Genomic DNA, 143490 nt, shown 5'->3' with positions numbered 1-143490 from the left:
TCTGAACATTGGAGCCAAAAGGCAGAGGATCAGATTATTGAGGGATCTGGCAAATTCCCTAGAACACTGGGGCCTGGCAGGAACACATCCCTCCCTGCATGAAAGGGGCTCTGTGTTTTAGTTTCAAACAGTGCATGGGTTAAAGATAGGCAAGCCTGGGAAGAAAACAGCTTAAACACAAGGAATACAGGCTATCTGTGGGGAGGGGAATGGAAGAAAGAATGTCTTTTACCCATGGTATGCGAGGACATAAAATCCTGCTGCTGGCTGCTATTTTCTAGGCAGGCAGATGGGACAGCAAGAGTTTTAGCAGCAGATCTGTGCCTGCCATCCTGTCTGTGGTGCTGCAGATGCTGCAGGGAACAGGGCCGTTGGGGCAAAGTAGTTTTGCAAATTTAGAGACAAAAGACAAAGATGTAAAAATGACAGTGGGTACTTTATAGAGGTGGAGGGACAGAGGTGGGACATACAGGTGCATCCTGCCCTCCTGCAGCTGGGCAGCTGGCCACAACCAGGGTGCAGTGGGGGCATCTTCTGTAGCCAGCTCTGCCAGCTGGAAATGTCACTGTTTCTACCTGGAGGTCACCTCTCCATGGGTGTTCACTCTCCCTCCTGTGGTGAGGGCATAATGTGAAGATTTTCTCACTACAGACAAGGTTTTCCTGGCTAATCCAAGCTATTTTGTTAAAAATGTTTATGATACAGGTCCCTAAATAATGCTGGCATTTTTGAAAAAGCCTAGTCCTTTCTCTTTCAAACTTCTGCACTGTAGTGCACTTGAAATGAAGGGAGATTTGGGCTGAAAAGAGCAAAAAAAAGAAGGGAAGATCACGTGTTTTTGTTTGTTTGTTTGTTTGTTTTTTTAATAATGAAAACGTGCTATCTAGTTCAGGGAGTAGCTGAAAAAATCAGTGGGAGAAGAGTCTTATCATAATTGGTCTCCTTGTAAAAGACACTTGCTTTGCTGAAAAAAACTCTGTTATAGTGATAAGAAATTTGTAATACAATTCCCAGGATCTGAGGGATGTGTTTATCAGAGGGAAAGGCTAACTTTGTGTATCACTGAAGTAAGTTCAACCCCACAAGGTATTTTTGAGTCTGAGAAAACACCTGATACCCAGTTTACGTGCAGACCAGAGAATAATGCATTTGCATCTCAAAAAAAGCGATGAACAAGTTCCTCAGATCCAGGCAAAGCCAGCACAGACCTGTCACTTTGATGGTCCCAACTCTGGGTTTCCCTGGAACACAGCTCATCCTAAAGCCAGCCATCTGTCAGTGTTGGGGAGGGACTTAGTGCAGAACTCAGCCAGAAACCATGTGGATTACTAAAAAAAAAAACCACTCCTGCCTCTCATGCTAAAGGGTTTGGAAGCCTTAGATCAAAGACTGATATTCCTCAGATGCCAAGATTACTGTGTACGGTGTATGGGCTCTGTGGAGACAGGAGGCCAGAGAAAATAATCTTTATAATAATTTTGAAGCAATTTAAAGCAATTTGCCTTATACATTAAGATTCAAATTTGCAGGCAGCAGCCATAATACTGTTACTGGCCATGAATGGAGCAGGGGAGTGCAGTCAGAGAGTCAGGACTGGAACAGTGGCTCTGACCCATCTCGACAAGGAATTTGGGAGCGGGTGCTTCTTCATCCCATCTTCCTCCCCTTGTGCTCCTTCCACAAACCATTAGCAGAGGGTTTTAGATATGACAGAGAGTATGAAGGGAATGGATGGCAGGTCCAGGAACATATCCCAGGATCTGATAAAATCCACAGGACATCCTACAGGCTAGAAAAGTTGTTTTCATACTGAGCCTGTTGAGGTCTGTAAGCAAAGAGGTGGGTGCTGGGCTGGGCTATTCACCCAAACATTCCAAGTTTTCTATCCTTGTAAAAGGAATGAGGGAAAACGGATTTTGTGTAAGTTGCTTAGTAGAAGACAACCTGGAGAAGGCACTGTTGGTCCTCTGTAGCAAAGGACACCAGTTTGGGGCTTTCTCTGTCCAGGAAAACGCACATGTTAGAGGTGATAAATAAAAAGTTATTTACTTACTTTTGAAACTCTGCTCATCATAAGCTTGAGAACTGTCATAATGATGGGGAAAAGGTGTGGTTAGTGCATTTTTGAGGCTTGCTGGAGAAACAAGGATGTGGATGCAGTGTGTAAAACCAAAAGGAGAATATTTATCCTATTCTTATTTCCTACTCATTTGATGTCTTCGAATGTTGTGCAGCCTTCAACAGTCTCATGGGGTAGAGGGAGGGGGGTCTTTAATTGGTGCTAGTCTGTACCTACATGGTGTCATCAATTAGGTGCTTGAGTGAAAGTGGCTTCTTTTCAAAGGTGTGGAATGGCAGGTGCTCTTGCAGTTCTGGGCTGGGATTCAGGGAGCTTTCATTCAGTGCTAAATATGGATTAGACATGAGAGGAGCGACAGCTTAAACAGGCAGCCCATCATAACAGAAGTAAAGACATTACAAAGCAGGACAATAGGACAAGAACTGACTGCTCTCAAATCAATCAGTTCAGCCCTTGGGCTGTGTGCTGTGCCTCTGCCCTGCACCTCTTCTTGCCAGGGTACTGCCCCCTCCCACTGGTGCCAAAAGTGGCCACGACAACACAAACGAGTTTGGAGCAATGATAAACTGTCACCTTTAAAAAAATTAAAAATACAGAAATCTAGTTCTGTTTTCCCTCTCGTGCCCCCATGCATCACTGTGCAGGCTCTGAACAGCTGAGCCCACTATTACAATGTTGTCAGGGCCCTGCTAGTTTTCTAGTTCATATCCTTGTTCATGCTGTTTGCTAAGTACTTGTTCACTGTGACAGCTTTCAGCAAAACAGAACACACTGAATGCTTCTTTCCAAACAGCTCTGTCCCGCTGGGCTCCAAGTGAAACAAGCCCTTCAGACTCCATCATGTGAACTTTTCATAAGGAACAATCTCCTTTAGACAATTCCTTTCAGAGATACTACCCGTGAAACTGGGACTTGGGGATGAGGTGACATCACAGCCTTCTTCCTCTGGCCAGGGTCATGGCCACCAAAGTTGTATTTGTTAGGAGGCCTCCACATGGCATGGTGCATGATTTCCTTAATTACCTAATGTTTCCCCATTTAAAAAAAAAAAATTAAAAAAAATCTACAACCACTCGAAAGTGTATTTTAGTGTGTTTTCTGTCGAGAGAAAAGCAAAGGCTTTTTGTGCAAACAGCCAAATCCTGGGTTGTGAAAATCAGAACTGATTCATGAGAACATAACTCACGTGCAGTTAAATCTTACAGGCAGATGTGGCAGAGCTGGTGGACCAAAACAGGCAGATCTTTGCTGTTTCCCTGGTTGGTGTGGGTACCTTGTGCCATCCCCCTGTGGCTCACCTTGCTCTGCTTGGTAGCAGTTGTGTAGGAAGAAGTAGGAGGTTTGAAGAACAAGGCAAGGTGTGTGTGTTCACTGGGTCAGCACAGAAACAGGGAAAAAAGGGACTGGAGAGTCTGGGAGCACGAAAATGTTTGTGTGCTCTTCAGCAGAAAGAAAACCCTCTGGATCTCCTCCCACCCCACTGCTGAGGAGAGAGCTTAGAAAAGCACCACCCCCTCTCCAGGAGGTGCAGGTTGAATTGATGACCCATGAGAAGTGACCCAACCCAAGTGACCAGCACCCCAAATATCTGCCATGCACGGGTAGGGCAGAAAAAGTGATGCGGTGAAAGCACCAGAGAAACAGTCACAGGGAAGGAACCGATGGGAAAGAAAAGTTTCAGGTGTATGATTTGATGCAGAAAATGGTCCTTGTGGTAGTGGTGTCTCCCATGGATATGGGAATGGAGCATTTATGTGGTTTTGTGTTTTTAACTATAGTTGGTTAGGTAAGAATACGAAAAAAAAATGTCTCATGAGTGAGTTCAAATTTTGTACTGATTTTTTTTTTTTTACTTTTTGCTGTATTAAAGAACCGTTCTTCTGCACTGAATTACAAAAAAAAAAAAAAAAAAAAAAAAAAAAAGAAGATGACCCCAAAATTAAGAAGGCACTGCTCTTAAATAACTTAAAACAAAATGCTAATTGGAAAACAGATGTAAAAAAAAAAATGTCCTTCAAGCCCAAGTGGTGTTTGGTCCTTCATGAAAACATGGTAATAGCATGTTAACTGCCTGTTGGTGAAATTTGTAGCTGCAAATATTTTGTTTATCCAACGTCAATGATGAAATATATCACAATTATAAGCTCCAGAATCTCTTTCCCTTAACACAGTTGTGTATGATACTGTTTTCTAACTCAGATGATATTTTTTCCATCTGTGCTTCTCTAAATGTTAGTCTCTGAGCCAGGTTTAGTTTATCTGGCTGAGTCATTCTGTGGGCCAGACAAAGGTAAAGGGCAAGTGATTTATATGAAAATTTTGTCTACAACATGTGTGCTCTTTAAGATACTTTCTGTACCACTTTGGATGAAATTAATTGAATGGGCTGGAAAAATATGCTTTATGTCCAGAAGTAGCAATTTGGTTTTTCCATCTGTCTTCCTATAAATCTTCATTCACTTTCAGTCAGATCAGGGATTTCTACCACTCATCTCTGTGTCTGGCCAATAATTCAGGACTAAGAACGTGCAGCACCAAAGCAGTAGTCTTTCTTTTAATTCTCACACACTTTTAATGAGAAATATTAATTCATAACTACTGGAAGTTATGCATTTTGCTTGCAGAGTTCTAGATAAAGTTAGCAAAAAATTGGGGCAGGCTTGGTGTGATTTCAGAATTGCTCATACTCCTGTGTGAATTTGTGCTCACGGGGAGTTGTCCCCTTGCTGCTGCTCTGGAAGCCATTCTTGTTTCTAGCTGCATCCTACTCAATAAGAAACCACTTCCACGTGCAATTCCACAGGTGTTTCTATGCCCAATTAAAGAAGGAAACTTTGAGGCCAAATTTTAAACACGCCGAGCAGACGAAAACTCTGCTACATTTCGGTTGGAGATGGAATTGCTCAGTATTTGTGATTCCCTCATTGGTATGGAAAAGGGAGACCATCTTCAAACTCAAGTGTTTATGTCCATTTCTGTTCACATCTCGGCACCACAGTGCTGTGTAATTCCCAGTGAGGGCACTGGGAGGTTTTCTTGCTGTAATTTTAGATGTTGAGGTCATTTTAGCAACAGTTAGTGACTAATAATTAATCCTACTAAAGAAAAAGAAAAAAAAGAAAAGAAAAAAAAAACAGTAGAAGGAAAAGACATCTGAAGGAATATTTAGGGTTATTTACAAATCAAATTGCTTTAATGTCTGTTTTAAAGGTAATCATATGAAATCATACCTGATGTTAATAATATTGCATTAGAGTGGTTTGCCTTAAAATGCTCATCACATCCCTGTCTCATTCAGTCACCTGGGATAGTCAGTGATAACCAACCCATTCCAGGGCCAGCCAGGTGTGGGAGTTGGTGACACAGCTTTGACTGTGTAACCTGTGGCTGTGTCTTACAGGATCTCACAAATAACAACCAACTTCTGCCTGTTCTTTGTCCTTTAAACTCATATAAGACCTTACATATGCACACAGAGGAAAGGAGAGCAAGAAGAGGAATGTCTCCACGTGGGAGAACTTGAACAGAGAGCTATCTGCAATCCTGTATTGCATTTGTTCGTGCTGTGTGGAGAGACATAACTTCTGTGCTTAACTATTTTTCTGCAAAAGTGTGTTTCAGGGGTTTCGAGTGGGGGGCCACAGTAAACACCAACAAACGTGGTGCTCATTCAGTGTGGGTTCCTCTCATTCACTCCCCTGCATTCCCCCAGCACTCTCAAAAATGACAAACCCACGTTTATCCGAGTGGGGGGATTGAGGGGGCGCTGGGATCGAGCTTTTTTTCCTAAGCAGCCCTTGCTTTTTCACGATTCATTAAACCCTTTCTCCCCCGCGTGTAATTGGACCCCTCTCATTTACATGCACGGGGGATGCAGAACTCTGACAGAGGTGCCGTGGTCAGGGGGAAGGAAAAAAAAAAAAAAAAAAAAAAGAGGAAAAAGAGGAGCTGGCCCTTGGGTCGGGGTGAAGGAGACACGGGCAAACTTGGCAGGAGCGAGCCGTGGGGTGGGGTTGCCGTGTCGCCTCTCGGGGGGAGCGAGCCGGTCCCGCTGAGCGGTGCCAGGAAGGGGGCGAGCGGGGAGGGCTTTGGGCTGCCTCGGCTGACCCCGGGGCTGGGCAGCGCTTCAAACCCCAGCCTGGCAGTGCCCTCGGCTCCCCAGAGCAGCGCTGCTCTGCGGCTGAGGCAGCAAACAGCTTGTCTGCCTGGGATCCTCTGCGCAGAGGCACTTGATTGATTAATTAATTAATTAATTATTCCCTGCCCTGGTGCAGCCCCCCCCCCCCAGAGCTTAAATCCCAGCTATGGAGCTGAACTGGCAGTTCTAGGGGGGTGCACTTTGCACTGCGGAAAATAACTCTTCATATCCAATAGATTTTTTTTCCTTGCAAGACAATGCCAGAAGTTTAGGAAGCCTGTTCCTCCCTTCCACGGTGGGGAAAAGTCTCCAGCCAGAAGGCGACATACTTCAGCTGGCTTTTTATATTGCTGAATTTCTGCTTAAAAAAACCCCTGCATCCTGTGCACAGCAGAAACTGCTCCTCTCTTCCTCTGCACGGGCTCTGTTCAGCTCATCTTTACGCAGCCCTTAAAGTTGCTGTGGCAATGCCACGCTAAAAAATGTTAAAAAAAAATCTAACATCACGTCTCCCACCAGCAACTCCTGATTTACCAGTAAGATGAAGATATAAGCTTGTTAAGATCTAGATACTGAATAGCAAAGTTTACATTTTAAGCTGTGGTTTTGACTTTAGAATGCATTGGCCAGACTGTTTGTGGGTGTCAGATAAAATATTAGGCGCTGGGATCTGCCCTGTAGGGAAAGGACCACTGCCTGTCTGGGAATACCTGCTCTCTCCTGCTCAGGCCACTCGGCCTGTGGCTGCACTTTCCAGCACTCCCTCAAGGGGAACAAGCAGGAATTGTACTTTTCCTGGTTAAAAGAACACAAGCAGCATTTGCTCACTGGTACTGTGGGCACAGTGTAAATATCTTTACATTTCAGGGGAATTTGTGGCAAGGGAATCTGCATGGCACAGAGCCTTAGTAATTTACTTCTAGAGACAGCAGTTGGCTTTACATGTCTTAGGAGATGATACTTTATGGTGGTAATAATTTGGTAATTTTTAAACCCTTAACAGAAAACAAGGAATGTGATATTACCCTTAGTGCAGCATTCAGGATTGTGTCTCTTGTTAAATGTTGACAGTCATTCAAGATTTTTTTTTTTTAACTTTTATTTTTTAAATAATTTTTGTAAACTAGTTGAGTACATTTGATGGAAGAAAATATTTAACCAGTATCAGGGCTAATATTTGTTTGCACGCTGTCGATGGGAAAAGTTTTTAAGGAATGACATAAAAAGCATATATAAATATATTAACGAGCGTTTCTTCTAAGCTCTTACTTTATATGCTCAAGGCCATCTTTTAGCTTAACTTCTATTTAGAAAGCTGAAAGAAACGAGGAAATCCCTGCAGAGAACAGCCAGCCACACTTCTGAATTTCAATGCGTCCTTCTAGACGAGCCCCTTTTATTTTAAATGGTAAAGTTGTTGCTTTAATCAGCAGACAATCCTTATATATGAGTTGTGCTGGCTTATAATTGTAAGAGCTAAATGATACACAAAACTGGATACACATCTTTGCAGGCCGATTAATGGGCAGGACTGAAAGCAAAAGTAAACACTAACCTTGCAAAATAAAAGAAGTTAAAAGATAAGTGTTAAGGACCTTTTCCCTTTTTTTTTTTTTCTGAGGGGGGAGAATAAAACAAGATTTAGTAGCTTTCCACTTAATTTAAATGAAAAGAATAGCTACCTTACATATTGCACTGATAATGCGGGGGAGAGCGAAAACAAAACCCTCTTTGTAGCACTGACACCTCCTTTAGTTGTTGTGAAGAAACTTTTCCCCTCGGTATCTGCTAACCAATTCTAATTAATGCTGCACATTCCTCCACTGAAATCATTTAATGCATAACAAGGGGGTGGAAGAAAAAAAAAAAAAGAGAGAGAGAGAGAGCAGAAATTCTCAATGCTGATGATTGCCCTGTTCGAATTATGGGAGTGAAAGCCCGGGCCCCCTAACCTACTGTCTATAAAGCAGAGCTTTGAAAGAGAGCTGCGACCTACAAAAGCTGTCAATCTGCCCTGCCCCGAGAGCCCGGGTTCACATGGATTCCAGTGACAGCCTCCTCCCCCACACACAATACATCAATCTGTCTCTCCCCCGAGCACCCACAGCCCATTGTGTGAGCTGCAGGTGCCTCCTGTGGCACCCACGGCCACCCCCGGCCCCTGGGACAGCCCCCACAAAGGGGCAGATGGGCTGGGTGGGTGGGTGTCCCGGGGCACTGAGGGGGTGCCCACGGCCACTCGGGGTTTAAACTCTTTTTGGGGGTGTCTCTGCTTCAGCCCAGTGCCTTCCATCCCCCTTGGCGAGGGTGGTCCGGCCGTGGAAGGGCTGCCAGGGGTCTTTGGTGCTCAGTTCTGGCCAGGGGTCTTTGGTGCTCAGTTCCTGGCATCTTGAGCAAGTGGGTGTTGCAGAGGGATGGCAGCCTTTCTAAGGTGTCAGTAAACACAGAGGCAGCAGCTGCTCCTGCCCAGGGATCCGGAAAGGAGCTTGAACTCTCTTCCCAACATCTTAACGGGCAAACAAGCCCCAGGGGTGTCTCTGTTCTGAATTACCTGTGTCTGTTTGGCACAAGGGCAGGGTTGGCACCCAGCTGGCCAGGTACTGAAGGACAGTCCTGCAGGGCTGTGCTGCTGGTCCTGAAAGGAGCTCACTGCCCATTTGATCCTGGGCATCAGCCAGTGAAGGTCTGGCCTGTAACAATGTCCCAGGTTTTTTGAAGACCTTGAATAAGCTTCATTACTTGATGTCTCAGTTGGCCCCTATGTAAAATGAAAGTTATTCTCTTCTTTCCTGATTTGTAGAAGCTGCAAATTTTCTATTTACAGTTACAGAGGAGATGGGGATGTGTCTTTGTGACTGTACAGGAGGACATTTCCACCTTAAAAGAAATGAGTGGCAATGGTAATGGAGATGATAAAGAATACCTGCTAATGCACAGTGATAAAAGTGACACTGGTTCATCTTCTGCCACTTTCTATATCTAAACTGTGAATGGGTCATGTCCTGTTTCCCCCTGCAGTACTGAGTCAGGTTTGAAGGATCCAGAGGGTAGCCATGGAGCACAACACGATAGGAAGCTGCCCAAGGAGGCTGGATATGGAGCAGAGGAAGCTCATCCAAGCACATGCTGTAACAAGTGGTGAGTAACTGGCTGTTACTGTTGTTTTTCTCCCAGCACTTAGAGCACAGGTTTTCTATTCTAATCTCTTTCAGTGGAATGACATAGTCTTCTCCTGAGTAAACCAAGAAGCCTTGTAGCTCCAGAAGTTCCTTAATAACCTTGTCTCTGCTGAAGTCAAAATTTGCATGAAATAAACTTGTTTCAATTTTCTTATATATATATATATATATATATATATATATATATATATATATAAAACAAACAGGCAAAGAAAAAGTGATAGCACAGACTTGACTTCCTAAAGCTCCTTTCAGGATGATGCTGTTCTAAGGTGTCCCAGGCAGTCTCCCTTTCTCCTGAGCAGTGACACAGCCCCATTATTGCAGAGCTGCACCTTCCCCTGCAGGTTTTGCTGGGTGCTGGGGCTGTCCCAGAGCTCAGTGGCACAGCTGCTGCAGCAGCCTGACTCCTGCAGCACTGAGCTGAGTGCAGGCTAATTGCTGAAGTATTTCCTTTGCATTTGGTGAGGTTCTGCTTCAGTGGCTGCAAATTAAAGTGACACTGAGATTCAAGTCAGCACAATGAAATGATGCACTCACTGCTTTCATCTTGGTCCTTATACAGATAACTCCTTAAAAATAAATAATAATAATAATAATAATAAAAAAAGAACTGCTGACTAATTTGGTACTAAGCATCAGACAGAGATCAAAAATGTCCCCATGCAGAGCCTGCTTGTAGGTGTGATGATAACATCTGTAGGTGAAGACAGGTAAAAATCCTCTAGTTCACCTGCAGCAGTTAAGTGTGTTCCACTTTGCTGCCTGAAGAGCTACATTTCAACTTCCATTTCATATGGGTGTTTTAAAAACACCAGCCAGAGCTGGGGCTGAGAGGAAGAGCAGTGCAGCACAGTCCAAGCCAGCCAGGTGAGCCTAACCAGCCTAAACTGTCTGTTTTGGTCTTATTTAAGGAAAATATCACAGATGTAGGATGCCAGCTCTATTGCAGAGAAGCAAGAAGCTGAGCCTATGAAATGGGTTCATGGCTGTTCACGTTTTCTCAGTTTAAACTGACAGAGCATCTTCAGGCAGATGTTGAGCCTCCTGCCAAAATACTTGACAATAGTAAATTCACACTGTTGTTGACTTGTCTCAGCAATTTCTTACAGTATGAGAGAAATGATCCTGTTTTCTGATACTTCTGGTTTACTTAATTCTCCTTCACGACTCTGTAAAGACCAGATGAGTGTATTATTCAGTGCATTGGAACACAGGAAAGCTTAGTTGGTTCAAGTGGAGCTTTATTTGCAACAGGTTCCCACTGAAGTCAATAGTTAAAATTCTCTAGCTTCAAGTATATGACCAAGTCTTAAACTGGAGACTTAACAGCAATTTTCATCTTCCCTTTTGGGAATGTTGCTGTCAAGTAGCAGCTTTGGTTTCCTTTTCAGGACCAAGTCAGCTCCAAAGTACCTCGAAGACTCAGTGTTTAATATAGTCCATTAAAGACAGGTACATCCAGCCTTTGCTGGGACAGGTCAACAGTGCAAAACAAAAATTATCTGGGTAGCATTGTATTTGCTTTTCTTGTTAATCTCAGTCTTAGCTTTTAAATTCTTGTGGCCACAAGTGACACGGCAATGATGTCCTGAAGCAGCAGTTCACCACAGATTTTTGAGAGACTCTCTTGCTTTGAGCAGGTAAAAAAAAAAAACACCCTGAAGTGCCTGAGCTCTTTGTAGTGATTATCTGCACAAGAAATCAGGGTCTGGCAATCCTGGCTAAACAGGGTTCTGAGTCAAGCTTTATTCTCCTGAACTTAAATACCTTAGGAGAAGTTTAAATCTATGCCTGGTAAGGAAAAGGTAGTCTAAATATGACATCTCACTTTAAAGGTGGCTGCAATCACTCAACAACAAATAAAAACCACAAGGCTAGGTCTTCAGAAAAACTCTGTGTTTCTTTCTCTTATAAATAACCTCTGGCACACACACAAGTTAGAAATGAAGGCAACAGCAGGGACACTCAGATGAGCTTACTGAGATCTGACGTATGATTTGCAGTGAGGAAACTGGAACTGAGCTAGGGAAGTGATTCATTACCCATGCATTCAGCCCCAGCACAGTGTTGCAGATAGTTATTCTGGGCCTTAATTGCTTCTGTTAACATCATATTCTAGAGCTCATTAGTGATAAACAATGTGTATTAATATCATTCAGACAAGAACTAAAGATTAAGGTGGAAATCCATTTGCTGTGATGGCCATTAGTCAATTCAGAGCTGTTGAATGATGCTTGAGAATCTAAAATGAATTGGGAGAGTCAATATTTCATCAGGCAGATCCTCTCATCCTCTCGTGAAAAGTTCTTTGTCTAAAAAAAGTTACTTAATGAAAAGTCATGTTTGAAAAGGACACATTACTAAGTACTGCCCTGTTGGTCTCCACAACAGTTTGAATCCTAAAGAGTGGATAAGGCCAGTCTTGGGTTTGATGAAAGCATATCTTTACAAGAATCATGATGCTTGTCTCGGTGGTAAATTTGTCCCGGTGTTGCCATCTTCAGTATTTTCAAATGTAGAGACTTTGCAGCTTCAGTTCCATTTTCTGGTCCAGGCAGGTCCCTTGTTTTTGGTAAGTGAATATCTGCTGTGATTTCTCCAGATGTGACTGACTGAGAGCACAGTTTGTTACTCCTTGTTCTTAAATCACACTTAGAGAGACCCCACAAATGGCTCAACACCACAGGTATGAACATGAGATGTGCCAGTGGCACAAACAGTCTCTTCACACTCAGAAGTGTTGTAGAGTAAGTTCACCTGCTCCCTTCCCACACATTTCTTCTCTTGTCTGATGGACAGAAAACGTCCATTTCTCTTCATAACTTTGCTTTGGGTGTCTTTTTCTTTATGATGTAGAAGACTCACATTGCTGGCAGCCTGTGTGATCTGAGGAGCCAACATGGTGTGGGTAATGGAAAGATAGAAGCAGCAGCTTTGGTCCTATAATGGGGCTCCTGTCCCAGGTTCAGCTGTAGAATTTTGTAGTAGGATCTGGAACATCTTGAGAGAGTTCAAATAAGAACTTGAAAAAGAAACTTAAAGCCTTAAACGTTAAATTTGAGAAGCTGCCTTTTTTTTTCAGGTTATTTTAAAAAAAACAGTAGAGAGGTAGTATGAGTATTGAGTTATTTATAAAACAGGTCTGGAAAGGAGTTTATAAACACACATAGACCAGCTAGAGGCAGAAATTTGCTACCTCCAGTGAAGGTGCAATTTCTTAATAATTAGAGGATTGTACATTGAAAGGTCTTGCTTGGGTGAGCTTATAGAGCATTGTTATTTGGAATTCATCTCCAAGATATATTTTGTACAACTCCTGGGAAAACTTTTGTGAACTGTGTATGTGGGAGGTCGGACTGGATGATCCTAATGCTGCCCCTCAGATCCCTCAGAACCCAAACTTCTGTGACAGTTGAGAAAGTGCTACAAAATGAGCTGGATGTACTTGTACAAAATTGCATGTGATCTCCCTTGACAAGTTTTACATATGAATTGCCTGTCCCTCACCAAACAACCCCAAATTTCTCCTACTTTTTTTTTTTTGCTGTTGTTGTTCGTTATCTGTGATGTGGTTCATCTAAAGAAATTAATTACACCTGAGAAAGTCAGCTAAAGGTTTCTCCTTTCAGAGATCACCTCTCCCTGATGCTGAGTGCCTGCAGCAGTGTTTAGGGTGATAATTGCTAATGTCAGCACAATGATCTCATGTTTAGCCTCGGTTTTCATTTATTCTCCAGTGCAATCATTATTTTCTCTTTTCAGCAGCATTAAGAGGGCATTTCAGTTTACAGGAGGCTGCACAGCTGAGTGAGTGGCTGCTTTTGCCAAGCCTCCAGGCTTTTCAGAGCACAAAACGCCTGAAGTTACCCTTCTCACTTGGCTCGGCGAGAGGCTCGGGGTGTCCAATGCCCAGGGCTAATCCTGCCTTTATTCCTCCCAGCTGCGAGCTGGAGGGGCTTTGTGGCTCCCGCGGGAACAGCTGAACAGTGCAGGCTCTGCCCTGCAGCAGGGGAGGCATTTTTGCCCAGAGTCTGGTTCCAGGGACACCCAGGGAGCAGCTCCCTCCTACCTGCAGAGAGGGAGAGCGGCCTCCCGAGGGTACCACAGGGAGCTGGGTGTGCTGGGAGCAGGTACTGCACTGAGCAGGATGCTCTGGGAGCAGGAACCACACTGAGCAGGATCCTTTGGGAGCAGGTACCACACTGAGGGATGTGCTTTGGGAGCAGGTACCACACTAAGCAGGATGTTTTAGGAGTAGGTACCACACTGAGCAGGATGCTTTAGGAGTAGGTACCACACTGAGCAGGATCCTTTGGGAGCAGGTACCACACTGAGCAGGATGCTCTGGGAGCAGGAACCACACTGAGCAGGATCCTTTGGGAGCAGGTACCACACTAAGCAGGATGTTTTAGGAGTAGGTACCACACTGAGCAGGATGCTTTAGGAGGAGGTACCACACTGAGCAGGATCCTTTGGGAGCAGGTACCACACTGAGGGATGTGCTTTGGGAGCAGGTACAAGGCCTGTTGGAAACAGGTATCACACTGAGCTGGATGCTCTGGGAGCAGGTGCTGTGGGAGCAGGCAGGAGCTACCTGCAATGTTTTAATTTACCCCCATTTCCAGATTTTTTCAGCTGTGTGAGGTCCTGGGCTATGTGATGCCATGATGGGAGACCTCCTGCACGGAGACATGAAGCTGTGACCTCGCTGTGGAGAAGCCACCAAGGAGCTGTGGGGCAGCACAGCCCCCCCAGCTGGCTCTTGGCCGGGCTGGATTCCTGGTGGGGTCTGGGTTAGCCCACGGAAGAGGTGAGACCAGCAGAGCCAGAGGCAGGTGCCTTCCCCATTTGCAGCTTTGCTGTAGTCTTTGGTTCTTCTGCCATCGTGTGGCTGCCGGAGGGATGCTGGGTCTGCTGTGAGGGCTGGGAGTTGGTTCCCTTGGCAGTGTCAGCTGGAAAACCTCATGCCCTCCTTTCCTTCAGCACGTCTGAGGTGACAGCACACCTCACACTGGGTGGAGCACAGCTGCGAGCCCAGGTTATACCCGAGACCTCCAACACACACAGAATTCACAACATTATCTCCCACAGTTTCAGAAATGTGACTCTTTAAGAGGTGTCTCCTTTTTTTTTCCCCCCCTCTGGAAAAGCTGTCCTGCTGACGAGGCTGTGCAGGGCATGGAGCAGCACATCTCAACAGCTGTTCAGTGATCCCCATCTGGCTCTGTGTCCCCTTGTGCCAAGAGGCTTTCCCCTTATTGCCACCCCTCTAGGACCACTCAGTGCATGTTCTGTACAGACACAGACCTGCCCTGAGTACACAACAGTCACTGGAGAACTGCCTGAAAAAGCTCATTCCCACACCTGACAGCTACAACTGCAACATATAAACAAGATGCATGTCCTCCACACATCCATTCCCTTCATCTCACCTCTAGGATATTTTTCTTGCCCAGCAGACTGAGTAGGTCCATTTTCCTGACAGTCTCCCTTTCCTGAAACAGGAAGGAAGATACAGTGCTCCAAGCCACACAAAGAACCATCAGTAAGTTTCTAAGCCCAAACATTTCAGTGTTTACACACACAAGCACTAAAAACTGCTTCACAACTTCTCCACTTCGGAATGTGAGGGACAGAGAGGTTGCAGACCGTGGCTTCACTTAAAAGCAGCCAAACATTTCTCTCCAAGGGCACTGCAGCTCCAGAGCCCCTCCCCAGCCTTACACAGACATCAGTCCCCATATGGTGGAGGTCTTGGCAGAGTTCTTACTGCCACTGTGCTGCAGACAAAAGGCTCAGATCACTCAGCAAGTGAAGATCTCGGAGCTCACTTAATTTAAAAGCTAAATATAGCATCAGAATGATGCTTGACAGTGTTCCTTTAATAAAAAAGTTATTTGCCTGAAGATTCATACATTTCAAATGAGAATTTGATACCTGATGATAGCTCTCTTTCAAGTACCTTGTTTTCCATTCCTGCAATTGTCATTGCGCCCACTACAAAATCCCAAATGCTGTATTGATTTGAATTAAACTGAGAACCTTTGAATATCTGTGCAGAAGTTCAGGTCCCTGAGGCAAAAAAAGCCCGTGATGTTGTCCACCCATCAGCATCCTCGTGGAGTCAACAGTGCACAGTAATTCAGCTGCTCAGAATAAGACATAATAATCCACTCCTGTGACTTGCTGAAGGACACGGAGCAGAGCCAAGGGTTCACTCTGAGTTTCCCAGCAGCCCACACACCACAAAGCACGTTGTAATTCAGCTGCTCAGAGCAAGACAGTGTCACAGCCTTGGCTAAAGGCAGGGAGAGCTCTTCCACTGCTCTGAGAAAACTGCCTTCAGTGGCTGAATTCTCTGCTTCTGGTGGGCTGAGCCCGCTTCCATTTGGGAGGGCAGAAGGTGCAACCACCAGGGCCATCATTCAAGATGACATTTGTATCCTGTGAGTCTCCAATTCCACCTCTCCTCTCTGCTGCATGGCCCTGTGTCCCCCAAACACCTGCTGTCTCCAGTGGGAAATGTAGACACACACAGTTGGAAGTTCCTCACCTCCCACCCAAGCTCTGCCGACACCAGTGACTGCTTTGCTTCTGAACACCTGCCTTTTTATGGTCAAGAGAAGCCCTTGCCCTGCAACAGCACATTTGATGCCCTGTGTTGATGCATTACATTTTATGCCATGATTTTTGAAAGCACCCCAAGGTCATCAGCTATAAAAAACAGCCAGTATGACAGTGGAGGTTTATCCAAGCAGTGCTCCAAGCCCTGAGACTGACAGCTCATCAATAGGGAAGAGACACCAGGCTTCAGATCAAACAACACATCCTTAAGGAGGATTTTAAAAATAGAAAAGCAAACCTGCTCTTGCCCAAATGCACAGCTGCTGAACATGCCCTGTCCCCAAAGCCAAACAGCAGATGGGTATCTGCAAAGTCAAATATGAAAGGGGAGTGTGTGCCTCTCCCCTGCTTTCTTAACAGTCACTCAGCAGAGTGGTTTGAGGCTTTCAAAAAAGAAAGTATCTTGGACCAAAAAAAAAACCCCAAAACCCCTTCCAGAGACTCTTAAGCTCCTTCTGGAAGCCTAGTGGGGACCTGTGTTCCAAACACAAACATCACTAAGCTTCAGCAGCACTGGTAAGTCACTCAGGCATCGAGTTGAGAGCACCAAAAAGCATGAAAGATGTTTCTCAGGGCACTGCCAGCAATTCCCTTCCTACCTGAGGATGCAGATGGAGGTGAAGAACCACAGCTCAGGGCCAAAAGCACAAGTCAGGCAGGTCTGAAAACCTCGACAAACCATTTCAATGTGTTCTTTGCTGCTGATCTTTTCTTCTTCCAAAGATTTTTCTTGTCTTCTCTCCTCCGTGGAGCTGCTGAGTAGCACAGGAAGCTGGAACAGAGAAGTGCAGATATCTGAGGACTTCGCAGTTCTATTTGCCTTTTTTTTCTTTTCTTTTTTTTTTCTTTTTTTTTTTTTTTTTTTTTTTTTTTGTGGGAACTCACCTGACTTCCAGAAGCTGTTCCTTTTGCCTTGAAGCACCAGTCTAGGAGCTCATCTGATGAACATGGGTGTGGTTTTTCAGAAGTGCCAGAGGGTTTATCTGCCCCAATGAGATTGTTCTTGGCTGGGAGGTGGCTCCTCATTCCCTTTTTAGCTTTGCCCAGCAGTTGACTCCCAGACTATTAGCCCCGTTCTCAGTTGATGGCTCAAGCAGGTTCAAGTCAAGGATGGGGTGGTTCATAACAAATTGTCTCCAATTAAGATTATTTTTTTCACTTCTAATAAAGCATGGTCACAGAGCATGCATGGAATGCTTTATTGCTCTGAATTAGACCATGCACTTTTTACATATTTTAAAAGCTGGAACACAAATTAGCAGAAATGGCTTTCATGTGGCACCTAAACTCACACCTTCTCTGTCTGAGACATGCTCCTCACAACATACTGGCTTTCCTCCCAGCTCCTAACACACATTCACTGGCACAAGAAAAGTCTTGCTAGGCCAGGAGGGTAAGTCTGAAGAAATCTGTGCCCCTGGCAGGACAGCCATAAAATTTAGGCTGGGGTTTGTGTTCAGCTAGCACTGCCTTCACTTTAGCAATCATTACATTTCCTTTACCCACAAATATAGGTAGCTTTCAGAACTAGATTTCACAGCCCCAGGGTCACTGCACTTCAGCAAACAGACTTACATTTAAAGTCAGAGGACTCCAGTTTTAAAAATCAAAGCACAATCACCACCAAAGTAAAGTTGTTACAGTACTAACACAACAATCTACTCTATCAGGAATGGCCCAGGGGCTCCAGGAGGCTTTGTGAGCCAGTCACCACTGCTGGCAGGTGGGAGACAGCCCAAGCCCCAAAAAGGCTCCCTTTCCTGGAAGAATTGGACACCTGTTTTCTGAAACCACTCAATGCAAACCCTCTCCTCATAATGAAGAAAAATTGCCAGAGATTTTGATTTAAGAGATGCTGATACCAGAGGCAGGCAGAGCAATGATGCCATTGCTCCCAGGGTAATGGCAATGCTGCTCCTGCCCAAACCTGGGGCAGGCACATCAGGAACTCTGCTGGATCCCAGAGCTGGGGAACCTGAGGAACACCTCCAGAGCCACAAACACTGCTCTCCAAGGAGCAGTTCACATACAGGTTAGCTCTGCAACCTGTCAGGGGTCTGAATTCAGGTTTTTTGACTGTTCCTGAACTCAGCTGCTTTCAAAAAGCTGCTGCAGGATGGATTTCACACTTGGCTAAAGGACCTGTTGAGGTAGGAATATGCCACAGTCCTTTGACCTTAACCTGCCCTATGGAGCATGTCTGCACAAACCATGGTACCCTGGTGATGCACAGACCCACAGTGGTGAGAGAGAGAAGTGAATGAGTATAAAACTTCGTGTTGTTTTTCAGTTGAAAAAGAAGTCTGGGAATTTGGAAGGTTCTTTTTTCCTTTTTTTTTTTTTTTTTTTCTCCTTTCCAGACTTGCCCAGTATGTCAGGGGAAAAAAAAATAGAAGAAGAAAAGAAAAAGAGAATCAGCCTTTTGCATGTGATTCATGTCTAAAGACACCCACGCAGCTCATCACACTGACCTCAAAAGCCAGAAATGCTGCAGCAAGACACTTCCAGAGAGAGAATCCATGGGCACTAAACCAGGGTGAACAAAGAGCCCGTGAATTATCAGCTCTTCAGAGCTAATCTGCCAGGCAAATATTAATACAATTACTGATCCTTGTGTCTCATTGTTTTCAAGTCACACTGAATTTTTTGAAGGATGGAAACCTGTCACTGCCTTCAGCAGATTTGAGCTGGGAGAAATAAAATAAAATAAAAAAAAAAACCAAAACTGAGAAAAACCTAATGAATCAAGGAAACATTTCTTTCTGTGTAAGCAACCAGCCACTGGGTATGGCCAGAACAGCAGAGATGATACTTAGTGTTGCTTTCATCAGAAAGGCTGTTCCAGAAACACTCCAGCTCTCAAATAATGGTATTGCCCATGACTGTTTGCTGTGCTGCCTCAATCTGTTCTATATCAAGCTGGTCTGGTTTTCCCAAGAAGGGAAGGTCTGAAGGGTCTGTCATTGCCCTGTGCTCATGCTCTGGGTGCCAGCACAGTAAAACTGTGCTCCTGAAGAGTTTCATAGCTCAGCCCAGCCCAGGCTGGAGGTTGCTGATGGCTCCCTAGAAGCGAGGAGGCTGTTTATCAAGGTATGACCTGGAGCAATAGGTCTGGCACTGGCTCCTCTCTGCAAGTGCCATTGAATCCAAGCAAAGAAAAAAAATCCACCCTTTCCTCATCTCAGTTAAAAGAGTAAAGATGAAACTTACTGCTTGGATACCTACAGATGAATCTGCAGGAGTAATTATGGCATAATCTACTGTGAGTTAGAGAGCAATCAGATCCCAGAGGTTTTCAAGCTCTTTTCCCACTCCTTGACATCCAGCCAGTTCCTGATCTCTCCATGAATTTTTGGACTCCTTGTAAAGCACAGCTCTCCATGGAGGCAGAATCACTGTGAAGTTTGCACAGAGACCCTCATTTGCTCAGTACCCATCCAAGGTTGTGAACTGCAGCCCTCAGTGTCCAACCCAGCCTGTTCTTGCTCAGGAACAGGAGCAAACTGCAGCTCCCTGTGAGCACCACAGCCAGTGGGGTGGAACACATCTGCTCAGAGATGAGGAACAAGATGAACCACACTGTCCAGCTTTGAAATCCACAGCAAGAACATCCAAACATCAGCCATAGTTTCAGCCCTTAGAAGATGGGGGAAGCCTCTGTAGCCTCAGGCTGCCAGAGTCACAAGATATTCACAACTAAAAAGAAAAGTCCCTGCTATGACAGCCTGAGCACTGAGCCTCCCAGCCCAGAAACTGCTGAAAAGTGCACTTTTTGGAGTTAGTTTGGAATGAGATGACCTGCACATCGGAACACCTTGCTCTTACAGTTCATTCATACCTTATCTGCATCCAGGAGTTTTACACATTTTTCACATTGTTAAACGTTGTTCTGGAAAATTCCCAACCTACTACTGATTGTGCTTCAAAAATGATGTATGCCTGAGGGCAAAAGATCTTGTGAAAATACAGAACAATGTCAACATGCAAATCTGACATTTTATTCCAGAAGATGAATGAAAAACAGTTAGTAATACTCTGACACACAGTTTAAGCATTTTGTAAGAATTTGCCTTTTACTTTCCAAACAGAAGCACTTCTTAGAGTCAAAAAAGCTTGTATGGAATAAAAAAATGTAAGAGAGCATAAAATTCTAAGTTTGAGAGGCCCTAATGAGTCACATGCCTGTCCAGCAGTTCTTATGTCACTGCTAATAGAAGCTGAAAGCAAATGGAAGGAAGGTAAAAGCAAGACCGTGAGATACTAATTCTCTCTAATGCCTTAAAACCATTTCAGCTCCTGGGACTCTGAGGCAGATGCAACTCCTCTGTCTTTAGCAGCCCTAGCAGGGATGTCTTTCATTAGCTGACCATTTTCCCCTTGAGCCCTTGCAAACCTTTGCCATCTGTGCCATCCCTGTGCAGGAAGATCTGCAGTTCAGCCACTGGCTGAGTGAAGAACCACGGCCTTTTGCTTGCCTCCAAACTGCTCCTATCAGCTTTATCTGCTGGCTCCAGATGCTTGTAGTGGAAAACAGGTCAAGAGTCAGTGCCCAAGCACTCTCTCTCTTCTGCTCATGTGTATGTACATGCTGTGGGCACAGAGATGAGATATTAGAGTAGATGCTGGATAGAGTGACAGAAGAGATGCTGGAATTCAGCACAATAATATAAAGTCTTTTGATAGACTGATAGGTTCCCTCCCAAGTTGTCACAAGGCAAGAAATTTCAAAGGCTTCATTTTCAACCTTTCTGCATGAATAAACAATTTAAAAATAGCAGAATTTCCTTTGATACAAAAAATCTGGCTTCTGCTAAGCAGTGCTGTTGAACAAGCAGATTCTGTGGCACTTCTCCTCTATTGTTTCTTTGCAGAGACAAGCTCTGTGCTGTCCCTGTTCCAGGTGACGCCTGTTACCAGGGAGAGGGTGTGACAGGCACTTCAGAAGTTTCCTTTTTCACCTGCTCAGGGAAGGAGAGCTCAGAAGCTGCAGCAGAGAAGTGATTTCTTGCCATTTTCTCTCTTTGTGCTTCGCTGCAGGTTTCCACCTCTGGTCTGCAGCACCCCAGGGAAAATACATACTACTTGTAAGCTGTCAAGGCAAGGTAACTCACTGAAGGAAGTCATAATCAGGAGGCTAAAATTAGCTGTAGAGCCGGGTGCATCTTCACTGGGAAACACTTAGATGTTGCATCCTGATGGAAATGGAAAGCAGGGAGGGCAGCCTGGATGCAGTGGTTAGCAGAGAAATGATAGAAGCAGCATTTCTCTTCTCCCTCCTCTGTCCTCAAACATTGCTTCTCTTTTCATTTCTGCACACTTTTGGTCTCTCTCCATTTTAAGCAGAGCAGTGCAGAGGCTTTCCTCTCTTAGATGCTTTGTGTTGTTTGTTTTTGTTTGGATTTTTTTTTTCTCCCCCCCCCTCCTTATTTGCCCCTTTTTCCTTTTCTCCAAAGAGCTTTCTTGCATGGAAAATGGCAGCCACCTGCTCCTATTGTGAGGCTGCCTGCAAATGGGAACAGCCACTTTACTGAACACAACTGCCTTTGGGCAGGAGCAGGCCCAGCTGGGACTAAGATCTACAAGTGGACAATTAGCAGCCAAGTAGTGGACTAAAGCTGGTTATTTTTATTGCTGCCCTGAGGAGGTAGGTCAGGCAAGGCAAAACATTAGTATAACCAGCAAACTGTAAGCATCTGAAGCTTCTGCAAGCCCTGAAGTGCCCGTGTCCCTCATTTCTGCCCAGCGCAGGGCAGCAGGGAGGGGTTTTTCTCATCATCATCACTGTGCAGCATGTAAGCTGTTGGAAGAGGAGCATGAAGCACCTTTTGGTTACTGGTTTTTGTGTTTCATGTTTAAAAGCCAGTTTTAACTTTTTGCTTTGCTCCCTACGTTAGGATTGGTCAGTGCTGGCTGCCAGCACCACTGACCACTGATGGTGGGCATGAGGTGAGACCCTCTGTGCTAAACCCACACCTCCAGAACCACCCCAGCCAAGTGACCCACCTGGCCAGTCCTGCTGCCAGAGGAACCCAAAAAGAGGTGTCCAGGTTTCCTTGCACTTCTTTGTGCATCACCACCATCCTCAGCAGAGCCCAGCTGCCCTGTGAGGCCAGAATGGAGATCAGAGGTGGAGATCAGGAAAAATTTCTCCCTGGAAAGGCTTGTCAAACATTGGAACAGGCTGCCCAGGGGAGTGGTGAAGTCACCATCCCTGGAAATGTTCAGAAAACCTGTGGATGTGGCACTTGAGGACGTGGTTTAGTGGTGAACACGGTGGCTGTTCTGCTTTGACAGTTGGGCTCGGTAATCTCAGAGGTCTCTTCCAACTTTAATAATTCTGTGATGGAGAAGTTGCCTTAAGCTGTGGTGGATATGCCAGCACAAAGCTGCAAAGCCTGCTGGGAAGGACCTCCCTCAACACAGACTTTTGGCTGCACTTTCGTTCCTTCCAGTTCTCAGGTGTGTTTTATTGCAGGAAATGTGACATTAGAGACAGAACTGAGCTTGTCTGAACCCTCCACGTACTGTTACGACTGCTTTTTGAGCCACAGTGACACCCCATGTAGTGCCAACCTGGCAGCTGAGTTCCCAGAATAGATGCACAGGACTTTTTTTAAATCTGGTGTGATGTCAGAAAACTTCCCTTTTTAGCTTTTGCCTCATCTATCAGCTATAACTTGCTCATGGTTGCTGAGCCAGAAATAGAGTTAATGTAGGCTAAGGTTCACAAAATCCTTTCAAGGAGTTAAAGATCATTAGGAGAGAGCTGGAATCTCCTACAGGGTATTTATTGCCTTAACCTTATGGCAGGATGAGAGGCATGAAAATGTGATGAAAATACACAATACCTTATTGTAATGCAGGAAAGCTCTTTAAACATATTTTATATCTATCATCATGAAAGACTTAAGGCACCAAGTAGATAAAAGGTTTTGTTTGACCTAAAAATGTCAAAGGTTGAGAAGCAGGGACAGACAGAGGGACTTGAACTCAACTACCAGAGCACGATTCATCTCTCCCTGCAGTGACTGAAGGGGTTACCTCCTAAAAATGATCTATAAATGCAGTTTTAGGTGAAAGCTTCACGTGGAGACATCTGAACTGTGCATCAGTGAAACAAGGAATTAGAGCCTGCCCACCTGTGGGTGCCTACAGCTCCACCAGTGAAGCTCCCCAGCAGCTGGGGGTCCCCAGCACAAGCTGAAAGCTGCTAGGGACCCAGCAGGGTGAACCCAGACTTCATCCCCCTCACTCCTAAAACTCTCTGGGACCTTCTGAGGTTGTGCCAATTGGCAAGGCACTGACCATTAGTCTTCCCAGGCAGACCAAAAGCCACCTCATCTCTAAACATCTCCCCAGTCAAAGCACTGAACATTTCTGCCACAGCCAGTGAATCAGAAACAGCACAGAGTCCAAAGAGCAACATTAATCTAGCCAGCAAGTAGGTGGAGATGGGCATTTAAGCCAGAAGCACTTGCTGTTCTTTCTTCCTAGTTATTTACCACAAAGTAAGAATGTGCAGTGACACAACTCACCTGCATCCACTTCTTAAGGCACTTCTGAGCACACCCAGGGGTCACCCATTGCTCTGGCAGCTGATAAAACCTTTCTTTGCAGTGTCAGATCCTGGGGAACAGAAAGACCAAAACTTTAGGGGACAAAAACTTCTCCCTTCCAAACCAACACCTTATCTTTTCTATTTTCCTTCACTTCCTTCTATTTCCCCCATTCAGAAACGGCAGCTGTGCTTAAAAACTCAGAAAGAAACCATTAAATGGTGAACTTTGGAAAGCAGGAAGACTGCTTCTTCACGTGTGACTGCACATGAAGACTTACAGATCCCAAATTAGGCAGGACAGAAGAAGTCTTCCTCCATTTCCTTTACTAAATGCCTCTCAGCTGTGCAAGGACTCTGCCACACACCCCAGCTCCCCTTCCACTCCAGTCTCAGCCACCCTTCATTCACCTCCTTACTTTTTCCACAATTCAGGCTGTGCAATCCCAGATCACCCATGACACCAGGTAACCCTGAGCCAAGCAGAGCATGAGAGAAACAGGAAAAAAAATGGAGCAAAGGAACAAACCTCGATGCACCTGCTGGGAAAACTCCTGCCCCCAGCACACACATCTCCTCAGCACAGTCACAGAGCTGTGCTGCAGCACGAGGAACAGCAAAGGTCACAGTCAGGTGGGCTTGGTATCTAACAGAGGATTTTTTTTTTTTTTCTTTTAAAGCAAGTTTGCCAATGGCTGAGATCAGTCATTTCCAGTTTATTTTTGAGTTGGAGTCTTCACCCTTTCATATCTCTGGTTAAGGACAGATTTACTGTTCTACCACTGTATCTTTAGCAGCAAGAACATGTCTTCCAGTATCTTTCACTATCATATTCCCACTCTTCCTTTTTTTTTTTAAATTTTCCTTTTTTTTTTTAAATTTTCCCATTTTTTCAAAGTGATTGATGTTGCCGAGGCATCTCTGACACCTTTTCCAGCCTCATTTTCCTGAGAGACTTTTGTGAGAGCACCAAGTCATGAACCAGCCACCTATTGCACAGTTACTTGTTTCTAGTTGTTATGAAGCAATTAGCCACCAACAAGATAATCTAACAGATAAATCAAACTACATTGCTCCAATCAGCACCTTTTTTTGGTGGACAACTGAGTCAGCTGTGACACCATCAGTTGTATGGTGCCCAGAAGGCCCCCCTTGCATAAAAACCAAAGGGTATCTACATAGTCTTTGGAAAATGACCCCATCTTTTATCCCAAATCATTAAAAAATGGGTTTATAATTATTTTGAAAATACGGTCATAACCACTCTTTTCCAAGCAGCAAGAACACAGCCCTTCTGCCTGGAATAATTTCTTCAGGAGAACTGCAGTGAGCCACAGAAGATCATGCAGAGTTTATAAAAATGCAACTCCAGGATTATTTATCCCGGTGGTAGAAGTGCAGGTCTCTGCCTGGTGACTTTCATGTTGTTTCAGATAGGGATTCTTGGAAGATTTCAATTTCAGATTAAAGATTTATGAACTTCATGTTAGTGACAGCATAGCAAGCCTGCAGGTGATATGTCCAAAGGCATATGGTATTTGAGGACAGAACTATTTTAATCCAGAAGGGTTTCTTTTGGGGTTTAGTTTATCTTAAAAAAAAATAGAGAAGATTGTCACCCTAGAAATTCTTAGATACATACCTAGATTGGCATCCAAGTTAAAAAAATCAAAGCTCAGTGTACAGTGTACACTTTAATTTTAGTTTTCCTAATTGCAGATTCAGAGCTTTTCACTTAAACCAGTACAGAGCCTTCAGTAAGGTCAAAGAAGGAACATTCCTGTGTCCTCTGCAACTCCTGCTCGTCACTGTCAGGATTCCATCTCCCAGAACACCAGTCCAGACATGGAAAACCATTCCAAGCCTTCCTGGTTTGTCTCAGCAGCTCTCCAGTGCTGAGCAAGTCGATCTTAAAACTTCTTGTCAAGACCACAATGGCTCAACATATTCAGAGGCCCTGAGCAGCTCCCTCGAGTCAATCTACCCAAAATTAGTTTCCAATTAATTTATAGATTATTCATCTTCTAGGAATGTGGGTTTTTTTCTTTTCTGCTGCCTTAAAGCTACACTTTTCAGGAGAGGGAGACGTGGGCTGTAAAACAAGGATATTTTTCACATGGAGATTCAGGGCTGAATTTCTCAGAAGCCACAAATTAACAGAAATATAATTCCAACCGAAAGACAAAATTGGTGAGGGCAGAAGATTAAAGGGAGAGCAGGGGGGTATGAGATTACATCATGCAGTCTTCTGGGGTAGTGCTAATGTTGATTTAAGGCTTCAGTTCCCCAGGCCTGCCACTAGATGGTAATAAAAACTAAAATAACACTGATTTGGCTTTAGCATCTCTGCCAACTGCAGCTGCAGGGCTTTCCCAGCACTGCCACAGCCCCTCCATCTATGCCTCGAGCCCAGAATAAAGCCACTTGCCCCTTGAAAGCCCAGCAGACCGACCTTACCCCCAAACCCCCACACTTTGCAGAGGCTGGGCTCTTTTCCAGCCCACTGCAGGGTGGTACCTGCCAGCAGGGCCAGCTGGTGTGGGCACAGGACAGAGCCAGCCCATGTTCCAGTCCCCTCCAGGGCCCTGGCTACAAGCCACACAGAGGCTTTAGGCAAGTCTTTGCTCCACATTCACGCAGGCATCCACTTTACCAGGAGCTGTCCGTGCCTCACACGCTGCTCCCAACAGAGATGGTCCTCCTGACGGGCAGTTCAGAGAGGAAAACAAGTTTTTTTTTCCTGGACATGTCACAGAAATGCCTGTTTGGGAGGCACTGCTATGCTTTGTGTTGTGATAGTACCTTATAAACCTCTTTGTGGCTCAGATAGCCCACTCCTCCACTGAATTGAGGATAAAGGGGGGATAAGCCACCTCTACTTTCTGATCCCAATTTCTCTCAGATGGCTCAATCTTCTGAGAAATATTCAGTAAATCAGTGAATAATTGTAGCCTTCAGCTTGCCTGGAGCAGACCTCGAAGCAGGTCTGATTTGCAGTCTAAGATCACCTGAAATAGTCTGGGACAGAGCCAGGGTTCCAGCAGAAAGGCTCACTGCTAAGCTTAGGGATGCCCATGGATGGCAAGGGTGTTCTAACAAAACAGTCTTCACCTAAACAGAGCTTTTAGAAGACCTCTGAGACAAGCCTGATGGGAGAGTTTTGCTGTTTCACAATAGGGTCATTCATCAGATTTCCTGTAGTGACACAAAGCCAGGGTACCACGGTCCCAAAGGGGACACTTACCTTTGCTCTTGAAGGTCACCCCAGAGCATCCTCCTCACCTACCCAGGCAGGGGCTCCACTCCTGCCACTTCCATAGGGATTACCACCTCCCTCCAGCAATGCATGAGTGGTCTGGAAGGAAGATCTTGAGCAGAACATTTGAAACACTGGAATAAACGGGCCTGCTCGAAGCACCCCAGTGCTCGGGAGGTGTCGGGAGCTCAATTATTCCAGAAGCACCCAACCATGTGCTGTCAGGAGCAATCCTGCCCTGGCAGGGAGGATGGACAAAACAGCCCGATGGATCCCTTCTTTCCATCCTGGCATCTCTAATTTCTCTGTTAATGACTTGTAATTTGTCCTACATGTCAGGACACATTTTGATTCGTCGCTTGATAAAGCGCCGGGGCCAGTGAGATCATTCAATGAACTGCACAGTCCAAAACCTCCCCGAGCACCAAATCCTTCCATCCCAAATCCACTGGGACTGTCTTTCTGCACCTCTGCAAGGGCCCAAGGGGGAAGGGAGCAGAGCAGAGAGAAACATTCATTCCCCTCATTTAAAAATGTAAAGCACATTCAGGACTGCGTGTAATAGTGTTGTAAATCTTATTTCCATAAAGTACCTCCAGGGCTAATTCACGAGACATTAATCATATTCCAGCTTCTCCCAGCTGTTAACTCATCTGCAGGGTTTTTAATAAAAGATTTTGTGTGTATTTTCAAGAGGCAAAATCGTACCAATGAGGGCTGGTCTACTCAGAGCTGAGATTTCCACGGTCTGGAACAAAAGCCACCTTAGAGGCTCCCAAGCCTCTGCCTGGAAGGTTTCCCTCCCCAGCTGAGCCCTCCTCAGCTCCAACCAGGGTGACCTCACTCTCCATTCAGTGACGCCCCATGGTGATGAAGTTTGGCTAAGGGACAGGCAATAATATATTTCCAGGTCACTTCCTTCAAGTGAAATCTGATTTATTCCCAGCCAGTTCATTGGCACTGTTCAGCGGCAGAACCCTTAATTATTCCTTTAAATCTCATTTCAGATTCCAAGCACTGCCTCCCTCTAGCCTCCTGGAATTATAATCTTGACCTGTGGATAAACACATTTTTTTCTTTAATCATAGAATGGTTTGGGTTGAAAGGGACCTTAAGTATCATCTTGATTCACCCCCCTGCCACGGACGGGGGGGTGGATCACCTTCCACTAGCCCAGGTTGCTCCAAGCTCCGTCCAACCTGGCCTTGGACACTTCCAGGGATCCAGGGGCAGCCACAGCTTCTCTGGGCAACCTGTGCCAGGGCCTCCCCACCCTCACAGGGGAGAATTTCTTCCCAATATTTAGTCTAAACTACTCTCCTTCAGTTTGAAGTTGTTCCCCTTTGTCCTGTCCCTACAGTTCTCCATGAAAGGGTCCTTCCCTGTCTTTCTTGTATGCCCTTCAGACACTGGAAGGTTGTTATGAGGTCTCTTCACAACCTTCTCTTCTCCAGGCTGAAAAGCCATGACTTCCCAGCCCCTCCTTCCAGGAAAGGCTCTGTGTCATGTTGGGGAGGTGACAAGCTCTCAGGAACATGGGCTCTGCTGTCTTGGGGACCAGGAAACACGATTTTCCCTGCCTGGGGAATGCCACAGCACATGCAGAGAGATGGGATACACCTCATTAAAATGCTGCACATACAGATCTCCCTTGGCAAGACAGCAAGGGACTCCAAGCCACAGCAGCAGGGTGACCAGGCACTGGTGTGCTGCATTCCAATGGCTGTTCAAAGTCCTCCTCCAGGAACATTTCCCCCTGCACCCCCAGCCCCTCCTGCATCTGCTCGCTCATCCCTGGGGCCTCACTGAGCCCCCCTCTCTGTTTGCTCCTTGCAAACCCCCTCCCAGTTGGCCAGGCTTGTGCCTCCCCATCATCCTCCAGGCTTTTCCTCCAGCTCAGCCTGGGATAGCAAGGGACAGACGGTGTTGCCAGCCAGGCAGCAGGTCTGCCCTCAGCCCCTGCTTCCTCGAGCTCCTCTTCCATATGCAAAGCCAGATTTGGGAGGATTTCATTGTCTAACTCCATCCCCTAAATCAGCTTGTTGGCTAATCCTGTTTTAAATGTACTCCACATCTCAGGGAACATCACTGGCTGCTGAAGCCCCTCTTGTTCCAATTAATTACACGGAATAACGTTAAAATCAGCCTCAAACTACAGGAACCTGGTTGTCACAGGGCAGATGATTTGCAAAAGCAGTTTCCTTTCCACTGTGAAGGCTATAAAAATTAAAAGCAGGAGCCACCTACATTCATCACAAGGGGAAAAAGCTGGACAGCTTCCCATTATCAGGACAAGTAGTTCACAGTAGCAGCACTCACTCAAGGTAGCATTCCTATCTGATAACTCAATTTTTCTTTGAGTTTCTTAACCACTTAAAAAAAAAAAAAAAGGCCAATTTAAAAATAAAAAAGCCACTTCACACTGAAGTGTCCAGGTGTTCAGATCTGCTGTTTTCCAAGGGGAGTGTTTAAACTTTTCCTGTCCTTTTCTCAGCTGAAGTTAATCAGCAAATTCACATCAATTCCTCAAAGTGCATCTTTAGAAAAAGAAATCACTGCTGTTATCTTACCATAAGAAGGTGTGTTGTCAGTGCCCTCCAGTGATCCCAGGCATGGAATGGGACCAGCAGCTATTCCCACCTTCAATCCCAGCTGCTTTGCCAGCTTGAAGGACCCCAGTGGCTGTTTAAGGCTCAGAGGGGGCCTCCAGCTGCTCACAAAACCCAAGCATCCCCCAGCATGGGGTGGAGTTCCAGGCAGCTGCACAACAAGCAAGGCAAAGGCAACCAACCCCTGGACAGCCCATCCAACCAGGAGACTCTGCTGGCACAGCTGGCAGAGCTGCTCCCAGTTTGGGGGCTGCTGCACACCAGAGATGGGTGACCAGCACTGGGGGGGAACGGGGACCTGGCTCTGAGCCTGCCCCGAGCACACAAACCAGGGGAGGTCTAACTACACTGGGAGGTCACTCCAGTGTTTGTGAGGACAAAGCAAAAAAAAATAAAAAATAATAAAATACCTGAGCAAATCCAAGTCAAAATGCTGATTGCTGCTGGGTTTAGGGTTGGAAAGTACAGTCTGTGCTCCAAACCTTTTGTCTGTTGACATCTATAAAACACACCTCCCCAAGCTCAGCACGGGCACAAATGTCTCCCCTTGGGACTGCACCCTTGTTTCCTGCTCTGTCTGCAGCTCTCTGCTCACAAGAGCATTTGCCCTGCCTTTCTGCTCTCTTCTCTTTACCTTTGCTTCTTCCTTTCGAGGAGCCTTCCTGCAGAGCTGACAGTCCAATACTGCAGCTCTTCCAGATATGTCACTCTCCAAAGAAAGGGGAACATTTTCCTGTGATTAGAATCCTCTCTCCTGCTAATCCACTGCCCACCCTGCTGCAGGCCTTTTACCTCCTGTTGCATCTCAGCCTGGTCTTTAACATCATGAAACAGGAACACCTCATTAAAGGCACCAAAATTCATAAGCATGCTATCAGCACCCTGACTGAATCATGGCTAAAAAGTGGCCTTACAAGTGATACAAACAGCAAAAAAAATATCTCCAAAAAACCAACAAAAACACACCCCCTGCAACAGCCCTGAGCCCTTTTCTCACCTTTCCTTTGCTTTCCTTCTTAAAGGATGATGTTTTTGTTCTAGTATTTCTGTAGGTTCCCCACTGCCCCACACAGCCAGAGAAAATAGACTCTCCACGTTGTTACCAGACAACCTTATTCACTGAATTTGCTTCCTGCATTTCACACTGGAAAGAAGCTTTCACATCACTGCTATTATCTATGTACTTCTTTTGAGTAATAAAAAAGACAACACCAAGTGCTATTAAACCTACGTGATACCAGCAGTTCCCTTCGTGTTTTCCAACTGCATGGTGTGTCTGTGCTTCCCTTCTCACAGCCCCCACTGAAGAACCAACCCTCCCCCCACAAAGTCCCAGCCCATCACACATTTGGCTGATAGCAATAATTATTTTGGAGTCCCACAGCTGCAAATGAGAAGAACCACCATGAGTTCTGTGAGCAGCTTAATTTGGTCATCTGGATAATCTATTTGTTTTCTCAGTGTTAGGTGGTTTAGATTGATTTTGCTATTATTTTCAGCTCCACAGGAAAGAAAATTGGTAAATAACTCCTTTTTTTTTTTTTTTAAACTGTAACAATCATTAACTATCAACAGACCATCAGACAATCAAACTGCCACCAGCAGAGATCACTCTGTTGGAGGCAAAAGACCACAAGCTTCATAGACATTGTCAGGTCAGGCTTGGGCAGAGCTGCTACTCCTTGAACACAACAAAACCAGACAGCCCTCCCACCTCTGGCCCCACACTACCATGGAAATCCAGTTTTCCTCTGAAAAAGGAGGCATTGTGGGTCCATAAGGCTGCAGCATGACCTTGCACCTGCAGGAGGGTGCAGGCACACACAGGACATAGCTCTGAGCTTGGCTTTACCCTGCAGAGCTCCGAACCAGCTGGGTCAAACCCTGTTCCCAGGCACACAGAAAGCCATCTGCCAACAGCCCTGCTGTCAGAGCAGTTTGTGCCACCCTGTGCCCCCTCAGCAACACGTCCTGAGCACTGGAGGGGAAAATTAAACCACCCCAAGCTCTGAGCTCCAGACCTGAGGTACAGCCAAAGCCAACTTCTCTATTGCACAAGTCCCTCCTTATTATGGCTTTTCCTATCCCATTTTACTTGCTCCTCCTCTTCCTCACCACCTACCTGTCAAAGTCTCAGGCAAATCTTTAGCAGCAGATCCACATCTCCAGACCTTTGTCTTCACACTGAATCCTCCTGCTTCCCCCAGCCCCTGGCCAGTAATACAGCACAGCACACCTCAGAGCTTACCTAAAAACATACCTCAAAAAACCACCCTCCAAACTCCTCCCCCAGCCCAACCCTCCTCCCAAAACTGCCTTCTCCTGACGGGCTTTGCCCCTTTCAGCTCTCACTCCGTGCAGCTGTGGCAGGCAGGGCTGGCTGACCTGGGCTGGTGATAGGCAGCTCTGCTGTATGTGAGGCATGAGGCACCCCATGAGCAATCAAATACCACCTCTTTTCCCCCTCCAAATTTAAGATTTCAGGAAGTCAGGGAGAAGTATGCATCCTGTTTAGCATGGAGCTCCTCTACAAAGCATTCAGGGCAAGAGGAAATGGCCTCAAGTTGTGCCAGGGGAGAGTTAGACTGGATATTAGGAAAAATTTCCTCACAGAAAGGGTTGCCAAGCATTGGAATGGGCTGTCCAGGAGAGTGGTGGGGTCACCTTCCCTGGAAGTGTTCAAAAGACACGTGGATGTGGCACTTGAGGAACATGGTGGTACTGGGTTGATGGTTGGACCCAATGATCTTAAAAGGCTTTTCCAACCTTAATGATTCTGTGCTCTGCAGGTAACACAAACCAAAAGTCCTTCTGCTGCCTGCTCCCAGGATTAAAATAATTTGTGGCCTGGGATGCAGTTTTCCTGGCTACAAAGATCCTCTCCTCGCAGTTTGTGAGATGTCAGAGCTGTGTTTGCCCTCTCCTATCCCTAAGGAGCAATCCATTCTCCATTTCCCTGCAGCCAACGTGCCCGTTTGGTGGCTCAGAAGAGCACAGATCCCTCTGCAAACTGCAGCACAGCTGAGCCAAGGGCAGCACTCTTCGTTTCCAAAATGCTTACACGGAGTCTTTAGCAAGGCCAAATACTTTAAACAAACACTTGAAGACATGTTCACATTCTGGGAATTCTTCAACATAAACAGATGGATTGGTAGATGCAGTAGATTAGTTTGGGTACAATATGACCCAATATGATACTGGATTAATTCGAGCAAGGGAACCACAGGCAATGCTCTGCTGAAGGAAAAGTAATGTGTTTTCTTGTCAAGAGCACCAAGATGTTCTGATACTAACCCTCCTGCTGCACACACTTCCCATACAAATATGCCCTGCTATCATCCATGGCCAGATGGCCACAGGTTTCTCTGAGTGAGCATTATAGACCAGATTTTGTTCCCACATACCCTGGGTGACAAGGATTCCAGGGGAAACTCCAGGGGAGGATTTCCAGTCAGGCTAGTTCAGGACTGACTCCACAACCAATTCTGTCCCAGGAGAGATTTGGGCATCTGGCAGGGAGGAGAAGCAGCATACATTGAGGCTTAATTTTATGCCCAGTCAGGCCTTCACACCTCCTTCTCACCCAGCTCCATATAATAGGCTACCCTTTCCCTAAATATTTGCTTGAAAGCAGTTCCTGACTTTATCCTTGGAGCTGGAAAGATAAACTCCGAGGTTCTGTATCAGGCAAAGCTGCTACACCAGCCCAGCTCTGTCTGAAGGCAGCCTCTCTCTCCCCAGGCAGATTTTGAGGAGCTGCCTGCTCTTGGTTGCCAGCCTGTCACCCTTTGTATGCCCTGACAGAGCAACAAAAGTGCTGCAAAAACTGCAGGGCTGAGGGGGGTGTAACCTTTGTGCAAAGGGGAATGATGACATGGTGGCATCCAGGTGAATTCCCCTTCCTGAGTGGTTCCTGGAGTGTTTTGAGGGTAGGGGTGGGACTTGTTTCACCCAAATGCCTGTGTGGTTTCCCCACCTAGAGCAAATCCTTGCTTTTCCCTTGGTACAGTGTCTTTTTTTGTAGCATTTATCTCTCCTGGGAGAATGACTGGTGTGTGTCACGATCAGACAGTCTGACACAGAAAAAATTACACATATTACACCAGAAAGGGAAACGAAAGAGGTTTTTTTCAGGCCTCTGTGTTCATTAATAGTCTTTAGCTGCCTGAATCAGCATCATCTGGGCCCCCCTCCCATGTCACCCTTCAGTCTGAGAGCTACACTTCAGCTGTGACACAGTTTTTAGCTTTGTCTTCAGCTACTCCTGACTGAACTGGTGCATGGGCAGTATCTTCCCTTGCCTGATGGTGACCACTGGCTCACCAGAGCTTGTTTGACGTGGTGAAGTTGCACCCTGGCTGGTGAGGGGACTGCTGGCACCCAGATTGGTTGTTCTTTCCTTGGCTTTCCTTTCCTGCTGCATTTCCCAGGTAGACAAGATGGAAAAGGGAGGATAAAAAGAGAAAAACTTACTCCCATGCTCAGACTGTCACTGGATAAACAGCAAAAGGCTGAAAACCAGGATGTGTTGGCAGTTTGCAGCAGGCAAATCTGGAAATTAGAGAAATAAGTCACCTGGCAGATGGGGAACACAAAGTACTCTTTCTACTGTCCCTTGCACAGCCCTTGTACTCACCTCAAAAAGATGGGGGGATAAGACCTCCCCAGCTCATGTGTTTGGCTGTGAGCATAAGATTAGCTCGTGGAAAACTGCATTTCCAAGGTGCAGCTCAGCCCTGGTGAAAGCCTCTGGCAAACTCCTACTGCTTCCGATAGCAGGCGTGGAGAAATACAGGAACACCAGGCTCTCTGCTGGTGTAACTTGATGGATTTGTCAAACACATTTCTGCAATTTTACCATGTTTTTATGTGGTGCAGAATCATGAGCTTTTTCTGCTTTTGATACAGCTTAAATGCCTTGAATTGCTTAGAAGGGAAAGCTGACCTTTCGTGTGCTGCTGCTGTTCCACATCACATCCAGGCAGGGATTTTGGAGGCAGGGATTTTGAAGGCAGCACATGCCAAGGCTGGGAAGAGAAGAGTTTGCCATGGTGGGTCTGTTCTATGAGTCTTGACTTGGGAGAGCGTGGGACAAGCTGTACTGGGGGTGTTGCTGACTTGGGGAGGGTGGGAGCTTGTCCCCGGGGCCAGCAGTGCTCCCTCAGGTTTGGTTTTCAGGATGGCCCAGGAAAAGCATTCCTATCCCTTGGAAGATGGCACGGGGCTGTACAAAGGGTAGCAGTGAGGAGAGGACTCCTGCTGGGGGGAGACCATGGCAAGGAGATACAGGGATAGGGGAGAAATGGGTCCTGCTCTGCCAGGCAGTGTTGCCCTGGGGTCTGGAGAGAGGATAAGTGTCCCAGAATATCTCAGGAAGGAAGAGTCAGATCTTACTGTTTGTCCCATGGGAGAGGGAAAGAAGGATAGCTGTGCTCTGCAAGATGCAAATGCTAAGCTGGATGCATGTTGGGTCAGGAGGAGATGCATCTGCAGTTCCACAGGTGGGATACTTGTCCCCTGGGTCCAGCATCTTCACAGCCCAGCTCTGTCCCTCACCATTCCCATCCCTACTGGCAAGGACGGTCCCACACAGACAACATCCTCAGCATAACTCAGGGTCAAATCCCTCTTGCAGAGGATTTCTTGCACTTTCTGCCTCTCCCTTGCATCATGCAAGGGCTCCCTGGTTACTGCAGTGTTTGAAGACTTGGTTGAAGAAGCTCACTTTCTTGCAGCCAAACTTCAGAAGAGTCTCTTTTGGAGCAGTTTAAACTTTTTTCCCCTTAAGTAAGGCTTTGGCTGTCAGCAGCTGCTGCACTGTCAGTGATGACAAGTGGAGAGTAGTGTAGAGCCAAATATGGAGGAGGAGCAGAAGGAGCAGTAATGGAGAACAGCAGAATTGCAGTGGCTTGTAAATTTTGGCATCAGCCAAACTGGAAACAGGGAGATGTGGGAAGCAGGGTCAGGGAAAGGTGAACAGCAGAGAAGCTACTGAACAAGTCAGCTAAGCCTTTGTCTGGTTGCTCAGCATGAGCACCACTGTTGTGAGGATATTTCAAGCTGTTATTAGTCCCTGGTCCTTGCAAGTCTGGCTGCAAGGGGTGGGAGCAGGGTTTCTCCAAGACATGAGTCAGATCCTCTGACTGCTGCCAAGTTCTGACCACCAGAAGTTGGTGGTGTGTGGTGCTGGGGTCCCCCATGCCTGTGACTGAGGTCAGAGCCTGACCATGCTCCTTTATAGTCCATGACTAAGCCTATCCATGTTGCACTGCATCTCTCTTCCTCACAGGTGGGACAAAGATGCAAAGGCTGAGCATGAAATTCTGGTCTCAGCCATGCCTACAGTCCACACGGGCAGAGCAGTGCTCTGCCTTCTTGTCAGGGAACAAAAGAGGATTCTTCTGAACACACGTGGGGTCCATATTCACCACACGAGCACACCCTGTAAACTACAGAGGGATGTTGCCCCTGTTCACATGGGCAGGAATTGTTAGCTGGGGACAGGCAGTGGCACTCAGGAAAATGGAATAGCTTTGTTCTGGATGCTCCTTTCTCCTCATACACACATCCTTCTGGTTGGGCCCAGCCAGAGTCCCTCTGTGGCTGTGCTAATGCTCAGTGGAGAGCACAAGAGGCAGGGGAGGTGTGGGTGCTCCCTGCATGGCAGGACAGGCACTGGAGCTGGAGGAACTCACTCTCGCTCACGTCCAAGGCTAATCCTGGCTCTTGGACTCGGTGCAAAGAGCCTCAGACATGAGGTGCATTAACAAGTGGGCTTTAATGGTCCTCAGCAGGCAACCATGGCCCTGCCAGCCTTCCCACAGCACAGTTGGGAAGATCAAAGCTGTCATGTGCGAGTGCCAACCTCCCCAATGGTGACACGACTAAGCAGGAGGGAGAAGGCTCTGCCCAGGTCTTCCCTGACAGCAGCAGGAGTTTGGACAAGCTGGTGTTGATCTGATGTCCTGTCCTAGGCTGGGAAAGATGAGGAGCAGGTAGGGAAGGAGCTGATCCCCATCCCAGTTTCACACAGTGCTGTGTGGGAGTATCTGCAGTGCCAGCTCCTGGCACTGCAGTTTTCAGCCCTTCCCTCTGCTCTGAGTGCACAAGGACAGTCTCTCCTCCTCCCCCAGACCCCATCCCCAATTTGGGAGGCACTGTGGCACACGCTGAGCTCAGGCCTTTCCTCTCCCCTCATTGGGAGCCCAAGAGGGGGATGGGGAGTTTCCCTGTGGTGATCCCACTTCTGATGCTGACTTTGTAACAGACACTTATCATGAATTAATTATGCATTATTAGCATCCATTATTCATTCCTATTATGTGTACATACATTTGTGGTGCTGAATAATAAGGGAATTATGCCAAACAATTAAGGGAAACAGCCTTGAGAGAAGGGGGTGCATCACAAACAGAGGGGGTTTAGTGAGGGCTGGCACCAAACTGGGTGGGGGAAGGAGGCAAACAGACCATGCAGGGGAAAGCCAGGGCAGAAGACAAGAAACTGGAAGAGATGTGTGAATTTACAGCTGGTTGAACAGACTATTTTTCATGTATGTGGCTGAAATCAGCAGAAATTTGGGTCAACCATTTTGTCAAAGCAAAGTCAGACCTAAGTGGTTTCTTCAATAGGAAGAGAAAAATGTCATTTCTTGTCTAGTCTGGTTTTTAATGTTAGGCTAAACAAAATTTGCATCCGTTTTGAGGTTTTAGAAACGGCCATTTCAAAACATTTCAGCTTGATGTCAAAACAAAAATGTTTCAACAAAAACAAAAACGTTTCAACAAAAACAAAAACGTTTCAACAAAAACAAAAACGTTTCAACATGTCCTGCAGGCTTTTGGCTGAAACTGCTTGTGGAATTTGACCTAAACTTGCACAAAGGTTGGGTCTACTTCAAAAAGGAAATTTTTCAGCAATTTGGTATATTTGTTTTGATTGTTCATGGCACTGTGTGGAAGGGAGAGGAAGGAATCTCCCAGTGCTCAGGGGAGAAAAGCTGATCAACCAACACAGTTCAGAGATACAGCACGTCCATGAAATAGCAGAGCTGCAGCAGAGCTGGAGAGAGGAAGCTCAGGTTTTCAGAATCCATCTCAATTGGAGGAGATAATTACAGGTGCCATGTTCCCAATTTCTTCTTCCGAGGATTCTCTTCTTTAATAAACTCATTCTAACAAATTGATCACAGCCTCTCCGGAACTCAGCACACATCAAAGCCATTTTTAAGATTGAAGAGAGCACTTTAGGTGAAAAATAGGAACCAGTGCCAGACTTTGTAGAGATCTAAATCTGCCCGAGCTGTAATACAATTGAATTAACTTGCTGTCTTCACACGCCTGCTACTTAATATGTTCGTGGGTATCTGTCTGCTTCTGAGCTTTGGTCAGTGCTGAAACCAGAGCCCCAAAATCTCAGGAGAGACAAGGACCTGTGGGACTTGCCCCTGGTGTCCTCTGGGGGCTGCACCCAAGTTGAGGACCTCCTGGCAAGCACAGATGAGTATCACACTGGAGTGTCCCAGTGCAGCTTGGATGCCTTTCCTCTGTTTCAGCTGTTTGGGGCTGACTTCAGAGAATCAGAGAATCACAGAATGGTTTGGGTTGGAAGGGACCTTAAAGCTCATCTTAATCCAACATCCTTTCATGGGCAGGGACACCTTCCACTAGCCCAGGTTGCTCCAAGCCCCATCCAACCTGGCCTTGGACACTTCCAGGGATGGGGCAGCCACAGCTTCTCTGGGCAACCTGTGCCAGGGCCTCCCCACCCTCACCCAACAGGACAAGTGCATTCATATAAACAACACAAATGATAAAAATACATTCATAAATTCGGGGGGGGGTTTGGGTAGGTAACTGCTTGGTTGGGTCTAAATTACTCCTCTTGGTCCTTTCCAGTTCTTTTTTTCTATATTCTCAATGAAGTGTTTGTACCAACATACACTAGTGAGAGATCTCACAAGTCTAGTGAGATAACTAGACAAAGAGTAACTTTTTCACAGGAGCATCCAACATGTAAAGACCTTGTTTTCTAAACTGGTATAATTAAACCAACTCCAAAAAGAAAATCAACAATTGCTCTAAATCCAGGTTTTTAAGTGCATTTCATTAGACACAGGCAAATGCCATGAGGATGCCTTAATTTCCTTTTTCGAATTAGTCTGAACTAATGAGGAAAACATCACAATTAACTCCCATGACTCCAAAATAAACACTTCTTAACTCAGACTGTGAGCACCCACACTGGCATTGTCCCCTTGAACCAGCTCCCAGTTCAGGTGCAGCCCTGTGGAGATGGTTTGCTCCCCACACAGGGAGCAGTGACCCACTCCCCATGATCCTCCACAATCCAGGCTGCCAGCTGTTTACAGGGAGCAGAAATACAGGGATAGCACTTATCTGGACTGTTTTCCTGGTGTCCAGCTTGAACAGTGCTCAATCTAATGAGGGCTTCACCTTCTTCTCTGTAAGTAAAGCAGGGGTGGTGGGGAGAACATGGTTTGCTTCCCTCAAGGCTCTGTTTCCCTTCTCTGGACACGCTCCAGCCCCTCAATGTCCTTCTTGTCATGAGGGGCCCAAAACTGACCCCAGGATTCGAGGGGCCTCCCCAGTGCCCAGCACAGGGGACAGTCACTGCCCTGGTCCTGCTGCCACACTGTTGCTGGCACAGGCCAGGTGCCCTTGGCCTCCTTGCCCCCCTGGGCACACCCTGGCTCATGTTCAGGTGCTGTGGACCAGCACCCCCAGCTCCTTTCCCCAGGGCACTTTCCAGCCACTCTGCCCCAGCCTGGAGCTGCAGGGGGTTGTTGTGACCCAAGGGCAGGACCTGACTCTTGGTCTGGTTGAACCTCATCCAGCTGGCCTCAGCCCATGGATCCAGCCTGTCCAGACCCCTCTGCAGAGCCTTCCTGCCCTCCAGCAGCCAACACTGGCTTACAGACAGATACTTCTTGGGGCATCCCACTGAGAGATCAAGCCTTTGTGGGAACAGCAGCAGCATTTTGCAGGGCTGGGACTGCAGGAATGAGCTCCTGGCAGCCTCCTCGTGCCCAAAGGGACTTTGCAAAGAGCTGGGTGGGTGGCTGACAGCCTGGGAAATGAGCCATCTGTAAGCACAGGGAAATGTTGGTTTGGGGGGTTTTTTCCAGTTCAGGTGTGGTTTTTATGTTTCATATGCATTTCTTCAGCCTAAACAAGGATGAAAATTTCGAAATGAAAATGGAAATTCAAATGAAAAAATAAGTTCTAAAATGGACCAAAGAGCTGCTGAAACATCGTCCCTGTAATTTGTGTTTCACTTCAGTGTTAACTGTTTAAATGCTGTGTATTTTGAGCTGTGGGTGGACATAAATTTACAGAAAAAACATGTTCTTTTTGTTTAGAACATGTGTTCTTTTTGTTTAGAACACATTTATATAGGGCTTTTTTGATTATTTTTTGAAAGTGATTAATTTATTGAGACCTTCTCTGCCCCACATCTACTTTTGATTTTACAGAAGTGTTCTCTGATTGCTTTAAAGCAATTCATCAAGACACTTACAACCTCTTTCTGGCTTTCTGCAAGGATGATGTAAGGCAGGGCATGTAAGGCATGGCTCATAAACCCAAAGGACTTTATAATCTAGACTCTGAGGAAATGAAAAAGTTGGAGGCCTGTGGCCTAAGATTCATCCTGAGTTAGTTCAAAAGCATTTGGTGAACTAAGGCTAAATTTCAGCCTTGTAATGAAAGATGAAGGAGGGCAGCCATCATCTGCTCTGTGGGTTTTACCCAGTGGCAGGGATCAAAGGTAAAAAGAAAGCCATGAGTGGGTTAAAAGCAAAGCACTGAAATCCAGGAAAACCTGAATTTGGCTTGTAAGAGCAGAGGAAAAACCTGGTGGAAGACCAGAGAGCACATTTGCTACAGGGAACTGGTCTACTTCTGCCTTACTGCCCCCCTGAAGGTCCATGAAGCATTAAGGCAGCACCAACAATCCATGGAACAAATCCAAATGCACAAATGTAAAGGAGACAGAGGCTTGAGTCTGCACCTCCCCACTGCTGGGCTGCCCTCTCAGGGACACTGAGTGCCCCTGGTCCAGCCCCAGTATGGTGACAACAGTCACCTGGGCCAGGGGAAGGTGTCCCTGCCATGGTAGGGGGTTGGAGGAGATGGTCTTTGAGGTGCCTTCCAACCCAAACCATTCCATGACTCTGTGATTTCCTGCTCTCAGCAGGGACAGCAGGAGCAGGGCAGGCACCACGAGCTGTGTTTGGGGACAAAAGGCCTTTCCTGCTCTGCAGAGCAGTGCCCAGCCTTAGCTGGTGCCTCCAGCAAGCTGGGGGGATTGAAAGAGCTTTGTTGTGGATTCCTGGAGATGCTACATGGCCCTTGCTCTGGTGCCTTTCCTCACTGTTATGCAGCCTCTCAGCCCTCTTCTGGTACCCCTTCCTCTGTGTCCTTGCCACTGCCCTGCTGCCAGTACCTCCCTGCTCCCAGCACCCCTTCCCTGCCCATCCCTGGGGGATGGACTCAGCTGAGTTGGCAGAAAACTCCTGGAGAGAAGGGCAGCTTATGCCTACCCTGAAGTCGAGCAGGCAGGACACCCAGCTGGGCCATTTCCCCTCCAACCTTGCTGTACTTTTAATTTTTGGCTGGGGAGGGGGGTCAGGGGGAATTTATTTTGCTGCTTTGAACACATGCAGGCTTTTCTGCAACAAGAACATTGCTGTGGTCATTAAAAGCAAATCCAGCACACTGACTCCCAGCATCAACATCGATGCAGAGGGACAAGGGGAGAGCTGGCAGCCCTCCAGAGAGTTCATGAATTTTCTGAAGTGAGGACAACTGGCCTATTTGGATGAGATGAAGACACTCTCCAGACCAGCCTCAAGATAAAGAGTCCAGTCATACTCTGGAGAATAAGAGAAAGATCAAACCATCTGTCCCTGAAACATAAATAATCAGTGCAAGATCCTCAGCTGCAACAAAAGCACATTATTGCTCTCTACAACTCCCTGAAAGATTGTGGGGAGGTGGGTGTCAGCCTCTTCTCCCAGATTATAAATGACAGAACAAGGCCTCAAGTTGTGCCAGGGCAGGTTTAGACTGAATATTAGGGAAAATTTTGTAACCGAAAGGGTTACGGTGGTAGAGTCACCATCCTTGGAAGTGTTCAAAAAATGTGTGGATGTGGCACTTGAGGACAGGGTTTACTGGTGAACATGGTGGTTCTGGGTTGACAGCTGGGCTTGGTGATCTTTTCCAGCCTTAACAATTCCACAGTTTTATAGTTCCATTCCCTTGGCTTCCCATCACCACTGCTGTCCCATCGGTTTTTCACAAGGCAAAGCTACACTGACCAGGTCCAGTGGTGTTGGCAGCCCTGTGCTGAGGTCAGAATAGGTGGTCCCCACCACCAGTACCTAAGGCATGAAAACCAGGGGGCTGATTGAAGGAGATTCCTCACCAGAACCCAGCAGGACTGGCCAGGCACCCTCAGCATGGATAACAGCAGAGACACAGAGGGTTTGCCCACACTGGACAAACCCTGGAGCTGGTGGGCACTTCTGCACCCCCAGCTTGGCTCACAACCTCGTGGCAGAGGTTACATCATGTCTGAGACACACCAAGGTTGAATTCTGCTGTGGGAAGGTCCCAGATTATCAGTATGTTAACAAAAAAGCACCTGCACCAGGCAAGACCAGGCAAGAAAGGTCAAATCTATTACATCAACTTCTATTTTGGCTTAAAAACTGTATTCACTTTTAGCATTAAAAAAAAAAAAGGCTTCTCCTGGGGTTAGTATTTTTGTGGCATTTATGGGTAAAGCAGACCCCTGCTGTCTCACTTTTCAGGAGTATTTTTGGATTTGCTGAGGCTCCCAGGGTGTCCAAAGCTAAAAATACTATTTGAGTTTTTGTTGTTACTGCTTCCAAAAACAAGTCCGAACCAAATCCCCCAACAGAATTTCATGAGGGGTCATTTAAAGGTCAGTTTAAAGAGTCCTTATGAGATGGATTATCGAGTTTGTGTTAGGGCAACGTGGCCTAGAGCTTGGTATGGGTCTGGAGAGTTCCAAGTCCCCCCCTCTCTGCCAGCCTGCTCCCTTACCCTCGTGCCCACCAGAGCAGAGCCACCCATCCCTGGGCTAGAGCAGCAGTGAGAGCAAACAACGACACAACTAAGCCCCCACGGGGCCTGGAGCTGCTGGAGTGCCCCTGGGGTGTGTGTCAGCATTTGGGAAGGAGAAGAACACACGGAGAGGGAGCTGTGGGGAGGGAGGGGAGGGAAGCCACGGTGCAGATGAGCTGCAGGAGCCACGGCAGGACATCACGAGTTCCCCCGAACAATCTGGTGTGTGCAGAGAAACTCAGGCTGAGGAATTCTGGGCACTGAATTTACATCTCCGAAACCAGCAGCATAAGGGAAAAGGTTACACTCTTTTTGTTTGTTTGTTCATTTTCTTAAGTGGCAGCTCGGATTAAAGCTGACACCAGAAGGATAAGCACTGAATCCTGGGCTAAATATTTCATTTCCACAGATGCTGACACCAATTTGGTTACAAAGAAACTTTTTTGCATTGGGTTTTTGTTTGTTTTTTGGGTTTTGGGGTTTTTTTTTCTGCTGGCTTTCATTTAGTTTTATTTGTTGGGGTTTTTTTGGGGTGGACATGGGAAAAGATAACTGACTTCCCAAAAATCAACTCGGAACCAGAAGGAGACAAGTTACAAGAAAAAAAAGGCTGAAGAAGTAAAACCACATTACCTCTGCCTTTCCTACAATTTTCACGTGCTCAGCTGACCTGCTTCATGCAAAGGTCAAGGGCTGCATTGCCCTAAATCGGGGCAAAGAAGAGATTTTTTTCACCAGAGGTGGGGTTCAAATTTAGGCAGAAGGGGCTGTGGCCAGGGCCGTGGTGGGGCTCTCAGCTGGCTGTTCCCTGTGCTGTGACAGGCAGCCCTGACCTCAGAGAGCCCACCTGGGACAACCCCAAGGACGTGCTCCTCTGTGATGCTGCACTCAGCCACGCAGGGGACATGGTGCTGCTGGGACAGACAGCCAAGGGCAGCCACAGAAAGGAACCATGCTGAGGGGCCACAGCTGCCTTTTGTTATTTTTCAGAGAATCACTAGAAAACTTCACCAGGGAAATAATGTTTATGCTTCAATGCAGTGAGCAAAAGCATCTCATTTCCCTCCTCTGCCATTCAGGCTAAATCCGGCTCTCCCTGACACTGGTCTATTTGGAATTCATCCACTGAACTGATTCTGGATTTCCACAGCGGCATCTGGGAGCAGAGCACGGAACCTTATTTATTTATTTATTAAGGCTGTATGGGTTTGAGATTTGCTCTTGCAGGGGGAAACTTCCTCAGCATTGTTGTTTCTGCTGGGCTGGGGAGGGCTCAGTGCTCCATCCCAGGGAGTGGAGCCAATTAGCAGAGACAGGGCTGTGCATCCCAATCCTCCCGTGCCACTGCCAAGCTCCAGCTCCCACAGCTCTACCCAGGGTCTTTCCTGGCTGAGCAGCCTTTGACGTCGGCGCTGATGCTGAGGCAAGGGAGACACAGATGGATTAAAATAGCACAGCTATTATCAGCTTTGCTCAAAATTCTGGTTCAGTTTAAATTCATTTGTCAGGAGAAGAAGAAAACTGACTTTTCCTTTGAGCGGCTATTCTCCCTCCTGGCTCCAGAAGTATCTCAGTGCCAGGAATAGCAGAGTCCAAGGTTTCACAGCAGAGGCACCACTTGGCTCCCAAGGATGCGCCTAAATTCTTTCCAAACCCAACTGAGTGCTGGTGGCCCAGGCTGCCTGTTCCACTGGACAGCAGTGAGATACAAGAGGCCAAACCCATCCTACTGCCCCAATTACTTTTGAGGTAAGGAGCCAGCCCACACAAAGAGAAGTCCCATTGCTCTGGCCTGGTCAGAAGACAGTCTCTGAGTCAGGAACTGGAGTTCCAGTTTCATATCCATTTTGAGGCAAGTGGCTCCGAGCCTCTGTCTTCTCTGCTCACTTAGGAAAACAGCCATTAACAGCACCTTCCACTTCACAAAAAGTGTTATCTCTGAATGCAATTCTCTCTGCTTTTGTGCAAGCTGGGATCTTATCAGATTGGTCTTTAGGAGCTGGTACATTATGTTTCCCTTACAAGCAAATTTAGGTGCTGGGTGCTCCAGAGCTTGGCTACATCCAGGAGAACATCCCAGTTGTACATTGGTCTAGACCATGAGAGTGACCCCAGTGTCTCCTTCTCACCCCAGCTCTGCCTTCCTGCCTTCCCACCCTGCACACACCGAGCTCCCACAGAGCCCAGGGTGATCGTAGCTCTGGGTTGGTTACCTACTCTCCCCGTGGTTTCTGGAAAGTCCCTTTGCCACCCAAGGCTGCTCTCCAGTAGGTGACTTGCTAATGCTGCTGACATATCCTTCCGTGCTTCCATTTAGGTGTTTGAAGGGGGTAAAAAGAAAAATACGGAGCTGCTAGGCAAGGATGGTTTGCTTCTCTCTGCCTCTGAGTTTTCCTTCAGGAAGACAGGCTGAAAACCCTCATGCCTTTTAGTTCAGAGTTTGCCTCAACAACACCTCATTTTACAGCACTTTGAATTGAGATGTTAAAAAAAATTCCTTCCCTTGCTATTCCAGCACATTTCCATTAAATATTTCCCTGCTGCTTTGGAGACTACAGGAAAGTGAGAGCTGTGTGTACAGTAATCTCTCCCCCACATGTGATTTCTTGCTCCAGTTCTTCCCACTTGCTCTGCCTGGCTGTTTGGCAGCAACACCCCAAACACGGCCGCACCCCCAAAGGGAGCTGGTCCTGGGGAATTCCAACCAAGACACCCACCCCAGTGGAAGTGTGGATGCTGCTTGCAGTTGCTTCATGCCTGTTTGACTGGGCAGCTGTTCCCAGGAGGATCTGGGGCCCACCAGCCAACCCTGCAGCTCAGGTCACACCTTCAGTGCAGGACAAAGCACAGGAGGTGGCTCATGGGCACCTCAATGAGGGCAACCTGCCCCAGGGACTTGGATCTCAAATTTTGGCTCTTGCTTCAAGCCAAATTCCCAGCACTTTGGGAAGCTCACTTAGGAACAGACACCTCTGGCCTCACCCAGCCTACCCCAAGCCTGAAGGAGGAACAGCAAGGGAGCAGCTGGACTGGGCTCAGTGTCCCGCTGCTCCCCAGGTGCTCAGGTTGGAGTAGGTTTCTAAAGGGCTGGAGTAGGTTTCCAGATCTAAAACCAGCTCCCAGTCCTCAGTGTGCACGTGCCAGAGCCAATTCCTGCAGCTGGGTTTTGGCCACCAAGGAGAAGAGACTTGGTGCTGCTCCTGCCCTCCTCCTGGAGTGGCACATCCCCTTCCTGGGGTACTTCAGACCCCAGGGTGACAGCTGCTAAATGACAAAGAAATACTGTCACCAGTGCCCACCCTCTTGCTTCCTGGGCATGACAGTACTTGTTTCCCACCATGCCCAAGCAAGAGAAGTAACAGGAGTGTGATGATGTGACTCAGAGACAACTGCTCCTCCTTTTGGTGTGAGGTACATGGACACCCTGTACTGTCCCCAGCTTGTGAGCAGGACAAGGCTGTGCTGACAGGCAGAGGCCAGGCAAGGAGGAGGAGTGGACAAACTGGGAGAAGCATGGATGATAGAGGAGGACAAACCAGCACAGGCAATAGCCAGTGCATTCACAGCACCTCTGCTCTAACAGCTACAGGCTTCCTCAATTGACCCCTTCTCTCCTCTCCCTCCTCAACTCCACTTCCCCACACCCTCCATTAGGATCAGAAGATGTTTTCTTTTCTCCTTCCCCCCTTTTCTTGTGGTAAATCTTGCTGAATTCATGAAAAAAAAACCCCCAAACTAAAAAGATGAACACATTTCACACATAGCTGCCCATCTCTGGAGACCAGTGGAGCGAGAGCAGGAGCTGCATCACGGGGTGCTCTGTGGCAGAGCCCCTGGGACCCCCCCTCCCCTTCCCTGGGGATGGGGCTGCTCTGCTGATGTGCTTGGCTGGGCACGAGAAGGGTTCATTAGGGACAGAGGCCTCCCGCTGGCCCTGGCCATGGTGCAGGCAGTGCACCCCTTGCTCGCTCTCCTCTGCATGTCTGAGGGGGGATTCACCTCCTCTCAACCCTTTCAGAGCCTTCCCTGGTCTCCAGCTGGAGACAGACCCTTCCCTGCCATCCATCCATCCATCCATCCATCCATCCCAGTCCTGCAGCACACTAGCAGCGTGTCCAGGAAAGGAGGATTCAGGAAGGGGAGCCTGGGTTTTTATTTAATTTGTTAAGTCCTGCAGCTGCTTCCAGGTAAGGAGATGTGAAATGCCTGTCCTCCTGCAGAGCCTACCATGGAGTTTGGAGAGGATTGCTGTGATCCTTCTCTGAGCAGGGGCTCTCTAGGACCACCTGCCCTCATGTGACCTGCTGCACCCCTGGCTCGCTCTCTGCTGGTCCTCACTGCACTCTGCAAACCCCTCTGACATGATTATCAAGGCTTTTGCTGGCTCTGCTCCCTGCTGTGCTGGCATCACCTTGTTGGATTGCAGGTGTTCTCTGGGCCCCAGCTCTCCATCAAAAAGGAAGGGGTAACATGTCACCTTGTCAACAGGCTGGGATAGGAACAAGCAGAAGGAGCAGTCAGCTGCTCAAAAGATGAATTCAGCAGACAACAGTGATTTTGCTCAGCTCCCCATCACTGCTGACCACAGCTTTCTGTGAAGCAGAGCTGACACAGAGTAAATTTTGGGTGGGAATAGCAGCATTTGGCCATAATGGGAGTTGATGCTTTCTTTTTGTGATGCTGGTGCCTCAATGCCCCTGAATCCTGACCCCCACCATAGAACTGCTCCCTGCTGGATGCTTAAGCAGGGCCCAAAGCAGAGCTGAACCAGGAGCAGGAGTACACTGGCTGGATTTGTGGACTGGCCCCATCACCGACTGCAGTGACAACATGTGCAAGACTCTTCTCCAGACACCACTTGTACATGAAGAAGTCTCCACTCTGGGCATGTAGGAGACCTTATTTTGTTCCCTGTCACTGTTCACTCGAGTGAAGCATCTTGCTGATTTGGGGCAGCTACATGGGTGTGCTAATTGCTGCCCACATCTACCTCAGCAATGCAAACCATGGGCTGCTGGTTGCCTGTATGGGGGGTACATGAAAAAACTACTGTGATAGCTCTTCATCTGCCCTCTCCAAAGACCAGACTGTACCCTGGAAAAGCATCCACTGGTGAAGAAAAGGGCTGCTCTGAGGCAACACTTTTTGCACCACATAGTAGCTGCAAAAACATGCAAACTCTTGACCATTCAATTGAAATCCCAGAGCTGTTGCACCAGAGCTTAAAAAGCAACCAGGGGAGAGGAAAGCAGGATTCTTCTAATCCTTTGCAAAGGTTTGTTCCCTATGCAGGAAAGACCCCTGCTTCCCACTCATCCCAGCTTTGGAGGAATTGCCCACACTGTTTTGATTTGGAGTTTCCCACCTCTCTCTCTCTCTCTTATTCCAAATCCCTGGGCTTGCCACACCTTCTGCACTGAAAACAAAGCCATAAAAGAAATTAGAGGAGAAAGGGAAAAGACAGCCCACTGATCTCCCAATTAGCACAGAGCACTTAAGCAGTCAGAACTTTGCATTTTAATTGTAATCACTCCAAACACAAAAAGCTGAAGTGACAAACCCCACAGCTAATTCCAGTTGATTAAATAACTCCCCATCCCAACGCCTGTGTGTGTTTGTGGTTTAATTCCTTGGCCCCTGGACACAGCCCAGTGATAAAGGCAGTGTTTTATTTTTACTCTCCTCCACTCAAATCAGTGTGCTTCACTGAATCCTATTCCAGAGCCATGTCTGCACACCTGAATTCTTTCCCCTGGCCTGGACCATGTCCTTGGGTATTGTGGTGCCCAGTGCTGAAGGCTGGAGGTGTGGGGTGAGGAGCAGGTGAAAACAAGCCAACACAGAGTTCACAACATCCCAGAGTAACTCAGGTGGGAGGGAGCTCTGCAGGTGCCTGGTCTAACCTTTGACCAAAGCAGGACCACCTCTGAAGCCAACTAGTTCAGGTCTGTTCAGTCAAATAATGAGTGCTGCAAGCAGAGAGATCCCACAGCCTACCTAAGCCTGTGATTTGATGGCTAACTGCTTTCACTATGGAATTTTTTTCCTTTTATCTAGTAGAACTTCTTCTGTTTCAATTCTGCCTCTCATCCTCTTACTGTGAAAATTAATTAGGACCAAATTACATCAGAAGGGAGGCACACAGACCCAAGAAGAGCTCTCGATCCTCTGTGAAGAGCAAGATGTGTGGTGCAGCCTCAGCTCCGAGCACAACAGACCCAAACCAAGCCACAGATCCAGATCTCCCGGGGATTGAGCTCCACATCAAGATGTGTGTAGCTATGTACACCAAGAGATAAGGCTCTCAAAAAGCAGCTTCCCCACAGCCTTCCCCAAAAGGGGCTTCTCTTTCCAGTGTTCAGTATGGACACAGTGTCGGATCTTCCAAGAGGGTCTGTGCACTCCCCCCACCTCCTACATGACACAGAGCCACCTCTTACCCTTCAAGCACAGGGTCTCTCCATTTGAGTCTGATGTGCTCTCCCTCCAGGAACAGACACCCAAGGTAAAATCAGGATGGAGACCAAAAATGATGACGTTTGTCACCAGCTGAACCAACATCACCACAGCAACACTGCGTGTGGAAGGACATGCAGCAGGGAACTGCACATGTACCACAACAGTGCAGGAGGAGTTGTGTGAAGAAGAATCCAAGACTAGGGCTGCACATGGTGGGTCAGGCTCTTTCCATTAATGTCCCTGCATCAGGTCCTAAAGGTGGAATCACAGGATCATGGAATGGGACCTTAAAGGGACCTTAAATCTCCTTTAGTTACAACCCCCCTGCCGTGGGCAGGGACACCTTCCATTAGACCAGGTTGCTCAGAGTCTCATCCAACCCAGCCTTGAACACTTCCAGGGACGTGGCATCCACAAGTCCCCTGGGCAACAAGATGTCAGGGGACATTACATGTAAGAGTAGGATCAAGGTGTGGACCTTTAATTGTGAGGCTGGCAATTCCTTTTGAAGGTCCTGACTGAGAAAGCTGGGACAGACATTGGGAAGAAAAAGAGCTATGAAACCTGAGCACAGAGCCCTGTAACACATTTATTAAATCAGACAGCAGAGAAGCAGGCAGGAGGTGTAAATCCAATGTGACATTACATAGGAAACTCCTCCTGAAGTGGAATCTGAGGGGCACAATGCCTGGGACCCCATTGCTTCACTACAAAAAGTTGCTCTGGGGTAATCATGAGCCTACTCAGGAGGAGCTGGTGGTTGAAGGAGCCAGAGGACTGAAGGTTTGTGTGACCTCTCTGGTCCCCATTGTTCCTGCTGCTTCCACACAGCAGCGGGAATGAAATGTCAAGTTGGTCTTTAGAGCTCGGAAGCAATGAGGTGCTTCTGCTGTTCTACAGAGTTCACACAAGGATTTTTTCCTTTTTTTTTTTTTTTGGCTTATTGTTGCTTTGTAAATTAGTTCTTTTAATCAAAGTGTCCTTTACCTAAAAACAATTTCTGGAAGCAAAAGCACAAGTAGATGTGAGGGCTCTACTCTCCTCTAGCACAACACATCCCTCAAGTCCTGCAGCTGGGGCTGGTGCAGCACAGTTCACACCAAGGAGCAAGGGAGAAGCAGGTTCCTGGTCATTCCTCCCCAACAGGAGAAGGGATGCACAGTGTCACCTCAGCTCTGACACTTTAAATTCTGCAGGTTCTCAGCTGCACTCAGATCTTGCATAGTCAACCATCCACATCAAACATATCCCCTTTGCTGCAGGAGTAGCTCAAACTCTTTTTGTTTAATACAATATGTTCCGGGATATCAAAGCCCAAAACTGTGGGCAACTCTGAACTTTCATTTCCTCCTGTAAGTAGGGCTGTGCTCACGCAAACACACTATTTTCTGTTAGTCAAAGTGAAGAAGCAATTCTCACAGAAGGGTGGGAGATGCAGAGTGTATGGCTTTACACTGAATCAGATATGTCATACAGAAGGCTTAATTCTTTTTTTAGCCCTCATAGGAAGAAAAGAAATGAAGAAACTAAGTAGTCTCACAGAACTGGGGCAGGAGGAAAAATCCCAACATAGGCTCAGCAGTTACAGTCAGGATGTGGACTCAGCTCCCCCCCTCTGCCCAAAGGGGTTGGAAGCAGCAGGTCCCACATCTCTGGGGTGGGCAGGGCATACCAGGCTGCTCCACCCCTCCCATTTCTATGGCTTTCCAGTTTTCATGAGCACTGAATGTTCACTGTTGAAGAAGGTAGAGGCCATGAGCTGCATCCCCAGAGCATGTTCTCCAGTAGCACCAAGGAGTGGGTTTGACCTGAGCCTAAGAAAGGATCAGGAGATGGTAGGAAGCAGACAGGCTCAATTCTCCCTTTGTTATTCCATTGTCTGTCTTTAAGGCTTTTTTGCCTGTGCTCAGGAAATTCCTCACCTGTGGGAATATCATGAGATAGCCCCATGCACCACAAAGAAAAGGATCGAAGGAGCTTGCTGGCCAAGGGGAAAAGGAAGGCAGCTGCACACCTCTCCCCTGCTCCCTGCTAAGTGTAGAGAGGGACCAAGCCTCAAGGAAAGGCCAGATTTACTGCTCAGATTCCTCACTCCACAGACCAGCTCGAGCCAGACCAGCACTAGTCGTTCAGACTTCCAGCACACACATTACAAAGTGACCACACCCAGGGGACAACTCCTCTGCCAAGGTCCCTGAGAAGAGCTGTTTGGTCTACAAAGAACTGAGGAGCGACCCAGACACTTGCCAACATTGATCCCTCAACCTCTGATCAAGCAGGAGGACAGAACTCCCCCTTGAACATGGCTGGGGCAGGGAAATCAGGCACCTTTCCACAACAGAAGACTCTGTTTGCTCCAGTCTCCCTCAGCCCCCTTCCTTCCCTCTTGCTATGCATTTACAGCAATAAATCATTCAATTAATTTGCCTTAAGGGGAAATACAAACCCCGTGCAGGTAATGGAATTTCTAGGGACAGAAACCCAAATCAATCACTGGAGCTCACCATTCATTCATCTCCATTAGCAAATACATTTGCCTGCCCTGCTGGCCCTGACCCCCCAGGTGCAGTGCCTGCATTTCACAAAGCCCCATTTTCTACCACTGCACAAGCAAGAAGACAACAGAGTTCAACAATTTCGGTATTAAGAAACAGCCTGTGCAAACCTGAACTCTGAAGCACTGGATACCATGGAATTAGCACACCTGAGGAAATCCCTTCACACTTCAAGACCTCCTTAGAGAACTTGCCACCCCACCTCTTCTCCAAGAGCTCAGGGCCTCTTGCATCCCAGCCATGGAGGGCAGGGCTTTCACCAGATATATTTTGTCTGTCTCATATTTTACCTTTTCAAAGCCAGGAGTTGTCCCAGGAGTCCTGTCCCAAATGCCAGTAGATCTTCTGGGATGACGGGAAGCAGGAGGAACAGAGCTGCTCCATGAGCTGTGACAAGGGCAGTCACAGTCCCACAGGTACCCGAGCAGAGAGGGCTGGCAGTGAGATTATCTGGCAGCCCAGGAACGCTGAGAAAAATGTGAGGTGAGGAGAAAAATCCAACGCCAGTCCCATCAGCAAGGCAGGACAGAGCTGAGCACAGATCCAACAGCAGCTCAGCTCATTCCAGGACCAGCTCCCAGGTGGGATTTGTCCACAGTAACGAGCTCAAGGCTGAGCCCCCACAGCTGAAACGGGGAGAAGTAGGGCTGGGTTCACAACAAGCTTCCACACTCCAGGCACAAAAAAGAAAGCAAGGACAAATCTCTATGGGTAAACTTGGTGTGTGGGTGTGAGTCCACTGGGGTATTGAAAAAAATAACAGCACATTAAATAAAACAAGGGCATTCAACCTGTCAAGGACTATGGGCTGTGTGGCCTGGTTAGCTGTCACTGCTACCAAGTTCTTGCAGCTCCAGTCTTACTCCTTATTTCTTTCTTTTCTAAGCATAACTGACAACTGTGAATGACCTTCTGTGTTTCATTCATACTCTTAGAAGCCTTTCCCCTCTCTCGTTTTTATTTCTGCTCTGTATTTTTTATTTCTGCTCTGCATTTTATTTCTGCTCTGCCTTTGTACAATGCATCATCTCTTCCTTATTTGCCTTCTGGCTGAAACACTTAACCAGCTGAGATTTCCCTCTCCTAAGACTTTCCTGTCCTCCTGGAAAGCTTACAGAAGTGCTGAGGCTGCAAGTTCCAGGAAGATGCATGGAGCAGGTGGGGTTGCTGTCCTGGGACTGTGGGATACTCTCAGGTTAATTTGGGAAATTAACTTCAGACTCAGCAGCTGCTGTGGCTGTTAGTACTTCAAGGGAGCAGGAAAATGCTGATGGTAACAGCTGCCTCTGTGATTTATAAGCCATACAGGAACATCTAGCTAGCTCTGGAGAGCTGCATATGGAAGGGAATTTCCTGTGAATGACCTTCTTTAACAAAAGGTACAAGGCATGTGTTTGAGGGGGAATTGCAAAAGACTCCCTCGGTGGTGAACAGTTTCATCTTCCTTTTGCCTGTCTACACATCAATCCCCTCCCAGCCATAAAGAATAATGACAAAGTGCTGATCTGAAGGCACTTTCAGGGAAAGGATCCTCTGTAAAATACTGCCCACTCACCTCTGAGTTCTGTGAAAAAGATGCTTTTCGCTGTTCCAGCCCCTCAACATGACTTTACCTGTGAACTCTGCATAGTGGCAAATAGGACAATGTGCATGCAAATATCTGAGTTGGTGAGGTGATGATTAAACATCCTCATCTGTTTTATCACAGAACCACAGAATGGTTTGGGTTGGAAAGGACCTTAAACATCCAACCCCCCTACCATCAGCAAGGACACCTTCCACTAAACCAGGCTGCTCCAAGCCCCATCCAACCTGTCCTTGGACACTTCCAGGGATGGGGCAGCCACAGCTTCTCTGGGAAACGTGTGCCAGGGCCTCACCACCCTCCCAGCCAAGTTCTTCCTAGTATCTAATTTAAACCTGACCTCTGTCAGTTTAAAGCCCTTATGATTCCTGACACCCTCCTGTGGACACCCTTTTCATACCATTAGGGTGACCTAGGGTGCACAACAGCTTCTGCCAATGCAGCACTCATGTTGTCTTAGTAGGTTGCAGGAGTTTCTCCCCAGGTTGCACAGCAGATACCTTATCCTGCCTCCAAGGATTCCAGTGCATCCCACTACTCCAGCTGGACAGCTCTACCAGTAAATAATGTCATCTCATTGGGATGACAATCCAATCTGCTCTTCCCAAACCATCACTGCAGCAGGAACAAGCTCTTCTCAGCAGGAGGAATCCTTGTACATTCACTATCAAGATCACAAATGGTCTGATTCTGCCACGCTCCAGTGGAGTGGGATCTGCACCAGGGGACCTGGAGACCCAACTCTACACTTCTGTGTTTCTTGTTTATGCCATTCTTGGGTGGTCACTCTTGCTCTGCTCACGTACCTCCCGGGGCATTCACACACTCCAGTCGTGTGATTCCTCATCACTGTTTCATAACACGAAGCCAGGTGGAAACTTTGTCCAACAAAAATGTCAAAATGAGCAGTCATGTGCTTCTGTGCTACCCTTGCTTATACTGCATTGATTACACCTTTTTCTTTGTCCAGCAAAGCTGATCAGAAACACTGCTTTGAGAGAATCCAAGAGGAGAAAATTTTATTCTCCCATGGGGGTTTGGGAGGTGGGCACATATATGTTCATTACAGGGAAAGGGACCTCAGGAGATTCTGGCCTGGGAACAGAAATGCTGTTAGACACAAATATTCAATAATCGTGAGTTATTTGCTATTCCATTTCTCCAAAGTCTTGTTTTTGACTTGAAATCTATTACCTGGTTAATAACATTTAATGACAGATTCCTTTAATTTATCTTCTGCTAACAGGCTCCAGCAGTCACATTTATGAGAGCTTGTCTCCATGACAGAAACTTACTTTTCATTTTTAAATGCAAACACAGCCCTGGATATATTCCCATGAATCTAAGAACATGTTGTTGTGGTTTTTTTTGAAGAAGGACTTAGAACTAGGCTCATGATTAATTCACCAAATTAAATTAAACCAAACCAGTTGGCAACTCCACTTTCAAGTTGGCTCATTTTCACCCATCTGACTTCAAAATGGCAGAAGGGATTTTGCTCAAAATTTAGAATAAAAAAAACACACACACACACACACACACCAAAACTTGCCTTGGGAAAAGGAACAGCAACTATGAATAAAAATATGAAATATTACTTTTGTATCCTCCTTGGTCATCCAACGCTGAGCAGAACAGTCTTGCCAGCAGGGGCACGGCAGGCGAGGGGTGTCTGTGTCAGCCAACAGTGGTGTCCACGTGCAGAGCTGAGAGGCTGCAGCAGTTCCTGCTCAGGATACAGGCTGAAATCCACCTGCATGGCTGATGGTGCTCAGCTCCGTGCTGACTTTCCACCCTCCCCTAAAAAAGAAGCTCCACCTGTACCTGCAGCACCCGCCTTTAAACTCGGGACTTTAACAAACCCGGCGGCAGCTCCTGCTGTGATCTGCACAGCACCCTGGGGAGGGTGAGCCTCCCCATGGCAACAGAGGCATGAATCCAGCTGAAAATGAACTCATCAGTCACCAACAAACCCACGGAGTGAGAGAATATACAGTGTGAGGACGTGGGTGGGTGAGGACGGATGTGCCCCGTGGGACCGGGGACGTGCCGGATGGGCCGTTTCCAACAGCGCCGCTGGGAGCTCTGGATCACGCCACCAAAATGTGCTGCATGGAGAGAGCTCTTCCCTCAGGGCCTGTGCAGCAGAAATTTTAGGCATGGGGAGTGAGGAACACAGTCTCGTGTCTGCCCTATCTGCTGGTGCTGCTTCTTATTTCACTGATTACACTTTCTGATTGGTTTGGTGGGTTTACCTGACAGCATCTCCTCAGAGAGTGCTGGGAGTGCTGGAGATGAACTCTTCTGGTGCCACACGAGTGAAAGTACAGGGGGATCATTTTTCCATATAGTATAGGATACAGGCTGAAATCAGACCCTTCCTCAACACAGTATAATGAGCTTTAGGGAGCTCTTCTAAATCTTGATCAAGGACCTGCCCTGTAAATACACAACACAGATGAGAGTGATATTTAAAACAGGCTACAGAGGTGAATTTTTGGTCCTAAAACTGAGATGATCATAGAAAGCCACTGTCCATAATGGGTTATATAAGTCACATTTTTAACCAGGAATTCCTCTGCAGACTATTTTCTGAGCTACAGACCTTGTTATCATAATCCATGCCTTCATTGTTGCAAGGCCAGGCTCCTGCACAGTGTTCAGTATGATGTCAAAACTTAAACAAAACTTAACCAAAGCTGGTGCAGACCCTGACACAATCCTTGTCAGCAAAATCTGTTGCTGGGTTCTTTGACCCCCAGAACTTAACTTCATCTGGTTTGTATGAAGCAGGTTTTAGAGATTGTTTTTTTCTTTTTTTTTTCTCTCTTTTTTTTTTTTTGGCCAAGTAGCCCCTATTTTGGAGGTAATAGGTCCTCAGTTGGATGAAGGAGGAGCTTTTATCCCTTCAGCAGACACACCCTGGGATGCTGAGCTACTTTTGCACTGTGTTTGGAGCAGCCTGGCCAAACGGACCCTGCAGTCATGGGAAAAGCCCTGTCTTCCCACACAGCCTTTTGCTGTGAGAAATGGAGTGACACTGGCTGTTGGAAGGGAATGTGGGCTCTCTCCAGGCTGTTCGTGACTGCACAGCTCTCTCTGGGGGAAGAAGTCCACGGGTGGGATTCAAGGTTAAATCCTCTGGCTGATCCTGCATTTCCCACGGAACAGGGAATATTCAAACTGTTGGCACAGCGCCCGATTTTGGCAGCTGCTTCAGCATCACCCTCACTTGGAGAGGTGGATTGTCTGGAGGGGAAGCTGAATGACCCAAACAGCAGCACAAAATGTCGAGGCTCCCCCAAACCAGGCGTTGGTGTTGCAGCTGGGTCGGTTTGGCTGCTCCTGCTCTCCAGACAGAGAGTGACTGACAAGGGCTCTGCAGCACAGAGTCTGTCAGCTGAGACTTCACAGCACAACTGGCTGGATAACGTTTGTTGTTCTTTTCCTTTTCCTTCAAAAATCTGCATTTTTGTCAAAAAACTTTTTAAAAAAAAAAGTGAAGTCACGGTGATTCAAAGGAAATTCTCTTCAGCTGCATTGAAATAAAATACTTTATTTCATTTAAGTCTTAGTATCAGTTTTGCACTCAATTTTTCTCAATTTCCCTCCTTCTGCCTCTGCCTGCCTGAAATTAGTCAATGAAAATTGTGTTGATAGGGATAAAAACGTAATTTATTCTTGAACACAAAATGCCATGAAGGCATATCAACAAAAAATGAAATCTTTTGACATTGAAGGTTTCACATGCATTAAAGATATTACTTTGAAATTTCCAAAACAACTCCTTTTTCTTTTTTTCAAGAATCTCTCCTCATTCTTATACTGAAGAGACTGTATATTTGCTTTAATGCATGAGAGTTGGCAGAGCAATGCACCAACTCTGCCTTGTTGCTCACTTCCAAACTTTTGGAGACTGAGCTGCAGTGGCATTTTCTGCAAAGAGAGTTAGGAGAGAGTGTATTGATGCTGTTATACAAACTGATCTTGAGGGTTTCTTCTTTTCATCAGCAAGAGAATTTCCAGAATAAACCAATCTGAACATGCTTTAATATTTTTACAAACTTTGCATATCACTTTGGATGTTACTATTACAGAACTTAAATGCCCAAGCCATTGAAAAGTCAGAGGAGCCTGGATGCTTTAATCACTTAAGGACTTGTGAAAATGTGGAGCTCTAGCATTATTTGAATATTAAATAAGTTTACTAGCACCATTAATGATCATTAATAATTGCCTTTGACTGTTTCTGTTGGGGAACAAAGTCTCTTTAGCTTCCATCTGTGGTTTTAGTGAGGATGAGACCCTCAAGAGTTTGGACACCCTGGACTGAGGACCAGAAGCCTGGCTCTCCTGTTGGCTTTCAAAAAAACTTCAGCTTTAAGCAAGTGTGGAGTCAGTGCTTCCCACTCATCCCACATTTGCTTAAAGCTGAAGTTTTACAGGGAATGAGGAGACAGGAAGAGAGGGCAGTGATGCTCCCAGGGCTCCCCCACCACTGTGGCTGTAACTGCACCTTCTGAGCTCAGCAGGGCTTTGGGGCTTTTAAAGACCAGAGCTGTCCTGATGGCTGGTGAGGGGAGCTAAAAGTTCAACTGTCATAGCTGAAGAAAACAGGATAATGGGTTTATATTATATATAGACTTCAGTGAAAAAAAAAAATCCAAAGGCAAAAAAAGAAAGAATCTTCCTCCCCATTACCTGCCAAATATCACACAGTCAGTTTGCTGGGCAGGTGGTGACTTCAGTTGGTATTGGAGAGGTGACCAAGGACTGGATTTCACATGTTGAGGGCTGAATGCAGTTCCTAGTATGATTTTTTCCCCCATACTTCTCATCCTAATACTCACACTGATCTCACTGGCAGTAGGTCCCAGCTGAGAAGAGCTCCAGATGCCCAGTTGGAGCATATCAGGCAGTGTAAATGTTCCTGTTTTCCTGCCTGGCTGGGGGGGGACAGCATCTCTCTGCTGCAGGGATATAAGGGTGGTATCAGTGACAAGCAGACTTCCAGCATCCCACCAGCATCCCTGTACTGCTCACTTTTCCTTGTGTTTTCAATCCTTAAATTTATGTTAACAGAGTAAATCCAGATCAAGCTGCGAGGAACAGAGCCTGGATGGAGCATGGACACCCAGTGCAGCTGTGCTGAGGGACTTTGGGGTGGTAACACTGCTTTGCACCACAGGGGAGGGGCATTCAAAGCCAGCTCCCTCCTTTTACCTGCTGTCAAATCTGACCAAGCATCCCACCCCCTCCCAGCGTCCTCCCACCCCCCCCAGGACACTTCAGCACCCACTGAACACACTCTCCCACTCTCCTGGCTGGGCAGACAGGCCTGACTTGCACATCCAAAGACTCCTAGATGGTCTTTTAAACCTTTAAAAAGAAATTTGAGAACTGAAGACAGCCTATGATCATTAAATACCTCAATACCCTGCTCTAAGTGCATCACTTGGTTCTGAATATGGTCCTGTGTAATAAAGCAACTTGTCCTAGTGGGAGGTGTCCCTGCCCATGGCAGGGGGTGTCGGGACTAGATCATCTTTAAGGTCCATTCCAACCCCTTAACATTCTAAGATTCTGTGTTCCTAATTCACTTTTGGTTAGCATGGGTAAGTCTAGAAGGCCTTGAGTGCTTTACTCGCTCGTGGAAATAGGACTGAAGACCCCTTGAAAATGTAATCTCTCATCTTTGTTCCCCAAAGTCAGGGTAAGTCACTCTCACTGAGGTGTGAAAATAAGACTGGGGGTTTATTCCAATTTTCCCCTCTGGTCTAGGCTGTGCCATAGAGCTTGTGCATATTCCAGCTTTGGGTTCAACCCAGCAGAACACTTGGACATGCAGAAAACTTTGCTTAAGCCTCAGCAAAGTCCTTTGGACACACATTTCAAGTGGTATTAATGCAGCTGTGTTCAAAGTTAAGGACAAGTTTGAGTCCTGTGGATGGCAAGGTACAGATCTGGCCTAAAGACAGAAAATGGAAACACATTGAACATTCAGACCAGCAGAGAAGGAGTTGATTGTTTCACCTTTAAAGGCTGTATTTTATAAGTGTTACTTTTGTTCTGGGTATAGGAAAAAAAAAAAAAGCGCAAACCCAAAAGCCCAAGAAAGATTCCTAATGAATTAATAATCAACAGTGTTCAAGTACATTTATGTCCACATACAGCATTTGTTAAAAAAGAAATATTTTTTTTGTGTTTTAACACCTTTTCTCAAAAAAAAAAAAAAGAAAAAAAAGAAAAAAAAGAAGAGAGAATAAATTAATGTACACATTACATTATTTTGGCACTGGTATGGACCATTTTTAAAAACATTTGCTGTTAGTATTTATAATGTTTGTACAAAATTGTAAACTATTTTCAAGTTTGTTGGTTTTTTTACTTTTGTTCAACCGTCACCTTTCAAAAACTGTCACTGCAGGAACAAAAACACCCCAAACAAAACCCCTAAAAGAAAACCAAGGCATCTCTCTTTGCCCCTTCCCACCCTTCCTGCCCACTCTCCCTACAAGAAGGTGAAGGAGACAGTTTTTGAAAGCACCTGGCAGCAGTTGGTGAGCAGGTCCTTCCCGGGAGCCTCCTGCAGTGGGGGGTGGGCTCCGTGGGCTCCCACAGACACAGCCCAGCTCTGAGAGCAGCAAGTGCCCCCCACCACTCACACCTTCCCACCTCTAGAGTAGACAAAGATGGCTCTTTAGGTCATTTTATTTTATTTCTTTGTTGATTTTCCCCCTCCTCCCCCCCCTCCCTTTTTTTTTTAATAATTTTCTCTTTTTTTTTTTTTTTACAAAAATTTCTACATCTAAATCACTTTGCTAGAAACATTATTTTTCTTTCCTTTTTTTTTTTCCTTTTTTTTTTTTACATTAGTTAAAGCAGAATCTGCTTTCGTGAAAAAAGACAAGGATCAAGGTCTTATTTCATGCAGAAAATGCAAATTAAAGATCATAAAAATGGGTGGTTTGTTCCGGTTTGGGGTTTTTTTCTCTTTTTTTCTTTTTTTTTTTTTTTTTTTACAACGCTGTACAGGATGCAATGCAGCCACTCAGAGTATGTTAAGATGGTTCACAGCAGTCCCTTGGATAGAATACATTGACACTGACATCGATCTTCCTGTCCTGTTGTCGCTGTTGTCCAGTTGTTTGAATTTCAGGCCACATAAATTGTCCCCAGTTAGAGAAGATGCCGCGGCTTCTTCATCTTTGAGAGGAAGATGGATGGGTGCAGCTTGAGAGGATGATACACTGGCATAAATGGAATGGATTTGCCTGGGAAGGATGCCCCAGCCTTGCTTTCATATCTCTTGGCATAACATCCCTGTAGTGAGCACACCATGAAAGGCCAGTTGCCCTTCAGAAACAGGTTTCTCTTTTGAAAGGGGATGTGATTTCACACAAAGACACAATATTATGACATGCCAGGCAATGGAAAAAAGGAAAAAACAACCCACACCACAGACCAGACAACAGCCCTGCCACCAGGGTCACGTGTACATGCCAGAGGATGGGATATTTCTGGGTCACTCCTGAGGTCTTCCTTTATCCTCAGTTTTTCCATTTTCTTCTCTAGCACCTAGCTGCCCATCTTCCCAGATACCAGAAACCCTTCTCTGTGACAAATGCTGAGTCTTTCCAGGGGTTTGTTCACTCAGAATCTTCCCTTTTGGCCTGCCAAGCACATTGGCCCCAACCCAGTGAAGCTGTCAGATCCAGGCAAGATTTTAAGGAGATGCACAGTCATCAGGGCTGCTCCTGTGCTCAGGCTTGAGCAAGGCGTGGGGCTTTGCTGGACTGGGACACTGGGTGGGCTTAATCTCTGCTTTGCCCATCCTCTTCTTGCTCCAGTGCAAGTGAAATGGGAGAGCAAAGGTTGCCAACTCCCTTGCTAACCTTGCTGGCCTTGGCAGGGGCTGAAACTCAGGGATTTCTGCCCAGTCTCTGCCTGAGAGTCTCTGCCTCTGGAACACAGCTCCCTTCTCTTTGCCTCAAAACTCAAGGGGCACGAGGGTAACAAGATCTCTGACAACAGCCTGGAAGCTGCACTAGCAAAAGACCTGTTCCTGTTCAGAACACCCATCGTGGGTCCTCGCTCGTCCCTGAGGTGGGAGCACAGTGGTCCCCAGAACTTCAGGCTCTGTGGGACACTGTCTCTGGAGAAAAGAGGTTAAGCACCACCAGTTATGCCAGCACAGCTCTCTCACAAGGTGTGCCTCCTCTCTGGCCTCCCACCTGACATGTCATGATATTGTGCAGCAGCCACCTCTGCAGGGAGGAGTTCCCTACCTCCCTGCTGCACTCACCACTGAGACCCTCTGGTCCTGTTGGGAGCCACCACTGCCTCAGCAAGGCTTGGTGCTCCAGGGCCCTGGGCACAGCCAGGAGATGGCAATGAGAAGGAAGAGAGCAACCAAATGCATCATCCCCTACAGCTGAAATTAAAGAGGATTCCCTTTAGGACCGAGTGGGTCAAGCAGGTTTGTCCCAGTGTGGGGCAGAGCATCTGTCAGCCAAGGGGCAGGTACTCTGCAGGTAAGAGGTGAGATCAGCCACAGAGAGAAAAGCCTCTGCTAACCTGTTCCTGATGCTGAAAACCCAGCCATTGCCCTTTGTCTGGGTCCCCAGGAGGCAGCAGCATCACAACAAAGGGAATTACAGTTTCCTTCCTTGCTGGCTTGGCCTTTTGGTCCCCAAACCCTCCCCACCAGGCTCAGCAGCAACAGGATTATCTGCAACTGGGCAGCATAAGCCACATGATGGCACATCCAGTGAAGCACACTGTGGTCAAGACATGTCCAGAGGTCTGGAAAAGTCAGGGAAAAGATCTCTGGCCCTTCTGCCTTGACACTGTTCACCACTTGCCCAGCAAGGTCCTGGTCTCAGCATCTAACCAAGTACAACAATTAACTCTGGTGCTGGCACAGCACTGAGAGCTGGGAGGCATTAGCCTTTACAGAAGGCAAACCAATACTGATCTACTGTTTAAAACACATACTGGAAGAGAAATTATCACTCTCTTCAAAAAAATAGTGTCACTCACCACTATGCTATCTCATCCTTTTTGGGGGAAAAGTCTGCCAGCATAAATGCCAATCTCAGCCTGTGCAAATGATAAAATGTGCATCCCTGGATCACAAATGGGTCTATCACCTCTCCCCTCTTTGTCATACACATATTACTCAGTTAAGTGCTTTCTGCCTGTGACACTGGGAAGTTCTGTCTATCTTAGATGGGAGCTGGCAGCCCACAGCCTGGAGCTGAGAACTGGAGGTTTGGGATGGTTTGGATCCATTATCTCCAGGGGGATATGATGGCAGTATCAGATTCTTGGAGCAAGGGAGTGCAGAAGCTCCTGCTCACACAACTCCTCTTTGTTTTGTCTCAGCAAAACCCCTGTCCCTGGCTACCCACCAGTCCTTGGGGCCTGTTTGTCAGCAGAAAAGGCTGAGTTGGGGCTGTGGGGCTGCACCACACTGGGGAACTCCAGCTGGAGTGGCAGCTACAGTGGAAGGAAGCCTTACTGCTGAAAAACAGCCTTTCCCAAGAGATTGAGACTTCCCTTTGGTCTGCCTTCCACACAGAGTGGTATTTAGTTTTGCTTTTTGCCTTTCACTCTTGCTGTGATAGCACAAACAACATGACACTCATTGGCTGAACTGCAGAGAGAAGCCTCATTTCTGCCCCATGGAGGCAAGACTATCCTCTGCTTGTCCAAAGCACTAAACAAGACAGGCAATTTCTCATCTTGCTTGTCACCCTTGACACTCCCCCCAGCCCAGGTGGTAACACAGAGGGTTATCCATATGCCTCAGACCCACTGCCATCATCATCACCCTTGGCATTCCCCATCACTCATTTCTGCTAACTGGAAACCAGGTGGCCCTCAGCTCAAATTCAATCAGTGCACTACACTTGAGACCACTCATTTGCACTTCTGACTTTCTGTACTTCTGCTGAAGAATTTGTCTGTACAAGGACAAGGACCACTCCAGACAACTAAGCTTAACATGAGGTCCCTGTTTGCACTCTGTTACAAACTCATCCTTCACAAAGTCATGAACCCACAGGCAAGGTTCTGTTGAATTGCAAAGGATCTTAAGACAACTCTTTTCACATGGAGGACTGGCTTTGTACCTCTTCTGAGCAGCTGGGCATTGCCTAACACATGTCACCCTAGACTAAGACACAGGGAGGAAAGCAGCAGCAGTAGCAAAAGCCTCTCAAAGACAGTTCAGGCTCATATTGTCTTTAGTCCCTCTGCATTACATCTTTTGTCCAAGTGATATCTGATATCACCTTCCCCTCCTTCACTACCTCTCAAAACACAGCCAGGCATAATGCAGGTTGGCTCTCTGGGAAGAGACTGTGTGTGCAAGAGATTGGAATCTAATACACAGCCTCCTCCTATTGGCCTCAGGGATGGTGGGATCAAACACTCAAAAGTTACTTACATACCATCACTTCCACCTCTACTGCCCTCCTCTTCTTACTGAGCTTGGAGGTGGATCAGGGAGCCAGCCCTAAGGTCACCATCCCAGTGGGCTGTGCCTTCATGCAGGCACAGGTTTGCCCTCCAATCCCTGTGGGAAAAGTCTGGGGAAATGGTTATAGTAGCCTGAAGGACAGTGCTTCTTTATTACACTTGTCACCTTTCAGCTGTTCTTTACTTCTGAATGTACAGAACCATTTTTATTTGGTTTACATCAAGACATTAGAAATCAAACATATTTTTTTTCTTAAAAAAAAAAAAAGAACAAAACAAAATGGAAAATAAAACCCAACACTATATACACCTTCTCTTGCCCAGTCTCTGCTCCCCTCCCTCCCACCCTCCCACCCTTCCTCCCTCCCAGTGTCTGTGTTAGGTCCTGCTTCCAACACATTGGTTTCACATCTCTCACCCAATTCATGCCCCCCCCCCCCCAAATTCCACATCTACTGTAAAGACACCCCACCCTGCTTGGTAAGCCCAGTCTCATCTCCAAGAAAGCATTTGGTAACCAGCAGGACACTTCTTGCCTCATTGTCTCTGATCTCTGACACCAGGGCAGGGCTCGGCCGGTGCCCCAGCCTGGCACAGCTCCCCTGCACATCCCAGCCCAGCTCCTGCAGCTTTGTCCAGATGCAGCTGATTGTCCCCTCCTGCTGAGGGCCCTGAACCGTGAGCCTCCCCCTATTTACCCCCCTCCTGACCTCACCATCTCCAGGGACCACGGTGTGCCCGCGGGGGCTGCTGCCATGGCTGGGCTTCCCGGAGTGCTGCCTGCAGCTGCACCCAGCCTGTCTGACTCACTGATGCCCCCGGTTTGCAGTGCTCTAGTCCCTTCAAACCTAGTGCACGTATATTTTCACAACCTCTCTCCTGTTTGCTCTGCTTCTGAACTCTGCTCTGTCCCAGCAACCACCTTCTCCTCATCCCCTCCTCTTCACCAGGATTTCAGTAACTACCTTCCCTAAAGCCACAGTCCTTTGGTCTGCAGCTCCAGAGCTTTTTCTTCTGTCTGAAAACAGCTCAGAGATTTAAACCCCTTCCTCCTCCCCACAATATAGAAAACAAAACCAACTCACTTTCCCACCCCTTATCTCCTCCTGCCAGAGCCTCTAGAGCAGATCTGGTCAAACAGACTGGCCAGATCAGTTCCCTTCCTGGCTCTGTTTCTGGGAAGTGGATGTGCTGTCCATTGGACAGTGGAAGTGCCAAGCCTTGGCAGGTTCCCTACTTATTTGCAAGACATAAGCTGCTGGCATGGTGTCAGATGTGCATGCAAGAACGTTGGATGCCAGTTAAAACCTACAGTCCTGTTTGTTTCATGCACTGTGAACTTATCCTATATACACTACTGGCTGGTTTATGCCTGAAGACATGAATATAAAGGTATACATTTTCCTTTTGCCTTAGTAACCAAAGCTTTACTTTCACCCATGGAATAGCAGGGGTTTGCTAGCAGGGCTCTTATTTCCCTCTTTTGCACATTCTCTTATTGTCTTTTCATTTCTTAATACTCAAAGTGAAGGGGGGATAGGAGGGGGACAGATAGAATTACAGTCCCAAGGTCCTAGTTACTAAAGGTCCCTGAGTGACAGCACTATACAGTATCAGAAAATGAAGCAATAGAGTTGCGTTGGCCACGGATATCCTGAGAGAGATTGCATTTCTATTTCTGCTCCTCCTTCTCCTCTTTCACGTGGTGCACAGCATTCTCCCCCAGCTCAGTTCCCTCAGGGAGCCTGGAGCATCCCTCATGTTCAAGTTCTAGCCTCTGCTAAAAAACATGACCAACAGCAAGTAGCAATCCTGCCCCAAGCTGCCAACAAACCAAGCCCTGACCATTGCCTTCTGCACCACTGCAAGAGAAGTCAGAAGCAGCTCCACTTTGGAACAGCACTCACACTCTTTTCTCCCCCTTTCCCCACTGCTCTCCCTTTGTGGAGGAAAGGAGGACAACAGTGGGCACACAAGATGCAGCATGGAAACACCCTCCACCCTTCCAATAACACTCGTGCTTGTGTGATGGCTTGAAACCTCTGAGCCTTGAGTATGATTAAAATCCCTATTTTTCTTCACTATCTCCTTTCTGGATTGCTGGACCTCAAACCAAGGCGTGGGTTTGTTGCCTTTCTTAGGGGTGGACGCAGACAGCTGTGGAGGGGGGACGTGGAGGTGCCACCTCAGTTTTGGAGGAGGGCATTTCTAAAGGCCTTCAGCATTCTTCCCTCACCCCAGGGCGAGAACACATCTTCTATTACTCATCTGACTCACAGGACATTCGGTTGTTCTCCAGCATTCTGCCCCATCATCAGAAGTTATAAGGCAGCTCCTGAACTGTGAAAAGTCCTGACTGCACACTCTTTGGCAAAGATTATTGTGTTGGACCAAATAGTCCAGATGTCTGGATATACTGACTCTATGAAGTAAAACTGACCTGGTAATACCAAGTTAGGAACATTCAAAGAGAGAAACTAGGATGACTCCTGCTAAGAAAGAGAACCCAGCCAACAGAGGACCGAGGCAACAGCAAAGGAGCCTGGCTCCCAGTCCCAGCAGGTGAAGAAATCGGCTAAGCAGTGCTTTTTCCCTGGAAAGCTTCTGGATTGTCACTATGAAATTCTGGGCTCAATCTCTGATTGAAGCCTCAGATATTAAACACAGCCCCCCTGTGCCTGATCTCCAGTTTCTGGAGGCCCTGGGCTGTACCTGCAGGGCACTGGATGGGGTCAGTCAGGACCCCACTCCATGTGGGGCTCAGCACCCGAGGAGCAAAGAGCATCAGTGGGTTTTGCAACATCTGTGTGCTGCTGCCCCTGCCAGCCTTTGGGACCAGCTGAGAGAGCTCTCAGGTGCCTAACTCCTGTCACACATTTGTCAGGATTTTACTACAACCACCAAATTACTGGAGTTCCTGAGTCATTTCCCTCAGCTTCGTCATTTCTTACCACACAGCCATTTGTTTCCTCCAATCTTAATAGGCTTCTTATAACTGCCTCTTTTTTTCCCTACTCTTATCATTCTGATCACCCTTTACATTATAATCACATATATAAAGGGTGTTTAGATATTTTATTTAATCGTCAGTCATCTGGTTAGACTCCCCTTAAAAACTGAACCTGCTGATAGGCAGTCTCCATCTGGGAACTGCAGCCACAACATGCATATACCCACTGACATTATACTGCTGATGTCATAAAACACAACTTTATGACTTCCACTAAAACACTGAAAAGATATTTCTGAATAGAATCCCACTAGACAGCGTGACTTTCTCCACTGGCCAAGCTGTAAATTCCTATGTCTCGGGTGGACAGGACTGCCCAATCCAGCCTGAGCCCTATTATCCAGCTCCAGTCACTCTCCAGACTCTTATTCCTATACAGACTCCATATAAAAACTGCAGTAATAGTGGGAAAACCCCATTTTCGACAGCATTGCTCCTGAATGTGGAGAGCAGTGAGAGACTGTTCTGCAGGACAGCAGAGAATCTAAGCCTGATTTAACAACTGTGCTGAAACCTTGGTGAGTCCAGGGAGGCCTGGACCAGATCTGTGCACACATGGACATGAGAGAGTGAGACAGAGATGGGGGACTGGGAAGGATGGATGCTCTACTTTTATGCTTCGGATTCTGCATAAGACACATTACTGATACAAAAATAATAACACTTATTACTCTGATGAGGCCTGATCCTGCTTCACCAAGTCATGGCAAAACTTTCCATGACTTCAGTGTCACTAGGTCGGGCCTGCAGTGATTCACATTTCCATAGCGCTGTACAGACACAAATTAGTGAATCAAAGATGTGCATTAGACTCATCTGCCATCTGAAAAACAGGAGTTTCCCTGGTCTCAGAGGATCACTCTGCTCTCCCAAGCAATGGGAATCGAGGAAAAAGGGAAGAGAATGCTAGCAGGAAAATAAAGGAATGGCTGGATAAAGGGCAATGTGAGCGTCTGTGTGTCTCTCAGGACAAAAACTATCAGGTAAGAACAAGGTTCCCATCATTACTCCAGGAATGGCAGAATGACCCTAGGGTTAAAGTTTTGCACTTGTGAATAAATTATTTTCATGGCTTTTATTAATATTATAAGGGGGATTATCAATCATCAGTGATTGCCAAAGTGGCCAGTAATTCAGTGGTTATTCTGAAAGTCACTGGCTCCTTTGGAAAAAGCTGACCTTGCTCTCCAAGGCCAAATTACCCTTCTGGACCTTCATAATGATTGCCTGTGGATGGAAGCTGCTAGAGACTTAGGGGCTTCCACTAGCACTGACAAGCTCAGCATTTTCATTGCAACCTTCACCCTGCCCAGCCTTTGAAGATCATCCCCTTCCAGCAGGATGATGCTCCACAGAACTCTCCTGCATCCTTAGCCACATCATCTGTAAGAAAGGGCACAGGGAGCTTTTCTCTACATTCTGCATGTATTAACAGACACAAAGCAAGGCCTGATAGAAGTGGTACAGACCAGAGGTTCCCACCCCACCATTTGCTTCTGAACTTCTTAGGAAAGGGGATAATAATAATTTCCATTTTTTTTTTTAAAACTGAAGCATAACAAAGTTAAATGACATCCAGCCTTTCCTGCACTTTGATGTAGGCTACGGTCACTTAGTGGGCTGGAGTGTGAAGTCCATTGCCTGGCATAAAGAAGAGGAAGAAAGGGGAAAGGATTTTCAGAGTCCTGCAACTGCTTTTCTCTCCAAACTCAGTAAGAAAGATGCAGGGTGGGAATGACTAGGAACAGCCCCTCCTTTCAGGACCGAATCAGCTTAGTCTCCTAGAGATCAGGTGCCAGTGGTGAACAGCAGCACTGTCCCACTGCTGATGCCCAAGTCCCCTCTCTGTCCTCAGCAAGTGGATATTTGCACACTCTGCCTCCCCAGCTCCGTCTCTGTCGATTCAAAGCCGGGGCTCCAACCCCGCCAAGCTGCAACGAGCAAACAAACCCCTGCTACTCCCCCCAGAACACTGCCAGTTAAATGTCAACTGTGTTCTCTTTCTTTCTACAAAAGATATTACAAAACCCCCCCTCCCCAGCTCCCCTCCCCAGAAAACATGCTTGCACTCACACGTCCGTACTGACACACGTGCACACACACACACACACACACACACACACACACACATTCATCCAGGAAAAACAGCTTGCAAACTCCTGAAGGTGGAAAAAGGCATCTTGCAAATGTGCCTTGGTTTTGATAAGTTCCCTCCTCCTCCTCCCCCTCCCATAACCCCACGTTGCCCCTTCCCTCCCAGATAATTGCCTTGTCCTCCCCCCTTCCCGGTTCTTCCAAAATAAATATTCTTTTTATTTGTCGGTTTAAAAGATTCTTTCAGGCTTGTAAGCAAGAGAGAGGGAGAGAGGAAAAGAAAAGAAAAATCTTGTAAGCATGAGAATGAAACCCCATCACCTCATGAATCCATGAGAGAATAAACATGAAGGGGTTAAGAGCAGTGACAGAGATATTAAAAAATATAATAAAACTGAAAAGTGAAAGATGAAACTCAGTAGTGAAATGGAAGTGAGGATAGCGCATTAGTGAGCACAGCCAAAGATAACCTATCACCCCACCAGTTTTTGACTCAATTTCTTTAAATCTCCCCCCTCTTTTTTAAAAAAACTTTTCTTGGTTTTGGGGGTTTCTTGTGTTGGTTTTTTTTCTTTTTTTTTCTGTCTTTTTATCTTTTTTTTTTTTCTTTCCCTTTTTTTTTTTTTTTTAAGGTTTTGGTGTTTTTGTCGTTTTTTTTTTTTTACAATGGTTTAAGTCCTTCAGCAGGAAACCAAAATCAAGACAAACACATCCCTCCCTGAAACCACACCCCCTCCCGTACCCTTCTCTCCCTCACCCCGCCCCACACTCCGTGGTTCTACGTGTGCTGAAAAGAGAAGAGTAAGCTTAGAATAAACCTAATGAACCAGAGGAATAAATGACAATGATAGTAAAGAGTAAAACCCAAACCCAAAAGACCACAACACTCCTGTTGTGTTGTCATTGTCTGAGTGTCTGTCCCTATCTCTCTCTCGGAGGCCGCAGGCATCAATTTACATAGTACAACCAGTAAACAAGGTTGAAGAATCCAAAAGTGATTGGAAAAATGATTCGTGACCACTTGTCAATGGTGCTGACGTCTGTCAGGTCTGGGATTTTGAGCTTCAGCTTGGACGACCGCCGGCGCAGGCGGCAGTTGGTGCGGTTGCGCGCCGCGGCGTGGTGGCTCAGCGGGACGTGGCGGTCCAGGGTCGGGTGGTGGCCAAATCCATCCCGAGAGGCCAGAGGCTTCCGGAACTGGATTCCTGAGCCTTCAAAGGACATGACAGAGTTTCGAGAGTCGCCAACGCTGCTCATCATGTCCGTGGCCAGCAGCTCATTGTTCATCTCCAGAGTGCTGAGGAGGATGTTGCCGTAAGGGTCAACCTAGAACGGGGGAGACAGAGAGAAAGGTAGTGGGGGTATCCTGTGCAGGATGCACACACCAGCAGGGGGGATTTTGAACTGTTTTCTGTGTAACAAAACCACTGATCGGGTCATTTATGAGCTCTGAACCTGCTGCATTTGTTGTCTGCTGCTGCTGGAGTTGAAGGACCAGCCACATGTGCCTGCAGCCAGCTTCTGAGTGGGGTGCTGTGATTCTGCCCACACAGCAGGACCAAGAGCCACAGGGGTGCTTTTGGGTACACCTGCCCCATGCAAGAGGATAAGTCCTGATGAGACTGGTTTGAGGGTGATGAAAAAACGATCAAGGAGAAAAAAAAGTCCCAGTCATCACCAGACGAGGAGAACTGGAGTTCACGCCTCTCCTGATGAGGACAAAGGCCGCCCCACAGCTCATCCGGGACAGAATGAACAGCGGGGAGCCTGAATTCTCCTGCCACAATGAAAGTAGAGGACAAACCTGCTCTCTCACCCTCTTCTCCTCGTAGCGGTGGCGCTCGTTGTTGGCCTTGCTGATCCGCTCACTCTGCTTCTTCTGCTGCCGGGGCCCTCGCCCGAAGAATATGTAGTTGACAAAAGCGTATTCCAGGAGTGCCAGGAACACAAAGACGAAGCAGCCCATGAGATAAACGTCGATAGCCTTCACATAAGGGATCTTGGGGAGAGTCTCCCGCAGGTGGGTGTTGATGGTGGTCATTGTAAGCACCGTGGTGACCCCTGTAAGGAGAGGGGAGGTGCTCTGTTACCAACGTGGGATGCTTTCCTGAAATGCCACTCTCAACTTCCCCGTTCCTCCCTCCTAGCTGGACAGCCTCAGGAGGGATGGGAGCAGTGCAAATGGGGAGAAAATCCTCATTATTCTAAGCCCAGGTGCCCAGCAAAAATCACTGCAGAAGATAAACCAGCTGCAAACAGTGGGAGAAAATGCCAAAGCTGAGTATCATCAGGATGAGGGGCATCAACATCCTCTGGACCTTGTTCCTTTAAGTCCTCCCTGATTCTCCTTTCCCTCAGTGTGGTAGGAAATATTCAGTTTTCCTCTGTTTTTTAACCTCTTCTCCTCCCCTTTTTCTACTTCATGAACTCATCAGGCCTCACTGTGTGCTACAGAATGCCTCAGTGTCCTTGACATGAATTTCTAATCTTCTGTGTCTTTCCAATGCCATGAATAGGAGAAAGAGTGAAGAGATTCCCTCTTCATGGCACTCTCTTTTTTTTTGCTTTCCTTTGTCCACATCCTTGACCCTGCCAGTTCCCACCTTCCTCTCACCAGCTTTACCACTCATTACTTCAATTATCACTTGCACACATTCCTCCCATGGTTCTCACACTCTCTTTTTTAGGCTTACTCATATTTCTTGCATCTTAAATAAGCATTTCATGAACACTTTTGTCCCCATCCACTCAGCCTCCAAAAGCCTGGTGCACCATGGTTACTCTCACAGCTTCAGGCCTCTCCTTCGGTTTCTTCTCAGACTCTTCCCTTCTCTGGACTCTCAGAGTGGCCCCAGATCTCTTGATTTCTGTTGAAATCTCAGATTTGAAAGTCTGTCACCTCCAAAAAGATGGCAATGAGCCCTCATATTTCTTTTGGGGCTGGTAACTCTTCCTCTTCAACTCAGTTTTCTTCTCTCATTTCTCTAGCTCAGCTGCCCTCACTTACTACCTTTTTCTCCTTTTCTTCTAGTGTCCCTCCTCCTTATCCATCTGTTAACAGCATTATTAGTCTCAATGACCTTCATTTGCTCCTCTGGTTTCAGCACTACCTCTACAGGGATGGCTCTCAAAGCTCTCTGTGCATCCTGGTCCACTGCTTGCTGTCTTTAGTGTAAATTCTGATTAAAGACTTAAAGAACTGTTAGTCTCCTGCTGAGTAAGCAGAAGGGAGATGTATTTAGATACATACAATATATTGTATTGTCTAAATTTAGACAGCAATCTAAACATCCAGAAATCTGAGGCAAAGGAAGGGGAATAGAATGTTCTCCCTGGTTCCATTAAGAGCTGGACAAATTGCAACAGAGACTTAGGGCAGAGGCAAAGAAGAGCTTTTTGACTATACAAGCAGGTAAATCTGGAGATGAAGTGACCAGAAGAGCAGAGAGTTTCCTTCTTTGGAGCTTTTAAAGCATAAGTTAGACAGAGAACTGTCAGGAGTAGTTTTGGGAGAGCTGTTCCAATTCTGATCTACAATGTTTTTCTTCTGTCTTTTCCTTCAAATCCAGATGTCAGAAGACATTCACCAGCTGTGCATCTCACATCCCCCCTTCTGCTTGTGCTTTCACTGTGCCAGCAATGTCTGCCACGGTCTCTTTTTCTTCTCTCACTGATTGTACTCTTGTCAATGTAACTTACCTTTTTAATTTACTGTGTTCTTCTTCTTCCCTCCCTGTCTCTCTGCTCCAGCCTCTCCAAGCAAGCACAGCCAAATTATCTATTTTATATCTTTGCACAAACCATCCCTCCCTTCTGAGTCTTCTCAAACTCTGTCTTCTCCTACAGCTAATTCAAACCCCAACCTTTTCTGTAAGACCTGTGCTGCATTGCCTCTGAACCTTTTTCCACTCACAGATCCAATCCTGCTCCCTCCCTGCCTCTCCTAAAGTTCACCTCTGAACTTTATCTCATGTTGGACAGCTCCATTCTCATATGCCAGTCATCCCCTCTTTCTCCTGTTCCTTCTTCAAAATCCTCATCTCCAATCCACCCCCACTTCCCTTCTGTTGCTTAAAAGACCTCATTTTTTTTCTTCTCATAGGAAAACATTCCTTTTTAGGAATGCTTAAGAAGAACTTGGACTTTAACTACTGGCCCACATTTGCCTTGGCTACGAAGGTCTTCAGCTATAGAAAGTGCCTGTAAGGGGTCTGAACTATCACAAAAATGTGTAATGTCCCTTCCTCCCTTTCTTTCATCTTTTAACCATTCACATTCTGCTCTTTGGCCACCCACCCTCAGCATTTGTCATCCAGCTAACCAGTCCTGGCACAAAGAGGTGCCCAGATGTGTCTTCTTAAGAAAACCAGCACAAACTAGAGTGAAGGAACCAGTGTGCTCGTGGCGTGTCAGAATCCCACATATCTGAGAATCTGTGACCATCCCTGTTTCTGTTTAGACAGTTTAAACTCCTGTGGTAGAACTTTTACTGACTCAAACAAAACAGACTCCAGCTTGGGAAGTACTAACACTTCTGAACAAAAAAACTAAAGCTCTTCTGATCGAAAATTTAAAGTTTGCTCTCAGGAAAAAAATGTCCACTTGGGATGACAGCTTTGACAGATCTAATGGGCTTAACTGCTGCCTCATAAAGAAAAGGTATTTTCTTTCTTACAGGTGACCTCCCTCATGGAAACACCCTCTCTGACATGTCATGGGAAGGTACATACCCAGTGCCACTCGTGCAGCAGAAGCATCATAATTGATCCAGAAGGAGACCCAGGACAGGATGGTGATGAGAATAGATGGCATGTAAGTCTGCAGGATGAAGTAACCAATGTTCCTCTTAATCCGAAAACTCAAGGACAGGCGCAGATACGACCCTGCCAATGAGATATTAAAGGGAGATGTTGTTTGAGAGGGGGGCAAGGCTGTATTTATGGTAAGAGCTTAGGTTAGGAATCGAAATTTTATTTGGAAAATGTTCTCAAGAGGCAGGAATAAAAATCTCTTTTCTTCTTCATTTAGTTATGCAGACTCATCAGTTTTTGAAAGCGGTCTCTTCAGAATCTGCTCAGTTGTCTCAGAATATTAAGAAGAAAGAAACTACATAAGTTACATTATTATATCAGCCACCATGGGAGAATGGCTGTTATTATGGGACCAGCCAATTTGATAGAGACTTACATGGGAGACTTTAACCCTATATTTGGGTGCCATGAGATGATTTTCCAGTGTTTCATGTGCTACCTTTGCCTCCAAACAGCAATGAAGATCTGAATCATACTTTTCCCATGCTGTTCTAAAAATGGGTTATGGTCAGGCTGGGCAAATTCAGATGCAAATAGAGTGGTGTTAGTTAATCTGTAGGTCTCTTTTTTATTATTTTCAAGTTATTGCAACTTCCTCCTAATCTTTTAGCAAACCTAATGAGGATAGCGAGGACAATAAGTACTTTTACAGTCCTTCCACTGGAGCAGGCTAATTTTGACAGACTCTTTCATTGCTGTGAAACGAAGTCCAAGTCATTCCTCCTTCCCACCTCTGTCCCTTAGGCAACACAGCAGCCTGAAACATGGGTTTAATCCTGGTTTAGCAGCTAAAGTAACAAGATAACGACAGATTTTAATGATCAAGGAGGCAGACCGGGAATAAGGAGGCATTGTTCTCTCACCACCCTGTGCCACTTTCGTAGCTTGAACACAACATCCCACCAGTCTTTTTTTTTTGAAGGTTTTACCTATTTAGACTGCAAACTTCTTCTGGAGGAATACTGCCTCTTGTAGTGGGTCTCTGGGTTGCCATTGCAATGGGACCCTGCTCTCAGCATGCCCCCGAGACGCTGTTGGAACAACATCACCATCTGCCACCCCTGCTGGTACCCTCGGGCTGTGTTTTCATGGCACTTCAAAAGTTGTCCTGTTTAACAGGTGTGGGGTTTGCTGTTTTGGCAGTGAACTCTACATCACAGCAAAGTGAAGGCAGCAACCAAAATCCAAACCCCTCCAACCTGCCAGCTGGCAGTATCTGAATCGTCCCAGGTATTCTCACCAAATCTTTTTACTGCCCTGTACAGATGGGTTTGCATAATTTCATAAGCCACTTGCTTTTCAATGGATATATTCTTCTTCTTACTATTGCACCTACATTAGACCCAGGTGTACACCACATAAAAATTAGATAAAGGCTGAGAACCTTCTCAAGAGGTTCTCTTTTGAGCCCAGTTGATATTTTCACTTAGAAAGGAGAACAACTGCAGCAAAGAAAATGATCCTGTAAGTCTTTGATGAGGAGCAGCAAAAAAAAACCAAAACCAAACCACCAAAAACCAGGAAAGTTGGCAGGCCCAGAATATGCCTCTTTTCTAAAGGAACAGAAGCCTGGGTTGACTCACCAGTGGTGAAGACCACTTCCCTGCTGACCAGCCTCTGCTCAATGATGGTGAACTGGGGCAGCTCGAGCACCTCCATCCCTGTGACAGCAGAATCATTTCCTTGCCAGAAGAAGACAATGTCATCAACCGTGTAACCATCTGCAGGGAGGAGGAAGCACAGAGGGAGAACTGAGCTGAGAAGCTGGACCAGATGACACACCCCATTTTCACTAAGGTGATCTGGAAAAGGATCCAAAACAAAGTCCACACCATCAGACAGCAAGCCTAGACCCTCCCTCTCCTGTACTCCTCTTCTTCAGCTGAGCTTGGCAGTACAGTGGAGAAGTGGAAAATATTGGTCAGAACACCCACTTCTGTCTAGAATTCAGGAGAAAAAGGTGAGACATGGCCCATCAAGCCTTCACTTGTGCTACATAATCTCCATGCCTGACATGACAGGGACTTGTGCACCAGAAGCCTCTGTCAAATGCACCAAACACAGCATTCTGCTTTTTAAAAACTGCCTGCTTTTACCAGGAGGGGGAGACCACACAATATAGACTGGTGGGGACTGGGTAAACAGGGCATTGCACTATTAAAAACTCCCAGAGACAGAAAGATCTACAACAGCAGTTGAAAAAGAAGTTTGAAGATCAGAGCACCTTCCTCTTCCAAGTAATCCCGGTTGAAACTGGGATCCAAGAAGTGGACAGAGTCTCTGAGACTGGGGGTTGCTTTTACCAAGTGCTGGCTGAGAAGGGCAGTAGTGGGACAAGAGAGGAAGAGGAGTCAGGCTCATAACAAATATTCATCCTTTGCATTTCAGGGTAGTGGGTTTGTTAGCTCAGCCAAGGGTACAGCCTCTTAATCCCCAAACTATACACACCAAACAGGGCTGCATGGGCTGGAAACACTGAGAGACCCAAAGCCACAGTCTCAGGGGAAAGACCCCCCCAGATGCTCTGGACTCGTGGCAAACCAGGCCAAGGGGATGAAACCATCCAGCTCCCCTCCCATCAGTGTGATGGTCACTGCCTTGCCTGTTGCCCTTGTGGGCAACGATTCATCTCCACTTGAAAATTCACACCTCTCGTGGCAAGCTGGGTTTAGGAGCTCTGTGGCTGTTGCTGCACAGGGGGTGGTCTCATATTCCCAGTGGAGTGCAGAGCTGCACAGAAGCACCTCTGGGTGCAGTGGGCAGTGGGATATGCCCAGGCTGTGGTACAGCACGGTGCAAGACTGCCTTGAGAGCCTGAGCCTCACCTGTGCCCACAGAGAGCTTTTATTCAGCGCCTGCACTGCAGCACAGCAGCCTGAGTTATCCACACACACTCACAGCACAGAGGCAGCTCCCTGGCAATGCCCAGCAAGGCTAACATCCACTAAGGAGGGCTGCCACCAAAACCAGCACCAGTGGATTAGTGGGATCAAGGGAATGAAGAGCCATTGAATATAACATGAAGGAGAAATTCTTCTCCCTAGCCTTGGGGGCCAAGGGTTACCCCAGATCAGAGTTGAACCTTTGAGGATGGTCTCATTCTGCAGCTCCTGAGTGGACAAAGGGCTCAGCAACCTGGTCTGATCTCAGAGCTGACCCTGCCTTGAGCTGCAGGCTGGACTAGAGACATCCCGAGGTCTCTTCCCAAACTGAATTATTTGATGACTGTGCAATCTCCAAGCCCACATCCTGTGCTCTCAGCCATTACCAAGCTTATTCATGGGTGCTAAAAAAATAAAACCAATCTTCCAAATGCCATGCCACATCTGCTTCTGATGTAAATCAGCTAAGCCAGGGCTCCACCTCTTCCCCCAGCTGGCACACTCCTGCTCCCACAGCAGTAAGTGCTAAAGCCCCCACACCCACAAGCCCACCCTCAGGTTATCCTCTCATCTGCTGCAGACGCTGGGGTGTCACAGGACGTGTCACTGCCTCAGTACCCCAGCTCTGTGCACAGGAACTGGTGTTTGCATCTGGATGCAGCATCTCTCCCAGAGCACTCAGACAAAGGGTGGGAAGCAGCAAGAAACAGCCAAGTCCCCCACTTCTCCCTGTGGCTGATTCCAGCAGCTCCAACACTCTCACAGCTAAAAACACTGCGTGCAATTTTACATTCGAATTCACCTGGCTCAGTCTTTCAGGCTCTGATGGTTGCTCTGAATTTCTCCAGGAGGTTCCCAAGCCCTTTCCACCCAGCGCTCCCCCTCTGCAGAGGTGCACCCAGCCTGTAAACAATCCACCTCTCCACCTCCTTTGCAGTAAACAAACCAGACTGAGCTATTGAGGTTTCTCGCTGCAAAACATCTGCTCTGGCCCTTGAACCGCTTTGTAGCATCTTTCCTCAAACTCTTCCGATTTGCCAGCTTCCTTTTAAAAATTCTGGAACCCAAATACAGACAGAGCCCCTTTCCCCCCTCTCACCAGCAATGAGGCCAGTCAATCCTCTGCTCTGCCCCACGGCTCCCCTGGTTTATACAAGCCAGGCTCGCTCACTCCAGCCCTTTTTGCCAGAGCCCTTCCATGACCCCTCCTGCGTGGTGCCCAGGGCTCCCAGCCCTCAAGCACCTCCCCTGGTTGATGCCCACGAGGGTCCAAGCCCCTGGGGATGGCAGCCTGGCCCTGCACTCCCACACCCAGACCTCTGCATTCATCAGCATTCGAACACACTCCAGACGGATTCAAACCGGGAAGGATTCAAACATGCAGCGAGTCAGCCCCACACGCTGCTGTCCTCATCATCCACAAATTTAACAGCAGTGACTTCAAATTTACTTCCTGAGCAGCAACGCAAATGTCAAATTACAGTAACTAATTTTAGGAGGTTTTGCAGTTTAACCAGCTCTGTTCCATTTATTCGCTGACCTGCTGGTATCGGGTACCAATTTTTTTGTATTTTTATTTTTTATTACGGCATTATGCAATGTGAAATCAAATGTGGTTTTTTTCGGGAAGCCATTTTTCAAAAGTGTTTCAAAAGGGAAAGGTTGTTCAGTCTAAAAATAAAGACTTTGCTTTGATTTCTAGCTTTAAAAAGAAAACCAAATTTCCATTTTCCTTTTTAAAAGGTAAATGAACCTTCACAAAGACAAGTTGTTTCAATCTGAAATATCAAAAAGTATTGATATGACGTTTTAAAATGTCAGATTAACAGCCTGTTTGCAGCCTGCCTCATCAGGTTGTTGTTGAGTCCTGGCACACAGATGGGCAGGGGTATAGGGGGTGAGGGCTATTTTTGGGGTGGATGGATGGGATCAACAGGCAGTGCCAGCACTGGCTTTTCTCCTGCAGGAGACCCCATCTACCTGCTGCTGCTTCACAAACCCAGCAGCCCTGCACCACAAAAGGGCTATTTCTCTGAGGCTTGGGTTGGTTTTCTTTTTAATATACTTCGGGGTTTAATCCGGTCGTAAGACCACCATTACTCCAGAGTTGTGTGGTCTTGGAAGCAAAGAAAATGGAGCCCTGCAGATTTTGAATGTGCAAGTAAAAGACAAAAGCTCTGAGGAAGGAAGCAACTGAATCTCTTCATCTCTGCCTGGATCTCAGGAATATTGTAAGGAATCGTAGCTTCAACTAACAAATTGGCTTGACATGACCCATTAAGAACAAAATCACAACACGGGGAACTGTGGGTAATTCTCTGCCTTCTGTTTTCTTGGTTGTACTGTAAACCATTCTCAAAATGCTAAAGAGTGCCAAGAATGACATGACATGGCATTAGTGCCTCCAGCAGGACCTAATTTCCATCCCATTACCCACCACGCCAAGCGCTGTGGTGGCAGCACATCCCGAGGCCCAGGCACGGGCAGGATGGGCACCTTCCCTCTGTGGGTGCTGTGGGACCTCCTGGGTGGGAAAAGCAATTCCCCGAGAATCACCACTGAAGGTGCATCATCATTAACTGTGAGATCTGCTGCTCTCCTGGATTCCTGGAGGGATGCTGCAGTGCATTTTTATGAGGGAGAGCTGGACCTCCTCTGCCAGCGCAGTTGGGAGAGGATTTCCGTGGGAGTCAAGGGAAGATCCAGGCAGGGAGGGACTGTGGGAGGGCTCGGGTCCCACCTCCCACACAGAGTAGAGCCAGGCTCTAGTGAGAACAGGTTCCCAGGGCTTCCTTAGGGCGAGTCACTCCTGAGAGTGATTTCAACGCCCAGCCCGCTGCTGGAGCTACGTTTTCCCGGGCACTTCCCCCACGAGGTCCCCTCAGGATAAAGTTTGGATGAGGGAGCCTGGTCCTGCCCCAGGGAACATCCTCCAGGACGGGTGGCCCGTAAGGAGGCATCCCAAGAGCAGGAAGGTGTGGCTGGGGCGGGTGGCATCAGGTGGCACCGCGCGGGCAGGAGGCATACGCACAGCTCTCGATCTCCAGCGTGCAGTTCTGCTGGTCCAGGGGGTACCTCCGCAGGTCCATCATGCAGGCGGCCGTGGTGGTGATCCTGAAAGGAGAACAGAGGGGAGAAAAAAAAAAAAAATCGGTTGTGTCTGGGTTTTTTTACTTACCACAAAAAAAAAAAAAAAAAAAAAAAAAAAAAAGAGGAGAAATGAAAGGTAGAAGCGAAAGTCAGGCAGCATTTGGGGCCGCTGTTTCCCTGGAAACCAGGGAGATCCGCGGTGGGAGGTGTGCAGGGCGGGGGGCTGGATGCGGTTCACCCCCAGCGGCACACGGCACAAACCCTCCGTGACTCACGTCAGCGAGGCAGCGTCTCTATTAACCGGGTGGGGAGGGATTTGTGTTCCTCCTCTTGTCTCTCCCTTGGGAGAGACAAAGAACCCAGGAGTAGGCAGAGCTATGGTTGGGGGGGGAAGAGGAGAGTCATGTCCGTATGTAAGAGGGAGACAGAAACGCGTGTCCGGGGAGCAGATGATGTATCGACTGAATCTCCCAGCAGTGACCTGTGGAGAAGAATATCTGACCACATCATCCCCCCCCTTCCTGCCCTAATTGCCCCAACGACCCTAATTGCAGCCCCCCCACCGCACCCACTTTGGCACTGCCCCACCCAAAGCCCAGACCCCGCGGGCAGAGCCCTCCTGCTCCTGTGGGCTCACGGCTCCGCTACCGGAGCCACTCGTGCGCAAACGATTGCGGGATCGAGACTCACGAAAGACACAGGGGTGTGTGTGTGCAGCCCCCTGGAAAATAAGTTTGGGGGGAGAATGAGGGTGGGTGTTGCTCTGGGGGTGTTGGAGCACGGGGTGGGGGCAGAGCAGGGCAGTGGTGAGGTTCAGACAGGGCTGCGAGGAGGTTTGTGTGTGTCGCATGTTGTACACGCAGGAGCATCGCTCTCCGGGATGGGGAATTTTGGGCTGGGATAGATAAGGCACAAGGGCAAGAAGCAGGGACAGAGCTAACTCACCAGCCTGGCAACACCGCCCTGGAGTTGACAGGCTGCCCCTATTTCTCAAATATATTGCTCCCTTGCCCCTTAATGCAGTTTTCTTCCTGTGCGATATATGTGTGCAGAGTGCTGAAGAGGGGGGAGAGATTGGTGCATTCTCCCCCTATTTTTTTCAATTAACCATCTGGAAGGCATTAATCAAGCTACACATTTTTTACTATGTAGGCATAACCAGTGAACTGTTAACGAGAAACCTTCATCTTCTGAGCCCTGTGGCCTGGGAGAGAGAAAAGACAGGAAAAAAGAAAAACAAGAAAGCAGAGAGAATGAGATGGCGAACCAGTGAGAAAGAAGGGGGGAAAAATAGAAAAAAAACCATCAATGGTAGAAAAAGAGACCAGAAAGGGGGAGGGAATGGGTGAAGCTGGACAGAAAATTGGGAATAGGAAGGGGGGAGGAAGAAGGTGGGGGAACAAGCACCCATGGGAGAGGGCTGCCCCAGGGGGGGTATCGGGGCAGGGGCTGTGGCAGGGCAGGCTGGCAGCCCCGCAGAGCTGCTGGCTCTTTAAGAAATCTCGTGTGCTAAATTTATCTTCTCTGCTGTCTGTGAAGTCTGTTTGTAGGAGATGAAGCCTTGAGGAGAGCCTTTGCCACTGCCTGCCGTGCTATAAATAGATCCGAAGAGACGAAGGGAATTTATATATATCCTCACTGGGTCTAGATACAACACTGCAACTGCCCTCTCTCCGAGCAGGGGGCCCAGGCGAGCTCTTAACCCTTTTATCTGTAATGCAGTTGGGGTGGAGGAGAAAGCTCAGAGGGGGAGAAGGATAACAGGACAAAAGCCACTTAAAAATTGCCACCACGGCTTTGGGACTGCATGCAGTGCTTTTACAGCCTCCCAGCTTGGCACCTCCAGGAGGGCAGCTGGAAACACAATGCCTCTCCCACCCTAAATCCTCCTGGACTGGGGTAACAGGGCACAGGAAACCACGGTGGGGAGAGGGGTGGGAGGCAGATCCAAAGCACACCCGGGGGGAGCTGCAACCTTGCCAGGAAAGCCCAAGGTGGGAGGTGCAGAGTCCATCCTGGCCGGGCACCGAGACCAAGCAGTCATGCACGGGGATGACTCATCCCCCGATGCCGCACACAGCCCTCACTATATATATTATACTGCACCCCTGGGAAATGGCAGCTACAAATGCCTTTTCCTGTTTCCCCTAAAGTGTGAGATGCAAAAAAAACGTATTTAAACGAAAATTTTCCACCCCATTTGTGGACCCCGTGGGCTAAAAAAACCTTTCCAGGGCGCCCATCCCAAAACTGCAGCCTGGCTGGCTGAGTTGGCCGCACAAAGGACATCCAGGGTTCCGCCTTCTGTGCCTGGAGAGGGACCCTCTCGCCAGGATTCGCTTATCACCTGCAGTGCTGGTTGGAGATGCAGAGCGTGACACAGTGAGATATGGCCACCACACTCCATGCACCAAACCCTGCTCGCAGGAACAGCCGGCATAAATCCAGAGCCACTCCAGCGATTTTTGCAAGATCACACCAATTTGGATCAGCAGAGATTTACAGCAGGGCAGAATTTATCCCTGTTGATTCGAAAAGAAGAGAGCCACGGGACAGGTAGGACAGAAAGGAGAAAAACAAGATTAAGAGGACGTCTGTCCTCAGAAGCTGGATAATTTCCTTTTCCTTCTGATTAAAGGGTTGGTTTATCCACACCACACAGCTCAGCACCCTCCAGAGGTACCCCAGTCAGATGCAGGTCACAAAATCCTCGTGATCTGCCCATGCAACACGGCTTGGGCAGGTGAACATTGGAACCCTGTCAGGTTTTGCTGTGATTTTGAAGCAGAGGTAGCACAGCTCTCTGCAGCTCCTCCAGAGCATTTCAGCTGCAGTGCCTGGCAAGCCCAGGAACACCAGCAGCACAGGAGCACCTGGATGTGGGGGTCCTGAAGTGTAACAAGATTCAAGAGGCACCAAGTCCAGCTCAGGTCCTGTCTCTGGGCTTCCTAGAGCCTGATAAATCAACCCAAACTTGCTTTATCACTTGGAATATCACTTGGGATCCCCTCCTGTGCCAGCATGGAGGATCAAGCAGAAGCCAAAGCAACATGGATACCTCACTCTGGAGAGTGCCCTTCACCCCCACGAGAGGTAGAGACCAACTCTAGGAAAATTTTCAATTTTTAGACTTCAGATCTTAAGAAGCATCCTGGACACCAGCTTCCCTTTGATATACCCTGCTCCAAGTCCACAGGTGTCCCACAGCTTTTCATAGCACCTGCCACCATTGGTGCAATGCCCACCTGCAGCTTCTGAGGCCGACTCACCATTCACCTGCTCCTAGAGAGGCCAACAAGAGCTTTCTCAAGCTCCTTTGGTGGCTGTGTACTATGGGCAGGGGGGACTCGCGAAGGGATGAAGAGGCTTCATGCACCTCTGGCAGTCAGAGGGGGATGTAAGCAAAACTCAGTCACCCCAGTGACCTTTTGGGGTCACAACACATGCCATCTCTGGCCCAGAAGGCCACAGGACCAACCTCTGCCTCATGCTTTGATGGGTATAACTGTATTACCTTGATATGCTCTGAGCTGTTGGCTGAAGAGATGTGTTTGCTCATGGAAGACTGCATGGGGAGGACTGGATGGAGAGATGGATGGGGGGGATCCTGTCTCAACAGGGTTAACAGGCAATCAAAATGGAAGGAAAGTAAGAGGTGGAAAAACGAGGAGAGGATCAAAGAGTGATGACAGCATGAGCATTGATGGGACAGGTAGGAGGGGACCTGAGAGACAGGAGAGCAGATAGTGCAGGACAGGCCACCAGGGTGAGGGAACAGAGGAGCGGGATCAGGGAATGCAAGGAGTAAACCAGCCTGGGGAGGAAAAGCTGGAGAAGAATGAGAGGTTAAAAGACAGAAAGCAGAGGAGTGGATACTCACTCTGTGAGAAGGGAGATGAGGAGACAGAGAGCAAACCATCACCCTGTAAACAGCTCTAGACAGAGGCACTGCCTCCAGAAGACACAACCACAGTGAAAGGGAGCGGGGACCAGAGGGAATGCCAGGGAAGGATGCCACCTTCCCCCTGGCGTTAGCATGAGGCGCTGGCGCCCGGCCAGGCTGCATCTTCTCCCTCCCCCTCCTCCTCTCCCGCTTCTCTGCCCACCTCCCTCCCCGTTTAAATTCAGAAATTTGTGTGGTGTGAAATTTCCTCTGCTTTGATGGCGATTCAGAGAGACACTGCCCGTGGAGGGGAGAGCCTGTGCCGGGCACAGGGAGCTCACTGAGGCATCCACATCCACATCCACCCCCTTCCAGCTGCCGAGCCCGGCCACCACCCCCCCCCCTCCAGCTCCAGCTCTCCTTCCCTCCCTCAGTCTCTGCCCACCCCACAAGCCTCTGGCTCAGCCCCTCCACAACCTTTACAGCTCCTTCCCCACATTCATCCCCTTGCCCTAATTGTTCTTCCTGAGGTCTGTAGGCAGTCATGCTATCAAGTAGCCAAGTCCTTGCTGCCCTGCTGCCCCACTGCACAGCTGGCTGGCAAACACAGTTCATCTGGGGGAGAACGTGATGGGGAGAAACCACTGTACATCTCAAAAAAAAAATAAATAAAAAGGGGACGTGTATGAGATGTTGAGCAGCTCCGGCAGGCTGTGAGCTGATGGAGATCCCCTCCTCTGCCAGCATGGAGTGGATCAAGCAGAAGCCAAAGCAACACCTCACTCTGGAGAGTGCCCTTCACCCCCAGGAGAGGTAGAGACCAGCTCTAGGAAAACTGCCACGGAGCTCCAAGTCACACAGGGCTAGTTCTGGATCTCTCTTACAATGAGGACAGCTGTGCCCACTTGAAGCTTGTGTGGACAAAGCAGAGGCTGGCACAGAGAGGGTGATGCAGCCTCGACTGCTGCCCCTCTGCCTGCTCTGCTCCCCGAGCCCAGCAGCAGCACGGCCCCACCACAGCTGCAGCTCAGAAGGCAACGCTCAAGTTCCTGCAAACCATCAGCCCTCCACAAATATTTCAGTTCCCTGACACGAACACCACCAGCCATTTCATTCCCTCTCTGATCCTCCCCATCACTGTTTATTTATTAATGGTTTCTTCTGTCTTATTTAGAATGATTATATAAGTTCACAGACATAGAGCAGCTTTGAGCTCCAACCTGCCATTAAAACCTGATGTGGCCAAATGCCTTCTTTCCATCTCCTCCTTATCCTGTTGCTGGTTACCTTCAAGGGAGATGCCCATGCAGCTCCTGCCCCAGTCAGATCTCCCTTTACCAGACTTCAGCTCTGAAGGCCCTCAGCCACCAAGGAGAACCAAGCTCACCAGCCACAAGTGTAAGGGGTAAAAAATTACTTCCCCAAAATATGATCTGTTCTAAAAGGAGCAAGTCCAGACTCTCTAAGGACGACTGGGTGGAAAAGAGGGGAAGACTATTACCTTTGAGACATTCCTAAAACAAAGGTGGTCCCTTAAGCTCATCCTCACAAAATAAACCACTGCACTGTCTGTATCATAACTTCATCTATACCAGCAAACTAAACATGCCTGGCACCATTTTCTGAGGCCAGTGTCAACTGGTATGGAACAATCTCTGTCTACATTTAAATTCTTACCCCACAGAGAAAGGGTCTGGCTACAGGCAGAAAGCCTGTTGAGAATGGTCACCAGACTCTGCTGTGCTCCAGCTGGGAAATACCTGACAGAATGTTTATAGACACAGAGCAAATCCAGGAAACAAAGTGACTATGTGGGACACTGAGGTTCAGTGTCCAGGAATACTCCCTGACACCTTTGGCTTCAAAAGGGTGCTGACTAAAATTCAGTATGGATGAGAACAGGAGCACAGTGCAAATCCCCCCACCACTGCCTTTCTAAATCAAGGGGAAACACAGCCAAGAGTCATTTTACCCTATTTTACAGTCATGGATTAAGTGCCATTATGCAGGGACTAACACAAACACCCTCACAGCAAAAGATAAACATTTAAGTTGCTATTTGCAACTTTTTGGATTTCAGATCTCCTGAGAAGCTAAAGATGCTCCTGTCCCCTTGGGATACAGACTCCCAAAGCTCTCACCAGTTTGCAGCAATAAGGAGAAGGGATGGAAGCAGCTCAGGTTCCACAGGACTTAGGTAGGCTTGCCCCATGGGGCAAGTGAGACTCCCAGGGGGATTCTGGTGACTAAGAGGTAGAAAGAGAGGCAAAATTACTGTTTTGCTAAACGTGGGAATAAAAGTAAAACTGAATTCTTATTCTCCACTCTACATTCTCAAAGTCAACCATAAAAACGTGCTGGCAAATGTCACCTTCTGCCTGGCAGTAAGCACAAACTTCGAAGGGCCTGGAGGGATTTATAAGTCTGGTGAATTTTGCCATTCTTTTAACAGAGTCTGATCTTTGCAAACTCCTGGAGGTCATGACTGAACCAAGAGCAAGGCAAGGATATGGAATATTTTCCCCTTGTGTCTGTTTGCCTAAAACTGACTCCATAAACCTTGGCACAATCCTGCTAAGGTCACTGTTTCCAAAAGCACCTGTGCTTGCATAGGCACCCTTTGATAAATAACAGTGTGCACTACACTCAGATGAAAGAGGGAAAAAAAAAAGCTTTTTCTAAACTAGTGCTCAGGGTACCAGCCACCTAAATCAACCATTTTTCCACCCTGAGAGAGTACAAAGCAGAGTTGCCTTGACTGCAAGGTTTTGCTTTTCTGCCCCTTTATTCTATCCCAAATGCACTGTGTGTCTGGCCAGTCACCAAGTGGACTGGGAGATGAGAAAGTCCCACATGGAACACCTTTAAAAAGAGTCATTTGTCTTGGTTGCTTCAGATACCAGTGACCTGCACTTAACAGAGATCTCTCCCTTCAGCAGCATCAGTCTGGGCTAAGCTGCATTAATAAAACAGCAACCCAAAACTTAAACCTGTGGGATGTGGCAAAGAATAGGCAAAGTCCAGGGATGGGCTTAGAGGGGTGGCTGGGATAGGACAAGCAGGAAGACTAAGAGGTGCTGCCAGGGTAAGCTGGGGGTTCAGGAGACACTGGATACTCCTTTGAGGTGGTGCAACCTTAAAACACTCATTCACCACATCCTTGACCTCTATCTGTGCTAACAAACAAGTCAGACTTATAGGAGATGTAGCACAGGCAGCAATTCAGCCAGACCCTGGTGGTGCTTGCCTTTGCTCTTGCAACATTAAGGAAGGAGAAGCAGCTCTGGTTTGCTGCTTTGCCCTGATTGAGTGACCTCCAGCTTCTTCCACAGCTTCCAAGATTATTCAGAAGTTCCATATTATTAAACTTTCTTTCAGTGTTTCCTGTTAAATCCCCGATCCCGATTCTAGGAGGTAGAAATGAGAGGAGGATCTTGCCTCAGCTGGGGAGCTGAGCTCGTAATTAAATCCTCATTTCCTCTCACCCACCTAACAACCTCTTCTCCAACCTCCACATCTTTGTGCTAAGGAGCTGGGCCAAGGCAGAGCTCCATGGTGAGAGCAGGACAAGGTTGCAGAACCAGCTCCAAGGGGGTGGAGGGATGGATATAAGTCCAACTCTTTGCACCCAAGCTGCCAAGGGAGAGATTTCTGTTGCCTTTGGCAAACCTGTGGAGGGAGCAGGGAGAGCTCCTAGAGAGAGGGCAGAGCCTGATTCATCTCTCACATTTCCAGAGAAACCTCCCTGAGGGAGAGAAAGGGAAGCAAAAAAAGAGGATTTATTCCCTTCTGGCCTATGAGATGGGAAAATTGCTCAGTGGTCTCAGTACAGAAAAAAAATTCCTCAGTCTTAAAAACTCCTCCATCTAACCCATCAGGTCACCTTGTCTGCAGAAAATCACATAACACGCATAGAGAACAGCTGGTTTCAAGTGAGACAAGAGCAGGAGAAACCTTTCTATAGACTGGAGAGTTAAATAACCCCAGGGTGGGACCTGGGGAGGGTATTACTGACAGGGCTGGGTCCTGGTCAAGCAGCAGGTTGGAGATGGAGGCTCTGAAGGAGCCCCCAGAGATGAGCTCCAGCAGAACCCCAGCCATGGGGAGCAGGCAGGGCAGTCCTGGAGGCTCTGACAGTGTGGGTGCAATGCTTGTCACAGGTCTGTCAACCTGCCCTGCCTGCCTGGGCAAGGTGAGCCAGAGGTGGTGCCCAGGAATGAGGTCTGGTCCACAAGTGGGTCAGCAGTAACTGGCTGCAATGAGAGACATCCCCCAGGAGCAGCTGACTGATGAGAACTCACCGAGAAAAGCAGAACTGAAGCACAGCCCAAGCAGACACAGCCAGCTCCTCTCAGTTTCAAACTGCAAACCTGGAGCTGTTTGAAGCGTGACCGTTCTCTCCCCCTTGCTTTAAGCACTGAACAGGTACTTACACTGATGAGGACAGCAGGGCTCTGCCTCCCCAGGCTCCCCACATGCCTTGGCACCTCTGCATGCTCCCACACTGACTCATCTCCAAAACACACCTCGCTGCATCATCAGGGACAGGGATACAACAACTGACAACACACATGCACACGTTTCCCACCAGCACTCCCACCTTCGCAGGAGGAGATCCCTCCTTCTCCCTGCACAGGATTCAGTCTCCATCATCAAATTCCTCTGCAGTTTTCCAGTTGCTCAGTTTACACTGCCTGGGCTCCTCGCCAGCCAGGCATCACATCTCGTTTGCTGTCCACCCTGCTTCCCACCATCCCAGCTCCCCCTCGAGCTCAGGGAGGCATCCTGGGCTCCTCAAATCACCTGTTTTGCTGAAATCCAGTTTTGTCCCTAATTAGAACGAAATCAAATAGCTTCAAGATTTCCCTGAAGGGTTTTTAAAGCCAGTTTCAAATACGATTTCCAATTACCACCCGAGAATTTCAGCATTGTTACAGTTGTTTCTATTTTTAGGCCTCTGAAAACAGACAGCAAAATACTGGTGACATCAGCACTTGACCAGTGTCAACTTCTTTCACTACCAAATGGATGCTACGTGGTCTAGAAAAGGAAATAAAAATCTCAGACTGTAATGTATAGCTTGTATGTGTGACAGTGTAAAGCTTATTGAATATTGTGGCAGGGGTGGACTAGACAGTCTCTGGAGGTCCAGAGAAAGCCTTGGCAATTCTTCATCTTAGACATCAGCACTGGTTCCAAACCAGCTTGAAATAGTGAGGGAAATATTGACATAAGTGAAACATCTTCCACATAAAACCAGGAGTGAAACATGGACAGTCTCTGAAATGCTTTTTCTTAAGTGAAAAATTTCTCCCTAATTTTTTTATTTTTTTGCTTAAAATTTGATGAAACCAATGCAATTTCTGATAAAAAAAAAAAAAAGCGCCACTAGGAGGAAAAATATATTAAATTCAGCCAGTGCTATCCAGCTTTTCCTCACTATTTTATCCAGCTCCCTCCAATATCCTATAGCACCTTTAAGCCTCCCTTTATATTGCAGAATTTCCATAGCATTTTAGCACTTCCCTGTTTCATGTCACAGCTCTCCTGTGCTTCATTTTGCATTCTCACAAGGGCCAGGTGAGTTCAGGCACCTTCATGCCAGGTTACACCTGCATCCTCCCATGCCACTGGGTGTTTGCAGAGGTAACAGTGCCCTCTGGGCTCAATCTGGGCTCCAGGCCCCTTCCTGGCCCTGTGGGATTTGTGCCATCTGCCAGCCCGTTGGGGAAGGGGGTAGGGAACACCAGTCCTGCCTGCAGCCCCACAGCAGCCCAGCATCATCCCTGCTCAGGCATTCCTTTTCTTGGAGACCTGGCAACCAGCTTTTAATCTGAGCCCAGTGGGATTTAATTTTGGAGTAAGCTTTTGTACTGAGTGCTTTCCTGAGATGCAGCTACATCACATCTGCTGCACTCCCTTCAGCTGTTAATTTGCTAATTCTACCCAAACCAAGAACACGCTTTTCTGACACCCAGCTTTCACAGGGGGTCAAAGGGCTTCATTTTCTCGTGCAAACAAGTTATCTGGAGCCTGACTTTGTTCTCCCTGAAGTCAGAAACAAAACACCCATTGACTTGGGCACGAGCTGAGCTGGACCTTGGGGTCTGATCCAGGGCTGGAGCCCGATCCTGCTGGTCCATGGAGCACTTGCTGAAGGCAGGGGCCTGCCAGGGTGCCATCCTCCCTGGTCTCTGACATCAGAGACTGCTGGAAAGAAAAATGACTGTGTTGTGCCACAAATAGCATGATTGAGTCACTTTGCTACAGGATCAGCTCAAAGGAGGGGGAAGTGGCTGGCGAGAAGGTGGCAGGAGAAGGAGCGGAGATGTTGGATCTCAGGGAAAGACAAACAGGCAAACAAAGGAAAAGAAACAGGGATTGCCCCCTTTGGCCTTCTTCCATCAGGGCAACTCCATCTTATAAATTCTACCTCAAAATTCAAGACAAGAGCAGCCTTCAAAACACAGGGTGGACCTGCAGCTCCCTTGCTGTTTGGAGGACAAGCCTGGGTGCATATTTACAAAGATGAAGGGAGCACAGGTGAATATTCAGTGACTGTTTTCTTCCTTGCTTACATCTGCTCTGCACAAGGCTGTGTATTTTGGAATGGGATCACAGTTTGCACCCAGAAAACCGGACCTAGTACTTCTGTTTTCAGAAGAATTGCAGGTGCAGGAGTCGGTACAGAAAGCAGCCCTAAAGAAATCATTGTCCAGACCATTATGAACAAAGCTAGAGGGACTTCAAGCATTCAGGGCACCTGGGTTGTCCCCCAGTACTTTCAGACCCTGACCTGAGGTGCAGTTTGGGAACAGGAGCTGCAGTTGCTCAGTGCTTCATTTTCACAACTGTCATTTTCTCCAGGGGCAAAAGAGCAGCTTCCAGGAAAACCAGCCAAAAGTTAAACCAACACAGGCAGCTCTTACTCTGGCCCTGGAAATAACGGGCAAACAGCTGGGATTTCCTTTCTTTTGGCCTGGATGCAATTTTCCCCATCTCAGCCGTTCACACAGGTCATTTGAGGGAGCTGAGCTCCCTCCCCTGCACTGCTGGGCCCTGTGGGAGGGGAGGGGAAGGGACAGGACAGTGCTCCAGGTGCTTGCACAGCGTCCCAGCCCCAGCCAGCTCGAGTGCAACCTCTCCAAGGATTCAGTGCCTGTCACCTGTGCTGCTGGGTTCACACCACTCATTATGTGAGCTGACTACACGGCAGCTGATAAAAATACACCAGCACTTCTTCTTCTTCTTTTGCTGTGCAGGTGTGTGCAAAGATTTCCCACCAGCCTGGGGGAGGCAGCTCTGCACCCAGGTGGGCTGGCTCAGCAGCACTCTTTGCCCCCTCCTTCCCACCAGGCTGAGTTTATACTCCTACCTGCCCCTACTCACACATCTCCCTGCCCAGCCTTCACTCCTGTCTTCATACAAGGTGGAAATTTGGGGCAGTGAGCTGTGGGAAGGCTGCAGCCTTTCCAGTGGGTCACTAAATCTGGCTCAGGGCTCCCTGGCAGTATCAGCCAAACAACATCACCAGCCTAAGGCAGAGAGATAAATGTACCTGTCCCAGGAAGGGAGAGGCACCACAGGGTCAGAGTCACAAAGCTGGGCTTGTCACACCTTTTGCTGTCTCTGGGGGCCTGGAGCAAGAAGCATCCACTAACTGGAAGGGAAAAACAGTGCAGACATGAGCCCATGTACCACAGCCTGTCCCTCAGCACCAGCAGTCACTGCTGCTCTTTTGGCTTCCCAGGGCTCTGCTACAGGGAGAGCACAGGGCATGACCCCCTTGCTGCCCTGGCAGGTTGAGGTCCTGGGCACCCTCCTGCTTTGCCATGCCCACACCCAGACCTATGCTCCTCAGAACAGCCCAGCTACTTAAAGAGGAGAAAACAATCCCACAAGTCAGACTTTGCCACAAAACATGAAGCAGCAGAGGAGCTGACACTGTAAATGGGAAGGGGTGGGTGTACTCTCTTGGAAGGAGAAAGGTCCTTCCTCCCCCGTTGCTGCAGTGGGACATAAGCCCAGAGCTATCACAAACATTTGTAATTGTGGAGGCAGGTCAGAAGAGCCAGCTGTGAATTTGAGTAGTTGAAAAAGGGGTAAAAAACCCCCAAACCAAAAAACAAACTACCACAACCAAACCAAACCAACAGCAAAAATACTCAGACCCCAAACCAAAAAAATATTAGGAGAAAAGCAGACAAATACAGGGCTGGGAAAATCATTACCAGGGTTTCACTACAGCATCCTACAGTTGCAAATTCCCTTTTTAATCCTCTGCTACCTCCATTTAACTTTCTTACCTACTCTGGCCCCTTCACATAGCCAGATAACAGCCCAACCTGTGCTCCCTCCACCACACACAATCACAGCAATTTCAAAGGCTTTGGACTTGCTTATGTCAATTTATTCCAGACACCATAAAAAGCCTTCTCACTGAGGACCATTACTATTAGACACCAACTTTCAAGCTTCAATTTTAAGAATTGCTCTAGTAAACACACATTGTTTTTAACCATACAAAAACCTGTCTTCTATGACAAACTCAAAAATTACTCAAGTGATTTGACTCAAACGCTACAGAAACTCAGCCTTAGATACAAAAGTAAGAAAGGCTCATCCCTATAGGCCAAGCTCTCAGAAAATCACAAGCATCTGAAAAAGAGTGTTTCAAATGGCAGAGTTATGAAACATGAATGACAGTGACCTGAAACGCCCAGAGCAGACTATTCCCAACTCCAGCATCCATCCCTGGCACCACAGAAACGCTGGAGGCCTGAAGGAAACCACCATTTCCAGCTTGGAGAAAGAACAGATAACACAGAACTTTGCAACACTTGAGTATCTTTTAGGCTTTTGGGTCCTTGCCTTGCCAGACTATTTTTGGAAATGGGGGAAGTTCAGACGAGGTGCCCTTTTGGACAGCAACCAACAAAGACTCCCCTCGGACTCACCTCAGGCCGTACAGGACAGTCCCGTCGGGATGGAGGCGAATCATGCGGTTCTTCACTGTCACCCCGTGCAGAAAGGACTTCTTGTCATTCAGGAAATAGGTGTCAGGCAGCCACAGCTGGTCAGCCACCCGGTTGTCCAGGGTCAGGTTGAGAGGAAGGTCGTTGTACGCCAGGCGTTTGTCCCGCCAGCTCTGCTGGAAGTACATGGTGATGGTGTAGTCCTGGGAGGGAAACATGAAAACATCACCCTGTGCCACTGTCACTCCATCCCTTCACTGCTGCCACTGCTGAGACCTCTCTGAATTTCTTGGCACCCAAATGTTTGTGTTCACACCTCCACTGGGTCTTTATTTTTGGAGGGGGGTGTGTGCTGTGTTTGGTTCTGGGAAAACAGGAGCAAGCCTGAGCTCTGTAGGGGAAAAAATGGCACTACATGACTCCAATCCAGCAGAACTGCATCCCACTCATGTCATCCCAGCCTACTGAGAGCTTGTCTGCATAACCAGCAGTCATTTGGACTGTGCACTAAAGGATGTCAACCAACAGCTACACAGCACCAAAGACTTCAAGGGTTCATCTCCCAGTGAAGTCCCACAAAGGTGTCTGGACCCCGGGCAGTTGTGCCCAGCCACTGCTCGTTACCACATAGTTGGGAAAAGCCAATTCTGCTACCAGCAGAAACTCAGGAGATTCTAAAGGGCACATGCAGAATCTTTCCTCGAGGCCAAGGTTTCAAAGTCAACCCAGGCCAGCCGTGACAAGCTATTAGCACTTGCCTTGTTACACGAGCTAAGCTGGGAATTCATTGTGATTCTCAGGAAGGGACATATGTGGAGGAAATCTGTTGTCAGTGGAGCATGATCCACTGGTAAAGGGGCAGTTCCCTGAAAAATTTCCCACAAATTTGGACATCAGAAGGAATTTATTCATGGAGAGGTTTACTAAACAATGGAAAGGGCTGCCCAGGGAGGTGGTGGAGTCACCATCCCTGGAGGTGCTCAAGAAACGACTGGACATGGCATTAAGTTCTAGTTGACAAGGCGGTGATTGGTCCAAGGTTGGACTCCATGATCTTGGAGGTCTTTTCCAACCTAAGTGATCCTGTGATTCCTGAACCACGCCCAGCTAGCACAATGCCACACATCTCCTGCTCCTCTCCTGTTCAACAGCAACAAGCTGGCACTTAAAACTGTTCCTAAGATGAGTTTTATAGAGGGCAGGGGTTTGCTGCTCTGGAGCTCACAGCTGGAGTTCTGCAGGAACCATACTTGTGGCTGCACAGCAACAGCACTTCCAGGGGAAATCCAGAGGCCTCAGATCAGCTTGCTCAGAGGCACAGCATGGTGCCACATACTAGAAAAAAAATTACTTGTTCTCAGGTAAACAAGTAGTACAGGAAGGAGTCTTGTACACACTAATGCCAGGAAACATTCTCACAACAGCTCTTAAACAGGCTAGGAGCCAAGATTTTTGGGGTAAACCAGAGAGCATTAAAATAACAGGATGTAAGTTAGGAAGTGGGCACAAGTCTTGTTGACAGTGACCTTACAGAAACCAGTGATTATTTCCCAAGTCCTAAAAGAAAAAACATTTTTGCAAAGGCATGCAAATGATCTAGAACAGGTGGGATCAGATGGTCTCTTCCAAAGCAGGTATCTGCAGTGCTACAGGAATCCTCTTGACCACATGGATTTGCATGACAAGAATTTCAACTCTGCAAATTCCAGGTCTGTGCAAGAGGCTGATGAGGAACTTGCTCATGCACCAACATCTGGGCTGAGCACTGAGGCATCCTGCCTGCCTGTCTCCTCCCACTGATTTCACTCAAAGCCAGGTTTGATTAACACCTCTGAAAACAAGCTCAAAGAATCCCACATTATGGGTAATGCCAACTTTTGGGTATCTAACTATGATTCAGAAATCGAGACCCACATGCATATCTGAAAGGTCACAGAGTAACTCTGTGGAGTACACCACATACAGAAGCTATAGCTGTCACCTTCTGTGTTATCTTGAAAAGAACAAAAACACACTGACAGCTTTCTGGCCAAGGAACTGTTTTGATTTGCTTTTTAAAGGACTGTAAACTCCTGCCTTAGAAGCCTCACAGTCCATCTCTCAGGGGCACAAACATTTTCGTTTTGGTCAAGACCTTGCAAAGGAAAATGTTGTGCCCAGAATCCCTTCCAGGGTATTTGGACCTGCATTGCAGTGAGAGCACAGAGGAGCAGAGAACCCGAGTTCCTGGAGCCATTTACCCTCCTTGGTAACAGACTCATCCCCTGCCTGTGGGAAACTTGGCTACAGAGGCATCATTCCCATTCTCCCCCTTTGAGAACTCCACCCGCACACCCTGGCAAGCTGCTTCACTGACCTGCATTTTCCTGATCCTTGACAGAGCCCTGCAACACCTCACCCCTAACCAGGCCACCCCCTGTCACTGCAGGCTCCTGCCAGCCTTTAAGCAGCAGCAGACAAGAGGTGTCACTGATCTACAGAAGGCAGAAAGGGCAAGCTGCTCACAAAGTGAACAATACACCTTCTAAACACATCTTCTGCACTCTCAGGATTGATGGGAACAGGCCCAGAGGGGTGCAGAAATAAAAGCCTACACCCCAGCCATCAGGCTGATGAGGTTCTCCAGGTACAGAGACCTTTTTGGGGAAGAAAAGTCAGCCCAGCCGAGGCCTGAGCTCTGTTCTCAAACCTTCCTAGATTTCTTTGGGCAGCATCTTGGAAGCCTAGAGCACTTGATAAACATGGTTCCTGTAGTGCCTGAGATTTCCTTCTGCCTCTCTCCCTGCTGATTCCTGCATTCCACTTGTTCTCCTGCTCTCCCTACCCCATCCCATCGTTGAACAGTGTGCTTCAAAACGAGCATCTCCTCTCTCCCTGCTAGCCCAGTGATGGCCAGATCCCTTGGTTTGTCCCAGAAGCCTGGTACCCAGTAGCTCACAAGCTGCACAGCTCCAACGCTGCCTCCAGCCCTTTTATTCACCACAGCATCCCTGTGCTGCCCTCCCTGCCTGGCAAGGCAGAGCCCATGGCCCAGCTGTGTGTGGGATGGCACTGAGCACCACAGCTCCCCTTCAGCCCCTCACAGAGCTCAGATGGCACCTGAGCCTGCTGGAAAAGGCTGGAAAAGCTGCTGGGAAGCTGCTCAGCACAGCCATCCCTGTGGGACCCCCCTCCACATGCCCCTGCTCTGTCTGCTCTGCTGAGCAGCTCCGTGCAAGCTGCCAGTCCCAGCTCCCGCCCCATCCCCTGGTTTTGCAAAGGCTTTGCTCTCCCTCTCCCCTCTCCTTCTCACCGGGAGAAGCACACCAGGCAGGGGTGAGGGCAACACGTGGGGCTGGCAGACACTCCTTCTGCAGAGGTGCCTCCCTGTGAGCAGGGGGGACAGTTCACTCAGAGGGCCACAGAAACACTGGAAAAGGAAGAGGAGCTCACCCAGGAGGCTCACATGTTGGAATGATGGTGCATCCCACCAGCTGCTGAGGACAGGGCTAGAATCCATCTCTAGGCAAGAGGATACTGGTAATTACAGCCCTCCCTGGAACTCAGCAGAGACCCCAAACCAAAGATGATGCACACTGTGAAAGGCTGAAATGTTGACATCACAGGGGCATGAATGGAGGAAGGTATTTCCTGCAGAACCCCAGAGGCAACAAATTCAGTCAAGCATGCCCAGGGATTCCCTAGGTTCTCAGAGGACAGGGTAGATAAGTCTAAGGGAACAGCAGCAGAGACACAGCAAGAAGAGAAATAAGCTGGTGGTATTAGTGTGAATTCAAGAATGAACTTCCACTGGCTCATACTCCAGGCACCTTTAACATCTACCATGTAAGCTGCTCCTCCTCCATCTCTGAGCCCCTTTGGAGTGAAATGCTCACCTATCCTTAGAAAACTAATCTGGACTTGTCCTGGAACTGCACCTGTGCTGGCCCTGTGCAGTTCCAGGGCAGACACGAACCCAGTCACAGGAGAACAAAGCTGCCTCTTGGAGGAGAAGCGTCCCAGGTGAAGATGCCAGATCTGAGCCTAATGGGAACAAATCCACTTGTGCAGAAGAAGACAAAGTTTAAAGAGGCCAAGGCAGTGAGAGGACACGAATCCAGGAAAGGGGATTAACAGAGGAGAGGAGTCACTTCTGGCATGGTGAGCACGGGTTGGCTGCCCCTGAAGCAGTAACAGATTGGAGGGCAGAAGACAGCAGATACTATTGGAAGCCACCACAACCCACGTGAGGACAGGGCCAGGTCACCAAGTGACACAGTACTTGAGGGAGTCAGTTCAGGGTGGGAACCTGAACTTTCTTGTCTACAGATCAAAGAACAGCAAGAGGTGGAGCAGGACCAGTTAAGGCACCACAGTAACAGGACAGCTTTCTGCAGGCAGCAGCTTCAGTCTGTAACTAGAAAGCCACCCAAGGGATTCCTCCTCTGCCCACAGTGACACCCTGTCAGAGTCCTGAGGCTCAGGGCTGCCCTTTGGGGGAGAGCATCATGTGTCCCTTTGTGCTCACTGCAGGGAGACCAGGGTACAAAAATGAAGGAGCCCCCGCCCTCAGACAGAAATTACCTTCTCCTGCAGTCTGGTGTCAGCATGCAGAACACAAGCATGGTGTGTGTCCCAAGTGATACTCTTAAAAACGTATCTGTGCTGATTTTGGAGACACGGTTGTACTGTGGCAGACCAGAAGTTTTTCTACATTAGTACCCTGTCTCCAGCAATAGGAGAGAGAATAGCAGGGAATAATATAAACAAAACAGTCTTTGTTGTGATATTCAATTCTCCAGCTCTTTGAGACTTAAGGATCTCCCCAGGCAGAGCTGGTACCTTCTTAATTGAAGATATTCAGTTTCTCTTATGAGTTTGTCTTATTTTTCAGCCTTTGGCATCTTCAATCTTGTGGTAGTGAGTTCCACAGTTTAGTTCTTCACTATATTTACATCACTTTAAACCAAGTACAGAACAGTCTCTATCTTTTCTGATTCCCTGTAGTGCTTGTATTAAAAGTCAGTAAACAATCATAACCTTGTATTACTCAGGCTTACAGGGTCCCATCCCCTTTTAGACACTTCAGGGTTACTCAACAGGACACAAATAACAACAGACTCTCTCAAAAGCAGCTGAAAGACTCTGATAGAGGCAGGAGGCAACAAGGAGGGAAAACTGTTGCATGGGTTAAACAGAGCAGGGACATATGATGACAGTATCTGACATTCAGCAATGGGCTGTTGCACAAGAACAGACTGAAGGCAAGGTGATGGAAATAACTTTCCATAGAGCCTGTGGAATTTGATGTTACAAAAGCATGAAGACAGGAGCATAACAGCATTTTGGAAGGTCTAAGCATCAATGTGGGAAATACAGTTCAATTCATCACAGGAAGGGACTAACAGGAAAGAATTGCCCAAGGACACTGAGCCTGCTGCTGCAAGGCCAAAGTTCCATCCTCTTCTATCTCCCAACAGAACTCCCAGACAGCTGCTTCCTAAACCCTCAGCACAACTCCCAGGAGACACAGATCACGGGCAGGTTGGGTCAAAGTATTTTCCTTTGTGCTGTGACCTGGAGAATCCCCTGCACTAAACTAGTCCAGAGACAGGAGTGTGCACGCTCATTAGGGGTTACACTAGACTCAGAAGCCAGGATCAGAAAGGAAAGGAATAATGTATGTAAAAGAGTAAAAGAATCAAATATTTGCTCAGAATACAGCATTTCTGGCAACATGGATGTTTCCCGTGAAGGTGACTATCCCAGGCCAGTGGAGGTTGTGTTTCCCCAAGCATTGTAAGGTGCTGGAAGCAGTAACTTCTCTGCAGGGGAGAGAGTTCACTGCACTTCTGCTGCTGCTGCAGGACTCTGGGCATGAGGGATAAAGGAGGTTTTGCAACTCACCTCTAGCACTGGCTGTGCAACTTGATTTTTTTTCCCCCTCATTTCCCCTCAACCCTGACTTTGATAAAGCACCTCCTTTTGGAGAGGCAACCAAATAAAAGTCTTTCCCTATATAAGCAAATGACATATGGTCTCCTTGTCCAAGATCACAAAAGAACATTAGGAAAGCCAAGATGCTCCAGAAAGAGGGAGAAAAATGGAACATCTGACTTAGTAAAAACCAAGCTGCCACTGCCAGAGACTAATGAACAGTTTGCTGGCTTCAACTTCTTTGATGATTAAACACCATCTCCTGTTCCCGTCATTCTGGGGAAAGAAATTAAAGGACAAAGTAGTCCTCAAGTATGTTCCATTTGAAGGAGGGGGTAGGGGAATAATAGGAATTATTTTGAAGGGGAGAAGGCAGGATCTGCCTGCAGTCGGTTGCAAAAACTGGAGCAGTGTAAAACGTGCAGGGGAATACAGGAAGGACAGAGCACAGTGGCCACAGTTCTCCTTTAGCAAGCTTGTGAAAGAAAACTACTTTGCCCTCCTAAGGGATTGTCCACTTCCAAACACATAAATGGATCCATCCCAGACCTTAACGTGCGCCAGTTAACCTGACATCAGTAAATACCTGAGAACAGCCTTTCCAGCCCTAAGACAGCACAAAGTCTGTTCAGACTCTCACCTTTGCTTAGGGAAGGAGGCGGCAGCTTTTGTACCTCCTGTACTTTCCATGGGCACAGCACTCTGCCAAAATGCTGCTTTTAATTTCTGTTTTGCTGCTGGTGCCAGTCTGAAGTTTTGCGTGACAGCTGTTAGACATAAAGTGACAACCATCTCAGATGGCTGCCCTCCTCCCTGCCTCAGCTGGTGAGAAAGACACAATCTCTTTCCACTTTCCCTCTTTTTGAATAACGAGGTGTCAGCACTGGCTTGGGAACTCAGAAGAGCACCTTCCACCTGCACTCCCTCTGCAAATAATGCCAGGAAGGACTGGCTTCCAGGGTACAGTCTATGCCCTTCTGTGCTGCAGGTCTCTGTGCTCTTGAACTCGTTTTCTTTAGGACCTGAGAAGTAGTTTGCACAGATATGTTCCCCTCACTAATCTGATCTACTTTTCTAGTAATTTGCATGTATTTAATTGCTGAATGCATGTCCAGAAACTGGGACAGGCATCAGCGACATCCTCAACAATTAGGGGGGTGTGAGGAAAGTGTCGCTTTGTTGCCCTATTTCTCTCCTGCCTTGCCCTACCCCTGCAGCACCTGGAGTGGTGCTGGTCCTGCAGGTGTAAGACAGAGGACATATCTAGCTGGGTGCTGAGCCAGGAGGGCATTGATCTGCCCATGACAAGGTCTTCAGACTCCTGAGCCTGTACATCAGTGCCCTGTCTGAGCAGGGGGCAGCACCACATGTCATCCTGCTTAACAGCCCCAGTCCTGCTGGAAGCAGAGGTCAAGAGGAAAAAGCCAGAACTGAAGGGCACAGGGATGAGCATCACCTGCTCTGTGAACACAGGCTGAACAGCAACCTTGCTCAGTGTTACAGGCAGCAATCCCAAAATCACCACCTGCAGCATGACATCTTCCTCGGGCAAGCTCTTGGAAAACAATGCCAGGCAGTTTCTATCCTTAAGCCATAAAAATCTGTGAGCTAATTCACAACATACCTGCTGGGCTGCTCTCCTCACTTGATTCCTCATGTGCTGGTAGCTGAGCAAAACCCAGAGCCCATTCCACCCCCAAAACCAGGATTGTTTGATCTCCCTGTTTCTGCATTACCAGCTTGCACTCAAACCCCATCATAACTTGAGAATTTGTCTTTTCCAGAGAGCGACCACTTCATGAGAAATGGCCAAATGCATTTTTGTTTCCTACAGCTTCCCATGCAAACCAGCACAGAAAGGCACACTTGGGCCAGACACCCAACTAAGGGCAGAGAAGCATTAAGTTCAGCAGGAGGTAGTACATGAATTTGACCAATTTTCAGGCAGAAAGTCAAAGTGATGGTGCTTACATGATCATCTCATACCCAGTGGGCTGGGAACCAGTAAGGACTCGTTGTAACTCCAGCAGAACTGGGAACAGGTCAGGTGCTCACCTGAACAAGGAGGGAGCTCAGGCAGCAGGTCCCCAAGTGGGTAATTTCTTCCAGGAAAATGGCAAGTTAAAGAGATGACCGGCTTGGGATAGTGCAGGGGGGCAGTGAACTGACCCCCCCTCCATGAGAATGTGATGTCTGTTCTCCCAGGCATGACACAGGCTCCAGACACTGCAGGTAACATGGGTTCTGCCCTTTCCTAGAGATCCTTAAAGACTCATTCCTTGATGTTTTGCTAATGCACCACATGTCTCCCAATGGCTGCTCCAAGCCTTCCCAATTCCCGTCTCTCCCTTCCCATGTTTACTTAAGGCAAAGTCTTTACTTAGCCCCCCTTGTTAATTCTCTGAACCTCTCTCTAGGAGAGCACAAGGTCACCCATTCCCACAGTGGAGACACACAGGCATTAACAGTGTCCCTGTGGAGCCTCACAGTCATGACCAGGCTTTGCAGGCCTGAGAACAGGAGTCTGAGGACTTGCCCATATTACAACAGTGCCTTCTGGTTTGATGTGCTGGGTAATTTAACACAGATTATGCTGCCATGGGCTTCTGCTGACCCCTGGCAGGAAACCATGATGCTTCCAAAGGCCATCTTTACCTTCCACTGTCTGCCTGCACTCATCTAGTCCACTACACTGCTGCCTTCCACGCACCTAGAGGCCACAGGACAGGGCTGCTGCCTGCATCCCACCTCTCTCCTCCCCTCTCCCACCTACCTTCTCCCAACTCATCTTTTCTCACCTTCCTGGCACCACCCTGGCTGCCTCACAGCATGTTGTTGCCATACACATACGGGCACATTTAATATCCAGCCATGAAAGCTCAAAAAAACATTTTTAATAATCACTTTGCATTTAATTAAATGTGCAACAACTAGCCTATTACAGTAAATTAAATTTAAGTGAGACATTTGAACGGTGACTAGTGAAGGTATCAGTTTCTAAAGCCCTCAGAAGGATGGAGGAAGAAAACTGGATTATGTCAAGGGAAAGCTGCTGCTGAAAGACAGGAGATGCTCTCTAAACCTGTTCCAAGGGTCTTCACCACCTCTGCATGTATCCCCAAAACCCTTTAAAGGGTCTTCACGGCCCCTGTATGTATCCTCAAAGAATTCTCACCATGTAGTGACATTTTTACCTTATACTTGCTGAGGTAAAGCTCATTTAAAGTGGTTGAAACTCAATAGGGATTGTAGCAGGATCAACCTGGAAATGGAGAAAGGTGATTTCTCCAGAACATTCCTAGAACTCTTCACTCCTCTGTACCTTTTTTATATTTAAATAAAACATTCTCTTTGCAGTGACAAGAGTTTTACTGGACACTGATCCAGGCAGACTTTACCTCAAGCAGGAGAGATGGTGTCTACTAGTCAGTGTCTGTGTGGAAGACAATGGGGAAAAAAGGTTGGAAGAATGGGGAATTAAGGCAGTTAAAGGGCTTGAAATTAGCTACTCTAGAAAACACCTCTGGGTACCAATTTCAGCTCACTTTATGCTAATTCTGTAGATGACTTCGGGCACTTTTCACCTATGCTTCATTTTCCCTTATCTGTAAAAAATCAGACACTGATTTTTAACCAACTAGCACCAACCCCAAACTCCACGCTGCAGTTTGGGATCTCCACATCTCTAGGCAAGTGCTGTGTGTGTCAATACAGGAAAGAGTCTTTCCTCCCTGAGGAGAAAAAAAAATTAAACAGCTTGTAATTCCCTGGGCAGTCAAGACCACCAGTACAGTTTGTGGCTGCATAGGTGGGGAACCACATTATAAATGAAGCAATATTACTGCTTTACACAACAAAGTAAAATGCCATATATGCAGCTCTGGACATTGAAACCATGAGACCCTCTGCAACGACATCAAGGCACACAGTGCTTTAAAGACACTGCTTTAACTTAGAGAAGGAATGTTTGCTACTTCAGGTTCTGAGAATTGCCAGAAAGATGTCATTTCCCAGGAGGCAGCCAGAGGCAAACACATCCTTTAAATGATTTAAGACAACTAACATGTCCTGGGTGAAACAATCACCTCAACTAGGCTGGCACAGATTGGCTTGACCAAAAAGGTTAGAATGGTGTTTATTTCCTGCAGAAAGCAAAGTTTGATTGTGTAGGAAGGGTAACTGGGAGTAAGCAGATTAGATGGTGAAGCACAGAAGAGCAGAACATATTTCTGGCAACGGGGTCAAGTGTAGTCTCCTAAGCATAGAGGATGGAAGCCCTGGGGTTTGAAAAGCAAGGCCTACTTTTCAACAAGCTCAATCAAACTAGATGCAAACTATTGCACTTGAAAAACTCCTGCACCCAGAGACCCAGTTCTGTATCTGGGGTGACTGTTTCTACATGGGAACATTCTGCACAGCTGTATCTGCAGCCTCTAAGTTGACAAGCTCAGTAAGATGGAGTATTGTCAGAGAAAAGGGCTAGAAATCAACTTTCTCAACTGTGGTGTGCACAGAGCACTGTACAGTCACTCTGGTACCACCAGGAAGTATTGGGGTATCAACAGATCTGTTCTAGGAAACAGCTCCTACTGCCAAGGTTGCTGACCAGGCAGTGCATTGCCATGGATTTAGTGAACCTCTGCCTCCACCCATGGGTTAGTCTGCCCTTGGCTGTGCCAGGCTAAAGCCAAGGCAGCCAGTCCAGGCTGAGGCCAGCAGCAGTGCACAGCATATGGCCCATCCTGCCACTCTCCCACTCCATCCATCCCAGTCCTGACAGCGGGATCACAGACCTGATGGATGGGAGCAGGGCAGTTAACTGACAACAGCACTCAGAATGCAGCTGTATGGAACACTCCTGAATCTGCTGAACACAGGTCAAGCTTATCACAGGCTGCACAAAGAAAAATAGAAGAGGTTTCAGCAGGGTGTAGAGGTCCACAAGCAAGCAGACTTGGACTTCACAGCCAAGTGGATGGCTGAGAAGAAGCTGCAGTGTCTGTCCATGCTGAGTGAGTGCTCGCTGCAGTACCAGGACCAACAGTCCTGGAGCCAAGGAGCTCTATTTGCAGAGCTGGCAGGGAGCCCATGTGAGCTCGGTAAATAAAGTATCCAGATAATAAAAATACCCAAAAGCACTGCTTAATTTTTTTTCTGAGGGATCTGATACAGACAGTAATATTGAGAGGGAACAGAAGGATAGGGCAAACCCATCCTTTCAGAAGAGTGGAACACAAGGCACCTGATAAGTGTGATGGCTCTCAACTAGCACAGCTAAATACCTGACACCCATTTTCAGGGTAACAGCTGGGATTCAGGATAACTGGGCTCAGACAGGAGCTTCTGCATTGTAAAACCTCAAGTCCCCTGCAATCTTAGCTACAAACTCTTGATAAATAAAAGGGTCAATACTTTGTGTATCCATAACCTAGGAAAGCAACAAAGGGGATGAACAAGGAGACACAAGCCACAGATTGCCTTCCCCTGCAGCCACACTGAAGTTACAGGAGATACTGTGGTAGCAGGTTGCTGCAGAGGAAAAAGGAGAGGAGATCCAACCTGTAAGCAGTGAGTATGTTTTGGGTTTGCTTCCCTCTTCACTAGAGCCTCAGATGGTAGTGCACCCTGCAAAGAGTGGGCAAAGGACATCTGAGAGGACATCCACCAGCCTGGTGACCCTGGGCACTCGGGCACAGGTAGTAGGAGACCAGTTGTAGGAGTAGGAGACCACACTTTGCAAGCAGTGATGTGGAAGGGACCAGTGGATCTTGCCTGTTATTCCCTCCTCCTCCACTTTTTTCTGGCTGGGGTTGGCCTGAGATTCTGCTTGTGTCAGAACAGCAGGGACTACCCACAACTCATCCCACATGCATGCATGCCCTCCTTCCCCAAAATGATCCCTTCTGTCTGACTGGAGAACCTTTCTGGATCTCCAAACAGCTCAGCAGATCCTCTTCCTTTTACCATCCCTTTTCCTTGAATGTTCCTTTTTCTCTGTAGCCTAGCAACTCAGCACAGACTCAGAATATTAACAGCTCCTGTCCCCACACATGATCTTCTCCAGAGGCCTGAAAAATGCGATAGCAGAAAGGCTGAGAGGGGTAGGAGCAAACACGAGAGATGTGGGGAACGTGCAGAGAGCCTCTACCAGCATTCAGAAGCAGTAAAGCCATTCAGCTGTCATATCTGCCACCTTCACTTAACATGTACATAACATACAGAGCTATATATAGCCCCACTTATTTACATATTCAAATAGCAACACCACACGCACGCACTCGTATTTGGATTTAGGTTCTATATTGAGGCACTGCCACTCTTGTGCAGATACATCCTCTGTTGCTAGATGCTTTAAATGTATATGTGACAGGATGTCAGAAGGTCAGATTCTCAAGGTCTAATTTGGTTTTCAATCAAATCAGATGAAGCTTTCACTTGGGGGAAGATAGTTTAGCATTCTGCAGTAATCCTCTCCAGTGCTGCAACGTTGCTATTGGAACAGGTGGCAGTTTGGAACATTGCTCTCAAATACAGTCAGTCTTTTATTACATATATATATATATATAAATACATATATAAGGCTGTGGGTGTTCTACCCATGTAAAAACCTGAATAAAAACTTAAGCAGAGGAAAAAAAAAAAAGGAATTTATCCTGGGTAAAGTTTTCTGCAGCAGCAATTCTAACTACTACAGGAATGCCAGGGTGCAAGCTGAAGTGGTTCATACCACCACCATACAACACTGACATGTTCAGGTCTAAAGATAACTTGGCTGATAGAGGAACAGATGGAGCACTGCAATACATAGCAGTGTTCAGCTGAAAGCATGCTGCAAACTGTAGAGCCACAGATTCTCATCCTCCCCAACACGACTCCTCTCCTGCTGTGGGGTGGAGTCACCTCCGAAATGCACAGTGAACTCGGGCCCCTTCAGGGGGAGCACCGGAACATTTCTCATCTGGGAAATTGCCGAGCGAGCAAAACATGTGAACTGTGTTTCTGAGCACTGGGGCAGGGTTGACTCAGCCTCCCGAGGCTCAAACGTGCACTGGAGGAGTTGCAGAGCTGCTCCTCAGGGATAACAGCACCGTGGAAGGATGCACAGGGGGGGATCAGCTGCAACAAGAGTTGCCACTGCCGTTTATTCACGCTGCACACCCCAGGGTCTAGGCTAGGAACCAGCCAGTTTACCCAACAGCTCTCCCATAACCAGGAATTCCCAGTTATGCAGACAAAGGGCCTTCTGTCAAACTCACCCATTAAGATAACAGGTAAATGCTGGAAGATCCCTAGGAAGAAACAAGCACAGTAGGATAGAAAGCTCCAGGGGCAAGAGAGAGTGACCCTAGTCCAGCAGTTCACAGGCTTTCTTCAGCTGAGAGCTTGCTTCAGGAAGGTTTGTACAGTTCACCACCTACTCATGGTAGCATCACACCATTCAGGCAGCAACAATATTTCATTCAAGGACATCATTAATGTTGAAAACACCAGAGTCCTTCAGCACAAGCATAGGAGTCCCCTTTTAGGGGAAGGGGTAAAGCTGTCCCCTCTCACACAAGGACAACCCCAGGCTGGCAGGACTGCTGCTTTACCAAGCAGCACATGCACACGGTCCTTGAGACCTCTGTCTCAGAAGGAATTCCTGGGGCTTTGTGCAGATCCAAGCTTCCAGCTGGCCCCAGCATTTGAAGAGCCTGGCTGGATGGTGATCTTTGGCTTGTTTCTTAGCAACTGGACTCTAAGTAGTAGTGATTTTACTGTCGCTGCAGTCAAGCAACACGAGGACCAAGGACAGAGGGAGGATCTTGTCACGGGAACAGGATAACTTGTGAAATATTATGGAAGGCAGGCAAGATTTTTGCCCTCTACAAGTTGCCATAAATGCAGTAAATATTGACATATGAGTCACACTGACCTATTTTCCAGCTTTTAGCCAGGACAACCTCTTTGCAACTGATTTCAGAACCAATGAATGGGGAGTACTTCAGGCCCCTTCAAGAGCTTGCTTTATTCTTAACTGTTTTATGCCAGAACCCTACCCTCTTGTGGAATATCCATCCCTGGTTTTCGGGCAGCAGGAAGATCACTGCTTGTTTAAACTTGAGCATACAACACCTCCACCACCACGACCACACTGCAGAGCACCCCTGAAGCCAGATGCTTTACTTATCCTCACACACCACCTTAGTCCAAGGGATTTTTCAGCACAGCCAGTGGGAATTCTGTTGAAGAAAAGCACCATGTGATGTGAGCAGATACCCACATCTGATTCTTGACTTGTTAAGGCAGTATCAGTGCTGCTGAAAGTCACCCTAAGCCTCAGCAGCCACAGGATGTCACCACTGCAAGGACAGAAACACCAACCACAGATGGCAGGTGAGATGGGTCCCTGGCATCTGCTTTGTTGCCAAGGTGTTCCTGGGAGCTCAGCAGATTTCTACTCTCACCATCTATCTAGATGAGCCACAGAGCAGGCTGTTGTATCTCCTGCCTGCAAAAGAGACCATCTCAAAGCTGGCATGTCCACAATGGTTTGGAGGTTACTCTCCACCCTGCCACAACCATCTTTTATTTCTCCAAATATCCCTCTAGCAGAAGGAAAAACCATCAGGATGCTGCTGCTTCCCTTCAGCTTCCCAAGTGGTTGTGTGTCTCTGCACAAGCTGCTTGCTGTTGCTGGAGGAGAAGAGACATGAGGAAGTCCCCAAGGTGCCTGGATGTGACTGTTGGCAGTGGGCACAGTTTGCCTCCCCTGGGAACTCCTTCCCTCGGGCAAAGGCTGTTTCACATGTACAAAAGGGCCACTGTTTGATTTCCCAAGCACCCAATGCAGTGCAGCCCCACATACCAGGACCTGCAAGAGCTGCACGACCCCAGTTGTGCTGGAGCAAGAGGAAGGCACAGATCCTTGTCAGCTCTGGAGAACCTCCCATCCCAGCTCCATGCTGCAACACCTCAGTTCAGATCATAGCACACAGAAGCCACTCGTGTGGGGGAAAAAAAGCACATAAACCCCACCAATCCATGCCAGTAGGGATCCCTCACCCGAAGTCAGAGCTCTGCCATTCTTCCCATACCACACTGCAGGATGAGCTGACCTGATCAGACCAAGACTCTCAGAATCATAGAATCATGGAATCATTAGGGTTGGAAAAGACCTCCAAGGTCATCAAGTCCATCCTTTGACCAAATACCACCAAGCCCACTAAACCATACTAAGTGCCACATCTGCTCACATTTTAAACACTTCCAGGGGTGGTGACTTCCCCCCTTCCCTGAGGAGCCTGTGCTGATGCTCAACCCCTCTTGCAGTGAACAAATTTTTCCCAGTATCCAACCTGAATCCTTCTCCAACAGCAAGGCCCCTCAGCATCCTCTGCCATCTGCAACACCACCATCCCAGGAGCCCACAGCAATCCAGCAGGACTGCAGGCCTGTCAGTGCACCACCTTTAGCTCAGCACCAAAGCTGTCCCCTAGTTTTTCCCATTTTTTGGAAGTCCTCAGTAGTCAGCAGCCTTGAATACCAAGGTGTAATGTACACACACACATGTACACACACACTGAATTTAGATACCTCAGTGTCCCAGAGCTGGGGATACCCGAGGCTACAGAGAAACATTAACAGCACTGGAGTGTCATGTCATACTTGTGCCTCATGGCATATAACTCCAGAAACCTCTAACTGTAGGATTTAAATGCTTTAACCTTTGCTTTTTTTTAAAACATTTCGACACCTAGGGAAATAGAGACTAGGAAATATCTGTATGTCATTTCTCCATTGAAGAGAGTCAGCAACAAAGCAGAACATTTTCAGTTAAGAGTAAGAAAAATGTTGATATATTTGAAGATAATAGACCGTAGTAAAAAGTACAATATGATAGTAAAAATTTCTTCTTTAAAATCTTGCTTTTTAAAGCTCAAGACATCTATAACAGTGGAAAATCCTTTTCAAGGGCATATTGCTGCAGAGTTGTTCTGTCCATTATCACAGGTGTACAGAGGGTCTGATGAGGGTCCTCAAAGGCCACTCCCAAAGCTGCATCAGCCCCAAGGACAGCAGGGTTTTACACACTCAATTTTAGTGTCAGGACAGTTCCAGAACAGATTGAACATCACACATCCAGATCAGAGATTCCCCATGCATGTACATTTTCCTGCTTTTCCCTTCCCCTTTCCTGAAAGGGCCCAAAGGTCAAGAGCTCTGACCTGGAGAATGTACAGCCCAAGAGGCTGCTGTGCTGTGCACCAAAGACAGCCTCTCCTCTGGAGTCCAGCCTTCCAAAAATCTTCCTTTCATCAACTGCCCAGCACACAGCAGAGTCAAACACATCTATTACTGCGCATGGGTTACACTGAAACTGAGATTCAACTAGTCCATGCATGTATTCCTGTGAAAACAGAACTGCAAAGCCTGCTCAGGACGGATTCCACTACCAAGTCTACTTCAGGCATGCCTAATAGAAGGAAAATTTGATGTAGCGAGAAGAGTGATGCCCCACTGATGGCATAATGTGTTGTAGGATGAACAGTCCTGCTTCACCCTTACACAAATCCTGATCCACTTCCTTTTGGGTTAAAAGCCAATTTTAAACCCTTGCAGCTCACTGCTGTCTTGGGGCATGCTTTACATCTCTCTTGAACAGGGAAAACTGCCAAAGGAGACAGCTTGTTTTTCAAGCAAGCTTCGAGAAGTTGGGCAATAACAGAGATGATGCTTCCTGCCATAACCTCCAAGAGCTCCAGTGCAGTGTGCCAGTGTGAGAGCAGTCACTCCAGTGAGACAGCAGTGTGGCACCTGCTCACACAGGGCTTGGGAGCAGGAGGCCACGAGCCACTGGCACAGGCTGCCCAGAGAAGCTGTGGCTGCCCAAGACCAGGTTGGACTGAGCTTGGACACACCTGGGATAGTGAAAGGTGTCCCCACCCATGGCAGGGGGGTTGGAATGAGATGATCCTTAGTGTCCCTTCCAACCCAAACCATCCTGACTCCACGAAGCAAAGCATCAAGGTCAGCTCTGCTGAGCATCCTGCACCACCCTCCAACCCACCCACACTGCAGACTGTGCCCCAGCAGAAGGTGTTGGCAATCCCACAGGCACCATTCCTTTCACATATATATTCCTGCAAACATTTCTATCTGCAAGCCTTGCTTCTTACACTAGGCCCTCTACAACAATCCTCTTGTAACTTTTCAACTTGTCACCGGGTTTATAAAACTTTAAAGCCAGTGCTATAACAAACTGAAATGATGTTATTGCAGATGTAGGAGAGCATCTTGGGATGAATAAATTATAGGAGGCACAAAGAAATCATGACTATAATGGCTGGATGCTCTGAGCTGTCTACGGTGTGCAGACACACAGGAGGGAGCAGGTTCAGGACTGCACAGATCATGGGGCAGGAAAATTGAAGCGTTATGAAGGGTAACCATCTCTTATTTCAAATGCATACAAAACTTCTGGTAGTTTTCCTCACTGAAATAGTTCATTAATGCTTCAAGGGAGTCTGAACTGTCTGGTACTAGAAAAATATGTCCCCAAAGATTGCACTTGGAAAGATTATCCTCTAGTCCCACCATGCAGAAACACACAGCATACCCTGAAAAGGTACAGCATACCCTCAGCTGAAAGGACATGCAGGAGTAAGGGAGGACTCTTTCTGAAGCTATTGGCACTGGGTAACATCAGAATTGGATGGTCAGAGCAAGCTGGTTGAGCCAGACCATAAAGGTGATAGTGACTTTGGGCAGCATTCAGGCCAGGCAGCACAAGGACAGACACCTGCCCAGCCTCAGAGTGCCCTTTGTTCTCCTGGGTCAGCAGCACTGCCAGACTCCTCAGTGACTTGGGCACCATATTAAGAGATTTGAATGTATCCCTGCCCAAGCACCACTGGACACCAACAAGCATCTATAAATACCTGCATGCAGTTCCTTGCTTATGGCAATTCAACCACCTGCAGCAAACCAGCATTTACCAGCTCACCTGAAAGGAGATGGGCTGGGCAGGGAACTAGGAGATACCACCCTTCTGTTCTTTACAGGTCATCAGAGCTACTGAACAGCAGTATGAAGACATTCCTCCTTTCAGCCTGTCTTAAAATCCCTAACTTGCAAATTTGTACTGGATATGAAAAGACTCCAGCTAGGCCTTTCATCTTTGTGGATCAGCACTTCCCGGAGGGTCTGCCAGTCAAATGTGCCCTCCCCAATACCTATTTGGCCTGGCCCCTGGCATCCTTTCCCAGACATTTCAATTGATGTCACTGATCTTGGCTCAGCAAATAATCCTTCTAATCACTGACAAGAACAGAGGCTGCAGCTCAGTGTTGCTCAGCCAAGCTAAGAGGAGTACACAGCAACAAAGCATTTACTCTAGAAAATAAGCTTGAAAACATGACTGACCACACACAGGCAGCAGCTGCAAAGGGCAAGAAGGTGATATTTTTTTTAATTAAGGACTGCAGTTTTGGTCCTCCATCACTGGGAGATGGCTACAAATCCAGCACTGTCCCTGTGAACATCCTGCATCCTGGCATGGCTCATCTTCTGAGCTGGACCATGGCACAGTATCTGAGCATGGCCCTCAAGGAGGTGGAGGTGCACCAGTTTTGGGTGTCAGAAAACACGTGGCATCTACAGGCAGCTGCAAAGCATTCTGTGTGTCAGAGTGTCTGGGAACATCCATCCTGAAGACACAATCACGCTGCTTTTCCAGAGAGCCCTGTAACCTCCAGGACTGAAACGTCACCACATCATCATTTTGGGAACACGGTTCCCATGGGAGGGAAGGCAAGGAGTGCTCCTTCAGTCATGGATAGAGCTGTATGCCTCCACAGCACCACATCCAGCTGGACTCCTATGGAAAACAACTTTTGGAAACACGCAATGGCTGGTCACTGACAGCACTTGTTCCCCACCACCACGCAGCCAACAGGCGCCAAGAGTCCCAGGGAAAGGCCTGGGACAGCCGGGGGCTCTCCTCAGCCTGCCCAGTCCCAGCACCATTGTTCCCAGAAGGATGTCTGAGGATTAATTAATTATCCTACAAGGGGCAGTAAGTAGTAACACTCCTTGTGGAACAATAGAAGCTATTTGGTCGCCATGGCAACCCGGCTTCACTTGTGTGCCTTTAATTTATTCATTGCACAGTCCCTTTCCCAAGCACACACGATGCCAAAAAAAAAATGCCTTGTTTTTCTTGCCAGTATCCGTGTCCAGAGCAGGGGTAAAACACAGCCCTTTCCCCGGGGCATCTGTCATACAGAAGAATGATGCACATAAAACCCCTTCAGCCTGGAAACTCACATCACATGAGAACCCTTCTGTTCCCTAAATGTCTGTTCTTTAAGATGGTTTTGATTTTTAACCCCTTTTTGAAGCTGACTCACCATGGTGCTTATGGACCTTGACCCTAAGTTCTCACATGCAGCCAACCTTGTCTCCCACCCCTTCCCCCTATATATGTAGGAAGGATGGGCAGGAGATAATTCTTGTCAAGTCAAACAGAGAGCCAGGAGGGACAATCAAGAGCCCAGAAGTGACAACCCTTCACAGCATCCACAGGAGCATGGCATGGACAGAGCCTGGTGCCACCACCATCAGAACACTCAGTGTCCATCACTGTGTTGCTCAATTCCTGCAAGGTCCAGAGCAGCGTGGGGATGAAGATCCATGCCAGGAGATCTCTCTGTGCATCACACAGAGGTGCTTTTGTTGCTGCTGCTCCTCCCCAGCCCCGAGCTGTTTCGTGGCAGAGGGAAGCAGGTGGTCACTGGAGAGGGGAGAGCATCACATTCACATGGCAAGGGCTGAAAAGCACAGCTGGGTGAATGGCTGCTGGGCTAGGACACAGCATGCCTGGCCACAACTGCTCACAACACCTGCAGGACAAAGCACTCCACCAGCCCTTGTAGCCCATGGCCAAATCTCCAGCAGCAGGTTCATCCTGCATCAGCCTCTGCAGCACCCAGCTACCTTCACAGCACCACAGAATGGTTTGGGATGGAAGGGACCTTAGAGCTCATCTCATTCCAACCCCTTGCTATGGACAAGGACACCTTTTACCAGATCAGGTTGCTGAGAACTTCATCCAGACTGGTCTTGAACATTCCCTAGGATCGAGCAGCCGCAGCTTCTCTGGGCTCCCTGTGGTGTGCCAGGGCCTCACCACCCTCACAGCAAAGAATTTTTCCTAATATCTAATCCAAACCTACTCTCTTTTAGTTTGAATCCAATCCCCCTTATCCTGTCACTCCATTCTCTTGTAAATAGCCTCCCTCCATCTTTATTGTGGGGTCCCTTCAGGTACTGGAAAGCCACCCCTAAATGGGTTCTTTTTTCCAGGTTGAACAAACCCAGTTCTCTCAGCCTTTCCCCATAACAGAGGTGCTCCATCCCTCTAATCATCTTGGTGGCCTCCTCTGGACTTGCTCCAACAGGTTGATGTCCTCCCTGTGCTGGGGACAGACCTTCTCAGGTCTACAGGGACAGTTGTTACAGATAAGCTGAAAACCAAACCTCTCCTAGTTATATTTATGCAAGGTGGGGTCTTAAGCTGCATGTCCAGCCCCCAAAACATTCATGCTGGCTCTAGCAAGGAGGGTGACAGCTGGTCCACCACATAAGAACATTCAGGTCCAAGCTGAGACTGGGGGAGGAGATGACTCAAAGTTGAGTTCTGCCCTGACAGGCAAGATAGACAGAACTAGGTTAAGCCATCTGGCTCTTCTAAGTTAAGCCTAACCTCAAGCTCTACCCAATGCAATGGAGACACAGCTCTGTACCTGAATCTAGGGCTGTACACCCTGTCCAGTGCCACCATCCCTTGGACTGAGGTAATGAGGAGATGGTCGCAGAGAGTCGGGAAAAGAAACTGTTCCATAGAGGAACCTGAAGGCTCATGGTTGGCTCTTCACCCTGGGTCACACCAATGTATGCACTCAGGGTTTTCAAGCAGTTTGGGAACAAAAACAACTGGTCAGATTGACTCTCCTCCCCTCCATGCAACAGAGAATAGTCGGTGGGCAAGGGAAGCAGGGCAGGAGAGTCCAGAAACAGATAAATAGGACAGGAGCCCTGGGAGACCAAGGTTTTAATTGACTTGAATGGCAAGAGCTTTAAACTGGCCCAGGATTCTCCTGCATGGCTCAGGAACTGAGGAACAGGACAGCTGCTTTCAAGAGGTTCCCACCAGCCTTCCACTCCACTCAGCCTCCGGGAAAGGAGAGGAGTTTGGAGGAAAAGCCTCTGGACAGGAGGGAGAACGGCAAGTTTAGGCAGGGACAGCACAATTCCTGTCCTCTGCTGAGTGCTAAGAGCTTCTGGGAGACAGCACAATCCTGGATGTGTACCCAAACTAGACCAAAGTAATCTACAAATTTAACCCAAACCACTTCCATCTGAGCAGGTATTTTTGTTCTCAGTGGCACAAAAAGCTCCAGTCTATCAATGCCACCACATCTCCATTAGATGCCTCTCTTTGTAGCACAGATCTGCCAGGAAATCCCAAATTACCACCAGCAAACACAAAACCCCACCATTTCTCAACTTGGCAGGGACAGGCTGACCATAAAGCCACCTTTGTGTCAACCAAAACACACAATTCACATCTACTCTTTTAAGATGTAAGCATCACTGAAGAGGTGGCTGTGCAACCAGCACAGAACCTAAGGGATAAGAATGGCTCTGGAGAAGATGCCACTAGCTCCAGAGGTGCCAGCAGAGATCCAGATGGCTCTGAGGAGCCACTGCCTTGGAAGCAAATTTCAACCAGAAAATGGAAGAACAGTCTATCAGACTTTTTTTTCCTTTCTTTCTTTCCAAACTCACCATGTTGACTTCAGAGATCTGGTCAATGCTGGAGATGTGGATGCTCATTCCCACTGTGACAGGGTTACCTGAAAAACAAATAGGCTGGTTCAGGACCACATTCAATTCCTCCCCTCCCATCTGCAATAAAAGAATTGCCTGGAAATGCGTAGATATGATTTTTAAGCAGCCCCACATTCCCTGAGTATCATGGACTTCAAGTTGTATGTGCTCAAATGATTAGATTTCTCTAACTCCCAGACTTACAGATTCACTCCTAGGAGTGGTGCAGCCTAAGCCTGATTCTTTAATTCCTGGAAGTTAATTACCCCCCAGTAATACAATTATCTCTGCTTATTCCAAATAATGCCTTCAGAGACCATCAGTAGGCTCCTCGTGGACTTGCATAAGGTGTTACTGATTGACCACACAAAGAACACAGCAACCAAACCCATGGAATCTCTGGGCAGGAAAGATAGTCCAGCTCACTGCTCCATCACTCTGTCAGCTCTGAGTGCTCTGTCTGAAAATCCCACGGGAATTGTAACACCCAAGATATCAGCAAGTCCAGGAAACGGATCCATGAAGTGAAAAAACAGGATTTGTGTAGTGGCTTTTCAGAGCAGAGCTCAGATTAGGCAACAGATTCCCCATTTTACCACAGGCACCAGGGCATGTGTCACCCCACATCCTCCTGCCTGCAGCCACGGAGCTGTGGCAGACATCTGTGCACAAGTTTCCTGGGAAAATCTGATATTCCCCTACCCAGTGACCAAGCTACCCACACACCACAATCAGTGCCCCTGGCTGTCACATGCCAGAGGAGCTGGTGGAGAAACACCAGAGCAGGGCAGTCCCAGACAGCCCCATTGCCTTCTCCTGCCCAAGTTCAGCAAGGGTGTGTTACTACATCCCACAAACCTATGAAGTCAGGGCAGAAACAAGCCATTTCAGCCAATTCCTCCAGGACTGTGGGCATCCCAGCTTGATCAGACTCACACCCAGTTCTGCCTGAGCCCCTCTGACCAGCAGCTCCCACAGCCAGGCAACAGGACAGCCCTTTCAGTGGGATTTGAGCCACATAAAACAATCTGCAGGGAGATACACATTCACTATCCCAAAACCAGCAAGAAGCCTCCTGTAGCTGGAGATGGGGTTTCTGGGTGTTATCCCTCTCCTGCCAGGCCCACAGCCCCAAAGGCAGAGCACAAACCCAATCTCACCACAAGAAAACCCTCTCCTCACACATGCAAGGTGGAAAAGGATCCCTTGCGATGCATTACTGGAAAGGGAACATCAAGCAGTTGTGCCACTCAAGGTATTAACTCTTCCATGGACTCATTAATAGATCTAAGCACTGAAATATTTACAGATAATCATGAAATGGCTTAGAAAGTAATTAGGAGACTGGGGGAGAGGGGAGAACCACACAACTGGAAATGAAGTGATTTTTTAATTACGTGTTACCAGAAGTAGGGAAGCAGTGTCATTAGGGGTGCCTTGTGATTGGGTGTGCTCTTCACCGAGACCCTCCGCTGCAAATTAAGCAGCATTATCTTTTAATGGAATATGAACAACACCGAAAACATCAGAATCAACAACTGTAATTAGGCCCTGCTATGCAAATCTCCTTAAAGAGGCAGTGCTCTCCTCCAGCACACCCGCCTGGCTGGCAGGGCTGCCCGAGGCAGGGGGGCTCAGGAGACCTCGTGGAGCCTCTGAAGATCCCCACATGGACACACTCCCAGGCACATCTTTGCTGTACTTCCACCTTCATCTTGCACAGGGGAACCAGGTGGGAAAATAACCAGGAGTCACAGCAGGGAGAGAGGATTCTCCTGCACCCTCCTTTGCGCCAGAGGCTGACAGGGGCACGGCAAAGCTTTTAAGGAAGTCTCACTTTGATAGTTTGCCTTTTTTTTTGCTGAAATCAGGGCCTTGTGATAGAAGCCATAGCAGTAGGAGGAAGTCATGGCTGCCCTGAGGATCTTGCAGACTAACTAGTTACAAGAGGAAAATCAGGGCCATGCACAGGGCTGCAGCAGAGGAGGGGAGAAGCCAGATCCCCACTCCAGACCCTTTCTGCCACACAGTGTTGCTCCCTCCAAGAGCTGCCCTACTGCCTGCTCGCCTTCCAGTGTGTCCCCAGCAGTGCTTCTGTCACTGTGGTTGTGTATCCCTTCCTTCCCTCAGTGCAAAAACTGGTTCTTCCCCCTCTGCTGTGCCTGAGCCCCACTGAATCCAGCAGGCTGGGTGGGTATAGCAGGGGAGCACTGACAGTGGGGATATACAAATATTTGTCAAACCCAGAGTCTATCCAATCTTTTCTATCTGTCTAGACATTTGTGCTGTGTTCATCACCATGGTATCTGAGTGCCTGAGGTCATGCAGTGACTCAGTGGCAGAGCCATGGATAAGCTCCAGACCTTCCTACCCCCAGCTCCATGAAGAAGGCTGGAGTGGAAAGATCAGCCCTGCTGCCCCCCTCCAGCCCAGGTTGGGCTGTACCCAGCTCCCATGCAGAGTCAGCAATGCTCCTTTTGGCACTGCCAAGTCCTCTCCATCCCATCTATCACAGAAGGGAGAGCCTACACTGCCCACCTGCAACCCCTGGAATGTGTGCCCAGCAACCCACGGGCTTCTGAGTGTGACTAACACAAACACCCCAAAGATGAAGGCAGGAGAAGTCCTGCCTTTACCAGACCTTAGCTTGATCACTGGGAAGCCATTTCACCTTCTCCATCCCTGTTCTGAAGGCTGGCTTGCAGACAGGGATTGAACACAGCCACCAGGAAAAGCATGTCCTGACTCCCACTGCAGCCCAATGGAAAACCAGACCGGCTGGTGGTCAGCGTTCAGGCTTTAAGTAGTACACAAAATAAACAAAGGACATCAATTCTGCCAATGTTAATAGCTTCAGGCAAGAGGGATGCAAAAGTAGGGTATTTGAAATATGGGATAACATCATCTGTAAACTTGCCCTTAGAAGGAAGAACTCTGCATTTGTGGGTCTGAGACAAGGCAAAAGAAGTAAACCTGATATTAAAGGCCCATGTTTTCATCTGTGCCTTGCCAATGGGTACAAAGAACTAGACCTTCTGCCCTTAAAGCAAAAGAGAGGATTTGCAGGCAAGATCACGAGTGAGGGAATGTGAGAAACTCTGCCACTTTTATAGTGAGCAGCACCCTCCCATGTCCCCATTTCTCACCACCACTGGAGAAATCACCAACACTTTGTCCCGAAAGTAGTTTGATGCCTGTGAATAATGCACTAGAGAAGTTGGAAGGTAAGCAGACAAAGGAGTTATAATAAAACCTGTCCTTTTTCTGCCACTGATACTTGTCAAATACAAAAACAGTCAAGGTAGAGAACAAGTTGTGCTAATATGCAATATTTTCACAGCAACCAGTTATTACTTTCACATTTTATTTGATAATGCATAAAAGCTCCAGAACCTGGAGTCAGGTTGCTACAGCAGTAATTCTGATGGCACAACTGCAGAGGAAAGGTGTGTTTCCAAGCCTGTGTCTGCCTGCACTACAGCCAGTGAGGGCAGCCTGGATCAGGACATCTCTTCCAGATCTCAGCCTGGGATCTCACCTGCAGAGTGCATTGAAGCACAGAATTCAGGATAATAGGGGGATGGTTACTCAGGCAACTGCCCTGAACTCAGGTCCAAGCTGCCCCTTCTTCACTCCTACCCAAAAAAGCTACATTAGAGCAAGCTTGGGTTCCTTTGCCATCAGGTCTCCAACTGCAGTACAGACACAGCCAAAAAGACTCCAAACCAGTGGGCAGATGAACAGAAGTCGCTTTGTGATCCACTGAAGCCACATCATTTTATGAACTACAGCCAGTGTTTTGGGGAGCCTGGTTGCTGCACTTGTGACCATGTGAATTTGGCAGTGCTGGCAGAGCCAAGGTACTTGCTAAGGAACAGGGATCAGCCTTAAAATTACCCTTTAGTCTAAACTACAGCAACAAAGGCATTAACAGGGTGTCAGAAATTTCACAGCTCCCCTGAATAGTATCTTCCTGCATTTCACTGCATTGAAGGTTTTTCCTAAATATCCAAACCAAATCTTCTCTGCAGTTTAAATGTAGTTGAGTCTCATCATTCCCCCCCCACTCCGTGATAGTGAAAGAATAAATCAATCATCCTTCCTTAACAACAGCTTTTATGTACTGAGAAACCATGACATCCCCCTCCCTCCCCCACCAATACTGTCATGTCTAGATTAAATGCACCTGATTTCTTCACCCTCTCCTCAGAGGTCATGTTTTCTAAAGCTCTGACAATTAGTGCTGCTCTCCTCTGGCCTTTTGCCAATTTGCCTACATCTCTATTTTAAAGCCTGGTACCCAGAAACCAGCCAGTGAAGCAAAGATCACATGTCACCAGTACAGACAAAAGAAAAAAGCAACCTCCCCTGTACAGAATGCTCCTAAAACCACAGAAGCTTCTCCAAACCTGCTGCACCCATCCTGGGAGCTGCTCTCTTTGTGTAGGAGGTTAAAGATGGTGAAGGGGCAGCTGAGCTCTTGCCATTAGAGTGCATCACACATGCAGAAGGAGGGAGTAGAGCCCTGTCTCTTTTGGACAAGAGGAAAAATTATTCGAGACAGCTTTGTGCATGAGCCTCAGCGTTCCCTGCTTGCACCCTGCCTGTGGCATCACCAGTCCCTGAGATCCCTGCAGCAGCAGGAAAGCTGCTTTAAGGTCTTCTGCTGAGTAAACAAAGCCAACCAGAGGGAAATTAGAGGCTTCAGTTACTAAACCTACATACAGAACAGGTCTGTGCCTTACCCTGCAATGGTAAATGCCCACGGGCATAAAGAATCCATCCATGCAAAATCCTGTTCCTCAATCCCAACCCTCCAGAAGCTGAAGGGCAGCAATGGCACTAGAGCCCCAAAACAGCAAATGCCAGATAAGGTTGCCCTGCACTCTCTGGCAGAACAATTTCTGCACACACAGGGTGAGAGGCATGAAGGGGGCCGGGTTAGCTGACATGAAGAGCTGTGGGCACTGCAGGGCCTTACTTGCATTTCCAATAATCCCCCCACCAAACAGGACCAGCTGTCAGGACATTCTCAGGCTCACCAAAGGCACACACTCTGCAATCCCACTCCCAGGACTCTTCCCACTTAGCCTCATCCCCAGATTCCTGAACGATGGAGGAACGTTCAGGGTCTGCCCGCTCCTCCCGCAGGAAACGGTTTGCCCACGTTGCTGCCTCTGCTTTGTTCACAGCACTGGACCTCGGGGCACCCTGGCTTTGTGTTTACAGCTGAAAACCACGACCCACGTCACTGCTACGTGCAGCCAGGAGTTGGTTACACAAGGGCTGCCAGACGTGGGTCGTTGGGAGGCGAGAGCTCGCAGGTGATCGGAGGTGCAGGAGGCGGCACATCCAGCACAAGGCTCCTCACTGGCTGAGGAACCACTGCCTGGACCCAAACACACCATCTCTGCATAAATCTCCCTCTATCCCCCCCCAAAACACACACCCTTGAACCATTTCCAACTGATAGACTAACTGGTCCTGTGCCATAGTTGTTTTAAACCCACCCAAAAGATAACTCAGAGGCCACTCTACTGTCGGGACATTTGGGTTTACCACACCCCAGCACAGGGAGAATGGAAGTGCTCCTGGGGTTTCAGCAGACAGGAGGATTCTAAGAGGAGTTCACAAATTGCTGTCTGCATAATAGCTGTGCTCACAGATCTCAGGACTGAAGCTCTGTTACAGCAGTAAGAGAACATCTAAAAGATGCCATCCCAGCAGGCTACACGAGCCAAAACACAAAGAAGTTTCCCAACATTGATTTTCCTGTTCCTTTCCTTTCATTTTAGCTTATGTACAGCATCAAGCACAAACTCAGCTTAGTGTTAACATTGCTTGAGGAGCAAGAAAAGTTGACCATGTATCATGAAAGCAGAAATGTTCTGGGAACCACTTTCATGCAGCATCTCTGATTTGCAGTGACATCTAGAAGCACCGAGTTCAGCAGGATCCCTTAAGAACCTACTTAAACTTTTCCAGTAAAATCTAGCTTTAAATACCCATTTAACACTTTCCAATCCTTTTCTCACATTTTTTTTTCACTCTTATTTCCATGATCTCTACCCCCAGCCACAGCCAGTGCTGTGTCCTTCTTTTGCCAGGCTCAGCTCAACAGCCAGAAACAAACACATTTGGAGGCTGTTATTGAAGCTCTACCCTCACCCTCAGCAGGTCACCCCACGGCATCTCTAGGATTTAAAAGAGCAAAGCACACCATGGCATTACAATTTTGGGCAGAGAGAGAGGTGGTCTCATGGCAGATTAGCAAATATGACATTTGCCTTCCCATCTGTGGTGGAACAGGGTGTATGGGGGAATTGCCACTGCTGAGGAATCTCCTCCATGGGAAGTATTGACAGTATTCTGGAGCTGAAAGGCAGGGTCCTGGTCTCCAGGGTATCTGGGGCTGTCAATGCCTGTTCCTTCCCCATGGACCCACTGTTCTGCAGGGGCAGGAGGGGCATCCACCACCACTAGTTCTCATGGAGATTGCAGCCAGTCTCAAAATAGGTCTGGGAAAAAGCAGTTTCTTCAGCATGACAGGTTTCCTACATTTTGCCATACTGTTTTAGGGAGTATTTGGTGCTTTTTATGTCGCTGAGCCTCTGCACAGAACAAGACTGTGCCTGACCCAGGTATGCTTTCCACCCAACCACGCCAGACCTGGCACAGTGTCACCCCAGACAAGGAGGCTCATAAGAATTTCCAGCCTGTGCCATTCTGCTCTCCTGGCAGCCTGGCAAGTCACCTCATCCAGTCAGAGGATTGGCAATATTCACTTAAGAAGGTGGAATACTGGGGACTTCTCAAGAAAAAAAAGCAAGTTGGAACAAGCTCTCACCAAGGTGGTGATATCAAGGACAGCACATGCTGAACGGGACATCTAAGGGAGGGCACAACCATAGCACAGCTCTTCAGTGGACTTTCAGGGTATCCAAACACTGAATAAACCAAGGTTTCAGTAAGAGGCTTTCCTGCAAGCAAGCAATGAGGCCAGTCCTTCAGCGAGGAGCCAGGAGACACAGCACTTGCAGAGCAGGCAGAACTGACCACTGCTCCTGACAGCACTGCTCTCCTGTGATGCTCCCTGCAAACACTCAGGTTAGCCTGGACAACAGCAGCCACAGTTCCAGCCTGTTGTCACATGAAGCTGTCCCTGCAGATCTGAACAGTCACAGAGCATGTTCTCCAGCAAGCTGTGCCTGCTCCTGAGCCCGTGCTGAGGGATCTGCTGGGGGAACAATGCTTTCCCAGGGCAGATGTAGCACCCGTTCTGTGACTGTTCCAGGGAAAGCAGAGAGTTAAAGAGCACAATCTGTGAGGCACAGCGGATTACCTAATCTATCTCATGGGTATTTTTAATGGATTAGTAGGTATTAGAGTTGGGATACTGCAAATATCCCATGGAAATTTGGAAGTGAGAGAGAACAATCACCAGGCTGCAAAAACAGTGTAAAGGTTGTCCCAGAGGTATTGAAGGATTACAGAGGAAGCTAAATCAAGGTTGATTTTAAAAGATGTTGGTAGACAGCTACCCAAGCTGAATAGAAACAAGGTCTCAAATGTACAGGCTTAAAAATGGAACAAGAGAATAGACACCAACCCTTACAGCATCTCTACTGCCAGTGCACCCAGCACAGCAAAGCACCTGTACACAGAGGGCTTTCAACACTGAGAAAAATTACTGACTACTCAGAAAATCATCTGTTCTTGGAAGAGGCCTAGGTCAATATTCAGAAGAGGAATTTTTAAAGCTATTTCATCCTCAAGTGATGATGATGATAGTCTTCCAAAGCCTCCTGGTTGTGTATCTCTTGCCTGGGTGATGCACACTTGGTAAGGCTACAGCAAAGTGAGGGGAAAATAAGCTCCCAGGTTTGTCCAGCTATGTATTTGCTCTTATTTACAGGCACATAGAACTGCATCATCTCACCAGAACTGATCATTATCAACCTGGCCCCACTTGTGGGTCTCAAGAAACCAAGCATTTAAGAGTAACTTTCCCAAGTGCCAGCTACCATCCATCCCCTAAAGCAGGGAGCACCCAGCTCATGCACATCAACCCACCATAACCAGCTGGCTCTGCAGGGCTGCCACAGCCATTGGAATCTTTGTTGGAGCAAAGAAGGCAGATCCAGGCCTGACCCTAAGCAGAGGAAAGCAGTGCTCTGACCTCCTGGTGCTGCCAAAGCCAGGACTGGCACCTGCCTTCCCCTTCCAGGGCCACCCCTCCCCATGGCCCCCAGGGCACCCCCATGGACCAGCTCTGTTGTTTTACAGTCTACAGGGCACACACTTGGTGTTTTGCTTTTATATCCCTCTCTGAAGAGCCAGCACTGTGAAACCTCACATTTCCCTGCCTTTACACTGACCTAATCTTGGGAAAGCAGAGACACTGAGCACCCCAGATCCCTTCAGCTCATACTCTCCACCAACAGCAATAGCAGAAGGGCAACAAGGCTTCCTGAGCAAGTGCATATCATAAACCAGCACAAGCCAGGCATCTCCTCCCCAGCAGCAACGTGAAGCATCAGACCCACGCTGAGCAGCCACCCCCACGTTTCTCCACCTGAGAAGACTTCCCTCCTACCTCTGCCAGGATCCTGGCAGGCAACTGCATCTCCCCGTGGGCCCTGCAGCTGGGGGGGCACAGTTCTGCCTGCCTGGGGAGCTGGGCTGCACTCAGGAGCAGTCCAGCCCTTTTGCATTTTCTCAGAGCTCACCTTTGGTCCATCTCCCACAGCCAGCCAGGGCACTGGTCTGCACTCCCAGAGCTGCCACCCTCCTCCAGCTGGGGTAGCCTCAGATGCCTTTGGCACACTGCCTTTCCTCATTTCCCAGCCCTATTACCTTGATTTTGAAGGGGGCAGGCCTTCAGGAAGGACCGCACACATACAAAGTAGTTTGAATCCCCAGGGTAAACATGCAAAGGGTATTTAACCTTATACCTACAGCTTCCTAGCAGAGCACACTCACTTTGTGCAGGCAGCTGCCCCCTCCTGTCCCACCTCCAGCTCCCAGGACTCACCACAGCCCAGAAAATACTCTTTGCAATGCAAAACGCTCAGTTCCCATACAAGTTCTGGTGCTATAACATCCACAAATGCACACGGATTTTTAAACTGGATCAGGGCTCAATCCCTAGTGCTGCAAAACCCCCACCACCCTGACATCCCTTGCAGCAGCTTGGGAGGCAGGAGGAGCAGCAACCTACCTGAAAAACCACATCACCATCCTCCTCCTCACAGGCAAACAAGCCCCAAAGGCAAGAGTGGGGCTGCTATATAGGAGACAATCCCTCCCACCTCATCCCACAGCACCCACCCACCCCAGGTGGGGCTGCCAGAGTGTCCCACAGCTGAGCCCATTTAGCAATTTTCCCTGCACGCCAGCTGGCAGCTGTGGAAATTCCTCCTCTGTTGCCCATGGGTTTGTCTCACATCTCTCCTGCCCACCAGAGGCACAAAGGTCCTGACCCAGCTTCTCAGTGCTGGGCTTTTCATGCACGAGATCAATAAACATTTGCTACGTGAAGGAGCCTCTCTCTTATGTGCACTGGAAATATCACCCCCCAAACAACTGCAGACCTGGCCTGTGCTACAGTGTGTGACCTGTCTGGGAAAACACTCACCCAAATCCTGAGCCAGCTAATCCCCTCAGCTGAAAATGAGCTGAACCAAATTAATTTGAATGGGTTAACACAGGCTCCTCTGTTCATATCAAATCCATTACTCTGTCTTGGAAGTGTTTGTTACAACAACAAAATATCTGGACTTGTCATTTTTATCAAAGTGACAACAACAAGGTGTTTTCTCTTCCCCCCCCTCCTTTTTTCAATTTTTTATGAATTAGTCACACCTCCTCATCACTGTTTACAGACTCTTGTCTTTAAAGGATACCACAGCGTGTAACTCCTGGATTGAATCCAGTTGGTCATGCCCAGCATGAGGGGAAAAAAAAAAACAAAAGAGACAAGATGGCCAGGTTGGGACGTGGTAAACTTGCACAAATATTGAAATCAGGGCTGGGCCATCAGGGAGCAGCAGGGGACAGCCCTGCTGTGGCCACATCTCCATGGGAGGATTTTTTGGGTGTGCTGGACATGGTGCTTCATCCCCCAGCACAGTGCAAAGTCAGTGGCCAGGCTCTCCAAGGGAGAGAAGGTCACTCTGTTCTTGTTACTTCTGTCAAGTCCTTTCTGGAGATACAGGGATTTTTTTTTCCAGTGTCCTTCCCAATAAAGCCTTCCATTAGGGCTTTTGTTGGTGCCTCCCATCATCACCTCCCCATAACCACACGCTCAGTCCTCTCCTTACCCCATGAAGGGCACGTGGCTCTTGGGCTCAGCTCAGAGGCAGAGTTTTGGGGCTGCCCAGTGCCCAAGGCTCATGCTCAGTGGCAGTCAGGACAATTTACAGTGCGAGGAATGAGAAAATGGAGTGAGTCAGGCCTGAAAATATCATGACATCCACATGGAAATCATGAGTCTGCAGTAGGAATCCTGAGAAGCAAAGCACACACACAAACAAGCGTCCCCTTTTCTGAATGTTAAACATGGGATTATAAATTTTCATCCCTTAGTTTCTGAGGCTCTTGGACCTGCTTTGTTCAGGTCGTTCTGCCCTTTTCTCCACAGTCTGAAGAAAGCAAAAATCTTACGAAATTCAGTGATGACTGAGAATTGCAGGAGTTTAGCGGGAAAAAGAATTCAAGTTTCTAAGTTGTTCACTTCTGAGGGATTGACCCGTGCACTGGTCAATCCCATCCATTATTTCAGCGAGGGCTGATTTGCAAAAATGTCCTGGAAATTCAGCAGGACAAAAGTTGGGGTTGCATTTTACCCGAGAACCCCATCATTAAGACATAAAACCAAGTGCCATTTGTTCACCAAAATAGTTGATTTCACTCAGGATGCATGGGTCAGTGGATCTTGCAGAGCTTTTGTGTATGTGTTTATCTCCAGCGATTCATCAACAAAATAATTGCACATTATTAACTTGAGTATTCACCAATTTTTTTCTTTTTTTCTGCAGCTTCAAATACTAGCAAGTTGCTAGTGTGCAATAGGGAAGAAAAACATGTAGGGGAACTTGTGATGAATGTTCTATTTTTGCTATGAAAGGAGGATAAGAAGAAGAATTCAGCCCATAGCCTACCCTCTCCCTCAGTTCCAAAAATTTCCTACCAGGATGAGACTCTTCTCCAGGGGGCAGGAGATTAAGCTTTCCTGGACTCACATCCCAGCTGCCTGCTGAGCCTTGGTCCCAAATGCAAGCACAGGGTGATGAAGTGTCACAGGAACCAAGTCAGTCACACTGTTTTTTCCATTGCTCTTGGGCTGTGTCACAGAGAAAGCCTCCCGTGGCTTTTAGTGGCTGAAATGACTCTGTGGGCTCAGAGACCTGAGTCTTACATGGGGGTAGGGAAGGCTCTGGGTGCCCCTTTGTGCTGACAGACCCTGGTGGGATTCACTACAAAAGCACAGGAGTGAAAGCTGAAGGTAGTGCAATAACCAGGACACCTTCCCATTCTTCTATTCCATGGCACATTCATACATAGTGAATATGTTACCTGCCACTTACCATTTAAAAAAAAAATATTCAGCCAATGATCAAATTTACAAAATTTCAGGTTTTTTGGGAAGGACATGGAGGAATGCCCTCCTGCTCCATCCACCAGAAGGGGAACTGCTTGTGAACAAAATCAATGCCCATTAATTAAGAGCCTTTCCTATGGCTATACCCCTGCATTTCTCTGCAGCAAGGAGTGGGCTCATCTCCCTTTTCCCTGTGGGATTTCCCAGGGCACCACAGTCAAAGGAAAGGTCTGCTGACCAAGCAACAGGCCAGAGTGCTGAAGGTGCTTAGATCTGTTGTCACAAATAAGGAGAGTAACAGGAGGCAGAACTGCCCAGTGCCATTCCCTGTGCTGCCGTGGGTTTTCACTCTCATCCCCAACAAGCTGCCCCCTCTTGGTGTCCCTGAGGTGTGACAGGGACCCAGTGGTGGCCCATCATGCCCCGGGTGGTGGGGAAGATTTGTTAGTCAATATTTGTAGAGCACAGGAGCCTTGCTGCTCTCTGTCACACAGAGCCCGTAACGCCACTCAAGAACAAATTATATTTGTGCATAATCAACCTCACCTCCAGCTCAGCCCTGATTTGAGAACCCTTTTTGGCTAGTGATGATGTCCAGAGCAGAGAGAGCACAGCTTGATTTCCAGAGCCCAGGCTGAGCTGGCAGAGCTGGCAGGTAGAAATATCTTGTTTTGACTGGTAAACTGAGCAAGTTTGACATGGAAACCACTGAGGGAGAATAAATATGGAACAACAAGATGTAATTTTACAGAGGCTCTTCTCCAACTAAAACTGTAGTCGGAGCCATCCCAGACTTGAACTAAGAGGTCCTGAGGTCTGGGGAGGGAAATTCTGGACACGGGAGGTTTGGTTGAGGCTTGACCCTGTCACAAGCAGGGACATCTGTAAGCACACAATTATTTAACAGCACAATTCCTGCAGGACTGCAAAGAACAGGGAGGGGAGGGGGGGAAATATAGGAGAAGAAAAAGAGTTCTTAGCTCTGACACAGAAGCAAGGATAAATGCCAAAACCAGAAAAACAGCCTATAGGAACTGCATGATCAGTGTTTCCCAAACCAGCCTGGAATTCATACCCTGCTCAAAGCAAACAGCAGTGCTCCCACATCCTGGGAGGAAGGGCTGGCTGAGAAGAGCTCTGCTTCCTTCCATTTAGTGGGAACAGTATCCATCACTGGATCCTCAGAATACCTGTTTTTCTGACCAATCTGCTCATGCTATGGAGCTCCATCATCCAACATTTCTCTTTCTCACATATGTGGTGTCAATTCCTTTAATGAACCTTCTGCCATCATTAAGCACATCATTTGTCTTGCCCATGTTTCTAGGAATGCCTTAACGAGTGCATGAGACATCAAGATATAAAGAGACACTTAAAAACCTCCACCAAGGGCTCTCTGCAAGAATGGATCTTGCAGACCAAGGAACCATCTTACATCCCTTCAGCTTGACACAGTAGTAGCCTCCAAATTTTTTTCTTTGAATCAGATTTAGGTAAGAAAAGTGACGTGAACACAGAGAGACTCCTTCACGTCGCAGTAAAACTGCAGCATATTCCTTGGCTTTTGTATTTTGTGTTATATGGGTTGAAAATATTTTTTCTACCTTACTGGGATACTGGGAGTCTTAGGAAGTGAACAATGCAGGTGTGTAAAGCTGCTCTGATGAACAGCTCTAGGGCTGTGGGAATGTATTTTGAGTAATCAAGAGGACTTCTGCTGATGGATTTTACACTCTTTTTCTATTTTGCCTTCAGTGACAGTCCCTCGAAGGCACTTTTGCCAGCAGGAATAATCTCAGAAATGGTGAGTGTTATGTAGATGTTAGTCAAGGAAGAAGATGGGTCCAGGTGAGGTGGTAAACATCTTCCAGACACGCCATAAACAACCATCTGCTTTCAGGCAGTTAATTAATTAAGAGGTATTGGAATTAGTCTACTAGTCAGTAATTCAAATGCATTGCATTTTGTTGTAAAAAATCTACGACTAAGAGTAGACACAAAATTAATGGAATAAATGCTTTGTTAAAATGGTGATGACATCTTTCTTTTGAGAGGGATACCTGAGAGCCCTTTGCTGGCCACAGTGCACTGCCAAGGACCAGCTCCAGCAGTGCTGGAAAGCAGCTGTGTCAGGGCCTGAGCAGAGCTGCAGGGAGAGACTGCACCAGCCAAGGGTGAAGAGGAAGGAGAAGGGCAACCAGATGCAATTATGTGACACGGGCTTTGGCACGGGCATGAGAATCAGCATCTCCTCCCGTTCCAGTGACAGTGTGCTGCGTAATGGATGACAGCAAAACTTCATGTTCTCCACTGGATACCAAACCCCAAAAACAATGCTTGGTACTGCCAGGCACAGCTCTAGGGCAGGCACATGGGTTGCTCAGAAACCCAAGACCAGTTTGACTCCGGGCTGAGTCTCAGGGGAATTCATCCCCGTTGCTGTCTTCAAAACACCACCCAAAAACTCCCTCTGCTGCTCTGGGCCAGAGATTCCTGTCTCTGAAGGAGGATAATAAGTGGGGCCACACATGAATGCACAAGTATGTTCAACATGCAGCAAGAGGTTCACAAGCTCTGTCACACCGGAGAAAGGTCTGATATTCTAGAATATTATTGCACTCAAAAAAAAAAAATTCATGAGAAAACAAAATGGTTGAAAGTTGGGTGGAAGGATGCCCAGTGCTGAATGGATGTTACAGAGCCAGTTCCTAATGAAACAGCCTACTGTATCCTTGTTCATTCCTTTCCCTTGTTTGAGAGAGGATGGATTTGCTCTGAGGATGGTGCAGGGGTGTCCCTGGTAGCCATGCAGGGAGTGAGGGGGAAGCCTCCAGGAAAGGAAAGGTGTTTCTGTGGCTGAGCTCTGTTCTCCAGGACTGGATGTGTACAGGGGTTCCTGTGCAAGCCACCTAAACCTCACAGATTCCCATGAACTCTCTGTGCCTCTCTCCTGGGGCACTGGGGCTGAACACTCACAGCTGTGGCTGAAATCAATAGGAGCTGTGCTCCAAACGTGCAGTGTCTGGCTACAGTGCTGCTCAGTATCCTGGAAAATCACATTTGGACTGGGCACCCCTCAGCAGGGGGAACCTTTGCCTTCTTGGAAGGGAGGTGTGAACATGTCCACGCTGTACTGGTGTGCTTGAAACAGTTATAAAAACAACTGGTTCTGTGCTGTGAGCAGGTCTGAAAACAGAGCAGTCAAGAAAGCACAAGTCCAAGATGGTCTTTGACTGCTCAGTCCCAGGCTTTGCATCAGACAAGGACCTCACTCCAGTCTGGCTCAATCTGCCCCAGTCACCTGCTGTGACCGTGGTCCCCTCTGCCATGGTCCCAGCCTGTCCCCTTCTGGAATGAAGGGAATGGGGAAGGTCAGCTCCGTGTGTAAATGGCATCTCTGGTGTGCTCTGTAAGGGTGCTAAAGTGGAAGTGACTTTCAGACCTTGCCTCCTGATGAACCCCCACAAGGGGACCAAATATAGATCCGTGGAGAAACCCTAATTCTGGCTTTTATGAAGTCCTGCGTGTCTGACTTTACAGCCTCAAAGTCCCTTTCACAGCATGGATTTCCTATAAAAAGAGCAAAGTGAAAAAAATAGAAATTCCATCATGTGGCAATGTGTTAACATCCACATATGTCCCAAGAAGGACTGGATCCTTTCATTTCCTGCCACTTCAGTTAATGAAGTAAGACACAACAGCAGGAGGTTGTCATCTTCCTTCTGGATTAGCCCTAGAGAGGATGTGACCCATGGTCCAGAGCCAGGAGTCACATAAATTGGGGAGGAAGTGAGGGCTGCACAGCTGCAGCCAGTTTGACTGACCAAGAACGTCCTTTTCTTAGTACTCTTTTTTTTAGGAAGTAAAATGGGACTACTGGCAGCCCTGGTGGCATATCCACCTTTTCTTTGGCCTTGAGTGACACTGGAGTTTACAGACTTTCCAGACAGCTCCTGCCTCTCCTTCCTCAATTAATTCATTTCCCCAGTCTGATCCATAATTGCCCCTCTGCTTTCAAATCCAGAACTGCTCTTCTGGCCAGCCATGGCACAAGGGTGGAAGGGTGATATTTCCCACTGGAGTCAGGCCCTGTGAAGTGCAGCATTTCAGGTTAACTGTGTGTCCAATTCTGGGCAATTCCTCCTGCAGGCAGGGAAAGAGCCGTCCCTGGTGGGATGAGAGCTTTCCTGCTAAGTCTCAATTCCCTGCCCCAAAAGAGTTGGCTCAAGGCATCTCAGAAGCAAAGGGAAAATTGAATCTGCCTGCTCTGAGATTTAAACATTTTTGCCACAGAAGAGGAGGGGAAGAGAGCTGGAGGGCTGGGAATTAAACCCTAGAAAGGCAGGTTTGCAGCTCCTGTGGTTCACAGGACAGGCAGCCCAGGACCTGCACCCACTGCCCTCTTCCAGCCCCACACCCTGGTCCTTCTGCAGCAGCATCAGTGCTCTGGGATGCTGCCTCAGCACCAGAGGCAGCAGGGCCACAGCCCTTTTGCCAGCCAGGTTGCTGGTGGCCCTGGGTGCCCGCCTGCTGCTGCACATGGGCCAGCCCTGCCATGGGTGCTCCCAGATTCATCCCCCAGCATTTTGGGAAAGAAAAAAACACCCCACCCCATCATGTACATGCCTTGGCTTGGTCTCAGGAATTTCTGAATCATTTTTCCTAAAATTCACCCCCCCCATCAAAAATCTAGGCAAGGTAGCTGCATGATAAAAACACAGCCTTACACGCAGTGGAAAACAGGGACATTTTTGGGAAGCCTTGACAACGTGCAATACCACCAGCCTTGGCTAGGTAAGAAACCAAATTCCCATTCCTGCCAGTCCAGGGCCATAAAGACCAGCTGTCTCTCAGGCACACGGGGCTGGTGGGCCAGGTTTTGGGCCCCCCTTTGTCCTGCTGCATCCGTACCAGCCTGCCAGCCCCGCCAGCTCTGGAGCCCTGAGCCACTGACGATGCTTCACTGCAACACTTTCTGCATCAGCAATCATTTATTTTTACAATTCTGGTTTTCAAGTGATGCTGTTACACAGGGAAAGGCTGAGGATTTCATCCCCGGGTCCACTGAATTTGGAGTGGCCTTTGACGGAGAGATGCTGGGGAACAAACAGGATGTGGGGGCAGGCTGGGCACCCCCAGAGGGTGGAGGTGTGATGGAGCAGAGAGGAGCTGAGAGCAGGAGGGGCAGGGGACAGAAGGGAGGAAGGCCAAGATACTGCAGCTAAGGAGGGGTTGGAATGGCCAGGGAGAGTGGTGGGACTGAGCGAGGGGGACGAGAGCTGGGAAGCCAGGTCCTTGCCTGAGGAGCAGGACACAGGCTCATTTCAATCCAAAACCCCTTAAACGCTAATTCTCTTCAGGTAAGTTTGAATTAAAAATGGGGCAGGGAAAGCTGCTGGGTCCACAGGCATGAAAACACAGGATTTACTGTGCAATCCCAAGGGCTTTCTGGTCATCCTGTTTTTCACCAAGCATTTTCAGGCACTGCGTGTGCCACCCAGGGCAAACACTAGGAATCCTGCACTCTAGCTGAGCTGGCAGCAAGGAGTAGAGAATGCCCTCACCTTGCTTTTGGATACCAAGGTCTGCATATGATGCTGGAAAACCATAAAGGGCCATCTGCTTGGAACTCTTGAAAAGTTTTGGGCTGGAAATGTTGCACCAACAGAGAGCAGCTGAGTCACTGAGCTGATTTGGGATCTTCCTGCCATTTCTTCATTGCCTTCTCTACCCTGGGGCAATATGGTCTTCTTTTGCTTTCTTTTTGTTTTGTTTTGTTGTTTTGGGTTTTTTTCTCCTATGGAACTAATGCTTCTCAAAGTGAGTGCCTAAGAGCACTTACAAGAACCAGCGTGCTGCTCTGAAAGCTCCCTCTCTCCCCTACCCATGGCCCTGCAGCGCTTCCCAGACATTATCTGCAGAATTCCCTGCTCATCCAGTCCTAAATGGTGAGCATTCTGCTTGTCTTACTGTGGTGTAATTATTGTGCTATAGAAATTGCCCCTATACTGTCCATACCTCAAGCCAGGGCCAGCTGGATGGCACCCACCTGTGATTTGATCTCCCTGTGAGATACATTGTCCTGTTCCAAAGACCATTTGGTCTGCATTGTTGCTGATCTTGCAGTACCAGGACTGAGATTTCCCTCTTGGAGCCCTGGCTTGATCTTGCTCCTGTCCTGCAAATCCTTCATCAAAGCTGTTCCAGATCCCTATCACCACCCTGGCCAGACCCCTTAGACCTGCTTTGCCCTTTCAGTGCCAGGCCATCTCTATGCTCAGCCCATGAAAACTGGGCTCTGTGGTCCCTACGTGTCCCACCCTGACACTGTCCCACATCTCTCCAACGTGACGTGCTGCTCTAGGGCTTGGGGACTGTGGCTGAGGCATAGGAGGGGTCTGTTCAGGGCTGCCCAGGATGGAAGGTTTATCACCTGTTCCCCAAGGGCTGATTGTACCTGGAGACCCTTCAACACCAGCCCCTTCTCCTCACCCTCGAGCTGCCTCCACCGAGCCAGGATGGCTTTCTAGAGGAGTTGCTCCCAGATTTTTCCATCAGCTTTCCCCCTTTGTGTCCCCCCTGTTCAGCCCAGCTCCCTGGGTGAGCACAGAGCCCTCATTGCCACGGCACTGCCCCTGAGAGCCGACCTGCTCCTGGGCCTAATGGGTTTCCAAGGGGGTGGGGGAGAGGGAGGGGAGCGAGTGGCTGACGCTTCTCAGCCACTCAGCTCGGCCCAGAGCTAACGAGGCATCTCAAAATTAAAAAGTGAACTGCAATCCCCAGCAGGCCTGTCCTCCTTTTGGCATTAGTTGGAGTTCTCTTTCTCTCTCAAAAAAAGAGGACTGGGGAGCCATGAGATGCATTTGGAGCCATGGAAGCACCTCATCCCTGGAAGGGTGAGGGTGCTGGCACGAGGCAGACAGCCTTGGGGCTGCTGTGCCACGGGAGCAGAGGCTCTTTGAGACGGGCTGTGAGGTGCAAGCTCACCCCTGAGGTGCAAGGAGTGGAAATGGCACATGGGAACAGGCTCTTCCAGTGCCTTCACATCCAAAGGTCCCTCCTGCTCTATGGGCAGCAACCACGGCTGTGTAGAGGAGACACCCCAGGGTGTGGAGGTGGCACCCTGCCCACAGGGCTGAGTGGATGGGGACAGTGCAGGGTGATTGCCACTGGGCACTGATGTGGGTGGAGGATGGCAAGAAGGAAACAACGCTGCTGGAGGAGGAGAACATGGGGAAAGCAAGCAGGGAAAGAGCAGAGAAGGGAGGAAGAGAGGGCAGCCTGGTTTATTGCATTTCTCTGGTGGGAATCTGCCTGGGAAGGACTGTTCTGTGCCCACAACTCTAGAGTGCCCAGCACTGGCTGCTCTGACCTTCCTAGCCCCAGTGTCCTCATCCTTGAGCCGCAGAGGGCCGAAGGCTCTGGCTTGTAGAGGTGCTGTCTGGAGCAGCTTAGCCCGGCTCACAGGCAGCTGAGTGGGAGCTGCTTTGCCCCAGACCTGTCCACTCCCGAAGGCAGCTGCCTGTCCAGTCCCCTGTCACTGCTGGGCCAGCCCTGAGACAGCTCCATGACATTCCTCCAGGGCACATGGCTCCAAGCAGGACCTGCCACCTCTCTGAGGTGCTGTCTTGGCCATTCACAGCTCGCCTTCACAGGTTTTCCCAGGAGAAGAACACAAGCAGGTGGAGGGATCATCTCCCGCAGCAGAGATGGCTTACACCCATTTTGCCCAGCTGGAAGGCAGAGGAGGGGTGGCAGGACAGTCCAGGTGGAGCACAGGGTGGGCTGCAGGGCAGTGTCCTGGAGAACAGCCCAGTCCTCACAGTGGAACTGGAGTTCAGCCCAGTTCCACACATCCCCGAGAGGTAACAGGGCTGCATAACCACACAGGTTCCAGGGCTTTACCCAGAGTGTGCCTTTTCCATGGAATCACAGAATATCCTGAGTTGGAAGGGACCCACAAGGATCATTGAGACCAACTCCTGGCCCCACATAGGACAACCCAAGAATCCCACCATGTACCTGAGAGTGTTGTCCAAACACTCCTTGAGCTCTGGCAGCCTTGGTGCTGTGCCCACTGCCCTGGAGAGCCCGTTCAGTGCCCAACCACCCTCTGGGGGAAAAACCTTTCCTTAATATCCAACCTAACCCTGCCCTGACTCAGATTCATGGTGTTCCTTTAGGTCCCATCGCTGTTGCAGCTGCACACAACTTACTGGGGGGAATTCCACCCTCTCTACAGTAGGACCATGGATGAACTGGAAGCCACATAAGAGTTAGACACACCCTGGTGTGATCCCACAGGATTTCTCCTAGCAGAGAGTTTGGTGCAAAATCTCAGGGAACTGGTGAGCTCTGGGGACAGCAGTGGTACAAGGAAACATGCACCCCTTTCCTCTGGGCTCGTAATGCCAATGATCTCCAGCTTCCAGGCTCACCTCTCAGCCCAGCTGTAAATGCTGTAGGGGCAATTTTGTCCAGATAAGCTTGTCCTCAGGGGGAGGGGGACCAGACATGCTGACAGTCTGGGCATTGCTGCACACCCAGCACCAAAGGCACAGCCACTGGTGCTCCCCACCAGGACTTTGCACTCATGAGCAAAGGGAAGGACAAGAAAGGGTGAAGGGCAGCAGCGAGGTGATGACAGGAAAGAGGGTTATTGTCATATTTCTATTTCTCTGCTTGAGTGAGGGGAAATGCAATTTGTACTTGGGGAATTCAGGGTAAAATCAAATAAAACACGGCGGTTGCCCAAACCCATCCGTTTTGTAACCCGGAAGGACGCGATGCCTGCCCAGCCCAGCCTGAGCACCGCACGGATCCGGCAGGGTCAGCAGAACCGCCGGCACTCAGCCCTGCCCTGCCCTGCCCGGGTTGGAGGGGGGGCTGGTCCATGTCCTGGGGGGCAGCTGGATGCCCTGGGGACCTGGCAGTCGGGGCAGACAGGATCTGAAATGAGCTTGGGCTGCTGGACCTCCAGCCCCAGGGCTGCCCCTGCGCCCCCTCTGCTCTGTGCCTCTGCGGAGCCGGATCACCTACTGTGTTACTGTATCACAATCACCTCTGCGCCTTACAAAGATGGTTTGCTTCCAGTTTTGTGTCATTTCCGCAATTCTCCCCCTCATAAAATGTGACTGCACCAATTTCTGTGATCAGGGCCGGTCAGGTAACAGGGACATTTCATGTTTCCCAGACAGAGCTTTTAAATCAAACACATCCATATCCCAAAGGAGAGAGGGGAGCGGGGGAACTCCTGTTTCCCTGCAGGATGCTGCAGGCCCCTCCAAAGCGACTCTCCACTGCACCGAGGTGACCTCCTAGATGCTTCTGAGCACTCTGGAGGGATGAGCATCTCCCCCACCCCACAGCCCTCCCTGAGGCCAGCATCCAGCAGCACCTAGTGCTGCCACCTGAAAGGTCCTGTTCCACCCAGGGATGGAACAGGGAGGCAAGGGCAGTGGGGACGGTGTATGTGGGGATGGAAGGCAGTCTCTGCTATGGGTAAGGGGTGGTGAGTGAGTGGGGGAAGGTTTGGGTGAGGTGCAGGACACCAGAGGTTTCAGGGTGGGACGGGTTCTGTCATGCAGTCGTGGGAAACTGTAACACACTGGGGTGGCTTCAAAACCTGAAGTGGAGGATACTCCTCCACTCTCACCTTCAAGGAACTATGGATCAGGCCTTTGGGGAGAAAACTCTTCCTTTGAATCACCATATAATTGGCCCTGGCCTCTCTTCCCCTTGAGAACACAAGCATGAACCTGTTTCCCATCAGTCAGCGGGAGAGGGACATCTCGATCTGTACCTGTCCTGGTGCAGGCTGAACATCCCCAACCCCACACACCTCCTTGGGAGGAGGAAATAATGTTGCCAAGAAAAGGCATAAAGCAACCAATCTTGGCAGGTTGAAGTCCTCCAAATCCCCCTCCCTGTGCAGTCAGCTGTGCTTCTCCACTGCCTGCTCCTCTCCAAGAAATGAACCTCAACTGGACCTCAGCTGTGCCCAGGAGTACAACGGTACCCAAGGGTTTTCCATGTTTCATCCCTACCAGGCAGTTGCCATTCTCCTTTTTGACCATAGGACACAAGAGAGGAGCTGTAGATCCTTGCACCTTCTACTGAATAGCCACCAGCTTCCCAGGGAATATTTTATCCCATATTGTTGCTGAGGAGGCAGCCTTGCAGACCATGCAACAGCCCTGCCAGCAACCACCCCAACCCTCCACAGGGAACAGAGCCAAAATATCTGGCACTGGGAACAGAAGTGGAGGAGGGATGACTTGTCTGTGATGGAGGAAAGTTTGGAGTAGAGGAAAAGCTGGGTGAACCTATCCCAGCAAAACATCCCGTAAAGGGTCACACCACGGACAACCCACCTGCGTGCAGAAATGGGTGACGGTGGAAGGAGAGGAGAAGGGAAACCAGGAGGTGAGAAAGAAATGTGAGGGAGAAGGGAAGAAGGACATGAGGGCAAGCAAACAGGAGAGGGTTGGAGCATTCCAGGAGGTTGGAGTGTGCAGCACTGGCACACCACAGCCCCGCTCTGCCCCCCACAAGCAGTGTCACCATACCTCCAAAGTCAGGCCTGAGGCGGACATCGTAGCCCTTCAGCAGTTTGTCCACAATCTCTTTCACCACAGAAATATTTCCAGTGGATGGGCTGAAAGACAAGAGAAGAGAGTTTCTGTTACCCTGTGTGCCAGTGGCCGCTGGGCAGGGGTCCTGGCCAGGCAGCATCCTTCACACCCCAGGGCACCAACACACCGCTGTGTGCTACAGACACCCCAGCCACGGGCAGAGCCTCCCTGTTTTCTTTCTCACTTGTGTTTTATGTCCTTGGCACGGCTCTCAGCCCCCAACCTGCACACAAGCCCTGGCCATGCTGGGTTCTTGCTCCTGGTCTCACACTACAAAGCACAGACTTGTCTTGCCCTGAGGTCCTCACTACACAAGATCCCCACTACACAAGTGCCCCCCAGCAGGCCCCCTGCACCATCACACACCCCAGTGCAACCTCTGCTTCTCACTGCATGCAGGTGTTTCTTCATATTATTCAAGTAAAGGAGAAAACAACACTCCTTTTATTTTCATACAGCCTCAACATACGGCTGATCTTTGGCATGTAAGAATTTCTGTCACTCAGCATCACCGTGACTTCTTAGCAACGCAGATCAAGAGGCAGAGACAGGGAGGGAGAGTCCATCTTTCCCTCTGTGTGCCAGAGCAGCAATCCTTTCCCTCCCAACCCTTTAAGTTGCACACAGGGGGGACAGCCGTCCTCCTTAACACCAATCCAGCCTTTACAGCAGGAAGGGAGCTCTCTCTAAAATGAGCCCAAGAGCCAAACCGAAACCGAAGGTGGGAAACCAGAAAGCAGGGGATGCTAAAAATATTGAACCTATTCAGTGCTGCGGGGTAAATAGGTTTTCTGCCTGAATACCCAGCCTCTGTGCCACCCTCGTCCCCTGCTTTGCATGAGAATAGAGACCCTGCCGGTGACAACCGCTGCTCTTTGCAGTCACCCACCACAACAGCATGTCTCCCTGTCAACACCGCCTCCCACATCCATCCCAGTCAGGCTGGAAAGCTGCACCAGAGCACTGCCTCTGCCAGCCAGCCCCCTGCCTCGCTGGGCACGGGGGTTTGGCTTGGCATGTCTGTGTATCTGCACACACAGACAGACAGACATGCTGTCCCCGCTGTGTGGGGGGGTATGGACTCCCTGCCTGTGCACACGGACATGCAGACACATGAAAGCACTGGAGCTCAGGGGGGCAGTTGGGGAATGTGCACAAACCTGTGTGTGTGACCACAGCCCAGTCAGTGACTGGAGGTGACTGGAGGTGACAGTGGGTGCAGACCTTGCTCCACTGGGATATGATGAGACACTGGGCTGTGGACACAACTTGTGCAGGAGCACAGAAGCAGGCATTTGTGGGTGCCTGAGGCTGGGTTCCCAGGTGCCCAGGCTCTCCACAGAGGTGTGGGTGGAGGCATGTAGGATCACTGGGGAGTCAGTCTGGGAGGGTGTGCGTGCAGGGATTTCTCAGCCGGACGGGAATGTGCAAAAGTGAGACAGCACACACTTCCCAGGCCCAGCTCTGCTGCATGGACAAACCATTGAGCACTTGTGCTGTGTCTGAGCTCTGTTCCTGAGCATGCACCTGAGCACGGTACAGCTCTTTGTTGCATTGCTTCAATCACTGTGAAAAGGCCAGAGAGGTGCACACAGGTGGGCATTTTCACAACACTGTGTCTAGGCTTGCAAGGTCCACTTGCACCTGTGGATTTCCCTGCAGTCTGTGAGGATTTGCAGCATGCTTATGTACTATCACTGTGGGTTACTGATAGTGTGCACCAGCATTTGTTCATGTCTAGAAGCCATTCCTACAGGTACATAGATTTCCATATTCATAGGTTTCCATATTCGTAATATGAACACTATGTATTTCTCAGGGGATTTAAGCACTTCTGTTTAGCTTCCTACAGGACATAAACTCAGGAAGAAGTGTTACCTCTTTAATACAGGCAGGGAAATTGAGACAGAGACAGTAACCAATGTGCCAGGGGCCCTGCAGAGTGGACAGAGGGATACAGGGGGTCTTTCCTCCTCAGCAGCTACAAGTTGGCCTAGTGAGGGAATAAACTGGCATCATGGTTAAGGGCAAGGTCTTTTTCCTCTCAGCGCTCCTTTTGATCCAAAAAGCCACATCCCTCCTGCTGAAGAGGCAAGTCGTGCGTTTGCCCAGCTGTGGGCGAGCAGCTGCATGTCAGAGCTATTCCTGGCAAATGTGGGTCTGCATCCGCTCGGGGAGCGCGCACATCCAGCCCGTGAACTGAATTCTGGAGTGCCGTGTCCCTGATTCCGTGTGGGTGGGCATGTGCTTTGCATATATACACGTACACTTGCAGCCAAGCATCTACATACATGCGGCCCGTGCTGCTGGCTGGGGTGTGTGGGAGTAGCCGAAGGCATGTGCACACGGGAGAGTGTTTTGTCTCCGAGCCGTGCGCGGCCAGACGGGCAGACTGCAGGTGAACATCGCGAGCAGGTCTGAACACACATGCAGAGACAGGGGGCTCGCCGTGGGCATCATTCTGCTCACATTTCCTCGGCCGGTGCCCCCGGGCACGCCTGCCTGTGTGTCCCACACAGCGGGGCCACGCGTGGATGGTGTGGGCAAGGTGGGCGTCCGCCTGCGCATGTGCGTGTTTATAACTCTGGGAACCCAAATCTGGGCATCATCCTCGGCCCCGCGAGGCTGTGCAGGGACCTGCGTGTGTGCGCTGGGAACGCGCTGCTCCCTGTGCACGGCTGGGCAAGGAACTGCCACAGCACCACCTCCCCTCCCAGCTCCTCGGCAGGCTCGGTGCACACCCGGCGTCAGCAGCGGGGTACAAACCCACCTGCCCGCCTGGGCGAGGAGGAGGAGGCAGCGCTGCTCCTGCGTGTGAAGGCGGTGGATAAGCACGGTGTGGGAGCAAACAGGTGTGCTCTGTGCACCTCGTCCAGGCTGGATGGGTGCCTGCCCCTCCGGCTGCCTGCAGCACTCGCGGCGCTCAGGGCACGCGGCGGGAATAGCTGCGGCTGGAGCACGCAGGGCATCCAGTGCCAGCAGCGTTCAGGGGGCCGTGCAGAGCAGGTAGAGCGTGCCGTGCCCTGGGTAGTGACACACATGCGTGTGCACCCGGAGGGGGGCGGATGGAGGCGCACACGCGGGGACGGATGGGGAGGGACGGCACCCACAGACCGCGGGGCTGCATGCCATAAATCTGCGCGGAGGCACGGCCGTGGGCATCGCCTCCGGAGCACCGCAGAGCCGGGGCTGTGGCACGGCACGGCACGGCACGGCTGTGAGTGTGGCTGCGTGTGCCCTGCGTGTGTGCGGGCACGGGCACGGCCGAGGCAGCGAGCGCTGTGCCCGGCGCGGCTGCACAGAGCGCGGTGCCAGGCGCTCCTGCGGCTCCCACAGACACCATGTTCCCCGGGAAAACGCTTCGGTTTGCCATTCCCCCCCCAGGCTGAGTAGCGAGGAAGGGGAAAACACACACACACACACATACACACACACACACACACATACACACACACAAGTGGGCTGCGAGGTGGGCTCCGTCTGCAGTGTGCGCTCCACATCTCATGTATGAGCATCCCTCCTCCTCCCCCTTAAACGACACGGACCGGGAAATAACAATAGCGGGCAGCAGGGGAAGAAATTTGGGGAAAGAACCCCCTCCCCTTTGCCACATACAGATCGATGGAGAAAACCCCAAACAACACAAACAAATCCTGTGTCAGCCCCCCTGTCCCTGCAGCCTGGGATCGCAATCCTTACCTTTGCGCACAGCAGGCGAGACAAAGAGCTGCTAAAGCAGAGACAATTCCACTCAATCTGTCTGCCTGAAATGTCCACATTTCCACAAAGACGAAGGATGAAAAAAAAAATCTTTGGAGGGGAGGGGAAAGAAAGACGGATCTTCTGAAATCCCCCTCCAAAAAAAGGGGGGGAGGGAAAAAAGAAACCAACCCCCCCCCCAGTTAATGATTTCCTAGAGAAAAAGTATAATGAAAAAACCTAAAAAATGTGGGGGAAAAATACCCCCCCCTCCTTCAGTGCCAGTCAAAGAATTCGTTTCTTCTTCCTTTCAGCATCCTCTCAACAAGAGACATCCTCTGGCAATGGAGAAAATCCCAAGAGAAAGCAAAATAAAATGCCCCAAAATGGGCTCAGCAAAATGTGCAATCGAATCTCACAGGTACGCAGAAGAAAAAGAAGAAGAAGAAAAAATGATAATTAAAAGAATAACAAAAAAAAAGAAAAAGAAAAAAAACCAACTCAGTGTCCCCTGAGCACTCCACTTGGATTATTTTTCCTCCTGCTCTTTTGCCATCCGGTTCTGCAGATGTTGCATGGCTCCTGCTACCCACCTTCAGAGAGGAGGAGGAGGAGAAAGAGCGTGTGTGTGTGTGTGTGTGTGTGTGTGTGTGTGTGAGGGAGGACGTGTGAGTTTTCTAGCGATACGGTTTTATTCTGGATTTTACCTATTTGCTCCCCCTTCCTCTCTTATTTTCCGAGGGGGAAGGGGAAGCAGCCCAGCCCCACCGTGCCGTTATTTTATTTTAGGGAAATCTCGGGCTCGTCACTCGAGAGGTTTTTGTGAAAGGGTTAAAATGGAAAAAGGGAAAAACAAATGCAACCCAGAAAATAAATAAATACATATATGCATGTGTAGAAAATAAATAAATCCCTGTCTGTGGAAAGTGCTGCTCTCCGAGGGAGGGCTGGATGTCTCCCTAGTGCTGTTGCCGCAGCTCCTGTGGAGTTTTGCTGCTCATTGCAAAGTCACAAGAGGAGGGGAGGAGAGAGAGAGTTTGTGGTTGGGGAGGGGGACTCTCCGGACAAATTGGGATCCTGACGTCATGGCTGACAACATTAACCCCTGCTGGCTTGCAGAGGGGATGGAGGAGGTTTTTTGGTTGTGCTTTGGTGTTTTGCTTTTATTGTTTCTCCCCCGGGGAGATGGGAGAAGGAAGATGGTGGGAAAGGTGATGGCATTTTGGCAAGCAGGGGGATGCACCTGGACAAGAGTGGCTCAGCTGTAAGTGCTGGTGGGTGCCGTGGTTGCCTGGAACAGTGTGATCAGCAAAGGCTGAGCTCCTTCCTTCAGCCACAGAGATGAAAAATAAGGATTTACTGAGACTGTCTCCATGCCATGGGGCAGAATGGCCTGGTGACCTCCTCCTGGGGAAGATCTGAAGACTCTGGTGGGGCTGAAGACTTCCCCAGGCCAGGGAAGCCCAGTTCAGCAGGGATGCTCAGCTCTCCCTGAAGGGTGCTGTGTTATGCATACAATAGAATTTGTGGAAAACGGGGAGCTTGAACTTCCAGAAATGCTGTTGAGGATCAGCTCCTGGTGCTGTGTCTTTGACTGCTGAAATGGTAACAGCCCTTGAGATTGTCACAGCCTCCTGAGCATCAGCTTCCGATCTTTGCCTTAAAAAAGTAATATAATTAAGGAACCCTGCATCAGGCATGCAGGAGGGTGTTACCATGAAGGATTTTTTCCTAGGAAAAGGAGATCCAGCAGCACTTTGAATGCAGAGCAGAAGCCATGGCTCAAGGAGGAAACATCCGAGCTCTCGTTCCAGGACCGTCCCGGATGCCATTCCCTCGGTGCCTGCCCGGCAGCTCAGAGCAGACCCTCTGAGCAGGTAAGTCTCCCCTCCCCTGGTGCTGGCTTACACCTGCTGTGGGGATGGTCTCCAAAGCCCTGTGGGCCAAGAGGGCAGAGCAGATGTGTCACTGCAGCTGGACAGGACAAGGTCCAAAATGCCCCTGAAGAGGCCCAGGGCAGTGCCCAGTGGCCACTGGGCAGCACCTCTGTCCTGCCTTTCCCCATGGGGAGATCTGCCCCAGCCCCAGATGGAAGAATCCTTGGCTCTGGGGTTCCTAATGCTCCTTTTCCTCACGCTTGGCTTGGCTCTACATGGTTTCCTCATCAGAGGCACGCCACAGATCACACACTCCCAACCTCCTTCTCCCAAAAAGAGGAGCGGAGAGTGACCCTTTTAAAGAGCTTCCTCTTTGCAGGCCAGACTGAACTGTTGCAATGCAGAGACACTAAACCAAGGAAGAGCTGGGCTGTGTGGTGTTCTGTCCTGGTGTCACTGCACGAAGGTCCTGGGGGCAGCAAACACGTGGGGTTTGTGGGGAAAAGGAAGTCTCAGGGAAGGTTTTGCATGTACAGTGATGCTGTGCTAGAACAGGAGGGGAAAAGATCTTCTCACCTGCTGCTGAGGCTGGTGGAGAATATTCTCTGCTTGGTTTAGAGCCTGGACCACCCCTGCTCCTCCAGACTTCCGTGACTAAAGCCCTGGAGTGCTCTCCTGTGTTTTCTCACAGACCAAAGCAGGTCAGTGGCACTTGTCACATGCCAGGGAATGTGTCTGCCTGTGTGGAGTCAGGAGCCAGGATGCAGCACGGTACTGAGAAGTTTGCACTGCAGACCACTCCCTGTGGCCTCCCAGGCTGCAGTTAGTGCAGAGACTCCACCAGGACATCCAGCTTGGCTGGTGATACTTCACTGCATCGTGAAGCCCAAAGCAACTGCAGCCTGTCTGTCTGGGCTGTCTGTGCTGGCCCAGCACTGTGTCCTCAGGATGTTCCTTGGCTTCAACAGGCCCCATGTCACAAGCAATGTGTGCTTTGTCAACCTCCCCAAATCTCATGGCTCCCTCATTCCTGTGATCCCCTCATTCCCATGGCTCCCTGATTCCTGTGACTGAAAGAGCCTAAAGAGCTCCCCTTTTCCCAAAGAGCTGTGGGGAGATGGGCCAAAACAATAGGGTTTTCCCATGAGCCTGTTGAAGAGGAAAAAGCAGCCCAGTAGATCAGGGCTGCGCTCGGTCAAGCCCAACCCCAGCTTGAAAAGCAGCTGGTCCCACCTTTCCCACAGGCCAGTTTGTCTCCAGTGCCTCAGCTGGTGTGCCTGGGTCTGCAGTGCAGGGCACAGCCAGCCATGGCAGGGTCCTGCAAGATCTCCCCATGTGCACAGGTAGCACTGGGAGCCCTGAGCCTGGGAGGAGCTGCTGGTGCCTCTCAGGTACCTGCTGTTGTACAGGTACAGTATTTACCTCCCTGCTGCTGCCAGCACACTGGTCTCCTGACAGCAGTGAGTTTCTGAAGCATTTATTCTGAATTAAGCTGCTAGGT

The 143490-nt window shown here is 48.3% G+C and overlaps 1 protein-coding gene across 2 annotated transcripts; it reads right to left on the bottom strand.

Moving 5' to 3' along the window:
* Positions 1–69342: 69342 nt before the first annotated feature.
* LOC116793783 (gamma-aminobutyric acid receptor subunit beta-4) lies at positions 69343–140715 on the bottom strand. Of its 2 annotated transcripts, none has more exons than XM_032701901.1 (9): positions 140113–140715; positions 136348–136436; positions 114136–114203; positions 92371–92591; positions 79472–79554; positions 75142–75279; positions 73478–73630; positions 70552–70808; positions 69343–70073 (listed from the first exon to the last, which is right to left on the bottom strand). In XM_032701901.1, exons 1-9 carry the CDS (start codon positions 140190–140192, stop codon positions 69696–69698), a joined length of 1467 nt encoding a protein of 488 aa, XP_032557792.1. In that variant the 5' UTR covers positions 140193–140715; the 3' UTR covers positions 69343–69695. The 2 variants fall into 2 exon arrangements, with proteins under 2 accessions (XP_032557792.1, XP_032557793.1); XM_032701902.1 differs by having other exon boundaries at positions 69619–70073; positions 70564–70808; positions 140113–140408.
* Between the last annotated feature and the right edge of the window lie 2775 nt (positions 140716–143490).

Source organism: Chiroxiphia lanceolata, chromosome 14, assembly GCF_009829145.1.
Source record: "Chiroxiphia lanceolata isolate bChiLan1 chromosome 14, bChiLan1.pri, whole genome shotgun sequence".
Lineage (NCBI taxonomy): Eukaryota > Metazoa > Chordata > Aves > Passeriformes > Pipridae > Chiroxiphia > Chiroxiphia lanceolata.
Note: the sequence above shows the minus strand (reverse complement) of the source record. Positions and strands in the feature narration are given on the sequence as shown.

Bases quoted from the DNA above. Each gene is read 5' to 3' on its own strand.
- LOC116793783 (XM_032701901.1), bottom strand. From the start codon at position 140,192: ATGTGGACATTTCAGGCAGACAGATTGAGTGGAATTGTCTCTGCTTTA. The intron at 92,592-114,135 runs GTGAGTTTGGAA...TTTCCCTCCCAG, and splicing joins AGATCTCTGAAGTCAACATG to GACTACACCATCACCATGTA. The intron at 70,074-70,551 runs GTTTGTCCTCTA...CCCCCGTTCTAG, and splicing joins AGAAGAGGGTGAGAGAGCAG to GTTGACCCTTACGGCAACAT.